General features: G+C 42.4%; 2 protein-coding genes across 2 annotated transcripts; both read left to right on the top strand.

The window, feature by feature from the left end:
- Positions 1-6,047: 6,047 nt before the first annotated feature.
- Positions 6,048-38,417, top strand: TGM3 (transglutaminase 3). The gene is made up of 13 exons (XM_061209830.1): positions 6,048-6,061; positions 9,996-10,198; positions 10,541-10,783; positions 11,391-11,509; positions 12,902-13,030; positions 16,239-16,416; positions 16,520-16,655; positions 26,237-26,340; positions 28,171-28,416; positions 31,595-31,900; positions 34,252-34,409; positions 37,760-37,893; positions 38,270-38,417. The coding sequence occupies exons 1-13, from the start codon at positions 6,048-6,050 to the stop codon at positions 38,415-38,417; spliced, it is 2,118 nt and encodes a 705-aa protein (XP_061065813.1).
- Positions 38,418-38,676: 259 nt separating this feature from the next.
- TGM6 (transglutaminase 6) lies at positions 38,677-114,989 on the top strand. Its single transcript, XM_061209831.1, is given in 13 exon segments — positions 38,677-38,769; positions 39,225-39,637; positions 39,965-40,032; positions 84,650-84,906; positions 85,686-85,724; positions 85,726-85,806; positions 87,086-87,214; positions 88,683-88,757; positions 88,759-88,861; positions 89,386-89,548; positions 94,000-94,103; positions 94,182-94,427; positions 114,487-114,989. Coding segments are annotated over 13 exon segments (2,274 nt in total).
- The last annotated feature ends 23,413 nt before the right edge of the window (positions 114,990-138,402 follow it).

Here is a 138,402-nt window from a genome sequence, read left to right on the forward strand (position 1 = left end):
AGGCGCTTTGCCGGGCAGAGCACTGGCTTCAGGACTTACCCTCTCTGGCCTCAAGCCCCAGTCTGCAGAGGACCCGTGCCGTTCTGGGCTGTGGGTCTGTACAGAAACCCTTTCCTGGGAGCTGGGATGCCAGCGGCTCTTTCCCCATTTCCAAGCCTCTGTGCTCGTGTCCGTGCTGCTCTGTTCACCTCAGATAACTTCTCGGCTCAACCTCCACCCTGCTGGGCTGCGCTCCGCAGATGGAGCGATCGTTCTCTTCCCCAGGGCCCGTGTGTGAGGTGAGGGGTGTGAGCTGAAGTGAGGAAGTGCTTTCCCCTATTGCTGAAGGGAGGAATGGGGCCTCAGGTCTCTGGTAGGGGCTGAGGGGGATTCCGAAGGAGTCTGCACTCCTCTCTCTCAGCCTGTTTTCCTCCTTTGTAAACAGGAGATGGTGACTGTCCCCACTGCCTCCGTCCCAGAGCAGCTGTGTGGCTCAGGGGAGAGAAATCAAGGAAAGGAGCTTTTTTTTTTTTTTTTTTAACATCTTTATTGGAGTATAATTGCTTTACAATGGTGTGTTAGTTTCTGCTTTATAACAAAGTGAATCAGTTATACATATACATATGTTCCCATATCTCTTCCCTCTTCCGTCTCCCTCCCTCCCACCCTCCCTATCCCACCCCTCTAGGTTTGATTAGTGTAAACGCTATGTAGGCCTAAGGCAGTGATTCTCAGTCCCGGCTCTGGCTCTGTATTAGAATCACCAGGAGAGTTTAAGGAAAAAAAATCAACGCTGTCCCTAACGCAGAGATCCTGATTTCATGGGTCAGTGGTGGGGCTTAGGCCAATATGAATTCTCCAAGTGATCCTCGTACTCAGTGAGGGTCTAAGAGATTCTAAACTCTCTCTGGAAGTGAAGGGGGTCCAGAATCCTTCTTCCTTCCTCTCCTCTCACGCTGACCATGTAATGTCGAGGCGGGGAGGAGGCTGTGGGTGGCCCTTTCTCTCTGGCAGCTTCCTGGAACCGTGCCCAGGTCATGCCACCACCACGACCTCAGCTGGCTGCAGGGTGGCAGCGTGGAAATTGCATGTGGTCAGGCCCGGCTCCCAGTCTGGGCTCGGGCCAGGCTCTGCCTGAGCAAGTGATATTTGGCAAGTGACATCACCTGACTGGACTTTCAAATCCCTCATCTGTGAAATGAGAATGACAACATAGAAGGGTTTGTAACTATGAAAGGACACAGGCGGACACATGCTCACACATGCTTAGCAGTGTCTGCACATCTGAGGCCCTCAATGGCAGCCCATGAGAAAGCTCAAACCCTCCTCTATCCTGTGTTGCTGGTGCCATTATGTGTGGGATCCTAAGGCATTTGTATCCCCCTGCCAGAGGCCCAGGGCCTAGTGACGGGCACACATGGGATCCCAACAAAAACCCTACAAGGAAGGATGTTTGGTTTCACTGTCCCCTTCTACAGAGATGCTGAGACCTTGCTCAAGGCTGCTCGGACCACCGGTTCAGGGCTCATTCATCCCGGGATCCTCACCAGCCCCTCAATCAGCCACCCAGGGAACCCCCATTTCCCCACGACCTGGGTGCCAAGAAATTGTACCACCCATGCTGCACAGGGATTGAAAATGTCTGAATGTGGGGGGAAGATGAAGGGAAGCAGCACAGGCTAGAGAGAGAGAAAGAAGAGAGTGGCGAGGGCTGGAGCGAGTGGGGGCCCTGCCAGGAGCTGGAAACATCCGGGTGCCTGGAGCTGAGGCGGGTGTTGGGAATGACTCATAGCCCACCAGTGACCAAGATCTAAGACCTGGTTTCTGAGCCAAGCTCTGCCTCTAAACTACCCTGTGACCTCAGCAGATGGCTTCCCCTTCCAATGCCTCAGCTTTCTTACCTGTCATATGGGAATATTGGATCACATCACTGTTTTTCAAGCTGCCAGTTGTCACCCATTAGCAAGTTGTGAAATCAGTTTAGTGGATTGTGATCAGCAAATTAAAAAAAAAAAAAGCAGAAAATATCAGTGCATTGTACATAGTAAGGGTTAGTATTGTTTTGTGAAACTTTACGTCAATTATAGACCCATGTGTGTAAACAATGTACAAAATGTATTTCTGTATCAATGAAGTCTCTAACAAAAAGCTTGAAGACACTTGGCTAGATGATTTTTAATATATCTCTCAGCCCTAATTAACTCTAGAAATCTGTAAGATTAAAAATAATCTTAGTCTAGAGAAGAGAACTAGGGAATAGGGTCTGGGCGGGCGGGGAAGATGCAGCCCCTGGAGTATCATTATGTGATGGGCACCTGCCAGCAGCTCTCTGTGGGCCTCCCGGGAACAGCAGGTGAAAACCCTAGTCCCACACCTGCAAACAAGTCATCCTCCCCACCTGCTGCAGGTGACTCGATTACAGAGCCCAGCTGATAAGGATGGAGACAGTTGCCTAGTGAGCCCGCTTTCACAATCTGGAATCTGTTCTGTGCTTCTCATGTTACCCCTGCCAAAGGTGGACCACAGAACAAGGGGAGGTTACATTATCAGGTATATGTAATTAGGTTTAGCTGTGAATGACAGTGAACCCCAAATAACAATGGCTTAGAGAAATAAACAAGACAGAAGTTTACTTCTTCCTTACACAATAGGTCTGGAGGTAGGCCGTTCTGGTGGAGAGGGCAGCTGCACAATCCCCAGGGGCCTGGGCTCTGTGCAGGTCCCCACTCTGATGTCCTCAGGGCATGCATGGTCTAGAGTTGAGTCTACATCACACCCACACCCCAGGCAGCAGGTGGAAGAAGATGGAAGTAAGCAGGCTAAGGGCATTTGCCAACTGTTTTGAAAAAGAGGTTTCCTCAGAAGGATTGAAAACAGGTATTCAAACAAATACTTGCAAATGAATGTTCATAGCAGCACTATTTACAAGAGCCCAAAGGTAGAAACAACCCAAATGTCCCTCAACTGATGAATGGATGAACAAAATATGGTATATAAACATAGTGGAATATTATTCAGCCATAAAGAAGGAATGAGCTACTGATAAATGCTGCCACATGGATGAACCTTGAAAACATTATGCTAAGTGAAAAAACAGACTCAAAGACTACATACATGTGTGACTCGATTGATATGAAATGACCAAAATGGGCAAATCCAGGGGAACAGAAAGTAGATTAATGGTTGCCAGGGGCTGCAGTTAGGGGGGGATGGGGAGTGACTGCAGATGAGTGGGGAATATATTTGGGGTTGATGAAAAAGTCCTGAAACTAGACAGTGGTGATGGTTGCACAACATTGTGAATGTAATAAATGCCACCAAACTGTATGCTTTAAATGGTTAAAATGGTGAATTTCACCTCAATTTTAAAAAAAAAGAGGTTTCCTAGAAGTTAATACACATCACTATACCTACAAGTCATTGCCCAGAACTCATTCACATGACCCCCAGCTGCAGGGGAGCCTGGCCATTAACATGGGGGATTTTATTACCAAGAAAGAAGGAGCAAGTGAATACTGGGATAGACATTTGTCGGTTGCTACCACATTAGTGGTGCTGGTGGCACTGATATTCTCAGGATAAAGAAATTGGGGAAATTGCCCCCGGCCTGATGGTAGAGTTAAGCAGTGACTCAAGGAGGTGGTGTGGGATTGTGAGACGGGCCCTGGATGAGAGTTCAGAAACATCCCACTGTGGGCAAACCACCTCCTGGGCCTCCACGTCCTCACAGCCAGAATAAGGGTGTGGGGAGATGCTCGGTCTCCAAGGTTTCTCCCTCTGATGTTTTTGAGAGTCTGTGTTGATGAGTCAATTGTAAGGACGAAGCCACACTCCTTTCAGCCCTGCCCTTCATCCAGGCAGGTGTAAAAAACAGCTCTGAGGCTCATAAACATCCATGAAGTTGTAAACTCAAGAAGAAACTTGGATGGTTGTGCACCTCCCCTACCCCCTGCCCTATCCTTTCTAGAACACTCTGGCTGTGATTAGTGCTACGCCAAAGGGTGGTGGGTGGGAGAACAAAGGCCCTGGATAATCCACAGACAGGATCATCAGATCCTTGATTTGGGGCTGGCCGAAACGATCCTAGGGCTCACAAGTGGGGCGGTGACCAAGGGGGGCAGGAACCACCTGGGGGCTTTGTGAGCGTGCACTCAACATGCCATCCCCCTCGGGATGCAGGGATGCTCCTTTTCTACTCACCTCCCATGTAGAATGCCCTTTGGAACACATTTCCCCTTCCAGGGGCTCACTCTCTCCTCCGTGTCAGGATGCAAATGCCAGAAGGGAGGACAATGCACAGTGAGGGCTCCTCACCACCTAGATGCCTTCTCAACTGAAGGTCCTGCCAGGGTCCCCCTCCCAGGTGGAGAACAGAGGACCATGGCAACAGGTAGGGTCTGTAAGACCTGGGTTCAGAATCCTGGCTCTGCCAATCATTAGGTATATGACCTCGAATAAGGTATCAGTTTCTTTCTTTTTCTTTTTAGTTGAAGTATACTTGATCTACAATGTTATGTTAGTTTCAGGTATACAGCAAAGTGATTCGGTTATATATATATATATATATATATATATATATATATATATATATATATATATATATATATATATATATTCTTTTCCATTATAGGTTATTACAAGATATTGAATATAGTTCCCTGTGCTATACAGTAGGACCTTGTTGTTTATCTATTTTATATATAATAGTGTGTATCTGCTAATCCCCCTCTCAGTTTCCAGTTTCTGTAAGATTTCATCGATGACAGGTGTAAGGTGCTCTGTGTACTGATTTTGGGGGTTTTTTTTAGCAATACAAAAGGTAAATATTTATTCAGAACGAAACTTTAAACAATCGATTTTACATTCTAAGCCACAAGGAAATAGCAAAACATAAAGGAAAGACAAAAACTAAAAGAAAAACAGTGTACTGTCTTTTCTACTTTAACCTGATAACACTTAGACCCAATGCCCTCTAGCTTGGCTTATTTTGCAAGTACATTTTAGAGTTAACAGCTCCCTTGGAATTCCGTTTTTCTCCTGAGAGTCCGGAGGTTGCAGATGAGCTCCAGTCAGCTGCTTCTCTGGGGACGCTAGCTATTGAGGCTAAGATGCAAATGTAAACCTGTCTTTACTCAGGAGCACCTCTATTTCTCACTGGTGGCAATGAACGGGGAAGGGGAAGGCCACAAAGGAGCAGGGCCACTTTAATCCAGATATGGTACCCCAGGGGGCAATGAGTACACCCTGGATTATGTTCCTTTGTCCCTTCCGTATCTCCCAAGTATTCTGAAGCTCCTGCCAAATCTTCTGCTTCCTTCCCCAGATGATTTCTTAGCATTCCTCTGGGCTCATTATTCTGGAAAGATCAGACTTTCTGGGCCCTCAAGTGTTGAGGAAAATGTTGTGAGGTGTGAGAGGTAGTGGAATGAGCACCGGGCTTGGGGTCAGGGAACTCTACTCTAGGCTAGCTCTGGCACCAGACAGCTATGTGATTTTGACCCAGTCATTTAACCTCTCTGGTCCTGTTTCATCTGTTGGAAAACCAGCAGATTGGTCTAAACCAATTTTTAGGTCCTTTCCAGCAGGAAAATTCCAGATTCGATTCCATGATTCTGTGAAGAATGGCTTCTGAGCCACTGAAAGCGCTGTCACAAAGTCCATGCATTTTAATGCCATAAGAGAGGCCCTTGGCCACCATTCAGAGCCTATTGACTCAGGTTACATACACTTCTAACAACACTGGTTTCACAAATTCTCAGACCACAGAGATTAGAAGCAGCAAATTAAAAGGGGACGGGATGAGCTTCAAAAGATAGACACCCTGACAGAAGCCAGGGCCAACAATATTCTCAATTCAACAAACACTGATATCCTTCAAAAACGATTAAAAATGGTTTAAAAAAAAGGTTTGGCACTTAAGAGGGGTAAGCTGGCTCTGTGTTCACCCTGGCAGGCAGGCGGGTGTTCAGTGCCCGGCCACGTCAGTTAGCTGAGCTGCCACGGAATTGTGCACTGCTTTGGGACACTGGGCAAAGGCGTGTCCTCGCTTGCCACAGAGGTTACACACGATGCCCTTCCGGCAGTAAGAGCTCAGGTGTCCCTCCTCCCCGCTCCTGAAGGGGTGCTCTGTGTACTGTTAACAGCAGTTGACACATAGGAGACTGATGACAAATGTGTCATGCTCTTCCTCACCCTCCAGCTCAGAGAAGCCTTGCATGTCCCACGAGCACCCATGAAGGAGCAAGACTCCTTCATGCCGGGGCTCATGCTGGGAGAGGCAGAGATGACCATCTCAGTCACCCCAGGACCTCACCTAGTGCGTGCAAAGTGCCCTTCGTCTCCTTTCGGTGTCTCTGCAGCCAAGGTACCCTGGAGCTCAGTCTTCTTCATCATTTTCCCTGCAGACAAGCCACTGTGTTCTGGCATGAAAGGGAGACATCTCTACTATTTTTTTGATAGTTAGAATCGTTTTATTTTTCAGGACTTAAGCAAACCTATGTAAACTGGCTGTGTGTACTTTTGCATGTTGATTCATCTTTTTTTCATACAAATCCTTTTTTAAGTTGAAGTGTAGTTGATTTACAATATTATATTAGTTTCATGTATATAACATAGTGATTCAATATTTTTATAGATTATACTCCATTTAAAGTTACTATAAAATATTGGCTATATTTCCTGTGCTGTACAGTCTATCCTTGGAATGTATTCATTTTACACGTAGTACTTTGTACCTCTTAATCCCCTAACTCTTTCTTGTCCCCCCCCCACCTCCGACTGGTAACCATAGTTTGTTCCCTCTATCTGTAAATCTGTTTCTGTTTTGTTATATTCATTCATTTCATTTTTTATTTTAGATTCCACATATAAGTGATAATATACAGTATTTGTCTTCTTCTATCTGACTTATTTCACTAAACATAATACCCTTCAGGTCCATCCATGTTGTTGCAAATGGCAAAATTTCATCCTTTTTTATGGCTGAGTAGTATTCTATTGTATATACGTACCACATCTTCTTTATTTATTCATCTGTTGATGAACATTTAGGTTGCTTCCATATCTTTTTATTGTAAATAACGCTGCTGTGAATATTGGGGTTCATGTATCTTTTTGAGTTAGTATTTTTGTATTCTTTAAATATACACCCAAGAGTGGAATTGCTGGATCATATGGTAACTCTGTTTTTGGTTTTTGAGGATCCTCCGTACTGTTCTCCATAGTGGCTGCAACAATTTACATTCCGAATCAACAGTGTAGGAGGGTTCCATTTCCTCCACGTCCTCGCCAACTCTTGTTACTTGTGGAGACGCCTCCGTTATTGGCACAAGTATAGCAAACAGTGCATAACCCTTGGCACAGCAAAGAAGGAGGTGGGCCTGTTGGAGGGAAGGCAGAAGCTGGCTATGGATGGGAATCCCTGCCACCCCTCTTTCCTAACCCCTGTGCTTGACTGAGGGCTGTCTGGGGACATAATTGCTGCTCTCAAAGAGTCCATGGTCAAGAATAATAAGCTTCTCCTGGGGAGAAGGCACATATCCTTTAGGGTTTGGGAGCGGGGAAGAATCTCCGGGGAGGCTTGTGTGACCTCAGACCACACATTTCTACATCTTTTTTTTTTTTTTTTTTAACTTTGGGTTTATTTATTTATTTATTTATTTATTTATTTATTTATTTATGGCTGTGTTGGGTCTTCATTTCTGTGTGAGGGCTTTCTCTAGTTGCAGCAAGCGGGGGCCACTCTTCATCGCGGTGCGCGGGCCTCTCACTATCGCGGCCTCTCTTGTTGTGGAGCACAGGCTCCAGAGGCGCAGGCTCAGTAATTGTGGCTCACGGGCCTAGTTGCTCCGCGGCATGTGGGATCTTCCCAAACCAGGGCTCGAACCCGTGTCCCCTGCATTGGCAGGCAGATTCTCAACCACTGCACCACCAGGGAAGCCCGGACCACACATTTCTAAGAGCTCTTCTTTTTTCTGAAACGAGACAGTGAGTAAAGCTCTACCGAATCCCATGCACAGAAGGCAGTGAGCACAGTTCATAAGAGGCAGGGGTTTAAAAGGTGGGGACATTGCCCTAAAGAGTCCTAGCTTTTAGCAAACCAGCTCTCTGCAAGTCATGTAGAGCTTGATGTTTGCCAGAGGGTGCCTGAGATCTGAGCTGTTGCCATTCAATGTCTACGTACAGGAGCATTCATCTTCTTCTGTCCCACCTTCCCTCCCTTTGCCTTGCCCTTCATTCAATAGATATTTTTGATTGCATGAATGTTTTAGTTTCCCTGAGTAAAAGAAACTTAATTTATTCTTTCAATAACCATTTGTTCAATGAATGAATGAACAAGTGGACATTTGAATGAATGAATCTTTAGTACTCCAAGTGGAGGTGAGATCACCTCCTGAGCCCTGCTTCAGCAGCAGCCTTTGGCTCATCACCCCAGAGTCTGCGTCACACTCAAGAGAGTGTCTCTTACGAGCCTCTGCCCATCTCCGGAGTTGCTTGGATGGGAGCCCCCAGCCCCAGGCCCACCCTGGAGCCACGCCCTCCCTGCCTCCCCTTTCTCCTCTGTGCAAAGCCTCTGCTCTAGCCAAATGAGACACCTGCTTTCCTGGGCCTTGGGCCTCTCTGCCTGTTGTCTGGAATGCACCTGACAAAATTCTCTCTTCCTTCAAGGCCCAGCATTTTCAATGAATTTTTTCTGATACCTATAACTGAAAGTGATTCTTATCTACAACTCCTAGACACCTTTTCTGGGGGAGATTGGATTTACCTCATTCCACCATTCATTCTGACATGTTGTCTTATGCACTCCTGAAGCTCTTTGAGGATTCAAACCACTTTTCATACATTTTCACACCCCAACATTGTGCCTTACATAGTGTCCTATAAATAATATGTATTCTCTATATGTTTATTGAACGAATACCCCATATACACCTTTCCTTATAGACTAAATTTAGAGCTCTAGTCATGATAGTCATTGCATGACATTAGTTTTATGTTTGTTTGTTCATTTATTCCCTCAGTTGTTTCTCTAACTGTCCTAATACAGTAGAGCAATGTGCTAGGCATCAGAATATAAAGTTCAAGAAGGCACATTCTGATGAACACAGACAGACACCTATAAACAAGAGTTGTGCCTGGTGCTGGGATGGGCTACCCCACTCCCATCATAGCCATGGCCACATCATAAAGACAGAGACCACTTTCATTTGCAGAAGAATGGTTGGTGAACATCTCAAATGTAACTCAAAGGAATTAAATATCTCAAAAGGTTTAAATCGGCTAAACTCCTCATATCTCCTGGAATCTTTCTTCTCTGAAACCCTTCTCAGCTTAGCTCCTTCACCTGCACAACCACCTGAGAAGTTTGGGGGTGGATTTTGAGGTGTTAGTCCTCAGGGTCTTATCCAGGGATCTCATGGCCTTAGACCACTCTTGCCAGTGAGCATTTGAAAGACCTTCCAGGCCAGTGATTGCCCAATCTCCAGCCTCGAAATGCTTGTCAGGGTTACACTATCCTCCTCAGCATCAGATGCCCAGGCCAACACCGAGGTGTTGCACATATAAAGTACAGATGACACAGCTAAACTTTTGCTGGGTGTTGGAGTGATAGAAGACACTTGGTATGTGGGAAGACACAAAGGAAAAAGCAAGGAAGCCAAACCAGGGTGGTGGATTCGAGAGAAGTAGCCTCCTCCCAGTTCTACGTGAGCCCCCATCCACAAAGGAAGGAGGATAAAGTGGACAGAATTGGTTACTCAGTTCTCCTGGCTGGTTGGGTGAAGCTACTTCTTTGAGGGCTGAGTGACAGTTGGCCAGGTGGAGGGGGAAGTGGGACTAGTGTGTGCAGAGCTTTAGCAGCCTGAAAAGGCAGACGGGAATAGGTTGTAAAGTGCTTGCTATGCTTGCATTTTAATGTGATTCTTTCTAGAAGATTCTTCCCCAGCGAGCCCTGTCCAAAAGCAGTCTCTTTGGTAACTTACACCTTTTCCCCCACACCACCATCCCTTGCCTCTGAGGATCTCAAGTCTTCTTTTCTGTCTCGCAGCTTTAGAACTCCAGAGTGTCAACTGGCAGACAATCTACAATGGGCAGGAACATCACACAGACAAGTTCTTCAGCCAGGAGCTTATCGTGCGGAGAGGCCAACTCTTCTGCATGTCATTGACCTTATACCGAAGTCTCAGCCATAGAGAAGAAGTGACATTCACAGCTTCCACAGGTACCTGCTCCCTGCTCCCCCAGCCAACACACATCTGAGTAGACCTTGGGGCTGTGCAGCCAAAGGATGGTGGTGGTGGTGGCCCCGGGCTTTAGCCCAGCTCTACCATTGACTTGGTGTGACCTTGAGCAAGTTTCTGCCTGTCTCTGAGTCTGAGGGTCAGTCTTCACATCAAGAGGGATTTGGCCCATGTGGTCTCTCCAGCTCCTTCCAGCGCCATAACACGATGCTTCGTTGTATGATGTCTCCCAAAGGGCCCCGGCAGTTATATTGGAATCTGGTTTCTCCCCACAGTCTGGCCAACACTACTTGGTTTCCATTGTCCTATGCCTTCTTTTACAGGGCCTTACCCCTCAGAGTCGACCAAGACAAAGGCTGTGTTTCCACTCTCCAACAGGATAAGTGGCACTGGCTGGAGTGCACAACTTACGTACAACAAGAACAATGTTCTGAGCATCTCCATCCTCAGTCCTGCCAATGCACCCATAGGAAGGTACACGCTGAGCATTCAGATCTCCTCCGAGGGCAATGACTCCACTCTGAAACTTGGAACATTCATACTGCTCTTTAACCCCTGGTTGCAAGGTAGGCACCTAGCCACCCACACTCCCAGCCATCAGCTAAGCGATGCCCATGGAAAGGAGATGGGGGGAATGATTTTCATGGGCTCAGGTTTGATTAGGGAAAGTTTGTGGAATATGGAAACAGCACAGAAGCTAGAAGTCAGAAGCCAGGGGTTTGAGTCCAGCTTTGCCATTTAACCAGCTTTGTGTGTCTGGCAGTCAACCTACCCTTCTAAGCATCAAATTCCTCACCATTAAATGGACATCCTGCTATTTCTGGAGCTATTGCAGGGATCTCATGAGCTTTTGAAAACTGTATAGTATGGTGTAATGACCACAGCACAATTCTGCAGCGTGGAGATAGCTTGTGCCTGAAGAAGCAAGTGTTTCATTCCCAGGGGTCTCATTTTCAGATTCTCAGGTCATCCCAGCTTCTTTTTCAAGCTCATAGTTCCCATAATGTGAAGTGGAAGCATTATAGCCCAAGGCTTCACTCCTCAGTGGAGGTTGGGTGAAGGGTTGCAGGTGGGGCTTGCTCCAGCCCCCAGGAGGGTACTCAGGACTGAGAGGAGGACTGGTCTCTATAGTCCTCTCTATAACCCCTAATATCTGCTTTTTGTGTCAAACAGCCGATAGTGTCTTTATGAGTAACCATGATGAGAGAGAAGAGTATGTTCAGGAAGATGCTGGCATCATCTTCATGGGAAGAACAAGTTACATTAGCATGATTGGCTGGAACTACGGACAGGTAAAAAGATCATAAAGCCTGGTGGTAATGTCCCTATCATACCCAAGAAGCTCAGCCGCTGGCCCCACAGATAGGCGGAAGTTCCCAAATCTGTCCATTCGCCTGCCTTCTGTTCATTCATCCATTCAGAAAGCATTTACTGATGACCTACTATGTGCCAGGTCCCAAGCTGCACACTATGGATACAGGAGATGGATAAGACATATTTCCTGTCTTTGAGGAGGTCACAATCTAGTGGGAAAAACAGACACATAACTAAATTGATGCAATGAAGTCTTATTGGTACCGTGATACACAAATGAGGATAAGGCCCAGTAGAGACACTTGGGACAAAAATGTAGTTTCTGTTATTCATTCTAGGTAAGAATGTGATGAAGCTTCCTTGGTGTGTGCATTCGACCTTTCAAAGGTCCTTCATTAGTATGACATCTGAGTCCACATAGTTCCCAGGTTTGCTCAGCCTAAAAAACATCCAGGGATTCCCTCCACCTTTTCTTTTTTCCAGTAGACAAATGAAGACATTACAATGAAGTGCCTTGGGTGGGGTACCTTGCATGTCCAGCAAGGGGTGGACAGGTGCATTCTCTGCCATGTCCAGACCCCATTCTGTAGTCAGCCAGAACACATCTGCCATATATTTTGTATGTTGAGTTTTATATGTTGGGTTCTGTGTTAAATTTCATTCAAAAAAAAAGTGGGGTGGGGTGGGTAAGGGCATAAGGTGCACCCAGGGGTGGAAGGGAAGATATTTTGAAGGGCGAGATCTGGGTGAGCCTCTCTTAGGAAAGAACTTTTGATCAGAAACCTGAAGGAGGCAAAGGAGCCAGATAGATCTCTTGGGGAAGAGAGCTGGAGGTAGAAGGAACTGCACATGCAAAGACCCTAAGGCAAGAAAGAGCTTGGCCTTCTCCATTTGAGAAGCAATGACAAAAATAAGTCTTATTTTGTGAAAATGGCTTCAAATTCCAATTTAATGAGACATTTTATCTTTTTAATCAGTTCCCCCAAAGTCTGAGTAATATGCTCAAGATCAATGTCAGATCTAGATGGAAACTTTGAGATGAGCTCAGTCTGATCCCCTGTTATAAAGATGGACAAATTGAGGCCCAGACAGGCCAAGTGATTGCTCTCAAGTTCATAACAGTGAGGGAGTGCCATTAACTTTAGGGGCCTCAGTGCAAGGCCTTGTGTATAGCGAGAGCTCTGGATGAGTTTGCAGGGTTAAAGCCCAAGTTGGGTGGTTGTTCCTCAGATTCTCTCAGCTCTGGAGGCTGCGGAGTGGAAGGATCTGGGCAGAGCCCATGGTTCTTACCAGTGTAGCCCCCATGCCTTCAATAAGCTGATACTACTTGTCATTTCTTTCATTGTAACATATGGTCCCATTTTGAACAGTTTGAAGAAGACATTCTGAACATTTGCCTCTCTCTGCTGGATAATAGTCTGAATTTTCGCCGTGACCCTGCTAATGATGTGGCCCGCAGAGATGACCCCCAGTATATTGGCCGGGTGCTGAGTGCAATGGTGAGTGATGAGAAAACCATAATAACTAGTTATTCCTGTATATCAAACCCAGCTATGGGTTAGGCACAACCACTTATAGCGTTGGTTGACATCTCACAAAATATAGTTGTGGCTGTTACCATCCCCATTTCGCACACGTGGAGCCTCTACATTAAAGAACATTCCTGACACACACAGTGAGTGAGTGGCAAAGGCAGAACTGGACCCAGGCTGCCTGGCTCCAAAGCCCTTTCCACTGTATTGCGAGGCCTTCCTCCAATGACGACGGATTGGATCTTTGGGTGTCTGCCAGGACCAGGAGGAGGCAAAGCTGAGAATTTGCTCCATCCCTGGGGCTCCTGGGAAAGGGGGTAAGCTCCTGAGTGAGCCTGAAACGTTAACCTCCTTTGCTCCGACTCATCCCATCCTCAGCACAGAGGACTCGAGTGCCAGCAGGGAGGGCAGAGGCCAACACAGTCATTGTCTTGACAGGGAAACTGATGCCAGGGCGCTGAAGTGACTCACTCACAGCCTCAGCCTGTGAGTCTGGCCAGAACAAGGCCTCCAACTGCCCGCCCAGGGCCTCCTTCACTTGCCCAGTCCCTCCACGTGAGAAACCTGTCCCCACCTCCCCAGACACATGCCCACGCGCACTCAGATGCACACATAAGCTGGATGCTGGAGGAATGCACTGCTCTGTAGTCAGTGTGCAGAGAGCACCTCCGTCAGAAAGTATCCAGACAAGGGATAGCCTGCTTAAAAGTTACAAAGTAAAAAGCTAAAAGTCAGAGAGTTCTTGAACTTTAACCCTCTGAAACTAAATGATTACTCAGAAGTGTCTTTAACTTTTTTTTTTGATTAATGGACTAGGCATTTCAAGTCAATTTTGAGTTGGGAGAATATCCAAGCTAACAAGCTAGTTACATGGTTAGAAATTTGAATGACCTTCTGACTGCATGATAGATATAGGGGGTCATCAGACAGCACTTCTTAACCCAAACTTCGCAGGACAGCTGTGGGGAGGCCCAGGCAATGTGGAGGCGCTGAGGAAATGGTGGGAACCAAGGCAGCCAGGAAGAGTGCAGAGAGGGAGTGGGGCCTGGGCCGAACCTCGAAAACCAAGTGGCCCAGGAGGGGGTGGATTAAAGCCAACGCCAAGGTCGAGGGAAGCTGGATTCAGGCAATTTAGGAAGCTGAGCCTCCTCAGCTCAGGAGAGGGTAGGGGAGGCAGCTGGCTCCAGTAGCTGCTGACTCACCCCTGCCCTCCAGACAAACCACTTGATCTCAGAGCTGGGTGCCTCAGCGATACCTCCCCACTCTCTCTCCAGCCCTCCTGGTTGGGCTAGGCCATGAGCTAATTATGGCCTGTGTGGGGCTTTGAAACCTCGGCTTTCAGTCAGAGATGACCCTGCTGATTACCACTTTGGAGGCTGGTGTACCTGTGACTCAGGAGATGGGGATGGGCCACGCAGTCTTCCATCTTGAAGGAGCCCCATCTGGCCCCATCCTGCTATTCCAGCCCAGACCGTCCTGGAGGGGGTGTGGAGCTCACCCACCACATGAAGGGGCCGTGGAAGGCTGGGTCAGCCTGTCCTGGGCAAGGATCCTTCCGTTTCCAGACTGTTCATCCTCATAGGCCTTGCCCTTGCGGCCCCCACAGAGAGAGGGAGCCGTTCTCATTGTAAGGTTGGGATAAATGCTAGTCAAAGTTTCATAAACTCTGAAAACTTGGCCGCTGGAAGACAGCTGAGGGAGTACTTGTTTCTAACGTTCCCTGTGTTGGAAGGTGAAGAATGAAGGCCCAGAGAGGTGAATCGACTCGCCCGCAAGCAGTCACCCAGCTGACAAACAGCCAGGCTGGGCTTGCAACTCGGGTTTCTTCTTCCTCTTTTTTTTTAAATTTTTTATTGGAGTAGGGTTGCTTTACAATGTTATGTTAGTTTCTGCTGCACAGCAAAGTGAATCAGTTATACGTATACATATATCTTCTCATTTTTAGATTTCCTTCCCATTTAGGTCACCACAGAGCATTGAGTAGAGCTCCCTGTGCTATACAGTAGGTTCTCATTAGTTATCTATTTTATTTTACTTTATTTAAAAAAATTTTTTTAATTGGGGTATAGTTGTTTTACAGTGTTGTGTTAGTTTCTACTGTACAGCAAAATGGAGTTCCCTATGCTATACAGCAGGTTCTTATTAGTTATCTGTTTTATACATAGTAGTGTATATATGTCAATCCCAATCTCCCAATTCATCCCACCACCCCCTTTCCCCCCTTGGTAACCATACATTTGTTCTCTACATCTGTGTCTCTATTTCTGCTTTGCAAATAAGTTCATCTGTACCATTTTTCTAGATTGCACATATAAGCGATAATATACGATATTTGTTTTTCTCTCAGGTTTCTCCTTTTTTCATTCTCTTTTAACTTTTTATCATGGAAAAGTTCAGACTTTCACAAAAGTAGAGGAAAAAGTAAAATGAACTCTTACATACCCATCACTGGCTTCAGCCATTACCCACTCAAGGCCAGTCTTGTTTCATCTCTGTCCCTTCCTCCACAGATTGTTTGATAAATCCCAGACATTATATCATTTCATCCCTAAATATTTCAATATGAGTCTATAAAAGACTCAGACTAAGAAACTCAGATCTTTTGATTGCTAGTCCAGTGCTCTTTTCATACTGCATCGTGGTTGTGTTACTTATACAAGAATCATGCCTTAAGTTGAGGGAATGAATAAATGAATGAATGAATGAATGAAAAGCAACAGTCCATCTTTATTCTTTCCAAGAAGAAGTTAGTTGCTAAAGTTCTAAAATGATCTTTTTAGAAGACCAGGACACCAAAAGAGAGCTTCAAACCATGGACTTCCAAGTCAGGCAGCAGCAGCAGCCCATGAGTTCTGGCCAGAAATTGCCAGCAGGCTGATTTTCTGCCCCTCCCACGCCACTGACAAGCCACGGAGCCTCAGTTTTCCCTGTGAGCTGCAAATGATATGTGAATTAGAGGCAAACATGGCCTGTTAAGGAAAGCACTTTTAAATTCATATACCGCTTGATACCCTTAGGGGGATCATTATCACAATTACCATCCAAATCACCCAGAAAGACAGAAAATCCACTTGAAGGAGGCTCCCTGGCTTCCTTCCTTGTCTCCTTATCTTGTCCCCTGAACTCTGCATGTCACTCTCTGTGCTGATTTCTTTGGGGTTTTTTTCCTGCCCAGATCAATGCCAATGATGACCATGGTGTGGTTACTGGGAACTGGAGTGGTAGCTACATAGGTGGCCAGGACCCAAGGAACTGGAATGGCAGCGTGGAGATCCTCAGGAAGTGGCAAATTTCTGGCTTCAGGCCAGTCCGATACGGCCAGTGCTGGGTCTTCGCTGGGACCCTCAACACAGGTATTCTGGGTGTGATGTGCCTTTCCTCGGTGGGCAGCAGTGGGGTACCCCAAGGTACCATCTCCACTGCACCCCGAGTCCTCAGACTGCCCTTGACTTGCAGCGCTGCGGTGTTTGGGGATTCCCTCCCGAGTTATCACCAACTTCAACTCAGCTCATGACACAGACAAAAACCTCAGCGTGGATGTGTACTATGACCCCAGAGGACGGCCCATGAACAAAGGCAGTGACAGCATATGGTGAGTGTCTGACCCTTTCTGAGCACCACATCTGAGCAGCTTCTCCCCAGCTCTCCCCAGCTCCAAACAGGAGTTGGGAGGCAAGTACCATGTCAACATATGGTTTAGAGTGGAAATGCTATCACGTCTTGGCCTTTTGGCTAAGATCAAGTGTAAAATGAAAATGCTGAATCTAGCAAGAATCTAGCAAGACCCGAAACAGCTCTTCTCAGAGTTCTGAAAATTCTGATGGTCTACTTTATCTCACCACCAGATGAAGGCTGTTATACCAGTGAAAGATATGATTCCTGGGCTCTTCCCTGAATTTGTAGTGCCCACTAGACCCTATGCTACTTTAGAAGATAAACACTGAAACTATTGATTTTCTAGTAATAAATATAGATTTATGTCACTTCAGGCAACCCATATGACTCTTGGGTTTTCTTAGAGAAAAGCGACACATTTTCTCTTATGCATATATACTTTCTGTGTATCTTGGTTGATAGAACAAAATGTTAGCTTATTCTGGATTCCAACTGAAAAAAAAGAAGCTTTATATGTAACTGGGCATATATATTTCTAACCATAAATATGCTATGTGCACACGTATCTATCCACACACATATGTATGTAATATATAACAGATGCCAACTGGAAGTAAGTTATCTAAAACTTATAGACATATATTCATAACTTTGTATAGCTGCATATATACATAAAATAGATATTGTTACAGCTATTTAGGATTATACCATATGCCAAGTTATTACCAGATGGCAACTGAAAATAATTATGTCTATATCTGTATATACACACAGATATCTATGCGTCTATGTATATAAAGTACTACATGCATGTCAATAATCCATTGTTTGAATCCATTTCAAAGGCTATACACACACATAATGCCTCACATGCATATACTTGTCTAGATAACCTGATAACAGATGCCATCTTATTTCCAGATGCTCAATTTTGAAATGGTCTATAAAAAAATTCTTTATTATTTATTATTCCCAGAATAAGTAGATCCAACTTTACTGAAATGTACTCAGGGTAACTAATAGAGTAAAGTCAAAGGAATATTAAAATTAACAGAAAAAGCTTTTAAAACAAATAACACCCCACACCAATAATGGCACTGAGTAGTGTAAGCATCCCCTCCCCTCTGAAGGGAGGGAGGAGTATGAATTCACTCAAGGTCACATGGAGTCTAGGGTTTAATGGGGAAGAGAAAGCTTATTTCAGATGTTCTTTCTTAATCTGCCCATACACAACGTTTCCCTCTAGTGGCACGGCTACTTACAGAGAGGTTTTTTTTTTCCAGCTTCTCATAAATGAAGGTCTTTTCTTCTCCCTGTTTTTTTCTTTTGTTACTGTGTCCAAAATCCCATTGTAACCTGTTCTGATCCTTGGGGCAATGCCATTCCTGACTTTGGTTTCCTTCACAAAAGGAGATGCTTGGTTCAACAAATGACTGATTTGGGGAAGGGGAGGTCCCCTTTGGCATAACCCTTCTGTGATCAGCCTGCACACTAGCAACTGCAGAGAGACCAGAATGCTTAAGGCTCAGTCCCTCCACTGAGAGCACATCTGGTGCTGCTAGGAGATAAGGAGTGGGGAGGCCATGAGTAGAAGCTATTTAGCAACGTGGGATGGCGTGGGGTATGCCAGGTGCATGATTCAGACAGTAAGCACTGTGGGAATTCAGGGAGGGAGCCATCAAGGAAGACTTCCTGGGAACAGGAAGGTGGGGCCTTTAAGCTGAATTTGTAATTAGCCCTGAGATCTCTTGGTTCCTGGTTCATGCTACCACTCCACATTAGCTTCATAATTCATTCCAAATATAATCACCTTGGGGCAAGTCTGGGCCTGTGGAAACATTCCAGGGTGTCTCCACTGTCATTTCTGTTGGCCTCATTGCAGGGTGTTGGGCCCTAAAGCTGTGATTTTTCCTGGGAGTCTCATCCCCCTCATCAGAACCCTCCTCAGAAAGCAGTGAGAGCTGTGAGTCCCTCCCCATCCTCCTCCCTACCAGCTGTGGGTGGGGAACCAGCACTGGGTGGTGTGCGGACAGGGAGTCCTGAACCCTAGTTCCAGCCCCACTACCATCTGGCTCTAGAACTTGTGAAAGCCACTTCATGTTTCTGGTCCCCAGTTTCCCCAGCAGTGAAATATAAAGGTTGGCCTGAAACTAGATGTTCACTTAAGTCTCTTTAATTTTTTATTCTCTGAAGCTTCAGCTTGCCCCACTTTTTATGTAAGAGCTACCCCTCCCAAGGGAGCTATCGCATCCCTTCAACATGGTTCCCACCAGGGGTTAGTGGGGGAGCTATCCCACGAGTCATTTTCTGCATGGAGTGGAATTACTAACCTATTATTAAAAGGACAGTTTGGGTTTGAACAGAAATCCTTCCAACTGAATCTTTGTATGTTGCAAATGTTAAAAGTTTTTAGAACCTTGTCCAGATTTGCTTAAAGTAATAGAATGTAAGGATCAAGTGAGGTTAAGCATCTGAAAGTGCTTAATAATAATAACAGCAGCAACTAATAATTTGCTGAGCAATTGTGTTCCAGGAAATGTTCTGAGTGCTTGCATGTACTCTTCAGAAACAATGAAGTAGGCACTATTATGAACACCCCATTTTTTTTTTTTTTCAAAAACCAAGAAATACAGTTAATTTATTATGCTAGTGATAAGGGTCACAAAGGAAAAGTACAGAGTGTGACGCAAGCAAAACAGAGGCTGGTCACTTCCCCTGGGGTTTCTGGGAAGGCTTGTCTAAGGAAAGGAGGCACACACAGGATTTAAGCAGGTAGAATGGGGAGGGGTGAATGGAGTAAGGAACATAATGAGGAAACTAGATGTTAAAACCTTGAGTTGGGAGGAAGCCTGATGAGTTCAGGGAACTGAAAAGGGGAGTGTAAGGAGATAGAGAGAGAGAGGGAGAGTGGTTTGGGTGAGGCTTCCTTGCAAGGCCTGGTAGGCAGCAGTAAGGACTGTGGTCATTATTTTAAGACTTATGGGAAAAAAAAAAGACTTATGAAAAGCCATTGACACCATTTAGGTGGGTGTGCGGGTCGAGAGCACAGGCACAGAACTAGATTTGATGAACACCCCATTTTACAGCTGAGGAACCTAAGACACAGAGTCATTCACCCAAGGGCAGGTAACTAGAAAATGGTGGAGCTGGGATTTGAACCCAGGCGGCTTTGTAAACTATGAAGCACCAGAGAGATGCCAAAGAATGTTATCACTATTCCTGACTGATGTTTGAGGATTCTGACCGCTTACTTTGAGATTTTCCAGAAAAGGAGTGGCTGGACACCAACCAGGTGGCAAAGCTGGGTTCTTAGGTTCACACTTAGGCAGCAAATGCAACTTTTCTATGATACTAGATGCTGTCTCAGGAGCTCAGTGGGGAGAAACAACTTGCCCAAAGTCAAACTGAAATAGCATCCAAGTTGGAGGTGGACCTAGGTGTCTGTCAACAGGACTCTCCCCAGTCAAAGAACATTAGAGCTGGAAGGGATCTTAGAGAGAGACCTACTCATTTCATAAATGAGAAAACAGAGGCCCAGGGAGAAGCACTGCTAAACAGCTGGAGACATTCGGGTGCTCTAAATAAGTGTCTAACTTTACATAAATTCCTTAATTTTTCTGTACCTCAGTTTCCCATCTGTAAAATGAAGGGCTAGGTCAGGGACCTCAACAATTTCTTCTAGATCTTTCTTTGAATCACATTACAGCATCCAGTGGGGTCCATTTTCTTCTAAGCCATTCTGCTCATGACAGTGGTTGGACTTAAAAGGCACAAGGCTCTGGAGTTTTCACTTCTTTGGAGTTAGGACACTCTGGGGGAAGCTTCTTTAATATGGTTCCCTTCTACGCCACTGTAAAGGAGGTTTCTGAGACCTGCAACCAAATGATTTGGAACAGTTCGGCCAAGGTTATCTTTATCTTGACATTTCTGGCTTGTTTTCTTATTTCATTCAACTTGATTCCCCAGTTTCTCGAGTCACAGACTTGACTCTATTTGTAGCCTTTTATAGAGCTCCGAGGTGGAAGGCAGATGGAGATTTCCCGACCCTGTGGTCAGGGAGGTGGAGTCGGTCAGTTCTGGAGAAGAGCTGTCAGAACCCATACACCCCACTCGAGCCCTGGCTCCTAATGCATCTCTCCATGGCCACCAGCCTCCACTAATACTTAGCTAGTCCCCAACGTACCTGGAGCAGCTTGCTCAGACCCACAGCGAGGAAACCAAGGCAGCAAGAGTGTCCAGGTTCCAGAACAATTCAATTCAGTGAGCATGATGTAAGTACTGCACGCCAGACCCTCCACTGGGCACAGGGCACCAAGAGGAGCGAGATACAGGAATCTCGCTAGAGGAGTTCCTAGCTGCATGAGAAGCTGGGTGATTACGGAGCAGATGTCAAATAACTGAATCCTGCAAGATGCAGAGATAGCACAGAGGTAAGGTTGGCACCCTCTGAGTATGTTAGGAAAAGATTTTCTGAAGGAGGTGGTATCTGAACTGCATTTGGAAGGACAAATAGGCAGAATGGGTAGGGATTTGGGTCACTTTCTAGAGAGGGTCTCCGGACCCCATGAATTCAAAGGTAAGCATAACTCAGTTGCTGTCTCTACGGCCGGTGGTTTATAAACTTCAAAGGTCGCATTAGAACCGATTTGAGTGGAGGGAGCTGGGAGGAGCGGGAATCTGCATCTTTTTAAATAAATGCCTCAGTCTGTCCTTTTCCTAAACTCCTACTCCTGAAACACTCGAGACAGGAGCAGAGCCCAAGGTTGGGAGGTGGGAAAGAACGTGGCACACAACCAGAAACAAACCTGATGGTGCATTTGAAAGGCACATACATCCCAAGTAACTGTGAGCAAAGTGCTGGCTTTCAAATGATGGAGGGACCAGGATGAACTTGTTATCTGCTTTGTCTTAAATTCCTGCCTTGCATATAAGTATTCAAACATAGCTACTTACCAATCTATGTTAACCAACCCGCCCTTATCTAGAGCTCTCTGCCAGGAATGAGATGAACGTGAAACGTGGTGTTCTCCCTGTTTCCTCATCCTCTCTTTCTCCTTTCACCCTTCTAGGGTCATCTTCCCACACTCCTGCTTTCTCCTGGGTGAATTCTAACCGATCTTAAGGACCCATTCAAAAAGGCATTTTGTGGGGCTGCCTGGAGATAATTTTTATGATGACTTTTTTTTCACAATTATAGGAAATCTCAGAAATAAGTAAAGAAGTAAAAATCATCTGTAATCCTATTGTTCACATACTTTAAATATTTGATAGTTTTCTATCCAATCTTTTCCTTATTAGTTGTTGTTTTTATAGAATTGGGATCATACATTTTACAAAGGCATGGGTAAAAGATGGAGCATATGATAGACACATCCTACTTTTCCCCACACCTGGAAACCAACTACTTCATAGTTTTAAATCATGTGTTTTTGACTAAACATGATATTATGAACATTTTCACAATGTCATTAAATAATCTTCAAAAAATAAGATTTTAAAAGTATCATGTTCCATTGGATGGTTAAACCATTATCTCTTTTCCTGCTATAAACTATCTCCTATTCCCTATGTTACCTATCCCCTTTTTTTCCTACTGTAAATAACACAGTAACGAGCATTGTTATATGTAAATCTTGAGCACGTCTGTGATTAGTCCCTTAAGAAAGATTCCTAGTAATGGTATATCCTGGGTTAAAGGGAATGGACATTTTAAAAGCATCTAGTGCTGTAGCCTTCCAGAAATTTTGTAATGACCTGTTTCTTTACAGTAGTGAGAGTATGTGCTCTTCCCACTCATATCGTTGGTTGGTATTATTTATCATTATCTGTTTGTTTACCTCTTATGACCTTATTCCTTCTGTCTTGTTTTGGAGCTGATTTTGTAGCTCTCCCCTTGTTCTCTGAAGGATGTAGCAGGGTCACAGTGCACCTGATAAGTACTTAGGGAACACTTCTAACTCCTTCTGACAACTGTATAGTGTAGAACTCCCAGTGTGGTCCCCATAGGAAGCCTTGCAGGTTTCATTTTACAACATGCAAAACAAAAACAATCTTTTCCTGATTATAAATCAATAAAAAAATAAATTAGTGAGAGTAATAGTAATATAGCTACCCAAAGAAAAACACTAACAACATTTTGAGATAGATCCTTCCAGACATTTCATTCTGTTTATGTGCATTGAGTGTTAATTACCCAAATGGGACCAAGTTAACAGTCTATTTTATAATTTTTAATATCTTTCTTGTCAATAAATTAAAATTTAGAGGGACAGTATAGTTTAGTAGTTAAAAGCATGGACCCTGCAGCCCTCTGCCTGGGTTAAAATCCCACTCTGCCTATTTACTCACTTTGAGACCTTGAACAAGTCACTTAACTTCTTCTCTGTGCCTCAGTTTCTAGAACTGTCAAAAGGAGATAATAATTATTCCTATCTTATATGAGCATTGTGAAGATTAAATGAGTTAATATATAAGACAGTTAAAAAACTTAATAATTGTCTGTGTTGACACAACTGTATTAGCTATTAGTGTTTATATAATATACATATTTTTAAATATCTATTTTGTAATTATAGAATTACAGAAGTAATAAGTAATTTTCATTATAGAATATGAAAACATTACAGAAATAAATAACGTACAACTTAGTTCATATGCACCAGAATCTGTCCATGAGCACAATATATACACCAAACCATTATTTAAACTGTGGTTATCTAAGATAATAGAATTATGGGGGACTAACTTTCACTGCTTTTTTAATGTATAATTTTCTAAATCAAAATAGTTTCATCATATTAGTATATATTTTTATAAGCTTATACATATACATATACACACTATTTTATAATTTGTTTTTCTTACTTGGTCATACAATTTAGACATTTTCCATGTCAGTGCTAGATTGATTTACCTCATTCTTTTGGACAACTGCACGATATTCTCCTGCATGGCTGTGCCACAATTTATCTGACCAATTCCTTATTGATAAGTTTTTCCTCCATTATTTTTGCTATTACAAATAATGCTTCAGTGAACATCTTTCCATGTACATCTATGTGCACTAATGTGAGGGTTTTTATAGGAGAAATTCCTAGAAGTGGAACTACTGGCTCAGTGAGTATATAGATTTTTAAAGGTATTTCAAACTCATTGCCAAATTGCCCTTCACAAATGTCATACCAATTTAAACTCCCACCAGCAGTGTATAACATTGCTTGTTTTCCCACACAATGATGAGTATCACACAACAATGTGTATCATCCTATGCTTTCATCTTTGTCAGTCTAATAAGTGTAATGGTATTTCTTTGTCATTTTAATTTTCTTTTAATGGTGATGAAGTTAAAACTATTTTCATATGTTCAGTGATCATTTGTATTGCTTATGAAAATTGCCTGCTCATTGTCAATTATTGACATGTTTGACTTCCTTTTTTGTGTTTTTTTTTTTAACATCCTTATTGGAGTATAATTGCTTTACAATGGTGTCTTAGTTTCTGCTTTATAACAAAGTGAATCAACTATACATGTACATATATCCCCATATCTCCTCCCTCTTGCATCTCCCTCCCACCCTCCCTATCCCACCTCTCCAGGTGGTCTTTTGTGTCTTATTGATTTGTAAGTACTTTATAATATTCATTATAGTAAATCTCTGTCTAGTACACATGTTGCATATATTTTCCCAGCTTAATTGATTTTTTTTCAACCTTTTTTTCTCTCTTCTTCAAATTGGATAATTTCTACTGATCTGTCTTCAAGTTTACTGACTCTTTCCTCTGTTTTCTCTATTCTGCTAGTAAGCCATCCATTGAATTATTTAATTTCAGATGTTGGTTTTTTTCCCAGTTAAAATTTTCCATTTGCTTCTTTTTTTCATATTTTCTATTTTGCTGCTAAGAGGCCCCCTCTTTTCATTTGTTATGATCATATTTTCCTTTATTACACTGAGAATAGTTATCATAACAGCTTTAAAGTCTTTATCCAATAATTCCAACATCTGGATTATCTAAGGGTTAGTCCCTGTTGATTGTCTTTTACCTTGAGGACAAGCTACATTTTTCTGGTTCTTTGTATGTCAACTAATTTTGGATTGTATCCTGGACATTGGCTTCTTCTTGATTCTACATTTTGTCTTAGCAGTATACCTGAGGTAGACTCAAACTGCAAATTCTGTCTCACCTATGGTGGGCAGCAGCCCAAGTTTCAGTTCATTTTTTTAATTTTTAGCTGGACTACTTGCAGTTTGCCTCATATATGCCTAGCTCAGAGGTCACCCAGAAGCTTAGGCAGAGTTTATATACAAATCTGGGTCCCCCTTTCTGATTCTTTCCTTTCCAAGACTTCCCCTTCACTCTCTAGCAACCCTGGTTAACCCAGGCTCAGCTTCTTATCTCCCCAGGTCAGAAAGATGTAGGCTGTCTGTTGGAGTTTTTACTGCCCTGCACTTTACCTCAACTGCAGCCTGTCCTTAGGGGCAAGGGCACCAAAGTACAACTTGCCCCATGCTGGCCCCTTCCTAAAAGTTTTGGCACCCTCCCCAAATCCTCCTGCTTTGTTTACTCTCAGATAGCTGTCTTTTGTATTTTTTTCCCCAGTTTATTGTTTTCTGCAGTAAGGACTGTCTATTATGAGCTTATTCCCATGCTGGAAACAGAACTATAGTTTGTTTCTTTGTTTATTTGGTATATGCAAGTTTAATATTTTTACCTAGTCACATTTATCATTCAGAAGTTGGTTCTCTGCTTAAAACTATCTTCTCCAACTCATGAGTATAACAAAATTTTTTTTCAAGTTGGATAGAACTTGAATTTATGTCAGACTTACTTACATTTTCTTCTAAGTTGGACCCAAAACTGCCAAGCCAATGTTTATGTAGTTGCTGTGGGATTGGACAGGGGGAGAGTAGAGGGCAGAATCAAGAATGCATAAAGCTTCGGCTAACTGGTTATACCTGCTGAGGGAGGGGACCAATGACTGAGACATATAGATTGGGAGACAAGGGGCTGCCATTGATGAAGAACATTTTAAGACTGGTATATGTCATTCTTCAATCCGGACCTCAGCCCAAGGGCTTTGTGGCTCTTAGCCAGACCTGTCACTCTTGCTGCAACCCCATTCATTTTCATCCCACACGAAAGTGTACCCCAACAGGATGCATAGGAGAAAGCTGTGTGGGTTTGCTTGCCGGATTCTGGCTCTAACCTAGATCTGTTCTGCTCCTCAGAAAGGCAGTAGAACATGGTGGTCAAGGACCTAGGTTTTGGAGTTAGGCATACCTGGGTCCAAACTTTGACTCTGCCGTTGTTAGCTGCTTAACTTCTCTGAGCCTCAGTTTCCCCTTTCAAGAGATGTGCATAAAAATAGTACCCATTTAACAGTGCTGTGAGAATTTAAGTGTGACAATGCTTGCCAAGGTCTAGCACAGTATCTGGCACAGAGTAAACTCACTTGATGAGTATCAGGGTGCTGCACTGTCAGATCAGAGATGTGGTGTTTTGCCACTCCTCTGCTGTGTGGCCTTGGCCAAACTCTGTAGTCTGTGCTTCTGTCTGCAGGAATTTCCACGTCTGGAATGAAGCCTGGTTTGAGCGGACTGACCTAGGCCCATCATACGCTGGATGGCAGGTTCTGGATGCCACCCCCCAGGAAATGAGCCAAGGTAACCAACTCTCTGACGGCCCCCTTCTCTGGGTTTGGCTCTAAGTCATGACCTCTCGATTCTTTATAGTGGTGGACAGCGGCACAGCAAAGTCACCCAAATCCTCTCTACCTCCAGAGGGCAGGGAGGGAGTAAAACAAAAATATTTTGAAAGTAGATTTCCCTCCTAATTTTCTTGGTTCAGGCTGCTATTAAAATGACTTCCATACCTGCACTCACATGGCTGCTGCAGAGGCCCTGGCACGCGCCCTGCAGCAAGGGAAAGGAGCCGTCCCCTGCCAACCGTGATTCTCCTGCACCACCTCTGGTAGCCCATCCCTCCCAGCACAGAAAGCTTCCAGTTCCCCATCGCCTTGGGACTTAACCCAAATTCCCTGGCTCAGCTCCAGACCTCTGTGATCATGGCCCCCATCGCCTCTCTCACCTTCACATGTGCCCCCTGCCAGGCCGAGCTCTCCTTCACGCAGGCTGGCCTGGCCCCATCCCTGTGCTCCCACCTGTGGCCACTCTCCCATCAGAGCTTGGGTCTCAGGCTCTCCAGGAACCTTTCCCCTTCCCTCCCCTGACCTCCAGAGCATTCTTGTCTGTTACCCTCATTTTCAGTTGTTTCTTTCAAACTTAAAAAAAAATCATAAAGGTCATATAGGCACATGGTTTAAAAAAATTCAAATAGTTCTAAAAGGACTTACTTACAATGAAAATGAAGTCTTACTCCCTTCCCCAACTGCAGCGTCTCTAACAGAAGCAATGAACGTTAGATTTGGGGAACTTGGGTGTGAGGAGGGTAACCTTCCAGATATTTTCTAGGCCACTAGTCAACCTTTTCACTGCAATCCACTAGCAGCTATAAAATCAAGTTAATGGGTTGTGACCATCATTTTAAGAAATGAAACAGAATATCATGGAAAGGGGTGGGGGAAAGGAAAGGAAAAGAAAATATCAGGGTGCATTGGATATTAAGAATAAGAATTGTCCTGTGGAATTTTTGTTTCAGGGTCATATATGTGCCATGATGTAAAATCTACTTATTTCTAGAGGTCATGGTAAAAAAAAAAAAAAGGTTGAAAGTCACTGTTTCAGGCTTATAAAAGCGTGTGTGTGTGTGTGTGTGTGTGTGTGTGTGTGTCTTTATTTGTTTTGTAAACACAAATGGAATAATACTCTTGTTTCTATTCTGCTGCACCTTGCTTTTTTTTCAGCTAGGCACTTCATGAATGAAACTATATCTGTGTATCTATACCTACATCTACACCTATATCCATCCAACCATCCATTCACCTATGAATCTATCTATCTGTCCATCTCTCTATGTATCCATCTACCTACCTACCTATCTGTCTGAGCTACCTATGCTGAGTGCTCGGGAAGGGATGATGGTCAGGGCTTGGGACCCCAAAGAAGCATGACATCCCTGTGGGCTGGGTATGCAGAAAAGTCTTCCAGGAATAGGGGGGTGATTTGGGAAGAATGATTTGCAGAGTAGAAAAGAGGCAGCCCTGAGCACAAGACAGCAAGACTTTCCCCTTTAGGAAACAGACTGAAGGCAGTGGGTCAGCACAAATTATGCACCCACAGAATACAGGATTGGGCCGTCTTCTGTGGAGGTGGAGTCTCACCAGAGCACTATTGCAGAAGATAACAATAGCCCCAGAATGTCTTGCTGAGCGCCCAAAGAGGGGGGCAGACTGTTGGGGTTGAAGGAGTTTGGCGGGGTAGAGGCAGGGGAGTTGGGTGGTCATGGGTGGCCCCCAGAGGAGCAGGCCATGGGGTGTACTGTTGTAGATGGGCCTGGGTTTGACATGTATCCAACCTCTGCACCCTGGCCCCCAGGGGTGTTCCAGTGCGGCCCTGCTTCGGTCATCGCTCTCCGAGAGGGTAATGTGGACTGGGACTTCGACATGCCCTTCATCTTTGCCGAGGTTAATGCCGACCGCATCACATGGATCTACAATGCCAGGACCGGTGGCCTGAAGAAGAATTCCTCAGACTCTTACACCGTTGGCAAATACATCAGTACCAAGGCGGTGGGCAGCAACACTCGCATCGATGTCACCGAAAAGTACAAGTACCCAGAAGGTAGGAGGGGGTGTGGATGGGCTGTGCCACCCAGGGCTTAACGGTGGGAAGACAGCTCTGAGGTGGAGAAGGAAAAATTGCTTATACTCCTTCCGCATTGTCAGCCAATTCTGCCTGAATGGTAGGACTGCTCCCTGGCATCTAATGCCCAGCTCCCCAGACTGTTTCCCATGGGAACAGAACCGTCATGAAAAGACGCGGTACCAGTGGGAATTTGCCACAGGACTCAGGCAGCTGTCAGTCCAGCTCATCTCCAGCTGTGCCCCTTTGCCAATTACACAACTGGGATGACAGCACCATGACTGAACATCACAGGGAGAAACATGGCCCCCATGAGAGACCCCCCGAGGGCCTCTCAGTCAGCCCACTCCCCTAGCCTCTAAGAAACACAGGCAGGAAACATTCTCTGAAAAAAGAAATGGACAGTCCCCCAAGACGTGGGGACTGCTTCGTCTGCTTCAGAGGCCTCCCCAAAAGCCAGATGAGGTGGGCTTACACCATGAGGACAACACCCGAGTCCCTGAAATCTTCAGCATCCACATGAGTGCTGGTCTCCCTAAAGTCACCTAGAAGCCTAGTTGCTACGAGGCCACCTTTAACACAAATTACATTTGTTGCTCTATTTAGGAAGTTGCTTTCAGAGTCAGAGACTTATCTCTTTGAGGAGTCTCAATGGTGACAAAAGTTCTACATTTGAAGGTGATGTTCATTTTTAGAAACAGGCAAAAGTGAATTAATGCTTGCTCTAGCAGGCCAATCACTCCTTAATGGGGTCAACATGTCACTCTTTCTAAAATACTTTGAAATATTTCCTTCAGCCGATCCTCACTGCTGGTTCTGAGGTGTCAAGAAAAGTGCTCTCATGAAGGTGCCCACGTGCCCCCAAAGTGAACCCCACAGCTCCGTACCCTGCTGACTTCTGCTGTTGGCTGCCATTTACAAAACAGGAAAGCTGAGCAGGGCAGGTGGATGAACCTCTGGGTGTGGTATTTGTGGCCATTTTGAGGCACGACTCTAGGGTGATGAGATTGGTGCCCTCAGTTGGACCCCAGTCCACCTCTGCAGGCCATTCCCCCAGCTGGGGTCAGATGGCCTTTCTCTCACAGGCCAGGGGGACAGGCCGGTGTGTGACAAGAATTCTCAACAGTGTCATGATGTAGAAACAAGAGTAGGGACCAAGGAAAAGATAACCCCGGACAGGAGGTGAACTCCATCCTACCCCTTATAACTGTGCAACCTCAAGCAGGATTCTTAGCCTCTCTGATCCCTCGTTTTCTCACTTGTAAAATGAGAAGAGCAAGGCCTGTCTTCAGTGGGATTTAAATGAGCTAGTGTACAGAAAGTGCCAACGGCAGTGCCTGGCCCATAATGAGGACTTAATAAATAGTGATGATTTTTATCAACTTGAACATCTGCAACTTCATTGGAATGACCTCCCAGAGGGACTTCTGAAGTGCACTGCTTACACGGTTGTGTGATTCTGTCACACCTTGATTCTGCTTCTTGGGGGCTTTGGCTGTCCCAGCCAAACCTCCTGAGCAATGGGAAGGGGCCACAGCCAGATTGGGGGATCCCTGCAGGACCCCTGGCGATGACCCAGCCCCTGTGTGACAGCAGGGCTGATCACATCGCCTGATGTTGACCAGTCTTCCTTACCTAATGATTCCAGCTTGTGTCTGATGGCCCCAGGGAGGAAAAGCTCATAAAATGGGTTGCTAAGCATTTGCGCAACAGCAACACCAAGGGAGAAAACAGCAGCAGGAAGCTTGGTCTTAAGTAAGCCTGGCAGGTGACCTATATAGGTATGTGGGCTCTGAGCCTCATTGTGCAAACACACCTGCTTCGAGGTTCTGGGCACAGAGGCTCAGCTTCCTGCACAGCCTTCAGACCTGGGTGTGGACTTACAGCTCGGCTAGAGAATGGGAACGCACCAAAAGGAACCCAGCCCACCAGGAGCTATCAGCTTGGGTAATTTGGCTGCCTGTCTTCTTTTCAGTAAGGTGTGAGGGAGGAACTACTACACTCAGGTCTAGACTTCTGGGGACTGGCTCTCTTTCTGCCCCTAATTCCCAGATTACCAGTCCCTTGGACCAGTCGCTCCTCCTCTTAGGGTCTTAACTCTAATGGTTGGTCTCTGGGGTCTCTGCCAGTTGTTACATGTAACTTATGGGAAAGACCTCACTAAATTGTAAAGTGCTTCTAATAAGTCATCTGATGCCTTAAAATTTCACAGGTGGGTTGGGGAAGTTAGGGGGCGAGGGCATAAGTATGGTCATTCTTTGTGTATCTCTGTCCGTGTTCCTGGAAGGTCAATACCTTCTCCTTGATAGTGGATCTATCTTCAGGTCAGGCAGGGAGCCTTATGTGCACTGTGTGGTCTACCCTGGCTCAGAGGCTCGGAGTTGGTTATCAGCTCTTAGCACCCCAAGAGCCGTGATTTTTAGGCCATGATCTTGGCCATTCTCCAGGGACTGTTTATAGCATCACATTCAGCAGCACCCATGACCCAAGTCAGAATCAGAAACCCAACCTGTGGTTCAGCCTTTGTGTTTATGGAACCTGAACTCTCTCGACAATTTAAACTAGTCATAACCTGGAACCATAACAACTGTGGGAAGTTCTCGTCAACTGACATGGACAAAAGTTCCACTCTTCAATTCTCAAAGCATCTTTAGAAACAAAGCAGAATAACATGGTAAACTGGTTTGAAATTTTTTTCAATGAAGTTAATTCTAAATCATAACCTTTTTTTCACTTATGAACTTACTGTAAACTTTTTTAGCTCAGTTTTTGTTATTTTTAAATTATCTGTTTTTTCTTTGTCTCACAAAGGACCATTTATCAAAAGAAAGAAAGAAGGAAGGAAGACAGGAAGGAAGGAAGGGAGAGATCTAACCTAATTAGCCTAAGCAAAATATCAAGCCATATAGTAATTTTATGCACCTTTCCCTACATTTCCATGGAAATTTAGAGCTGATTGGAACAGCTGGGATGTGAGCCTCGTGTTAAGGAGGATGAAATGGAGACCTGCAGAGGTCAGACACTTGCTTGAATCAGAATCGTTGTGCAAGCAGCAGAACCAGTGTTAGCTCCAGGCCACCCTTCCAAGCAGGATGCTGTCCTTTGTCCAGGTTGCCACCGTATCCCTGAGATGCTTCTCTCTTTCCCCACCACACAGGTTCCAGAGAGGAAAGGCAAGTGTTTGAAAAGGCTTTGGGGAAACTTAAACCCTACATGGCATTTAGAGCAACATCTGCAAGATTGAGAACAGAGGAACTGGAGCCCAGCATATCCGGGAAGTTCAAGATCACTGGCGTACTGACAGTGGGCAAAGAAGTCAACCTGACCCTGATGTTCAAAAACCGAACGAGTGATTCGAAGACAATGATGGTGAACATGACAGCCTGGACCATCGTCTACAATGGCACACTTGTACACGAGGTGTGGAAGGACTCCGTCACCCTAACCCTGGGTCCCGAAGAAGGTAACTCATCCTGTAGGTTGCTGGGGTACCATGCACCCAAGGTAGCTGGTATTCTCTTGGGATTCGAGAGTTCCTGCTGGAACCAAGTCAACTGACTAAGGAGGAAACAGCACGTGGCCTCTGTGGTTAAGCCTGGGGTTTTGAAGTTTTGGAGGCTGCTATTATGGTGAACAGTGCAAGTCAGTGTGGTGCCAACCAAAATCCTTTTATGCCCTGGGGGAGGAAGGAGGGAGGCTTTGGCAGTTAATAGACACACTGCAAATACCCCTTACAGGTACATACCACTTTGTCCAGTGTGCAGAGTACTTCCTTATATATTCGTATGTACTATCACATTTGACCTTCTAAAAGGACAGATTTCAGTATTCCCTTTTACAGAGGTGGAAACTGAGGCTTGGAGAGATTGTGACTCGCTTAAGAGATTGTGTCATAGCTAGCAGGTGGCAATGCCAAGTCTTGGTCCTAGATTTCCTAATGCTAAATCCAGTGCCACCACCAATTTTCTAGGTTTTATTGCTGCCATCCCTCCCCCATACCCGCTGCCACCCTACCCCACCCCTCCCCACCCCACAATGAATCACTTTCTGGGTTTGACCCTAGAAGGGTTGCAATATACCACAAGGCCTTGAACCCTCTCCAATGTTCCCCCACAGCTGCCAATGGGTGGGTGGAATTTCTTGATTCCCAGCGACAGTGATAGGTTTTCTCGGAGGTCTGAGCCTCTGGGAGGAACCGTGACTCTGTCTGTACTCCTGGGTAGGATAGACGGGAGGGGACCAAAGTAGAGGAGAGAGAGTCTGGGGCTGTGGAAGGATTAGAATGCAGGTGTGCCCACATTGGCAAAATCCTTCAAGCTGTTATGAAAAGTCTGGACTTATACAAAGCAGATTAACAAGGGTGGGGTGGCTATTTGCTTCACATAAGGAACTAATAAAAACTGATTAATTACACAGCCCATCTTGAAAGAATTCTGTCTGCAGAGAAACTGCAGAGAAACGGTAACACCTCTGTATTACACCTGTCAGAAGGCAGCATCCCTAGCAACCTCTCTTCTGGCAGAATTTAGCAGAAATCTTCCCCATACCAAGAGCAACTGCCTGGCTATTACTTACCTTCAAAGCTCAAGGGAAGAGCTATTTCTGTAGACCAAAAATAATTTACATGAGGTAAATCGTTTTTAAAAAGCCATACTTCTGCAAGAGGCAGCAGAGTGAAATGGGAAGGGGAGGGAGGAGGCAAGTGAAGTGGTCCTGGAGGCCTGACATCATAACCTACTTTCTGGGCAATGCTGTTAAGTCCCCCTCCTTTTCTGAGCCTCAGGGTTCACTGTCCAAGAGGGCTGGACCAGCTGATGCAAGGGCCTGTGTCTCCACATTTGGGGCAGGCTAGGTAAATCACTCCAGGGCTAAAAGCAGAGACAGCGCCTTCCTCACAGACTTTCCTCAAGGGGTGTATGACCCTGTGGATGTGGGGGCCCCCCCAGACCACCCAACACGACTGCATAAGGGAAGGGGGAGTGCCCTGCACCCATTGGAAGGGGAGGACCCTCGCTGCCTGCCCTGCGAGTCAGAGAGGGGCCTTGAAGCTTGGGGAGGAGCCAGATAAAGGGAGGAAAGCTGGGGAAGGCCTTTGCATCTGAGGGGACCTTGTGAGTCAAAGTTTGGAGGTGATAAGGTACCTATTTTGTCAGAAGGACAATGAGAAGCATGGGAGGGAACGTTCTTTTGAGGGAGAGAGTCACGAAGGGCCATACTGAGGGGTCTGAACTTTATTCCTGAGGCAGCGAGGGGCCATGGAAGATTTTTGAAGTGACATGGAAGAAGAGTGACATGATTTGGGGGGGAAAGTGCTTCTAAAGCCTATCTTCTGGTGTGTGGGGGTGTATTGGAAGCAGGGGAGACCAGAAGTGGGGAGATGGTTCAGATGCTGTTGCCATAGAATCCCAGGCTACTGGATGACAGGGGAGGACCCAAGCGCTTATTTAGCCCTGGCTTCCCTCGGTAGTTATTATTGTGTTGTCATCATTACTGTTTTCATCATTGGGCAATGAGTTAGTCCTCGTATTCTTCCCCTGCCCCTTAGAAGGAAACTTGCCCTCCGATATTTTCCAGGACAGGGAGGAGGCTTCAGCCCCTATGAGCCCATCCAGCCAGAGCCCTGGGCTCCCCCTGGCCCCTGCTCTGCAGCCTGCACAGAGCAGACAGATGTTTCCCACAGGGCCTGGCAGGGAGGGCTCAGGCAAGCCTGGGCTCCAGATGTTCCCAGCCAGCTCACATCGACTTGGCTTGGCATCAGCTTTTAAGGTTTCGACCCCACTCCCTCTCACTCTGCTGCCTGGCTTCTCCTTCCAGAAATACAGCATCCTGTAAAGATCGCATATGCTCTGTATGAGAAGTACCTGAAGGCAGACAACATGATCCGGGCCACCGCTGTGTGCCAGGTCACCGACGAGACCGAGATGGTGGTGGAGAGGGACATCATCCTGGACAACCCCACCCTGACCCTGGAGGTAAAGGGGTGCTGAAGGGGTGCTTCTCCAGCCAGCCCAGCCCTCCCAGACCACAAAGAAGGCCCTTCCCTGCTGTCGGGCCAAGGACCGGGCCCAGCTCAGCTCCAGCCTCTGCCAAATGGATCAGCCAAGAGTTCCACTCAGAGTAGCGTCCTTGGGACTTCCCTAGCGGTCCAGTGGTTAGGATTCAGAGCTTTTGCTGCAGGGGACGAGGGTTCAATTCCTGGTCAGGGAACTAAGATCCTGCAAGCTGTGTGATGAGGCAAAAAAAAAAAGCAGCATCCTTGCTCCCTGTCTGGCAATATCCACAGGCATGTTGCCTTGTGGCTCCTTTGGTTGCAGCTCTAGACCCACTGGCAATGCCAGCTGAGAAGTGGCCAGAGGGGCTCTTCAGCTCACTGCTGGACATCTGCTGTGTCCTGGGCTGTGCCAGGCTTGGGAATCACAGGGGGCCACAAGGGGTGGGTCCTGACTGCAGGAAACCCACAGTTCAGCCCCCGGACACATTTGTAGAGCAAATCAGAAATGGGCATAACTCACGTGCATCTCCCGACTCTAGACCCCAGAGTTACAGAATTGTGGACTCTTAGAGACCGAGTCTCGAGCTCCCATGTCCTGCCATTTCACATATCAGTAAACTGAGGCCCAGAGAGGAGAAGGGAATTTCCAATTACTGCCAGAGCCAGGGCTAGACCTCAGGCCCTTTCCAGGGCATCCAGCACGTCCAGAGCCAGCAACAGCATCTTCCCAGTGGTTGAGAATGAGGATACCTCATTTTTTGGCTGCAGGCTCTGCTCCCAGGCTCCCTCTCAGGAGCCCAGGCATGTGGGGGCTTGCAGGTCGGCGGGAGGCACTTGGGGCCACTCTGTTCCTTCCTCAGCACTGGGGCTGGAAGTATTTGGCTGACTCCAAGCCTGTCCCTACCCACGCCAACCCCAGCCCAGTGTGGAGGCTGCCAGAGCCAGACAGCACAAATCTGAGGGGTGAGAGCCTGGCAGGGAAGGACAGGCAGACAAATGGGTCAGGAAGATGGGATCTTCCCATGGGATCCCATAGAGAGCTTCATGGGTCAGGCTCCTCCCGAGTCTGCTGTACCATCTGTGCCAGCGGTCTAGACAGAGATTGCCTTTTTTTTTTCCATCGCGGTGCCACTAGCCTCCCTAGCCCCAGATTTCTAGAGTACTTGTGGCTGCCCTAGTCCCACCCTTCCTAAGCTACACCCCATCTTCAGAGGTTCCTGATGTCAGACAGAGGGCAGGGGGACCCAAGGCACCTGCTCCATGCAGCTAGCCTGCAATAGAGCTCTTTCATTGTCCTGGTTAGTCTAGACTGTGCTTCAGAATGGGGGGAGGGGGGTGGTCCATCACCTCCAGGGCTGGGGAGGGGGGTGGTCCATCACCTCCAGGGCTAGGGAGGGGGTGCCACCCCTGTTGTGGGCCCATCACTGTGGTTGTGAAACAGAAACAACCCCCCCCCATTGGGCAGGACTAGAACAGAGCTTCTGGGCTCCAGGCTCGCCTTCTTTCCTGCCCACCGAGTTTTCATCCTCAATCCATGATTGTCCCCTGAGTGTAGAAGCTTCTCCTGCTTCCCAGGACGTTTCCAAGAAATGCACCCCATCCCTGTAGAATGACAGGCAGCAAGTGTCGTTTCCCACTCCTCAGGCTGCGAAATGAAACATTCTGCATAAAAATTATCAGTGTTTAAATGAAGATAGTTTTTCCCCCATTATATTCCCTTATCCAATATCCTCAAACCTGCTTATAGCTTTCTCTTTTATTCAATACTTTTACTCTACATCTTTTAGACTTCCATATCAAATCAGCTTTGTCTTTCAAGAGAGTGTAACATCTTTTAAAAGGAAATCAGAACACACACAGCCTGGAAATATTCCATCAAAAACTTTCTTATTTAATCTTTTTAAAGGGCATCTGCTCTTTCTTCTTTTGGGCATCTTTGTGTGAATTTGCTCTTAACGCAACCTCCCCTTACTTCAGCCTTCAGAGAATCAAGACAATCTCATCTTGACTGAATGAATCAATGCATAGCTCACTCAGAGCAGGGCACTTGGGTGATCTGTATGAAAAGATAATAATTTGGGTAAAATCCTATTATCTTACTTGATGCTGATTGGGAGTAGGCATTGAGGACTTTAGAACCAGACCATACAATCTGAACTTTGTTCCAAAGGGTGATGTCCTTCACGTTGGCCCATGACCTACTGACAATCAGACACAGTCTTCTGGTGGCTCTTTTCATCTTCTTTGGGTGCATGCACAGATTTAGGTCAATAGGACAGGGTGGTAAGCAGCAATAAAGATAGGAAAACAAATACACGAAAATCTCAAATTGAATATCAGTGTGAAAAATATGGCACCGTTTATGTACCCTTGTGTCCCAATGGTATAAAGTTATGCTTCACTCTTCAAATCATGTCATACTCTTAAATGAGTTCCATGGGAGAAATTATGGTATAGATCATGGTCTCTAAAATGTTTCAATTATGCACAAATTATTGGCAGGCATTGCAGGGTCTAGCAAGAAGAGCAAATGGCTCTGGAACCAGAAAGTCCTTGGTTATTGAATCAACCTGAGCTGCAGATTTATTACTGTAAAATGGTTGCAGTGAGAATTGGTGGCAAGAAAAAAAAAACAAAAAACAAAATGAACAAAAAGCAGCGGCCTCTAAGGATCCTCAACAGAAGAAAAGAAATCCACCAGTCACCCAGTTTCGGTTTCTGTTTCCAAAGCGCTTTCTTCTGCATCCATGATCTCATTTGGTCCCTTGTAGCCCAGGGAGGGAGGTGGGGAGGGATCAGCCCTCTTTATCAGGGAGGGAGTCAAGGCCCAGGGAGATGACATATCTGCCCAGGCTTGGCGGCTTTTCAGCAGGAGCACAAGCTTTCATCTTTGGGAGCAAACAAATAGTCCAGGGTGCTTCTCTGACCAGAAACCTAGGTTTTTCCAGGCCCTGATCAAGGACCCCGTGCAGACCACATGTGGCATGTCCTCGGAAATGGGGACTGCCCTTCCCGAGATGAACTGAGAAAGGGCCCGTGAACCCAGCTGGGAATTTAAGCCCTCTCAGCCGCTGCGATGTGCTGCCTCTCCTCCACGCCTGGGTGTCCTGTCTGTATCCTGGGGATGACAGCAATTTCCTAGGAACCCCCTGCATGGATGTCGCTGGAACTTAGGAGGACTAAACCTCCTAAGGATCGTTATCCTGCCTTCCTTTGTCCTCAGCAACATCCTCCCCATCACCAAGTCTCCGGCACAGCCCCGTCGGCTCTCATCAAGGGCAGATGAAATGAACAGCCCAGCCCTGACTCTGTCAACCCCTCTCCCCACAGGTGCTGGACCAGGCCCAGGTGCAAAAGCCTGTGACCGTGAAGGTACTCTTCTCCAACCCGCTGGATGAGCTGATGACGGACTGCAAGCTGATGGTGGAGGGGAGCGGCCTGCTGCTGGACACCCTCAAGATCGAGTGAGTACCAGGCTGAGGTCCCAGTGTGGGATGGTGGGAGGGGGGCAGAGGAGCCCTCCCCAGAGCCCGGGGCAGGGCAGACAGAACTCCTCTAGCCTCTGAACTTGGGAATCTGCCCATAAGGATATACGTTTGCATTTGGTTTGGGGGTTCACCAAACTTGAACTCAAGGGAAGTCCAGGTCACCAGAGCTTGGAACTGGTCCTCATATTTGGGAGATCATGGGATCCACCCATCGCGCCTTCCCCTGCTGAGGGGTACCAGAGCTGAAGGGGCTTGATGACCCAGGGTGGCAGCTAGAGGGAGTTGAAGGAGCAGTGACCTTGACCAGAGCAGGACTTGAGGCCTCATGCTGACTCCTGCCTTTCCCCATCAGCATGCCAACCCTGCAACCCAGGGAGCAGTCCCATGTGAATTTTGAGATCCTGCCCAACCGGAGTGGCACCAAGCAGCTCCTCACCAGCTTCTCCTGCAACAAGTTCCCCGTGATCAAGGGCATGCTGTCCATCAAAGTGAACGAGTGAAGGGCCCATGTGGCCCCATACAAACTTGGGAACACGGAGCGGGCAGGGCTCACCTCTGGAGTGAGCCCCCTGCCCACACACACTGTCCAGCCTGGGAAACTCACTCCGTCCCCCAAGGCAGCCTGGACTCGGACTTCCAGCCTCCAGCACACACCCCTCCCTTGTTCCCAGGCTGGGCTGGTTTCACCCTGGCCCGCAACTTGATCACTTTTGCATGTTCCCCAAGCTTCTCCTCAACACTGCCCACTCTGTGAGCTCCATGACCCTGCTCAGCCCTTATACCCTCAATGCTGTGGACACGGAGTGGCACCTGACCCAGCGGCTCTCCAAATGGCTACGGGGGGAGAAGATGGTCTGGACTGTTTGCTGATCCCCAGCCTGCAGTTGGCACATTCCTGCTTCTCTCTTAGGCCACTGTGGAGGTGGGGGGACGACGGTTAGCCATCTGTTGTAACACTCACAACCGCACCCTCAAAATAAATGTTAAAAAGAGTGTGATCTCACAGCACTGAATTTACAGGACTGCTGCTTCAACTAAGGTGGTGGAGAAGGAGAGAGGGGGGCTGGGGCCATGTCCTTCTGGAGGACAGATGGCCTTGGGGAGGCCATGCTCTCTATGTTCCAGTGTCCAAGAGGAGTGGGGTTGTTCTGTGTGGCTCCAAATGCAAAACTAGGGAGATGTTTCAAATCAGTTTAGGAAACCTCTCTAAGATGATGTCCAAAAATTGATTGGCTGCCTTGGAGCAGGCAGGGAGCACCTTGGAGGGAGCGCCTTGTCCAGGCAGGCTTTGGGCATTCTCTGTGTAGCCAGGCAAACTCTTCCAGGGTCTCTACAGGCGTCAGAGTGAGAAGGGACTTCAAAATCTTCACCAGAACCCTTTCACAGAGCAGGTGTGGGTGGTGGCCCAACCTCTGCTCACCCTGGACTCATCCCAACTTGTGCCACACTCCTCCTCTTGCAGCCAGAGCCCTGCTAACTCCACCGGAACCTTCTCTGCCTTCACACATGCTCTCAGGGTTCCTCAGTCTTTGCCCCTTGAAATAACCCCAAGCAGATCCCAGAGCTTTCCATCACTGGTGCTGACTAACCCCATTTTGGCAATCACTCCTCCCTGTTCGGATATAAGGGACCAGTCCAATCTACACAGAAGCTTCAGCCTCACATCCAGCTCAAAGCTTCTGCCCTATGCTCAGCTCAGGCCTGACCTGGGCTTGCAGAAGTAGGCACTGTGCATGCGCCCTCTTCCTTCCTCCTTCCCCTCTTGTTGCCTGATCCATCAGAGTTGGAGAAGGGAGAGAGGAAATTAGGAGAAAAATGACAAAGTTCTACTTCACTGGTGTTGATGCAGCCTGGCCACGGAAGCCCGCTGCGTGGCTGGCGTGTAAATGCAGGCTTTCTGCGTTGTGTGTCTCCAACATGGTCAACATGCCCCTCAGACTCGGCCTCTGGAGGTTCTCCCCTACCGCTAACTGCTCTGGAAGTAGTGGTCCTATTGTGATGGCTTGAGCCCAGTTCCCTTTCATGGGCTTTCACTGCCCTGCCGCAGCCGCCTCCTCTCCCCCTTCTACATCTCAAGCTGGTCCAGCGTCAGCTTCCCACCTCCAAGTGCCCCAGGTGGGCAGTCAGCACCAGAACCTGTGTCCATATTTTCTCCTGGTGTCAAGGAGCTCTCACCAGGGCCCAGTTCTGGTGTCTGAACGCAGCTGGGCCTCCCAGTCTCTGCAGGACAGCAGGCCCCCAGCTGCGGAGGGGGAAGCTCGTCTCTCCTCTTGGAGCCTTGCCACTCTCTCAAATGCCCCTTGATTTGGCCTGGAGATAGGTACCAGTCCCCAGTGAGGAGGGGCAGGGTGAAATAGGCAGACTTCTGCTCTGGTTTCTATTAGAAAAAAGGAAATCCAGAAGTTTGCATTTCCTCCCATCCACATGAGGCCTGCCCCAGACCTTAAATCCCTCAAGCATCAGCCCTGTCAGCAAGTGTCCCCTGAGTGCCTGCTTTCTGCCAGGCTCTGTCCAGAGAGATTCAAAACCAACAAGAGCATGATTCCTGCCTTTGGGTTTCCATCCTCAAGGGAGTCTCCTAACGTGTGTCATTAAAAATCCATGGGGAGTTTGTAACCAACCCCAAGCACATGTGTCTTAGAACTATGTCTAAACACCCCTCACCCCCACTTGGGTTCTGAAGGATTTTATCAATAAAACAAAGGAATAGCAGGCAGAGGCCACAGCGCCCTATTTATTTCTGGTAGAGCAGAAGTTAGAGGTTGTAGCAACGTGTGAGATGCAGTCGGCCTGCTAGCTGAACCCCAGAATTAGGTGACCTTGCTCTATTGGTTAGGATATATGCTCAGTAGCCATAGCAGGGAAACCCAAACTGCCAGGGTCCTAAACAGAATGGGCATTAATTTCTCTCATATAAGAGCCAAGGGAAGCAGCTCAGGGATGCAGGCTTTCTTGTCCTACAATGCTGTCGTCCTCCACACATAGCTTCCACCTATCGATTCCAGGTGGTTCTTCCAGCTCAAGGCAAAAGCCCACAGGCCATCCAGCAGGAAGGAAGAAAAGGGGAATAGATGGGCACCCTCCTTCCCAATCTGAAAGTCAAAAGTTGAAATTATGCATTTCACTTCTGCAAACATCCCATTGGCCAATGAATCTAAAAGTGGGTTGTTTGAAATGAATAACACTGATATATCTCTAGCCAAACTGATTGGGAAAAAATAAAAAATACACAAATTACAAATATCAGAAATGAAAGCACCTGCAGCTATTTTAAAGGAAGTAAAGGAATATTATGAACAATGTTATGCCAATAAATCAGACAACTTAGATAAAATGAATTCCTTGAAAGACACAGACTATCAAAATTCATTCAAGAAAAGTAGATATTCCCCATATCTGTTAAAGAAATTGAATTTGGAGTGAAGACCAGCAGAAACTGTCCAGGAGCCTAACAAGCCACAGAGCGGGTGGTTGTTGTCACTATGTTTTCCTGTGGTTTGTTATACAGCAAAGGAACCATTTTTCTCCATTTCCATGCATACATCCTTGCCCTTTCCAGTGAAATGTCCCGTCTTCTGAGAAACCTCCTCCGTATCCCTCCCCCCCTTGCTGCACCCATACACAGTTGGCCCCTCCTTCATCTACAATTCCCTTCACTGTGCACATGTCTTTTTAGACCACTTTGGCTTAAAGTCATCTGGGCCTTTGTACATCCCTCTCCCCATCTTAGACTATGTACTTGTCATGGGCAAGAACCAGGTTTCCTTTAGCCCTCCACACTTAGCAGTGTCTGGTGTAGATTAAGTACCCATAGATATTCATTAAAGACCAAAGAGGTGAATGAGATTGTAGTTGAACAAACAAATGAATGAATGAAGTGACTAATTGGAAGTACTAAAAAATTATAATATCTAACATTCATTGAGAGTGTAAAATCTGTAAGTCACTGTTCTAAGGATTTTTTTAAATTTATTGAGTGCCTACTATGTGCCAGATATTGTGCTCAATGTTTCATGTCCATTATCTTACTGAATCCTATATAGCATTCTTGAGTGATAATCATTGTTATTCTTATTTTTGTCCTTTTAACTTTCTTTTTAAATGGAGTTTATTTTTTAGAGTAGTTTTAGATTCACGGCAAAATTGAACAGAAGGCACAGATATTTCTCATATATCCCCTGCCCCCACATACGCATAGCCTCCCCCATTATCAATATCCCTACTAGAATAGTATACTTGTTACAATTGATGAGCCTATAGTACATTTGTTACAATTGATGACCTTATATTGACACATCATTATCACCCAAAGTTCATAGTTTTACATTAGGGTTCACTCTTGGTGTTGTACATTCTATGGGTTTGGATAACTTTATAATAACATGTATCCACCATTATAGTACCCTCCTTCTCCTCTAACACCTGGCAACCACTGATCCTCTTCCTGTCTCCATAGTTTTGTCTTTTCCAGAATGCCACATAGTTGAAATCATACAGTAAGTAGTTTTGTCAGCCAGGCTTCTTTCACTTAGTAATATGCATTTAAGTTTCCTCTATGTCTTTTCATGACTTGATAGTTTATTTCTGAATAATATTCCTTTGTCTAGATGTGCCACAGTTTGTTTATCCATTCACCCACTGAAGGACATCTTGGATGCTTCCAAATTATGGCAATTATCAGTAGTTTCTATAAACATCCATGGGCAGAGTTTTGTGTGGACATAAGTTTTCAACTCCTTTGAGCAGATATCAAGGAGCCCAATTGCTGGATCATGTAATAACAGTATACTTAGTTTTATAAGAGACTGCCAAATTCTCTTCCAAAGTAGCATTATGCATTTCCACCAGCAATGAATGAGAGTTCCTATTGCTCCACATCCACATCAGCATTTGGTATTGGTAGTGTTCTGGATTTTGGCCATTCTGATAGATATGTAATGGTATCTCATTGTTTTAATTTGCATTTCCCTGATGACATGTGAAGTCGAGTATCTTTTCATATGCATATTTATCATCTATATATCTTCTCTAGTGAGGTGTCTGCTAAATGTCTTTAGCCTTTATTTTAATCAGGTTATTTGTTTTCTTATTGTTGAGCTTCAAGAGTTCTTTGTATATTTTGGATAACAGTCCTTTATTAGATATGTCATTTGCAAATATTTTCTACTAGTCTGTGGCTGTCTTCTCATTCTCTTGACAGTGTCTTTTGTAGGTGAGAAATTATTAATTTTGATGAAGTCCAGCTTATTAATTCTCTCATGGATCATGCCTTTGGTGTTGTATTTAAAAAGTCATTGCCAGGGACTTCCCTGGCAGTCCAGTGGTTAGGACTCCGTGCTTCCACTGCAGCACTGCAGGGGGCCTGGGTTCAATCCCTGGTGGGGGAACTAAGGTCCTGCATCCTGCTCAGTGCAGCCAAAAAAAATTTTTTTTAAGTAAAAATAAATAAATTCATTGCCAAACCCAGGGTCATCTAGATTTTCCCTTATGTTATCTTCTAGGAGTTTTAGAGTTTTGCATCTTACATTTAGGTCTGTGATTTCATTTTGAGTTAATTTTTGTGAATGGTATAAAGTCTGTGTCTAGATTCATTTTTTTTGCATGTAGATGTCCAGTTGTTTCAGAATCCTTTATTGAAAAGATTATCTTTTCTCCATTGTATTGTCTTTGCTCCTTTGTCAAAGATCAGTTGACTATATTTATGTGGTTCTATTTCTGGGCTCTCTACTCCATTCCACTGATCTATTTGTCTGTTCTTTCACCAATACCGCATTGTGTTGATAACTGTAGCTTTATACCAAGTCTTGAAGTTGAGTAGTGTCAGTCCTTTGATGTTGTTCTTCTCCTTCAATGCTGTGCTGGCTATTCTGGGTCTTTTGCCTCTCCATATAAACTTTAGAATCATTTTGTTGATATCCACAAAATAACTCAATGAGAGTTTAATTGGGATTGCTTTGAATCTACAGATCAAGTTAGGAAGAACTGACATCTTGTCAATATTAAGTCTTCTTATCCATAAACATGGAATATCTGTCCTATATTTAGTACTTTGATTTCTTCATTACAGTTTTGTACTTTTCCTTGTATAGATCTTGTATGTATTTTCTTAACATTTAATCTATTTTATTTTGGGGGGTCCTAAATTAAATAATATTATGGTTTTTTAAATTTCAAATTCCACTTTTCATTGTTGGTATATAGGAAAATGATTGATTTTTTTATATTAGCCTTAAATTCTGCAACCTTGCTATAATAGCTTCTTAGTCCCAGGAGTTTGCTGCTGTTGTGGCTGATTCTTTCAGATTTTCTGCATAAATAATAATGTCATTTATGAACAAAGATAGCTTTATTTCTTCCTTCCCAATCTGTACACCTTTCATTTCCTTTTCTTATTGCATTAGCTAGAACATCCAATATTGAAAAGAAGTGTTGAGAGGAGACATCCTTGCCTTGTTCCGGTTCTTAGTGAGAAACCTTCTAGTATGATGCTAGCTATTGGCTTTTTGTAGATGTTCTTTATCAAATTGAAAAGTTCCCCTCTATTCCTGGTTTACTGAAGGTTTGAAATGAGTGTTACATTTTGTCAAGTGCCTTTTCTGCATCTATTGATATGACATGTGATTTTTCTTCTTTAGCCTGTTGATGTAATGGGCTACAGTAATTGATTTCTTTTTTTTTGAGTTGCACAGATTTTTTTTTTTTAACATCTTTTTTGGAGTACAATTGCTCCACAATGGTGTGACAGTTTCCGCTCTACAACAAAGTGATTCAGCCATACACACACATACATCCCCACATCTCCCCACTCTGCATCTCCCCCCCCACCCCCGCATCCCATCCCTCTAGGTGATCACAAAGCACTGAGCTGATCTCCCTGTGCTATGCGGCGGCTTCCCACTAGCTATCTATTTTACATTTGGTAGCATTTATAAGTCCATGCCACTCTCTCACTTCGTCCCAGCTTACCCTTCCCCCTCCCTGTGTCCTTGAGGACATTCTCTACTTCTGCGTCTTTATTCTTGTCCTGCCCCTAGGTTCTTCAGAACTTTTTTTTTTTTTTAGATCCCATATATATGTGTTAGCATACTGTATTTGTTTTTCTCTTTCTGACTTACTTCACTCTGTAGGACAGACTCTAGGTCGATCCACCTCACTACAAATAACTCAATTTCGTTTCTTTTTATGGCTGAGTAATATTCCATTGTATATATGTGCCACATCTTCTTTATCCATTCATCTGTTGGTGGACACTTAAGTTGCTTCCATGTCCTGGCTATTGTAAATAGAACTGCAATGAACATTGTGGTACATGACTCTTTTTAAATTATGGTTTTCTCAGGGTATATGCCCAGTAGTGGGATTGCTGGGTCGTATAGTAGTTCTATTTTTAGTTTTTTAAGGAACCTCCATACTGTTCTCCATAGTGGCTGTATCAATTTACATTCCCAGCAACAGTGCAAGAGGGTTCCCTTTTCTCCACACCCTCTCCAGCATTTATTGTTTCTAGATTTTTTGATGATGGCCATTCTGACCGGTGTGAGGTGATATCTCATTGTAGTTTTGATTTGCGTCTCTCTAATGATTAATGATATTGAGCATTCTTTAATATGTGTGTTGGCACTCTGTATATCTTCTTTGGAGAAATGTCTATTTAGGTCTTCTGTCCATTTTTGGATTGGGTTGTTTGTTTTTTGTTATTGAGCTGCATGAGCTGCTTGTAAATCTTGGAGATTAATCCTTTGTCAGTTGCTTCATTTGCAAATATTTTCTCCCATTCTGAGGGTTGTCTTTTGGTCTTGTTTATGGTTTCCTTTGCTGTGCAAAAGCTTTTAAGTTTCATTAGGTCCCATTTGTTTATTTGTGTTTTTATTTCCATTTCTCTAGGAGCTGGGTCAAAAAGGATCTTGCTGTGATTTATGTCATACAGTGTTCTGCCTATGTTTTCCTCTAAGAGTTTGATAGTGTCTGGCCTTACACTTAGGTCTTTAATCCATTTTGAGTTTATTTTTGTGTATGGTGTCAGGGAGTGTTCTAATTTCATACTTTTACAGGTACCTGTCCAGTTTTCCCAGCACCACTTATTGAAGAGGCTGTCTTTTCTCCACTGTATATGCTTGCCTCCTTTATCAAAGATAAGGTGACCATATGTGCGTGGGTTTATCTCTGGGCTTTCTATCCTGTTCCATTGATCTATGTTTCTGTTTTTGTGCCAGTATCAAACTGTCTTGATTACTGTAGCTTTGTAATATAGTCTGAAGTCAGGGAGCCTGATTCCTCCAGCTCCATTTTTCTTTCTCAAGATTGCTTTGGCTATTCGGGGTCTTTTGTGTTTCCATACAAATTGTGAAATTTTTTGTTCTACTTCTGTGAAAAATGCCAGTGGTAGTTTGATAGGGATTGCATTGAATCTGTAGACTGCTTTGGGTAGTAGAGTCATTTTCACAATGTTGATTCTTCCAATCCAAGAACATGGTATATCTCTCCATCTATTTGTATCATCTTTAATTTCTTTCATCAGTGTCCTATAATTTTCTGCATACAGGTCTTTTGTCTCCTTAGGTAGGTTTATTCCTAGATATTTTATTCTTTTTGTTGCAATGGTAAACGGGAGTGTTTTCTTAATTTCACTTTCAGATTTTTCATCAATAGTATATAGGAATGCAAGAGATTTCTGTGCATTAATTTTGTATCCTGCTACTTTACCAAATTCATTGATTAGCTCTAGTAGTTTTCTGGTAGCATCTTTTGGATTCTCTATGTATAGTATCATGTCATCTGCAAACAGTGACAGCTTTACTTCTTCTTTTCCGATTTGGATTCCTTTTATTTCTTTTTCTTCTCTGATTGCTGTGGCTAACACTTCCAAAACTATGTTGAATAATAGTGGTGAGAGTGGGCAACCTTGTCGTGTTCCCGATCTTAGTGGAAATGGTTTCAGTTTTTCACCATTGAGGACAATGTTGGCTGTGGGTTTGTCATATATGGCCTTTATTATGTTGAGGAAAGTTCCCTCTATGCCTACTTTCTGCAGGGCTTTTATCATAAATGGGTGTTGAATTTTGTCGAAAGCTTTCTCTGCATCTATTGAGATGATCATATGGTTTTTCTCCTTCAATTTGTTAATATGATGTATCACGTTGATTGATTTGCGTATATTGAAGAATCCTTGCATTGCTGGAATAAACCCCACTTGATCATGGTGTATGATCCTTTTAATGTGCTGTTGGATTCTGTTTGCTAGTATTTTGTTGAGGATTTTTGCATCTATGTTCATCAGTGATATTGGCCTGTAGTTTTCTTTCTTTGTGACATCTTTGTCTGGTTTTGGTATCAGGGTGATGGTGGCCTTGTAGAATGAGTTGGGGAGTGTTCCTCCCTCTGCAATATTTTGGAAGAGTTTGAGAAGGATAGGTGTTAGCTCTTCTCTAAATGTTTGATAGAATTCGCCTGTGAAGCCATCTGGTCCTGGGCTTTTGTTTGTTGGAAGATTTTTAATCACAGTTTCAATTTCAGTGCTTGTGATTGGTCTGTTCATATTTTCTCTTTCTTCCTGGTTCAGTCTCGGCAGGTTGTGCATTTCTAAGAATCTGTCCATTTCTTCCAGGTTGTCCATTTTATTGGCATAGAGTTGCTTGTAGTAATCTCTCATGATCGTTTGTATTTCTGCAGTGTCAGTGGTTATTTCTCCTTTTTCATTTCTAATTCTATTGATTTGAGTCTTCTCCCTTCTTCTCTTGATGAGTCTGGCTAATGGTTTATCAATTTTGTTTATCTTCTCAAAGAACCAGCTTTTAGTTTTATTGATGTTTGCTATTGTTTCCTTCATTTCTTTTTCATTTATTTCTGATCTGATCTTTATGATTTCTTTCCTTCTGTAAGCTTTGGGGTTTTTTTGTTCTTCTTTCTCTAATTGCTTTAGGTGCAAGGTTAGGTTGTTTATTCGAGATGTTTCCTGTTTCTTGATGTAGGCTTGTATTGCTATAAACTTCCCTCTTAGAACTGCTTTTGCTGCATCCCATAGGTTTTGGGTCGTCGTGTCTCCATTGTCATTTGTTTCTAGGTATTTTTTGATTTCCCCTTTGATTTCTTCAGTGATCACTTCGTTATTAAGTAGTATATTGTGTAGCCTCCATGTGTTTGTATTTTTTACAGATCTTTTCCTGTAATTGATATCTAGTCTCATAGCGTTGTGGTCAGAAAAGATACTTGATACAATTTCAATTTTCTTAAATTTACCAAGGCTAGATTTGTGACCCAAGATATGATCTATCCTGGAGAATGTTCCATGAGCACTTGAGAAAAATGTATATTCTGTTGTTTTTGGGTGGAATGTCCTATAAATATCAATTAAGTCCATCTTGTTTAATGTATCATTTAAAGCTTGTGTTTCCTTATTTATTTTCATTTTGGATGATCTGTCCATTGGTTAAAGTGAGGTGTTAAAGTCCCCTACTACGATTGTGTTACTGTCGATTTCCCCTTTTATGGCTGTTAGTATTTGCCTTATGTATTGAGGTGCTCCTATGTTGGGTGCATAAATATTTACAATTGTTGTACCTTCCTCTTGGATCGATCCCTTGATCATTATATAGTGTCCTTGTCTCTTGTAATAGCCTTTATTTTAAAATCTATTTTGTCTGATATGAGAATTGCTACTCCAGCTTTCTTTTGATTTCCATTTGCATGGACTATCTTTTTCCATCCCCTCATTTTCAGTCTGTATGTGTCTCTAGGTCTGAAGTGGGTCTCTTGTAGACAGCATATATATGGGTCTTGTTTTTGTATCCATTCAGCCAGTCTGTGTCTTTTGGTGGGAGCATTTATTCCATTTACATTTAAGGTAATTATCGATATGTATGTTCCTATTCCCATTTTCTTAAATATTTTGGGTTTGTTATTGTAGGTGTTTTCCTTCTCTTGTGTTTCTTGCCTAGAGAAGTTCCTTTAGCATTTGTTGTAAAGCTGGTTTGGTGGTGCTGAACTCTCTCAGCTTTTGCTTGTCTGTAAAGGTTTTAATTTCTCCATCAAATCTGAATGAGATCCTTGCTGGGTAGATTAATCTTGGTTGTAGGTTTTTCTCCTTCATCACTTTAAGTATATCCTGCCACTCCCTTCTGGCTAGCAGAGTTTCTGCTGAAAGGTCAGCTGTTAACCTTATGGGGATTCCCTTGTGTGTTATTTGTTGTTTTTCCCTTGCTGCTTTTAATATGTTTTCTTTATATTTAATTTTTGATAGTTTGATTAATATGTGTCTTGGCGTGTTTCTCCTTGGATTTATCCTGTATGGGACTCTCTGTGCTTCCAGGACTTGATTAACTATTTCCTTTCCCATATTAGGGAAGTTTTCAACTATAATCTCTTCAAATATTTTCTCAGTCCCTTTCTTTTTCTCTGCTTCTTCTGGGACCCCTATAATTCGAATGTTGGTGCATTTAATGTTGTCCCAGAGGTCTCTGAGACTGTCCTCAGTTCTTTTCATTCTTTTTCCTTTATTCTGCTCTGCAGTAGTTATTTCCACTATTTTATCTTCCAGGTCACTTATCCGTTCTTCTGCCTCAGTTATTCTGCTATTGATCCCGTCTAGAGTATTTTTAATTTCATTTATTGTGTTTTTCCTCGTTGCTTGGTTCCCTTTAGTTCTTCTGCGTCCTTGTTAAATGTTTCTTGCATTTTGTCTATTCTATTTCCAAGATTTTGGATCATCTTTACTATCATTATTCTGAATTCTTTTTCAGGTAGACTGCCTATTTCCTCTTCATTTGTTAGGTCTGGTGTGTTTTGACCCTGCTCCTTCATCTGCTGTGTGTTTTTCTGTCTTCTCATTTTGCTTATCTTACTGTGTTTGGGGTCTCCTTTTCACAGGCTGCAGGTTCGTATTTCCCGTTATTTTTGGTATATGTCCCCAGTGGCTAAGGTTGGCTCAGTGGGTTGTGTAGGCTTCCTGGTGGAGGGGACTAGTGCCTGTGTTCTGGTGGATGAGGTTGGATCTTGTCTTTCTGGTGGGCACGCCCACGTCTGGTGGTGTGTTTTGGGGTGTCTGTGGCCTTATTATGATTTTAGGCAGCCTCTCTGCTAATGGATGGGGCTGTGTTCCTGTCTTGCTAGTTGTTTGGCATAGGGTGTCCAGCACTGTAGCTTGCTGGTCGTTGAGTGAAGCTGGGTCTTGATGTTAAGGTGGAGATCTCTGAGAGATGTTCACCATTTGGTATTACGTGGAGCTGGGAGGTCTCTTGTGCACCAGTGTCCTGAAGTTGGCTCTCCCACCTCAGAGGCACAGCCCTGATTCCTGGCTGGACCACCAAGAGCCTTTCATCCACATGGCTCAGGATACAAGGGAGAAAAAATAGAAAGAAAGAAAGAAAGAGGATAAAATAAAATAAAATAAAGCTATTATAATAAAAAATAAGAAAAAAATTATTAAGAAAAAATTTATTAAGAAAAAAATTTTTTTAATTTTTTAAAATAAAAAATATGAAAAAACTTATTTAAAAAGTTTTTTTTAATTTTTAAAAATAGAAAATAAGGAAAAAATTATTAAGAAAACATCTATTAGGAAAAAAATTTTTTAAGTAAAAAAAAAAAAAAAAAAAAATGGACGGACCTAACCCTAGGACTAATGGTGAAAGCAAAGCTATACAGACAAAATCTCACCCAGAAGCATACACATATACACTCACAAAAAAAGGAAAAGGGGAAAAATTAATATATCCTGCTCCCAAAGTCCACCTCCTGAATTTGGGATGATTCGTTGTCTATTCAGGTATCCCACAGATGCAGGGTACATCAAGTTGATTGTGGAGATTTAATCCGCTGCTCCTGAGGCTGCTGGGAGAGATTTCCCCTTCTCTTCTTTGTTCGTACAGCTCCCGGGGTTCAGCTTTGGATTTGGACCTGCCTCTGCGTGTAGGTCACCTGAGGGTGTCTGTTCCCTGCCCAGACAGAATGGGGTTAAAGGAGCAGCTGCTTCGGGGGTTCTGGTTCACTCAGGCCGGGGGGGAGGGAGGGGTATGGATGCGGGGCGAGCCTGCGGCGGCAGAGGCCAGCGTGACGTTGCAGCAGCCTGAGGCGCGCCGTGCGTTCTCCTGGGGAAGTTGTCCCCGGATCACGAGAGCCTGGCCGTGGCGGGCTGCACAGGCTCCCGGGAGGGGCGGTGTGGAGAGTGACCTGTGCTCGCACACAGGCTTTTTGGTGGCGGCAGCAGCAGCCTTAGCGTCTCATGCCCGTCTCTGGGGTCCGCGCTGATAACCGCGGCTCGCGCCTGTCTCTGGAGCTCGTTTAGGCGGTGCTGTGAATCCCCTCTCCTCGCGCACCAGGAAACAAAGAGGCAAGAAAAAGTCTCTTGCCTCTTCGGCAGCTGCAGACTTTTTCCCGGACTCCCTCCCGGCTAGCTGTGGTGCGCTAACCCCTTCAGGCTGTGTTCACGCCGCCAACCCCAGTCCTCTCCCTGTGATCTGACCGAAGCCCAAGCCTCAGCTCCCAGCCCCCGCCCGCCCCGGCGGGTGAGCAGACAAGCATCTCGGGCTGGTGAGTACTGCTCGGCGCTGAGCCTCTGTGCGGGAGTCTCTGTGCTTTGCCCTCCGCACCCCTGTTGCTGCGCTCGCCTCCGTGGCTCCGAAGCTTCCCCCCTCTGCCACCCGCAGTCTCCGCCCGCGAAGGGGCTTCCTAGTGTGTGGAAACCTTTCCTCCTTCACAGCTCCCTCCCACTGGTGCAGGTCCCATCCCTATTCTTTTGTTTCTATTATTTCTTTTTTCTTTTGCCCTACCCAAGTACGTGGGGAGTTTCTTGCCTTTTGGGAGGTCTGACGTCTTCTGCCAGCGTTCAGTGGGTGTTCTGTAGGAGCAGTTCCACGTGTAGATGTATTTCTAATGTATCTGTGGGAAGGAAGGTGATCTCCGCGTCTTACTCTTCCGCCATCTTGCCCAGACCCCCAGAAAAAGCTTTTGACAAAATTCAACACCAATTTATGATAAAAAAATCTCCAGAAAGTGGGCACAAAGGGAACCTAACTCAACATAATAAAGGCCATATATGACAAACCCACAGCAAACTTCATTCTCAATGGTGAAAAACTGAAAGCATTTCCTCTAAGATCAGGAACAAGAAAGGATGTCCACTCTTGCCACTATTATTCAACATAGTTTTGGAAGTCCTAGGCATGGCAATCAGAGAAGAAAAAGAAATAAAAGGAATACAAATTGGAAAAGAAGTAAAACTGTCATGGTTTGCAGATGACATGATAGTATACATAGAGAATCCTAAAGATGCCACCAGAAAACTACTAGAGCTAATCAATGAATTTGGTAAAGTTGCAGGATACAAAATTAATGCACAGAAATCTCTTGCAATCCTATACATTAATGATGAAAAATCTGAAAGAGAAATTAAGGAAACACTCCCATTTACCATTGCAACAAAAAGAATAAAATACCTAGGAATAAACCTACCTAGGGAGACAAAAGACCTGTATGCAGAAAACTGTAAGACACTGATGAAAGAAATTAAAGATGATACCAACAGATGGAGAGATATACCATGTTCTTGGGTTGGAAGAATCAATACTGTGGAAATGACTATACCACCCAAAGCAATCTACAGATTCAATGCAATCCCTATCAAATTACCAATGGCATTTTTTACAGAACTAAAACAAAAAAATCTTAAAATTTGTATGGAGACACAAAAGACCCCGAAAAGCCAAAACAGTCTTGAGAAAGAAAAACAGAGCTAGAGGAATCAGGCTCCCTGACTTCAGACTATACTACAAAGCTACAGTAATCATGACAATATGGTACTGGCACAAAAAAATAAATATAGATCAATGGAATAGGATAGAAAGCCCAGAGATAAACACACGGACATATGGTCACCTAATCTATGATAAAGGAGACAAGAACATACAATGGAGAAAAGACAGTCTTTTCAATAAGTGGTGCTGGGGAAACTGGACAGCTACATGTAAAAGAATGAAATTAGAATATTTCATAACACTGTACACAAAAATAAACTGAAAATGGATTAAAGACCTAAATGTAAGGCCAGACACTATAAAACTCTTAGAGGAATACATAGGAAGAACACTCTATGACATAAATCACAGCAAGATCCTTTTTGACCCACCTCCTAGAGAAATGGGAATAAAAACAAAAATAAACAAAAGGGACCTAATGAAACTTAAAAGCTTTTGCACAGCAAAGGAAAAAGGATTAATCTCCAAAATATACAAGCAGCTCATGCAGTTCAATGTCAAAAAAACCAACCAACCCAATTAAAAAATGGGCAGAAAACCTAAATAGACAGTTCACCAAAGAAGGCATACAGATGGCCAAGAGGCACATGAAAAGATGCTCAACATCACTAACTATTAGAGAAATGCAAATCAAAACTACAATGAAGTATCACCTCACACTGGTCAGAATGGCCATCACCAAAAAATCTACAAATAAATGCTGGAGAGGGTGTGGAGAAAAGGGAACCCTCCTGTGCTGTTGGTGGGAATATTAATTGATACAACCACTATGGAGAACAGTATGGAGGTTCCTTAAAAAACTAAAAATAGAACTACCATATGACCCAGCAATCCCACTACTGGTCATATACCCTGAGAAAACCATAATTCAAAAAGAGACATGTACCACAATATTCATTGCAGCACTATTTACAATAGCTAGGATATGGAAGCCACCTAAATGTCCATTGACAGATGAATGGATAAAGAAGATGTGGCACATATATACAATGGAATATTACTCAGCCATAAAAAGGAATGAAATTGGGTCATTTGTAGAGATATGGATGGACCTAGAGTCTGTTATACAGAGTGAAGTAAGTCAGCAAGAGAAAAACAAATACCGTACGCTAACATATATATATGGAATCTAAAAAAAGAAAAAAGAAAAAAAATGGTACTGATGAACCTAATGGCAGGGCAAGAATAAAGACGTAGACATAGAGAATGGACTTGAAGACACAGATGGGGAGGGGAAGTTGGGGCAAAGTGAGAGTATCATCGACATATATACACTACCAAATGTAAAATATATAGCTAGTGGGAAGCAGCAGCATAGCACAGGGAGATCAGCTCAGTGCTTTGTGATGACATAGAGGGTTGGAGTAGGGAGGGGGGGAGGGAGGCTCATGAAGGAGGGGACATGGAGATATATGTATGCATATGGCTGGTTCACTTTCTTGTACAACAGAAAATAACACGGCACTGTGAAGCAACTATACCCCAATAAAGATGTATCTAAAAAAAATAAAAAGAACTACCGTATGACTCAGCAGTCCCACTACTGGGCATATACCCTGAGAAAACCATAATTCAACAAGACACTTGTACCCCAATGTTCATTGCAGCACTTTTTACAATAGCCAGGACATGAAAGCAACCTAAATGTCTATCGACAGATGAATGGATAATGAAGATGTGGTACATATATACAATGGAATATTACTCAGCCATAAAAACGAACGAAATTGGGTCATTTGTAGAGATGTGGATGTACCTAGAATCTGTCATACAGAGTGAAGTAAGTCAGAAAGAAAAAAAACAAATATTGTATATTAACGCATATATGTGGAATCTATATGCATTAAAAAATTGTACAGTTGAACCTATTTTCAGGGCAGGAATAGAGACACAGATGTAGAAAATAGATGTGTGCACACAGGGGGCAAAGGGGGGGTGGGACAAATTGAGAGATTAGGATTGACATATACACACTACTATGTGTAAAACTGATAGCTAGTAGGAACCTGCTGTATAGCACAGGGAGCTCAGCTCAGTGCTCTGTGATGACCTAGATGGGTCATCTAGGGATGGGGAGGGGGTGGGAGGGAGGGGATATATGTATACATATAGCTGATTCACTTCGTTGTACAGCAGAAATTAACACAACAATGTAAAGCAACTATACTCAAATAAAGAAATAAAATTTTTTAATGAGAAAAATCCCAGAAATGTAGAGATTAAACAACATGCTACTGAACAACCAATGAGGCACCAAAGAAATCAAAGAAGAAATAAAGAAATACATAGAGACAAAGGAAAACAAATGTGACATACCAAAATTTATGGGATAGAGCAAAAGCAGTTCTAAGCAGTTCTAAGTTCATAGCAATACAGGCCTACCTCAAAAAATAAGAAGAATCTCAAATAAACAATCTAACTTTACACCTAAAGGAACTAGAAAAAAGAAGAACAAATGAAACTCAACTTTAGGAGAAGGAAGGAAATAATAGAGATAAGAGCAGAAGTAAATGAAATAGATAATAAACAAACAAACAAAAAAAGATCAATGAAACTAAGAGCTGGTTCTTTCAAAAGATAAGCAAAATTAACAAATATTTACCTAGACTAACAAAGAAAAAATAGAGGGCTTAAATAAACAAAATAAGAAATGAAAGAGGAGACCTTAGAAATATTTCAGTACACCACAGAAATACAAACGGTTATAAAAGACTACCACAATTTTATGCTAACAAATTGGACACCCTAAAAGAAATGGATAAATTCATAGAAACATTTAATCTTCCAAGACTGAGTCATGAGGAAATAGAAAATCTGAATAGAGCAATTACTATCATGGAGATTGAATCAGTAATCAAAAATCTCCCAAAAAACAGAAGTCCGGGACAAGATGGTTTCACTGGTGAATTCTACCAAACATTCAAAAAAAGATTTAATACCTATCCTTCTCAAATTTGTCCAAAAGATTGAAGTGCAGGGAACACTTCCACACTCATTTTATGAAGCCAGCATTATCTTGATACTAAAACCAGACAAGGACATCATACAAACGCACACACACACACACACACACACACACACACACACACACACAAATTACAGGTCAATATCCTTATTGAAGATAGATGCAAGAGTCCTCAACAAAATATTAGCAAACCAAATTCAACAATACATTAAAAGCATCATACACCATGATCAAGTGGGATTTATTGCAGGGATGCAAGGATGGTTCAACAGCCACAAATCAATCAACATGATATACCACATTAACAAAATAAAAGATGAAAATCTTATGATCATCTCAACAGATGCAGAAAAAGCATTTAACAAAATTCAACATCCATTTATAATAAAAACTTTCAACAAAGTGGGTGTAGAGGGAACATACTTCAATGTAATAAAGGCTATATATGACAAACCCACAGCTAACATTTACTTAATGGTGAAAAGCTGAAACCTTTTCCTCCAAGATCAGTAACAAGACAGGAATGCCTACTCTCACCACTTTTATTCAACATTGTATTGGAAGTCCTAACCACAGTGATTAGGCAAAAATAAATAAATAAAATGTAACCAAATTGGAAAGGAAGGAGTAAAATTTTTGCTATTTGCAGGTGGTATGATACTTTATATAGAAAACCCTAAAGATTCCATCAAAAAACTATTAGAAGTAATAAATGAATTCAGTAAAGTTATAGGATAGAAAATCAATCTACAGAAATCAATGGTGTTTCTATACACTAATAATGAACTATCAGAAAGAGAAATTAAGGAAATCATCCCATTTACAACTGCATCAAAAATAAGTAAGTGAAATACCTAGGAATAAATTTAACCAAGGAGCTTAAAGACCTGTACATTGAAAACTATAAGACACTGATGAAGGAAATTGAAGACACAAGTAAATGGAAATATATTCCATGCTCATAAATGGGAAGAACTAATATTGTTAAAATATCCATACTACCCAAAGCAATCTACTATCAAATTCAATTCAATGCAATCCCTATCAAAATTTCAAAGACATTTTTCACTCAACTAGAACAAATAATTCTAAACTTTGTATGGAGCCACAAAAGACCCTGAATAGCCAAAGCAATCTTGAGAAGGAAGGACAAAGCTGGAGGTATCATGCTCCCTGATTTCAAAGCATACTACAAAGCTATAGTAATAAAAACAGTATGGCACTGGCATAATAACAGATGCAACATATCAATGGAACAGAATTGAGAGCCCAGAAATAAAACCACAAATATACAGACAACTAATTTACAACAAAGGAGAAAAAAATATACAGTAGAGAAAGGACAGTCTCTTCAAAAAATGGTGTTGGAAAAACTGGACAGCCACATGCAAAAGAATAAAACTAGACCACTATCTTACACCATACACAAAAATTAACTCAAAATAGATTAAAGACTTGAACGTAAGACCTGAAACCATGAAATTCCTAGGAGAAAAAATAGGTGGTAACTTCCTTGACATCAATCTTAACTATGTTTTTGTGGATCTGACCCCAAAGGCAAGGGAAATAAAGCCAAAAATAAACAAATGGGACTTCATCAAGCTAAAAAGCTTTTGCACAGTGAAGAAAACCATCATCAAATGAAAAGGCAAACTACTGGATGAGAGAAGATATTTACACATCTGACAAGGGGTTAATATCCAAAAATTGTAAAGAATTCATACAACTTAACAACAACAACAAAACCCCACCAGATTAAAAAATGGGCAGAGGATCTGAATAGACATTTCTCCAAAGAAGACATACAGGTAGCCAACTGACACATGAAAATCACTAATTATTAGGGAAATGCAAATCACAGCCACAATAAGATACCACCTCATACTTAGAATGGCTATCACCAAAAAGACAAGAAGTAACAAGTGTTGGAAAGGATGTGGAGAAAAGGGAATCTTTTTACACTGTTGGTCAGAATGTAAATTGATTCAGCCACTATGGAAAATAGTATGAAAGTTCTTCAAAAAGTAAAGAATAGAACTGCCATGCAATTCAGCCATTCCACTTCTGGGTATTTATCCAAAGAATATGAAAACATTAATTTGAAAATATATATGTGCCCTGATTTTGTAGCAGCATTATTTACAAGAGCCAAGATATGGAAACAACCCTAAGTGTCCACTGGAGGATGAATGGATAAAGATACCATATATATACACAGTGGAATACTAATCAGCCATAAAAAAAAGAATGAAATATTGCCACTTGCAACATCTTGGATGGACCTTGAGGGAATTATGTTAGTCAGAATGTGAAAGACAAAAATCGAATGCTTTCACTCATATGTAAAATCTAAAAAACAAAACAAAAATGAACAAATAAAATGAAAAAAACTCATAGACATAGAGAACAGGTTGGGGAATGGGCAAAATGGGTGAAGGGGGTCAAGTATATGGTGATGGATGGTCATAATGTTGTACACCTGAAACATATAATGTTATACACCAATTTTACCTCAATAAAAAAATTGCATCACAAACCCATCGAGTGAGGACATCATTGCTTGACCTAAGAATAATATGGCACTAGAATCCATTTTGGCCAACAGAATCATCACCATTGTCCCCCAGAATGGAATCCCTATTGTCCCTGCTTCTTCTTGCCACCAACTCCCAATTAAAAATTCCAGGTGATAACTTGTGCTTGGCTATGCCTAAGTCACGTGACTATGCTCTTGCTGAAACGAAGTCTGGGAAGTTTGGACATGATGACTGGATCTGCAGCAGCCATCTGTAACTATGAAGAGACAAGCTGAAGAAGATAGCCAAAGATAGCATAACAGAAAGTGAAAGAACTAGGTCCTTGATGGCACTGCTGAGCTGCTATACCAGTCTTAAGACTGTCTAATTCTGGATATTTTATTAAATAAACAATAAATTTCTTTAGAATTTCAGCCACTATTGTCAGAGATTTTATTGCTTGCAGTAAAAAATTTTTAACCATTATAGAGGGAAAGAGATACATACTCAAGTAATTTTTATCTAAGGTGGCTGGTAGGTGTGCTCTAACGGGTGGAGGGGGCAGAAGAGTAAAGTTCTTCAAACTTCTGTGTAAATCAGGATCAACTGGAGTGATTGCTAAAATGCAGATTTTCACAGCCCATCCTCCAAAATTGCTGGCTCAGAATCGTGAGGCATAGGCATTATTATGGCATCCAGATGCATCTGATTCAGGCAGTCCACTGAACATAGACGATGAATTCTGCCAACAGAGGCACCCTGGTTTAGAAAAGCACCAGGACAGGCAAACCTAAGTCTATTTTCTTATTCCTCCTCTCTGAGTCCCAGGTTCTCATCTGCAAAACTAAATGTGATAGTGAATGTCAAGTAGCTAACAGTACCTGGACACAGAAAACAATATAAATAATATTGTTTATAGTATCAGACTGCCTGGGGATCCTGGCTCAACTGACTGTATGACTTTGGGAAAATTATTTAAACTCTCTGTGCCTCAGTTTCTTCATTTATACAATGCAGATAATAATGGGACCCACCTCATATAGTTGTGATGATCAGTAAGTTAAATATGTTGAGCACTTAGAATAGCAGTTGGCAGGAGTTAAGTTTCAGTAAAGGTCAGCTTTAATTATTATTGCCAGGGTCAGGCATTCGTCTTAATCAAAGAGGTTCCCCACCCCTACTCCTACCCCACAGCACCAGGGTTTGGGAGTACCAGGAAGGACACAATCTTTCTGCCTGGAGGTCACTGGGAGGACCTTTGAAGGAGGTGAGATTTGATTTCTCCTTTGGTCAGAAGTGGTCTAATCAGGGCTGAGCCTGTGACACCAGAGACCTACACTGAGGCTCAACTCAGAGCTCTGAGGGTTTGCCCAGAGTAGAGCAGAGACTTCCTTCTCTGGAGAATCACAGGGATAGACACTGAGCAGCAGCCTGGATATTAAGGAAAGATCCAAGGATGCTGACAGCTGAGGCGAACCCACTGCAATCTTAAAGATAACCAACAGAGGGAGACCTAGACCAGAACCAGCTTCTAGCATTTAGCAACTAGCAAATGCCAGACTCAAGAAATTAGATGACTTCAATGTGCAGTCAAGATTGAGAACTAGCACCCTAAAGAGGGGTGAACTTGCTATAACTGTATGTATTAATCCAGCATGGGAGGGGGACAGGGAGTGGGGTAGAACAGATGTATATCAGACACTCCAAATTCTCTTGGCCTCACTTGACCCAGTCACTACTGTAGGAACTGATTCTGGTGTCTGACAATACTTTGCCTTGTACCTCCAGTTTAGACTCTCTTCCCCTGCCCATGACTTTCCTTGTGATGCTAAGGACCCAGCTCAGTATCCACTGAACTGTACTCCTAAAAATAGTTAAAATGGTAACTTGTATGTATATTTTATCACAATTATTAAAAATAAATAATTTTTTAAAAAACATCATAAAACAATAATTATTAAATCATGTCAATATGTTTATAATGTATAAAGATGTAATTTATATAAAAATTACACAAGGATTAGGGAGGAAATGGAGCTATATTGGAGTAAATTTTCTATATGTAATTCACACTAAGCTAAAGTTAATTCAAATTAGATTTTTTAAGTTAAGATGCTAATTGTAACCCCAAGGCAATCACTAAGAAAATAACTTCAAAATTATAGTGAAAGAAACAACAAGGAAATTTAAATGGTATACTAGAAAATATCTATTTAACACAAAAGAAGTCAGTAATAGAGGAACAAAGACATAAGACAGAAAACAAATAGCAAAATTGCAGATATAAATCCTATCTTAATGGTAATTACAGCAAATGTAAATGGGTTAAACTCTCCAATTAAAAGGCAGAAGTTGGCAGAATGGATTTTTTTTCTTTTTAATGACCAAACTATATGCTGTCTATTTGAAGACACAAACATGTTGAAAGTAAAAGGATAGAAAAATATATACCATGCAAACAGTAACCAAAAGAGAGAAGAGTGGCTATACTAATATTAGACAAAATATACTTTAAGACAAAAATTCTTACTAGAGACAAAATAATGCATGTTCCTGGTACAAGATCTTTGTAGACCAAGCCAGGAAATACATATACTTACCTTCACTCCAGAAGGTTTTCCTGAACACTAATGTTTAAGAACCATTGGTGAATGTAGTAGGCCCATGGAGGATTTAAATTGGCCTATACTTTGTTTTTAAAGTGTTTGAATCTATTGCTGACATTTAAAAACCACGAGACTGACATAACATTCAAACTTGCTGCTTCTCTAAAAGCCTGGCCACACTGGGTCTGCTTTTCTACTTAATAAATGTTGGCTCCAGGGACTTCCCTGGTGGTCCAGTGGTTAAGACTTCGCCTTCCAATGCAGCGGGTGCGGGTGCAATCCCTGGTCAGGGAGCTAAGATCCCACATGCCTCCTGGCCAAGAAAAAAAGAAACATAAACAATAGAAGCAATATTGTAACGAATTCAATAAAGACTTTAAAAAATGGTCCACATCAAAGAAAATCTTTTAAAAAACAAGTTAGCTCCAGCTGATACCAGCTTCCTTTTTCAGTAAGTCTGTTATCCAATTCCCCACAGTTCCCACCTAGAAGAAACTTGGAGCTTGGCCAGGCCAACATTCCCCTCCACCCTTACCATCCACTCTCTTTTCATGGATGGGGAAACAGACCTAGCAAGGCAAGAGCCTGGCCAAGAGTCACACAGGGAGGCTCATGCAGGAGCAGTTCTGCTGCTGCTAGTCACTATCCCCTCCATAGCACTAACATAGCATATAGCACTAACATAGCCCATAGCACTACCATAAAAAAGCAGAAATGCTGCCTTTGAACTCTTACCCTCCAGGGTGAGCTGATGTGGGCTCATCCTTCACCTGTTGCCTGGGTCTGCCAGTTCTTTCTCCCCCATCAAAACCATTTTAGGAGACTCCAGCAGTCACAGTACAACTGAAAGTTGAATGGATGACAGCAAATCAGGGAGGGTACGGTCAGGGGCACTTGCATCTTAACAGACATCCAGGGTGAGCCAAATGAGTGATTGAGATTCTAAACCAGGAATTTCAGACACTTGACAGAGAATTGAGGAGGGCACACCTAGTGAATCTTCCCACTACTGTTGAAATTGAAATCAGACTATAAAGAGAAGTGTCTCCCTCCCTCCCACCCTCCCTATCCCACCCCTCTAGGTATGGGAACATATGTATATGTATAACTGGTTCACTTTGTTATAAAACAGAAACTAACACACCATTGTAAAGCAATTATACTCCAATAAAGATGTTAAAAAAAAAAAGAGAAGTGTCTTTTAAGTGATTTCAGCTGCAAAACCCTTTCTTCAAATGAAACAACTAATGGAACATAAGTGTATATAAAGTAATCAGAGAATTTCCATGATTTGGTGGGAGTGGGGGCCAGGAGCTGAGTTCACTCCACTCCCCCCTTGTAGTAGACACTCACGATGGACCAAGCCTTCCTCTCGGCACAGCTGGGGTAGAGTCCCATGCACCATTGCCAGGGTCTCACAGCAAGTGTGTTCCGTGGGCAAGTCTCTGCTCTGCTTTTAGATAAGCTTCAGGAGGCTGCTCGGCCCTGTGCAGGCACATTCCAGAAGTATGAGGAGTTAACACCTCTGGAGGTGACCCACTACCAGCGGAGACTGGACTCGGCTCTATCATCTTTTTGGAGGGACAGGCCTAAAGTGTGTTCCATACAATTCTTCAGAGAATGACCAGCAGGATTAAGCCCCAGTTGTTCATCGTAATTGTCTTATCTATTCAGGCTGCTATAACAAAAAAACATAGACTGGATGGCTTATAAACAACAGAAATTCATTTCTCATGGGTCTGGAGGCTGAAGTCTCAGATCGTGATGAGGTTCTGATAAGGACCCTCTCTGGCTGCAGACTAGTACTGTCTTCTCATTGTATACTCACATGGCATAAAGAGTGAGGGAACTCTCTAGGGTCTTATAAAAAAGGGCACTAATCCCATTCATGACAGCAGAGCCTGCCCAAAGGCCCAGAGGCCCCACCTCCTAATATCTTCACTGGGATTTCAACATATGAATTTGGGGTGGGACACAAACATTCATAACAGTAATCCATTTATTAACACACTCTTTACTGACATTCCTTCGTTTCTGTGTCACTTTTAATGCTCCTTCACTTCTAGCTCCTTGGATCACCTCCCAAATCAACTGTAGGCACACAAGCCTTTCCCTTAGGTTCTGCTTTCATGGGAATTCAAACTAAGACATCCCTCACTACTGCCCCCAACTTGCCTCCCCAGACACTTGCCAGGGCTCCTCCATGTGGGTGATAGCCACTGCCCTAAGCACCTCTAGACCCTGGGCTTCTCGACTACTGTGGCTAATACCAAAAGCTCAGCCTCTGTACACTGGTGCCGAATTGAATCTTGGAGACAAAGTTTTGGGTGAAGTAGAAAAGAATAGCTTTATTGCTTTGCCAGGCAAAGTGGGTCACAGCGGGCTCCTGCCCCAAAAAACTACGTATCCCAACCCGGGAGGATTTGATGAGGAGTTTTATAGCAATAGTTCAAGGGTGGGGTTGCTGACAAGATTAGGGTGTGTGCAGGGTCTGTATTCCTTTAATCTCATCTCAGGTAGTCTTCTAATCTTGATGAGCTTCTCTGGTCCCTTTAATCTTGCCTCAGGTGGTTTCTTGGCTGCTCCTCCCTTGATTATAAACTGTTTGAATCTTCCCTTTGGAACTCAGGGAAGATCATGGAGGCTGGAGTCTTGCCTACAAACAAGAAATGGGGGACAGAAAGGCTTCCATGGCCAGGAGCCCCCTTCACATGCAAGAAACCATCTGGACTCAGAAAAAAGTAGCCCAAAGGAAAAGATCAATGCTATTGACTTCATACAACATTTACAATTCTTTAAATAAAATTAGGAGCACGATTCAAAGGCCATGGTGACTAGAGCGATAGAAGAAGTAAGGGACAGAAAGCCTCAGCTTCCGGATGGAGTTAGAGGATGGGAAGGGATGCCATAGGAGCAGACTGGGGGGGAGATAAAAAGATTGGTCTTGGACATGTGCTTTTGGTGCCTGAGAGATAACCTGGTGGAGTTTCCAGGAGACTTTGGTTACCAGTTTCTGGAATTCAGGAGACAGAGATTTGAAAGACAGCAAACTAGAGATGATATTAAAAGTCATGAGCATGGATGAGATCCCTCAAGGTAAATGTCTAGAACAGAAAAGAAGCTTAAAATCATTGTTTTAAAACTTAACCATGGTTTCTGAAAGGTGGATTTTTAGTGGTAGTGAAATAAAGGAACTTCAATTTTATACACTTTTTTTAGCTTTATTATTGCAAGTATTATTTGTATTTATTTCTTGGATTTTGTATTTGTATTTATTTGTACTTTATCATTATAAATAATTTAGCTTTATTATTACAAATAGTAGTGTAAGATATTTAAAATGTACATCATGGTGATTTGATAAACATGTACATTGTAAAAGGATCCCCCCGGCAATCTGGTTAACACATCCATCACCTCACATGTTTATCTCTCGCTCTCTCTCTCTTTTTTTTTTTTTTTCTGGTGAGAACATTTAAGTTCTACTTTCTTAGCAAATTTCAATTATATTGATACAATTCAGTGTTATCAACTATAGCTACCATGTTTTATATTAGATGCTCAGACCTTATTCATCTTGTAGCTGATACTTTGTACCTTTTACCGACCTCTTCCTATTACCCCCAGCCCCAGCCCCTGGAAACCACTTTTCTACTTTCTGTTTCTATAAGCATGAGCATGACTTTTTTGTTGTTGTTGTTGTTGTTGTTGAAGACTTTCCTTTATTCTTTGGAGTATTGAATACTTACTGTGTTCAGGTACTCTTCATACATTTCAACTCATTTAGTCCTCCTTGGGTCAACAAGGTCGGATCAAATGGGGGGAAAAATCTGCCTTCTTAGAGAGCATGTGTCATCATCTTCACAGGGTATCAGTGGCTTTATAAGACTGTCTCACTTTAAGAACACTGTGTCCAGTTCCTGGTGTCACAATTTTTGTTTTTTTAACATCTTTATTGGAGTATAATTGCTTTGCAATGCTGCGTTAGTTTCTGCTACATAACAAAGTGAATCAGCTACATGTATAAATATATCCCCATATCCCCTCCCTCTTGCGCCTCCCTCCCACCTTCCCTATCCTACCCATCTAGGTGGTCACAAAGCACCAAGCTGATCTCCCTGTGCTGTGTGGCTGCTTCCCACTAGCTATCTATTTTACATTTGGTAGTGTATATATGTCAATACCACTCTCTCACTTCATCCCAGCTTACCCTTCCCCCTCCCCGTGTCCTCAAGTCCATTCTCTACGTCTGCATCTTTATTCCTGTCCTGCCCCTAGGTTCTTCAGAACCTTTTTTTTTTTTTTTTTTTTAGATTCCATATATACGTGTTAGCATATGGTATTTGTTTTTCGCTTTCTGACTTACTTACTTCACTCTGTATGACAGACTCTAGGTCCATCCACCTCACTACAAATAACTCAATTTCGTTTTCTTTTTATGGCTGAGTAATATTCCATTGTACATATGTGCCACATTTTCTTTATCCATTCATCTGTCGATGGGCATTTAGGTTGCTTCTGTGTCCTGGCTGTTGTAAATAATGCTGCAATGAACATTGTGGTACATGACTCTTTTTGAATTATGGTTTTCTCAGGGTGTATGCCCAGTAGTGGGATTGCTGGGTCATATGGTAGTTCAATTTTTAGATTTTTAAGTAACTTCCATACTGTCCTCCATAGTGGCTGTATCAATTTACATTCCTACCAACAGTGCAAGAAGGTTCCCTTTTCTCCACACCCTCTCCAGCATTTACTGTTTGTAGATTTTTTTGATGATGGCCATTCTGACTGGTGTGAGGTGATACCTCATTGTGGTTTTGATTTGCATTTCTCTAATAGTTAGTGATGTTGAGCATTTTTTCATGTGACTCTTGGCTATCTGTATGTCTTCTTTGGTGAAATGTCGATTTAGGTCTTCTGCCCACTTTTTAATTGGGTTGTTTGTTTTTTTGACATTGAGCTGCATGAGCTGCCTGTATATTTTGGAGATTAATCCTTTGTCCGTTGCTTCATTTACAAATATTTTCTCCCATTCTGAGGGTTGTCTTTTCATCTTGTTTATGGTTTCCTTTGCTATGCAAAAGCTTTTAAGTTTCGTTTTGTCCCTTTTGTTTACTTTTGTTTTTATTTCCCTTTCTCTAGGAGGTGGGCCAAAAAGGATCTTGCTGTGATTGATGTCATAGACTGTTCTGCCTATGTTTTCCTCTAAGAGTTTGATAGTGTCTGGCCTTACACTTAGGTTTTTAATCCATTTTTAGCTTATTTTTGTGTATGGTGTCAGGGAGTGTTCTAATTTCATACTTTTACAGGTACCTGTCCAGTTTTCCCAGCACCACTTATTGAAGAGGCTGTCTTTTCTCCATTGTATGTTCTTACCTCCTTTGCCATAAATTAGGTGACCATATGTGGGTGTGTTTATCTCTGGGCTTTCTATCCTGTACCATTGATCTATATTTCTGTTTTTGCGCCAGTACTATACTGTCTTGATTACTGTAGCTTTGTAGTATAGACTGAAGTCAGGGAGCCTGATTCCTCCAGCTCCATTTTTCTTTCTCAAGATTGTTTTGGCTATTCGGAGTCTTTTGTGTTTCCATACAAATTGTAAAATTTTTTGTTCTGGTTCTGTGAAAAATGTCATTGGTAGTTTGATAGGGATTGCATTGAATCTGTAGATTGCTTTGGGTAGTACAGTCATTTTCACAATATTGATTATTCCAATCCAAGAACATGGTATATCTCTCCATCTGTTTGTATCGTCTTTGATTTCTTTCATCAGTGTCTTATAGTTTTCTGCATACAGGTCTTTTGTCTCCTTAAGTAGGTTTATTCCTAGGTATTTTATTCTTTCTGTTGCAATGGTAAATGAGAGTGTTTCCTTAATTTCTCTTTCAGATTTTTCATTGTTAGTGTATAAGAATACAAGAGATTTCTGTGTATTAATTTTGTATCCTGCTACTTTACCAAATTCATTGATTAGCTCTAGCAGTTTTCTGACAGCATTTTTAGGATTCTCTATGTATAGTACCATGTCATCTGCAAACAGTGACAGTTTTACTTCTTTTCCAATTTGGATTCCTTTTCTTTCTTTTTCTTGTCTGATTGCCATGGCTAAAACTTCCAAAACCATGTTGAATAATAATAGTGAGAGTAGGCACCCTTGTCTTGTTCCTGATCTTAGAGGAAATGGTTTCAGTTTTTCACCATTGAGAATGACGTTGGCTGTGGGCTTGTCATATATGGCCTTTATTATGTTGATGTAGGTTCACTCTATGCCCACTTTCTGGAGAGTTTTTATCATAAATAGGTGTTGACAATGTTCATTGCAGCTCTATTTACAATAGCCAGGACATGGAAGCAACCTATGTGTCCATCGACAGATGAATAGATAAGGAAGATGTGGCAAATATATACAATGGAATATTACTCAGCCATAAAAAGAAATGAAATTGAGTTATTTGTAGTGAGGTGGATGGACCTAGAGTCTGTCATACAGAGTGAAGTAAGTCAGAAAGAGAAAAACAAATACCATATGCTAACACATATATATGGAGTCTAAAAAGAAAAAAAAATGGTTCTGAAGAACCTAGGGGCAAGAAAGGAATAAAGACGCAGATATAGAGAGTTGACTTGAGGACATGGCGGGGGGGAGGGTAAGCAGGGACGAAGTGAGAGTGGCATGGACATATATACACTACCAAATGTAAAATAGATAGCTAGTGGGAAGCAGCCACATAGAACAGGGAGATCAGCTTGGTGCTTTGTGACCACCTAGAGGGGTGGGATAGGGAGGGTAGGAGGGAGAGGCAAGAGGGAGGAGATACGGGGATATATGTATATGTATAGCTGATTCACTTTGTTATAAAACAGAAATTAACACAGCATTATAAAGCAGTTATATGCCAATAAAGAAGTAAAAAAATAATAATAAAATAAAATAAATGGGTGTTGAATTTTGTCAAAAGCTTTTTCTGCATCTATTGAGATTATCATATGGTTTTTATCCTTCAATTTATTAATATGGTGTATCACGTTGATTGATTTGCGTATATTGAAGAATCCTTGCATTCCTGGGATAAACCCCACTTGATCATGGTGTATGATCCTTTTAATGTGCTGCTGGATTCAGTTTGCTAGTATTTTGTTGAGGATTTTTGCATCTATGTTCATCAGTGATTCTTTTTTTGTGATATTTTTGTCTGGTTTTGGTATCAGGGTGATGGTGGCCTCATAGAATGAGTTTGGGAGTGTTCTTCCCTCTGCTATATTTTGGAAGAGTTTGAGAAGGATAGGTGTTAGCTCTTCTGTAAATGTTTAATAGAATTCACCTGTGAAGCCATCTGGTCCTGGGCTTTTGTTTGTTGGAAGATTTTTAATCACAGTTTCAATTTCAGTGCTTGTGATTGGTCTGTTCATATTTTCTATTTCTTCCTGGTTCAGTCTTGGAAGGTTGTGCTTTACTAAGAATTTTTCCATTTCTTCCAGGTTGTCCATTTTATTGGCATACAGTTGTTTGTAGTAGTCTCTCATGATCCTTTGTATTTCTGCAGTGTCAGTTGTTACTTCTTTTTCATTTCTATTTCTGTTGATTTGAGTCTTCCTTTTTTTCTTGATGAGTCTGGCTAATGGTTTACCAATTTTGTTTATCGTCTCAAAGAACCAGCTTTTAGTTTTTTTGATCTTTGCTACTGTTTTCTTCATTTCCTTTTCATTTATTTCTGATCTGCTCTTTATGATTTCTTTCCTTCTGCTAACTTTGGGGGGGGGGTTTGGTGTTGTTGTTCTTCTTCTTCTTTCTCTAATTGTTTTAGGTGTAAGGTTAGGTTGTTTATTTGAGATTTTTCTTATTTCTTGAGGTAGGATTGTATTGCTACAAACTTTCCTCTTAGAACTGCTCTTGCTGCATCACATATGTTTTGGGTCATCAAGTTTTTATTGTCATTTGTTTCTAGGTATTTTCTGATTTCCCCTTTGATTTCTTCAGTGATAACTCTTGGTTACTTAGTAGCATATTTTTTAGCCTCCATGTGTTTGTATTTTTTACACTTTTTTTCCTGTAATTGATATCCAGTCTCATAGCGTTGTGGTAGGAAAAGATACTCGATACAATTTCAATTTTCTTAAATCTACTGAGGCTTGATTTGTGACCTATGACATGATCTATCCTGGAGAATGTTCCATGTACACTTGAGAAGAAAGTGTATTGTGTTGTTTTTAGATGGAATGTCCTCTAAATATCAGTTAAGTCCATCTTGTCTAATGTGTCGTTTAAAGCTTGTGTTTCCTTATTTATTTTCAATTTGGATGATCTGTCCATTGGTGATAGTGGGATGTTAAAGTCCCCTACTATTATTGTTATTGTCGATTTCCCCTTTTATGGTTGTTAGCATTTCCTTACGTATTGAGGTGTTCCTATGTTGGGTGCATAAATATTTACAATTGTTATATCTTCTTCTTGGATTGATCCCTTGATCATTATGTAGTGTCCTTCTTTGTCTCTTGTAATAGTCTTTATTTTAAAGTCTATTTTGTCTGATATGAGAATTGCTACTCCAGCTTTCTTTTGATATCTATTTGTATGGAATATCTTTTTCCATCCCCTCACTTTCAGTTTGTATGTGTCCCTAGGTCTGAAGTGGGTCTCTTGTAGACAGCACATATATATGGGTCTTGTTTTTGTAACCATTCAGCCTGTCTGTGTCTTTTGGTTGGAGCATTTAATCCATTTACATTTAAGGTAATTATTGATATGTATGTTCCTATTACCATTTTTTAATAGTTTTGGGTTTGTTTTGGTAGGTCTTTTTCTCCTTTTGTGTTTCCCGCCTAGAGAAGTTTCTTTAGCATTTGTTGTAAAGCTGGATTAGTGGTGCTGAATTCTCTTAACTCTTGCTTGTTTGTAAAGGTTTTAATTTCTCCATCAAATCTGAATGAGATCCTTGCTGGGTACAGTAATCTTGGTTGTAGGTTCTTCGCTTTCGTCACTTTAAATATGTCCTGCCACTCCCTTCTGGCCTGCAGAGTTTCTGCTGAACGATCAGCTGTTAACCATATAGGGATTCCCTTGTAAGCTATTTGGTGCTTTTCCCTTGCTGCTTTTAATATTTTTTCTTTGTATTTAATTTTTGATAGTTTGATTAATATGTGTCTTGGAGTATTTCTTCCTGGATATATCCTGTATGGAACTCTCTGCACTTCCTGGCCTTGACTATTTCCTTTCCCGTGTTAGGGAAGTTTCTGACTATAATCTCTTCAAATATTTTCTCAGACCTTTTCTTTTTCTCTTCTTCTCCTAGGACCCCTATAATTTGAATATCAGTGTGTTTAATGTTGTCCCAGAGGTCTCTGAGACTGTCCTCAATTCTTCTCTTTCTTTTTTCTTTATTCTGCTCTGTGGCAGTTATTTCCATTATTTTTTTTTCTAAATTTAATTTTTATATTATATTGTGGTATAGTTGATTTACAACTATGTAAATGTTGTGTGAGTTTCAGGTGTACAGCAAAGTGAATCAGTTATACATACACATATATTCATTCTTTTTTTTAAGATTTTTATTTTTTTATCTTAAAATCAGAAAGATGATTTTAATCTTATTTATCAATAAAATAATAACATATATTCGTAAAGCAAACAATTTTAAGAATATTTCTCTAAAGGCTTTCTGGAATTCCTAAAGGAAATTCATCTATTTTAGAAAGAAAATTCCAAGGAATTATGGAAAACAACATAAAATTATCAAGTAGCCCCCTTCCCCTACAACACACAGTAATCATTCTGGTACAAACCACTTTTTTTTTTTCTTTTTATGCAGCAGGTTCTTATTAGTCATCAATTTATACACATCAGTGTATACATGTCAATCCCAATCTCCCAATTCATCACACCACCACCTCCACCCCCCGCTGCTTTCCCCCCTTGGTGTCCACACGTTTGTTCTCTACATCTGTGACCCAATTTCTGCCCTGAAAACCGGTTCATCTATACCATTTTTCCAGGTTCCACAGATATGCGTTAATATACGATATTTGTTTTTCTTTTTCTGACTTACTGCACTCTGTATGACATTCTCTAGATCCATCCACGTCTCAACAAATGACCCAATTTCGTTCCTTTTTATGGCTGAATAATATTCCATTGTACATATGTACCACATCTTCTTTATCCATTCATCTGTCGATGGGCATTTAGGTTGCTTCCAAGACCTGGCTATTGTAAATAGTGCTGCAATGAACATTGGGGTGCATGTGGCTTTTTGAATTGTGGTTTTCTCTGGGTATATGCCCAGTAGTGGGATTGTTGGATCATATGGTAATTCTATACTTAGTTTTTTAAGGAACCTCCATACTGTTCTCCATAGTGGCTATATCAGTTTACATTCCCACCAACAGTGCAAGAGGGTTCCCTTTCCTCCACACCCTCTCCAGCATTTGTTGTTTGTAGATTTTCTGATGAAGCCCATTCTAACTGGTGTGAGGTGATACCTCATTGTACTTTTGATTTGCATTTTTCTAATAATTGATGCACTTGCAAATCTCTAATAATTTATTTGCATTTCTCTAATAAAGTGATGTTGAGTGGCTTTTCATGTGCTTCTTGGCCCTCTGTATGTCTTCTTTGGAGAAATGTCTATTTAGGTCTTCTGCCCATTTTTGGATTGGGTTGTTTGTTTTTTTAATATAGAGCTGCATGAGCTGTTTACGTACTTTGGAGATTAATCCTTTGTCCGTGGATTCATTTGCAAATATTTTTTCCCATTCTGAGGGGTGTCTTTTCGTCTTGTTTATGGTTTCCTTTGCTGTGCAAAAGCTTTGAAGTTTCATTAGGTCCCATTTGTTTATTTTTGTTTTTATTTCCATTACTCTAGGAGGTGGATCAAAAAAGATCTTGCTGTGATTTATGTCAAAGAGTGTTCTTCCTATGTTTTCCTCTAAGAGTTTTATAGTGTCCGGTCTTACATTTAGGTCTCTAATCCATTTTGAGTTTATTTTTGTGTATGGTGTTAGGGAGTATTCTAATTTCATTCTTTTACATGTAGCGGTCCAGTTTTCCAGCACCACTTATTGAAGAGACTGTCTTTTCTCCATTGTATATCATTGTCTCCTTTGTCATAGATTACTTGACAATAGGTGCGTGGGTTTATCTCTGGGCTTTCTATCTTCTTCCATTGATCTATGTTTCTGTTTTTGTGCCAGTACCATATTGTCTTGATTACTGTAGCTTTGTAGTATAGCCTGAAGTCAAGGAGTCTGATTCCTCCAGCTCCATTTTCTTCCCTCAAGACTGCTTTGGCTATTCGGGGACTTTTGTGTCTCCATACAAATTTTAAGGTTTTTTGTTCTAGTTCCATAAAAAATGCCATTGGTAATTGGATAGGGATTGCATTGAATCTGTAGGTTGCTTTGGGTAGTATAGTCATTTTCACAATATTGATTCTTCCAATCCAAGAACATGGTATATCTCTCCATCTGTTGGTATCACCTTTAATTTCTTTCATCAGTGTCTTACAGTTTTCTGCATACAGGTCTTTTGTCTCCCTAGGCAGGTTTATGCCTAGGTATTTTACTCTTTTTGTTGCAATGGTAAATGGGAGTGTTTCCTTAATTTCTCTTTCAGATATTTCATCATTAGTGTATAGGAATTCAAGAGATTTCTGTGCATTAATTTTGTATCCTGCAACATTACCAAATTCATTGATTAGCTCTAGTAGTTTTCTGGTAGCACCTTTAGGATTCTCTATGTATAGTATCATGTCATCTGCAAACAGTAACAGTTTTACTTCTTCTTTTCCAATTTGTATTCCTTTTATTTCTTTTTCTTCTCTGATTGCCATGGCTAAGACTTCCAAAACTATGTTGAAGGATAGTGGTGAGAGTGGACATCCTTGTCTTGTTCCTGATCTTAGAGGAAATGCTTTCAGTTTTTCACCATTCAGAATGATGTTTGCTGTGGGTTTGTCGTATATGGCCTTTATTATGTTGAGGTAGGTTCCCTCTATGTCCACTTTCTGCAGAGTTTTAATCATAAATGGGTGTTGAATTTTGACAAAAGCTTTTTCTGCATCTATTGTGATGATCATATGGTTCTTCTTCTTCATTTTGTTAATATGGTGTATCACATTGATTGATTTGCGTAGAGTGAAGAATCTTTGCATCCCTGGGATAAATCCCACTTGATTGTGGGGTATGATCCTTTTAATGTGTTGTTGGATTCTGTTTGCTAGTATTTTGTTGAGGATTTTTGCATCTATATTCATCAGTGATATTGGTATGTAATTTTCTTTTTTTGTAGTATCTTTGTCTGGTTTTGGTATCAGGGTGATGCTGGCCTCATAAAATGAGTTTGGGTGTGTTCCTTCCTCTGCAATTTTGTGGAAGAGTTTGAGAAGGATGGGTGTTAGCTCTTCTCTAAATGTTTGATAGAATTCACCTGTGAAGCCATCTGGTCCTGGACATTTGTTGGAAGATTTTTAATCACAGTTTCAATTTCATTACTTGTGATTGGTCTGTTCCTATTTTCTGTTTCTTCGTGGTTCAGTCTTGGAAGATTATACCTTTCTAAGAATTTGTCCATTTCTTCCAGGTTGTCCATTTTATTGGCATAGAGTTCCTTGTAGTAGTGTCTTAGGATGCTTTGTATTTCTGGGGTGTCTGTTGTAACTTCTCCTTTTTCATTTCTAATTTTATTGATTTGAGTCCTCTCCCTCTTTTTCTTGATGAGTGTGGCTAATGGCTTATCAATTTTGCTTATCTTCTCAAAGAACCAGCTTTTACTTTTATTGATCTTCGCTATTGTTTTCTTTGTTTCTATTTCATTTATTTCCACTCTGATCTTTATGATTTCTTTCCTTCTGCTAACTTTGGGTTTTGTTTGTTCTTCTTTCTCTAGTTCCTTTAGGTGTAAGGTTAGATTGTTTATTTGAGATTTTTCTTGTTTCTTGAGGTAGGATTGTATAGCTATAAACTTCCCTCTTAGAACTGCTTTTGCTGCATCCCATAGGTTTTGGATCGTCGTGTTTTCATTGTCATTTGTCTCTAGGTATGTTTTGATTTCCTCTTTGATTTCTTCAGTGATCTCTTGGTTATTTAGTAACGTATTGTTTATCCTCCATGTGTTTGTGCTTTTCACGTTTTTTTCCCTGTAATTCATTTCTAATCTCATAGTGTTGTGGTCAGAAAACATGCTTGATATGATTTCAATTTTCTTAAATTTACTGAGGCTTGATTTGTGACCCAAGATGTGATCTATCCTGGAGAATGTTCCCTGCGCTCTTGGGAAGAAAGTGTAATCTGCTGTTTTTTGATGGAATGTCCTATAAATACCAATTAAATCTATCTTGTCTATTGTGTCATTTAAAGCTTCTGTTTCCTTATTTATTTTCATTTTGGATGATCTGTCCATTGGTGTAAGTGAGGTGTTAAAGTCCTCCACTATTATTGTGTTACTGTAGATTTCCTCTTTTACACCTGTTAGCAGTTGCCTCATGTATTGAAGTGCTCCTATGTTGGGTGCATATATATTTATAATTGTTATATCTTCTTCTTGGATTGATCCCTTGATCATTATGTAGTGTCTTTCCTTGTCTCTTGTAACATTCTTTATTTTATTTTATTTATTTTTATTTTTTTGGAGGAAGAATTTAAGATTTTTTTTAACATCTTTATTGGAGTATAAATGCTTTACAATGGTGTGTTAGTTTCTGCTTTATAACAAAGTAAATCAGTTATACATATACATATGTTCCCATATCTCTTCCCTCTTGCATCTCCCTCCCTCCCACCCTCCCTATCCCACCCCTCTAGGTGGTCACAAAGCACTGAGCTGATCTCCCTGTGCTATGCGGCTGCTTCCCACCAGCTGTCTATTTTACATTTGGTAGTGTATATATGTCTATGCCACTCTCTCACCCTGTCACATCTTACCCCTCCCACTCCCCATATCCTCAAGTCCATTCTGTAGTAGGTCTCTGTCTTTATTCCCGTCTTGCCACTAGGTTCTTCATGACCTTTATTTTCCCTTAGATTCCATATATATGTGTTAGCATACTGTATTTGTTTTTCTCTTTCTGACTTACTTCACTCTGTATGACAGACTCTAACTCCATCCACCTCACTACAAATACCTCCATTTCATTTCTTTTTATGGCTGAGTAATATTCCATTGTATATATGTGCCACATCTTCTTTATCCATTCATCCGATTATGGACACTTAGGTTGCTTCCATGTCCTGGCTATTGTAAATAGAGCTGCAATGAACATTTTGGTACATGACTCTTTCTGAATTATGGTTTTTTCAGGGTATATGCCCAGTAGTGGGATTGCTGGGTCGTATGGTAGTTCTATTTTTAGTTTTTTAAGGAACCTCCATACTGTTCTCCATAGTGGCTGTATCAATTTACATTCCCACCAACAGTGCAAGAGTGTTCCCTTTTCTCCACACCCTCTCCAGCATTTATTGTTTCTAGATTTTTTGATGATGGCCATTCTGACCGGTGTGAGGTGATATCTCATTGTAGTTTTGATTTGCATTTCTCTAATGATTAATGATGTTGAGCATTCTTTCATGTGTGTGTTGGCACTCTGTATATCTTCTTTGGAGAAATGTCTATTTAGGTCTTCTGCCCACTTTTGGATTGGGTTGTTTGTTTTTTTGTTATTGAGCTGCATGAGCTGCTTGTAAATCTTGGAGATTAATCCTTTGTCAGTTGCTCCATTTGCAAATATTTTCTCCCATTCTGAAGGTTGTCTTTTGGTCTTGTTTATGGTTTCCTTTGCTGTGCAAAAGCTTTTAAGTTTCATTAGGTCCCATTTGTTTATTTGTGTTTTTATTTCCATTTCTCTAGGAGGTGGGTCCAAAAGGATCTTGCTGTGATTTATGTCATACAGTGTTCTGCCTATGTTTTCCTCTAAGAGTTTGATAGTGTCTGGCCTTACACTTAGGTCTTTAATCCATTTTGAGTTTATTTTTGTGTATGGTGTCAGGGAGTGTTCTAATTTCATACTTTTACAGGTACCTGTCCAGTTTTCCCAGCACCACTTATTGAAGAGGCTGTCTTTTCTCCACTGTATATGCTTGCCTCCTTTATCAAAGATAAGGTGACCATATGTGCATGGGTTTATCTCTGGGCTTTCTATCCTGTTCCATTGATCTATGTTTCTGTTTTTGTGCCAGTACCAAACTGTCTTGATTACTGTAGCTTTGTAATATAGTCTGAAGTCAGGGAGCCTGATTCCTCCAGCGCCATTTTTCGTTCTCAAGATTGCTTTGGCTATTCGGGGTCTTTTGTGTTTCCATACAAATTGTGAAATTTTTTTCTTCTAGTTCTGTGAAAAATGCCAGTGGTAGTTTGATAGGGATTGCATTGAATCTGTAGATTGCTTTGGGTAATAGAGTCAGTTTCACAATGTTGATTCTTCCAATCCAAGAACATGGTACATCTCTCCATCTATTTGTATCATCTTTAATTTCTTTCATCAGTGTCTTATAATTTTCTGCATACAGGTCTTTTGTCTCCTTAGGTAGGTTTATTCCTAGATATTTTATTCTTTTTGTTGCAATGGTAAACGGGAGTGTTTTCTTAATTTCACTTTCAGATTTTTCAGCATTAGTGTATAGAAATGCAAGAGATTTCTGTGCATTAATTTTGTATCCTGCTACTTTACCAAATTCATTGATTAGCTCTAGTAGTTTTCTGGTAGCATCTTTTGGATTCTCTATGTATAGTATCATGTCATCTGCAAACAGTGACAGCTTTACTTCTTCTTTTCCGATTTGGATTCCTTTTATTTCTTTTTCTTCTCTGATTGCTGTGGCTAACACTTCCAAAACTATGTTGAATAATAGTGGTGAGAGTGGGCAACCTTGTCGTGTTCCCGATCTTAGTGGAAATGGTTTCAGTTTTTCACCATTGAGGACAATGTTGGCTGTGGGTTTGTCATATATGGCCTTTATTATGTTGAGGAAAGTTCCCTCTATGCCTACTTTCTGCAGGGCTTTTATCATAAATGGGTGTTGAATTTTGTCGAAAGCTTTCTCTGCATCTATTGAGATGATCATATGGTTTTTCTCCTTCAATTTGTTAATATGATGTATCACGTTGATTGATTTGCGTATATTGAAGAATCCTTGCATTGCTGGAATAAACCCCACTTGATCATGGTGTATGATCCTTTTAATGTGCTGTTGGATTCTGTTTGCTAGTATTTTGTTGAGGATTTTTGCATCTATGTTCATCAGTGATATTGGCCTGTAGTTTTCTTTCTTTGTGACATCTTTGTCTGGTTTTGGTATCAGGGTGATGGTGGCCTTGTAGAATGAGTTGGGGAGTGTTCCTCCCTCTGCAATATTTTGGAAGAGTTTGAGAAGGATAGGTGTTAGCTCTTCTCTAAATGTTTGATAGAATTCGCCTGTGAAGCCATCTGGTCCTGGGCTTTTGTTTGTTGGAAGATTTTTAATCACAGTTTCAATTTCAGTGCTTGTGATTGGTCTGTTCATATTTTCTATTTCTTCCTGGTTCAGTCTCGGCAGGTTGTGCATTTCTAAGAATCTGTCCATTTCTTCCAGGTTGTCCATTTTATTGGCATAGAGTTGCTTGTAGTAATCTCTCATGATCGTTTGTATTTCTGCAGTGTCAGTGGTTACTTCTCCTTTTTCATCTCTAATTCTATTGATTTGAGTCTTCTCCCTTTTTCTCTTGATGAGTCTGGCTAATGGTTTATCAACTTTGTTTATCTTCTCAAAGAACCAGCTTTCAGTTTTATTGATGTTTGCTATTGTCTCCTTCATTTCTTTTTCATTTATTTCTGATCTGATCTTTATGATTTCTTTCTTCTGTTAGCTTTGGGGGTTTTTTTGTTCTTCTTTTTCTAATTGCTTTAGGTGCAAGGTTAGGTTGTTTATTCGAGATGTTTCCTGTTTCTTGATGTAGGCTTGTATTGCTATAAACTTCCCTCTTAGAACTGCTTTTGCTGCATCCCATAGGTTTTGGATCGTTGTGTCTCCATTGTCATTTGTTTCTAGGTATTTTTTGATTTCCCCTTTGATTTCTTCAGTGATCACTTCGTTATTAAGTAGTATATTGTGTAGCCTCCATGTTTTTGTATTTTTTACAGATCTTTTCCTGTAATTGATATCTAGTCTCATAGCGTTGTGGTCGGAAAAGATACTTGATACGATTTCAATTTTCTTAAATTTACCAAGGCTTGATTTGTGACCCAAGATATGATCTATCCTGGAGAATGTTCCATGAGCACTTGAGAAGAATGTGTATTCTGTTGTTTTTGGGTGGAATGTCCTATAAATATCAATTAAGTCCATCTTGTTTAATGTATCATTTAAAGCTTGTGTTTCCTTATTTATTTTCATTTTGGATGATCTGTCCATTGGTGAAAGTGGGGTGTTAAAGTCCCCTACTATGATTGTGTTACTGTTGATTTCCCCTTTTATGGCTGTTAGTATTTGCCTTATGTATTGAGGTGCTCCTATGTTGGGTGCATAAATATTTACAATTGTTATACCTTCCTCTTGGATCGATCCCTTGATCATTATATAGTGTCCTTCTTTGTCTCTTGTAATAGTCTTTATTTTAAAGTCTATTTTGTCTGATATGAGAATTGCTACTCCAGCTTTCTTTTGATTTCCATTTGCATGGACTATCTTTTTCCATCCCCTCACTTTCAGTCTGTATGTGTCTCTAGGTCTGAAGTGGGTCTCTTGTAGACAGCATATATATGGGTCTTGTTTTTGTATCCATTCAGCCAGTCTGTGTCTTTTGGTGGGAGCATTTATTCCATTTACATTTAAGGTAATTATCGATATGTATGTTCCTATTCCCATTTTCTTAAATGTTTTGGGTTTGTTATTGTAGGTGTTTTCCTTCTCTTGTGTTTCTTGCCTAGAGAAGTTCCTTTAGCATTTATTGTAAAGCTGGTTTGGTGGTGCTGAACTCTCTCAGCTTTTGCTTGTCTGTAAAGGTTTTAATTTCTCCATCAAATCTGAATGAGATCCTTGCTGGGTAGAGTAATCTTGGTTGTAGGTTTTTCTCCTTCATCACTTTAAGTATATCCTGCCACTCCCTTCTGGCTAGCACAGTTTCTGCTGAAAGGTCAGCTGTTAACCTTATGGGGATTCCCTTGTGTGTTATTTGTTGTTTTTCCCTTGCTGCTTTTAATATGTTTTCTTTATATTTAATTTTTGATAGTTTGATTAATATGTGTCTTGGCGTGTTTCTCCTTGGATTTATCCTGTATGGGACTCTCTGTGCTTCCAGGACTTGATTAACTATTTCCTTTCCCATATTAGAGAAGTTTTCAACTATAATCTCTTCAAATATTTTCTCAGTCCCTTTCTTTTTCTCTTCTTCTTCTGGGACCCCTATAATTCGAATGTTGGTGTGTTTAATGTTGTCCCAGAGGTCTCTGAGACTGTCCTCAGTTCTTTTCATTCTTTTTTCTTTATTCTGCTCTGCAGTAGTTATTTCCACTATTTTATCTTCCAGGTCACTTACCCGTTCTTCTGCCTCAGTTATTCTGCTATTGATCCCGTCTAGAGTATTTTTAATTTCATTTATTGTGTTTTTCATCGTTGCTTGGTTCCTCTTTTGTTCTTCTACGTCCTTGTTAAATGTTTCTTGCATTTTGTCTATTCTATTTCCAAGATTTTGGATCATCTTTACTATCATTATTCTGAATTCTTTTTCAGGTAGACTGCCTATTTCCTCTTCATTTGTTAGGTCTGGTGTGTTTTGACCCTGCTCCTTCATCTGCTGTGTGTTTTTCTGTCTTCTCATTTTGCTTATCTTACTGTGTTTGGGGTCTCCTTTTCACAGGCTGCAGGTTCGTAGTTCCCGTTGTTTTTGGTATCTGTCCCCAGTGGCTAAGGTTGGTTCAGTGGGTTGTGTAGGCTTCCTGGTGGAGGGGACTCGTGCCTGTGTTCTGGTGGATGAGGCTGGATGTTGTCTTTCTGGTGGGCACGCCCACGTCTGGTGGTGTGTTTTGGGGTGTCTGTGGCCTTATTATGATTTTAGGCAGCCTCTCTGCTAATGGATGGGGCTGTGTTCCTGTCTTGCTAGTTGTTTGGCATAGGGTGTCCAGCACTGTAGCTTGCTGGTCGTTGAGTGAAGCTGGGTCTTGATGTTGAGATGGAGATCTCTGAGAGATTTTCGCCGTTTGGTATTACATGGACCTGGGAGGTCTCTTGTGGACCAGTGTCCTGAAGTTGGCTCTCCCACCTCAGAGGCACAGCCCTGATGCCTGGCTGGAGCACCAAGAGGCTTTCATCCACACGGCTCAGAATAAAAGGGAGAAAAAATAGAAAGAAAGAAAGAGGATAAAATAAAATAAAATAAAATAAAGATATTGTAATAAAAAATAAGAAAAAAATTATTAAGAAAAAAATTTTTTTAATTTTTTAAAATAAATTTATTAATTGTTATAATAAAAAATAAGAAAAAACTTATTAAGAAAAAAGTTTATTAAGAAAAAATTTTTTTTTAATTTTTACAATAAAAAATATGAAAAACTTATTAAGAAAAAATTTTTTTTAATTTTTAAAAATAGAAAATAAGGAAAAAATTATTAAGAAAACATTTATTAAGATAAAAAAATTTTTAAGTAAAAAAAAAGGGACGGACCGAACCCTAGGACAAATGGTGAAAGCAAAGCTATACAGACAAAATCTCACCCAGAAGCATACACATATACACTCACAAAAAAAAGAAAAGGGGAAAAATTAATATATCCTGCTCCCAAAGTCCACCTCCTGAATTTGGGATGATTCATTGTCTATTCAGGTATTCAACAGATGCAGGTACATCAAGTTGTTTGTGGAGCTTTAATCCGCTGCTTCTGAGGCTGCTGGGAGAAATTTCCCTTTCTCTTCTTTGTTCGTACAGTTCCCGGGGTTCAGCTTTGGATTTGGACACGCCTCTGCGTGTAGGTCGCCTGAGGGCATCTGTTCTTCGCTCAGACAGGACGAGGTTAAAGGAACAGCTGCTTCGGGGGCTCTGGCTCACTCAGGCCGGGGGGAGGGAGGGGTATGGAGGCGAGGCGAGCCTGCGCGCGCAGCAGAGGCCAGCGTGACGTTACAGCAGCCTGAGGTGCGTTGTGCATTCTCCCGGGGAAGTTGTCCCCGGATCACGGGAGCCTGGCCGTGGCGGGCTGCACAGGCTCCCGGGAGGGGCGGTATGGAGAGTGACCTGTGCTCGCACACAGGCTTTTTGGTGGCGGCAGCAGCAGCCTTAGCGTCTCATGCCCGTCTCTGCGGTCCGCGCTGATAGCCGCGGCTCGCGCCCGTCTCTGGAGCTCGTTTATGCGGCGCTCTGAATCCCCTCTCCTTGCGCACCGCAAAACAAAGAAGCAAGAAAAAGTCTCTTGCCTCTTCGGCAGCTGCAGACTTTTTCCCGGACTCCCTCCCCGCTAGCTGTGGTGCGCTAACCCCTTCAGGCTGTGTTCACGCCGCCAACCCCAGTCCTCTCCCTGCGATCCGACCGAAGCCCGAGCCTCAGCTCCCAGCCCCCGCCCGCCCCGGCGGGTGAGCAGACAAGCCTCTTGGGCTGGTGAGTGCTGCTCAGCACCGATCCTCTGTGCGGGAGTCTCTGCGCTTTGCCCTCCGCACCCCTGTTGCTGCGCTCGCCTCCGTGGCTCCGAAGCTTCCCCCCTCTGCCACCCGCAGTCTCCGCCCGCGAAGGGGCTTCCTAGTGTGTGGAAACCTTTCCTCCTTCACAGCTCCCTCCCACTGGTGCAGGTCCCGTCCCTATTCTTTTGTCTCTGTTATTTCTTTTTTCTTTTGCCCTACCCAAGTACGTGGGGAGTTTCTTGCCTTTTGGGAGGTCTGACGTCTTCTGCCACTGTTCAGTGGGTGTTCTGTAGGAGCAGTTCCACGTGTAGATGTATTTCTAATGTATCTGTGGGGAGGAAGGTGATCTCCGCGTCTTACTCTTCCGCCATCTTGCCCAGCCCCTTTGCCTCCATTCTTATTCCGCGGTCCTGGATCATCTTCACTATCATTATTCTGAATTCTTTTTCTGGAAGGTTTCCTATCTCCACTTCATTTAGTTGTTTTTCTGGGGTCTTATCTTGTTCCTTCATCTGGTATATAGATCTCTGCCTTTTCATCTTGTCTATCTTTCTGTGAGTGTGGTTTTTCTTCCACAGGCTGCAGGATTGTAGTTTTTCTTGCTTCTGCTGTCTGCCCTCTGGTGGTTGAGGCTATCTAAGAGGCTTGATAGGAGGCTCTGAGGTGCTCCTATGTTGGGTGCATATATGTTTATAAGTGTTATAGCTTCTTCTTGGATTGATCCCTTGATCATTATGCAGTGTTCTTCCTTGTCTCTTGTAACATTTTTTATTTAAAAGTCTATTTTATCTTATATGAGTATAGCTACTCCAGCTTTCTTTTGATTTCCATTTGCATGGAATATCTTTTTCCATCCCCTCACTTTCAGTCTGTATATGTCCCTAGGTCTGAAGTGGGTCTCTTGTAGACAGCATATATATGGGTCTTGTTTTTGTATCTATTCAGCAAGCCTGTGTCATTTGGTTGGAGCATTTAATCCATTCACGTTTAGGGTAATTATTGATATGTATGTTCCTATTACCATTTTCTTAATTGTTTTGGGTTTGTTTTTGTAGGTCCTTTTCTTCTTTTGTGTTTCCCAGTTAGAGAAGTTCCTTTAGCATTTGTTGTAGAGCTGACTTGGTGGTGCTGAATTCTCTTTGCTTTTGCTTATCTGTAAAGCTTTTGATTTCTCCATCGAATCTGAGTGAGATCCTTGCTGGGTAGAGTAATCTTGATTGTAGGTTCTTCCCTTTCATCACTTTAAGTATATCATGCCACTCCCTTCTGGCTTGCAGAGTTTCTGCTGAGAAATCAGCTGTTAACCTTATGGGAGTTCCCTTGTATGTTATTTGTCATTTTCCCCTTGCTGCTTTCAATAATTTTTCTTTGTCTTTAATTTTTGCCAATTTGATTACTATGTGTCTCAACGTGTTTCTCCTTGGGTTTATCCTGTATGGGACTCTCTGCGCTTCCTGGACTTGGGTGACTATTTCCTTTCCCATGTTAGGGAAGTTTTCGACTATAATCTCTTCAAATATTTTCTCAGGTCCTTTCTCTCTCTCTTCTCCTTCTGGGACCCCTATAATGCGAATGTTGTTGCGTTTAATGCTGTCCCAGAGTTCTCTTAGGCTGTCTTCATTTCTTTTCATTCTTTTTTCTTTAGTCTGTTCCACAGCAGTGAATTCCACCATTCTGTCTTCCAGGTCACTTATCCGTTCTTCTGCCTCAGTTATTCTGCTATTGATTCCTTCTAGTGTAGTTTTCATTTCAGTTATTGTATTGTTCATCTCTGTTTGTTTTTTCTTTAATTCTTCTAGGTCTTTGTTAAACATTTCTTGCATCTTCTCCATCTTTGCCTCCATTGTTTTTCTGAGGTCCTGGATCATCTTCACTATCATTATTCTGAATTCTTTTTCTGGAAGGTTGCCTATCTCTACTTCATTTAGTTGTTTTTCTGGGGTTTTATCTTGTTCCGTCATCTGGTACATAGCCCTCTGTCTTTTTATCTTGTCTATCTTTCTGTGAATGTGGTTTTTGTTCCACAGGCTGCAGGATTGTAGTTCTTCTTGCTTCTGCTGTGTGTCCTTTGGTGGATGAGGCTATCTAAGAGGCTTGTGCAGGTTTCCTGATGGGAGGGACTGGTGGTGGGTATAGCTGACTGTTGCTCTGGTGGGCAGAGCTCAGTAAAACTTTAAACCACTTGACTGCTGATGGGTGGGGCTGGGTTCCCTCGCTGTTGGTTGTTTGGCCTGAGGCAACCCAACACTGGAGCCTACCTGGGCTCTTTGATGGGGCTAATGGCAGACTCTGGGAGGGCTCACGCCCAGGAGTACTTCCCAGAACTTCTGTTGCCAGTGTCCTTGTCCCCATGGTGAGCCACAGCCACCCCCCACCTCTGCAAGAGACCCTCCAACACTAGCAGGTAGGTCTGGTTCGGTCTCCCCTGGGGTCACTGCTACTTCCCCTGGGTCCCGATGTGCACACTACTTTGTGTGTGCCCTCCAAGAGTGGAGTCTCTGTTTCGCCCAGTCCTGTTGAAGTCCTGCAGTCATATCCCGCTAGCCTTCAAAGTCTGATTCTCTAGGTATTCCTCCTCCCGTTGCCGGACCCCCAGGTTGGGAAGCCTGACATGGGGCTCAGAACGTTCACTCCAGTGGGTGGACTTCTGTGGTACAAGTGTTCTCCAGTTTGTGAGTTACCCACCCAGCAGTTATGGGATTAGGTTTTGTTGTGATTGCGCCCCTCCTACCATCTCATTGTGGCTTCTCGTTTGTCTTTGGATGTGGAGTATCTTTTTTGGTGAGTTCCAGTGTCTTCCTGTTGATGATTGTCCAGCAGCTAGTTGTGTTTCTGATGTTCTCGCAAGAGGGAGTGAGAGCACGTCCTTCTACTCCGCCATTTTGCTTCAGGCTCCTGGAAGCTTTTGATGACAGCTTTCTGGGGATGGTTTGAAAGTGCTGCCAGCAGGCAGTGGGACAAATGAGATGACAACTCTGGAATCCTAGGCACACCGAGAAATCCAGGGCTCTGGAAGGGTATGGAAGTTCATCAGGCACTTTTGGAGCCCATGCTTTCCTTTCCTGATCAGACAGAAGGCACACTTTGGTTTCAAAGAGTGCTTTCACTTCCTCCTTGATCCAGGAAGTGGGTGGAAGTCAGGACAGCTGAGGTGGACCCCTCTCTTCTGCTGGCTCTCTTGCATCTTGGTCAGGTCCTTCCCCACAGCAGTGTCCCAGCGGCTCAGGGCCTGAGGGTTGGTCTTCCAGGTCTGTAGCTTTTCCCTTTCTCCAGAGCTGAGCTTCCTGGGGGTGGCTGGGTCTCCTGATTCCCTCTCCTCTCTGCCAGGACCCCAGGCTTCTGAGGCCATCCGCACCAAAGCTGTGTTCCAGACACCAGAGCTGGAGGAGAGCAATGCCTGGATGGCAGTGAAGGAGGCTCCAATGGAGAACACCATGACCATCAGCCTCACCAACCCTCCCGATGCTGTCATTGGCTGCTACCAGCTGAGCACCAAGGTTTCCTCTTGCCGCAAACACAGTAACCGGAATCTGGGTGAGTTTGTTCTGCTTTTCAACACATGCTGCCCAGATAGGAGCTCCTGAGTCCAAGGCTGAGGTTTTCCTGGAAGCTGTCCTTCAGGAAGGCCTGGGAGGCAAGTTAGGGACAGGGAGGTGAATGCCAAGAGCTTGGCAGGAGGAGACAGGCACAGGACAAAGGAAGCTGGTAGCAGATGTTCCAAACCTGCTGTGCCAGAGGGGCAGGTATTAGTGGGTTCTGGTGTATGGAGGCCAGTGGGCAAGGATGGGGCCTAATGGCAGGAGAGGCCTAGGATTGGGTAAGAGCCAGGTTTCAGCCACCAGACAGCCTTGGTTTAGTCCCAGCTTTGCTAAGTTGCTTCCCTCTATGAGTCTCAGTTTCCTCACCTGTAATATGGAAATAACAGGCCTACCTCTTAGGGTTATGGTGAGAAACCATAGAGCTAATGTTTGTAATATGTAAGGCACATCATAAGGAGTACTGGGGTCAGTATTCTTATTAAGGGGTAAGTCAGTAAGCAGTAGCCTGGATCAGTATTCTTATTAACGTTTAAGAAATATGAGCCTTCCATTGTCATTAAGTCAGGTCATTCGAAAGCATCAGGACTTCTAAATTCCCTCCACCTGGGGCTGGTTTCGGGGTGGTCCCTGCCTGGGGAAAGACCAGCCAGGTGGAGTAGGGCTTGGCCGGGAGGCAGCCTGGGAGCCGGCAAGCCCCTCTTGACCTCTCCTGCCCCAGCAGCCTCTAGGCGTCATCCTGCAGCTGAGCCCTGATGTAGCCCTTTCCCCAGGCCAGTGAGGCCAGAGTCCCTGCCCGTGCCAGGCCCGAACATTGCCTTTCAGAGGATGATGTGTTTCTGGCCACAGAGGAAGAGAGACAGGAGTACGTACGTGCTCAATGACAGCAGGATCATCTTCCGAGGAGTGGAGAAGCACATCCGAGCCCAAGGCTGGAACTTCGGGCAGGTCTTCAGGGGCCCAGGCCAGAAGGGGGACTGAGAGGCATAAGAGACAGAAGGGGGGCTGGGGACATGAGAAAGTCAGCACAGGAGCCCTTCTGTCTGCCCTCTTCTTCCCAGGAGGGACAAGCTGGGCTGACTCTTAGACCAAGTCCACTTCTCCAGTCTCTACTACTAGTTGTGCCAGGGCCTGTGCTGGGTCCTTGGGAAGGGGTGGTACATTGGGTACAAATAAATAGCTTAGATCAGGGGCTCTCAATCTTGAGTGTGCACCAGAAGGCCACTGAGGGCTCGTTAAAACACACAGGTGGCTGGACCCCAACCCCCCAAGTTGCTGATTCACTCGGTCTGAGGTGGGACCTGAGAGTCTGTATTTCTAACAAGTTACCAGGTGCTGCTGCCGTCGCTGGCCTGGAACCACACTTTGAGAGCCACTGGCTTAGATAAGTAGCTACAGTACAAGGTGCGATGTTGTGGGAGGGGCAGAGGCGGTCGGAAAGGTGGAGATGGGAGCAGAGGGAGTTCAGAAGAGCGTGAAGGGAAACTCCACCTTGGGGATTGCAGGAGGCTTCATGATATTGGGGTGGAGCCCCCAAAGTCGGGCAGGATCTGGACAGGCAGAGGGAAGAGCAGACAGAGCAGTGGAGGAGGGGAGCCAGAGAGTAATGGAGGTTCTGTAGAGGAGCTCTGTCTGCCCGGGCTCCGGGCAAGTCGAGAGCCTTGACTGCCAGGCTGAGGAGCTGGGGGTTGAAAGCATCTGGGGCTCAGGGGCTGGGCAGGGATGATATACCAGAGAGTTTAAGGTCCATCTAAGGGTAACCCCATCTCAGCACCCACTTCTTGTTGCCACATAGGAAAGTGAGCCCAGGGTTCCCAGACCTTCCCAATTTTCAAAGACCAGAAATCTTAATTTGTATGTGAAAATCCCCCAGTTTTTAAATGTTGTCAACTAAGTCATTTGAAAACATTATGTAAACCAGTAGGGTCGATGTGGCTCCAGAGTCCCAGTTTATCATGAACTTTACTGTGGTTCGTGGGGACCCATGGGCCTACTGAACAGGGGAGGGAGGTGATTAAGGCTGAGCTTCTGGTTCGCAGTGACTCTTTGAAAGAGGGTTTTTGAGACTTGGGTGCGCTCTGTTGTGTCCCTGGAGGGGGGTGGAGGGGTGGGCAGGGGGTAGGCAAACTCCCCTGCACAATACAAGTGACTGACTAGGGGAGGGTCGTGAGAGGGTCTGAAGTGTAGGTGTGGCTCTGGCCTCTAAGAGCAGCCTCTCTGGGGACAGTTTGAGGAGGACATCCTGAACATCTGCTTCTGCATCCTGGACCGAAGCCCTAGTCACCAAGATGACCCAGCCACCGAAGTGTCCCACTGCCACGACCCCATCTACGTCACTGGAGCCATCAGCGCCATGGTAAGGAGCCCCGCTATCCCTGCATGCACACTCCCTCGTGGGTCCCCGGGCCAACTCCAGGGCCACACCCTAAGATTTTTCCCATCACCTCTTGTTTTAATTCTCTATTGCTGCATAACAAATCACCCCAAAACTCAGTGGTATAAAACGGCCGTTTACTATGCTGACAACTTTGCAAATCAGGGACTTGGTCAGGGCACCGTGAGGACAGAACACCTCTGTTCCAAGCTGCTTCAGCTAGGTGTGTCTGAATGGCTGCAGATGTCTGGGATGGTTTGACGGGACCATATATCTAGGGCATTGGTTCCAGCAGTCAATGTTTCCTTGGTTCTCTTCCATGCTGTGTCTGCTGGAACTGGAATGCCCAGGTGGCTTGCTCACTCTCATGTCTGGCCCCTGGGCTGGGATGGTTGGAAGAGCTGGGTCTGGCCAGTCATCGCTCTGTGTCTCCCTGCAGCCTTTCCACATGGCTAAGTTGGGCTTCCTTACAGCATGGCAGTCTCAGGGTAATCAGACAAGGCAGCTGGCTTCTCCCCAAGTGATTATTCTAAAATGAAGTGGAAGTTGCCAGTCTCATAAAGCCTGGGCCTGGAAACAGGCACAACATCACTTCCACCATGGTCATTAATGAAAGCAGTCACAGGCCAACGCAGATTCAGGGAGAGGGTACACAGAACCACCTCGCTGTGAGAGGAGTGCCATCTTTAATCTATTACATGCCAGTGCTTCCTCCTCAGAAGGTAGCCAGAGGGCCTACTAGCTCTCTCTATAGCAAGTAGGTGTTAAGATCAGTGGGTGGGTAACTGTGATTCCAAAAATGGGCAAAGCTGTTTTTCTCATATTTGATACTCTCAATTCCTCAAGACTTCAGAGAGATGTTGGAGCCCAGAGAATCAAAAGCAGTGACCAGCCCCAAACAGTAGAGTGGTACAACCCTGTGGGATAGCAGTACAGGCTCCCAAGTCAAAGTCCTGAACTCTTGAACCCATTTTGCTAACTTGTTGTGCGATTTGAGCAAGTTCCCTAACCTCTATGAATCTCAGTTTCCTCATCTGAAAAAAAAAGGAAAATAACCTACATCATAGACTTAAAAGATTAATATAATGTGTGCTAAGCCCTTAGAATAGTGTCTGGCACACCGCAAACATTTAATGAATGTTAAGTGTCTCTATAACTATCATTACCACCAACAGTCCCAAAAAACAGATTACTTAAAACAGGAAATGCTCTAAAACTGAATATGATTTTCAGCAATAGAGCATCCCAATGGAAGGTAACTGAAAATGATAAATGGTACCAAAAAGTAGGTATTTTAAGACAGCAGATGGCCCCAATTTTCAGACAATTTAAAAACAAGGGGTGACCCCAAATAAATGGGTGGCCCAAAGTAGGAGATGGTTTTACGATGGCGAAGTTCCTGAAGAGAGAAGCCCTGCCTGGTGGTGGACTTTTGGCCTCCTCTGCCCAGGTGAACAGCAACGATGACCAGGGGGTGATACAAGGCCAGTGTCAGGGCAAGTACGGTGGCAGCACCAGCTCACTGGCACTGGCGTGGCGGCATGGCCATTCTGCACAAGTCGTTCAAGGGCAGGTTCAAGCCAGTCAGATACGGCCAGTGCTGGGTCTTCGCTGGAGTCATGTGTACAGGTACCCTGGGAAAGAAGTTCCCCAACCCCTAGTCAGCTCAGTTTGCATTTGTTTCCATATATTTGCATAGGCATCCCTCTCCCCACAAAAAAAATCTTTCTTTATTAGTGATGGGGAAATAGAAGTCTGGGTAATGAAGAGAGAAACCAGATCCCTCATTTATGTGACTTTTGGTCTTTTATTTTACAGGAGTCCCACCTCTCAAGCCCATTGAGTGCCCTTGAGCGAGTCTTGTGGTCCTGGGTCCTCAGTCCCTACAGGCTATTATGGCTAATATAGGGTTATTATAAGGCTTCCAAGGTCCTGCCAGGCTCAGAGCCCATCTATGCTAATGGGGGTGGTGGTGGTGACTCTAGAAGTCCCCTGAGAGAATGTACAGGAGATGGAGGTGTTTCTCAGAGTGGAGACGAGAGTCGGCCCCGGCAAAGACAGGGAAGGGGCTGTGGCCAGACCTGAGGCAGGCAGCCTGCTAGGGGAGGCCACACCACCCCTCCCTGAGTCTGGGGTCCCGACCTGTCCTGAAGTCTTGCAAGCATCCTGCTCTTCACTCCTTGGGTGCTTGGGGATTGCGACACGGGTTGTGTCCAAATTTAACTTGGCCCATGACACGGGCAGGAACCTGAGTGTGGACAAGTACATAGACTCCTTCAAGCGGACGCTGGAGGACCTGATGGAGGACAGCATGTGGTGGGTCCTCAGCCGCCGGCTCCCAGGGGTGCCCTGAGGCCCTCCCAGATGGAGCCCAGCTCCACTGAGTCTGAGCCAGTTCTGGAAGGGGTGACAGGTGCCCAGCAGAGGAGGTGGTCGGGGGCAGGGTGACTCCTCTTCTGAGATACAGGGGTCTTTGGACACATGACTCAGAAGCCAAGAGGGGAGCTCAGGATTTGACAGCCTTGTACCCCCGGCTCTCCGCTCTGCAGGGCTATGAGCCCTCCCCTAGACACCTGTGACTTGCAGGTGGGGCCAAGACCCGCCCCTGCAGAGTCACCTCTGTGTCCCGCTCCTGCTCTCTGTCAGCTGCCTGTGCACTGACCTGTGTCTCAGGTGGGAAACAAGCTCCTTTCTCAGCTCAAAGAAAACTCTTTACACAAAGCTTTACAAAATTCATTTTGATTTGATTTTTTAAAGTAGGAGATACATTCGTGTGCTTTATTTTTTTTTAACATCTTTATTGGAGTATAATTGCTTTACAATGGTGTGTTAGTTTCTGCTTTATAACAAAGTAAGTCAGTTATACATATACATATGTTCCCATATCTCTTCCCTCTTGCACCTCCCTCCCACCCTCCCTATCCCACCCCTCTAGGTGGTCACAAAGCACCGAGCTGATCTCCCTGTGCTATGCGGCTGCTTCCCACTAGCTATCTATTTTACGTTTGGTAGTGTATATATGTCCATGCCACTCTCTCACTTTGTCACAGCTTACCCTTCCCCCTCCCCATATCCTCAAGTCCATTCTCTAGTAGGTCTGTGTCTTTATTCCCGTCTTGCCCCTAGGTTCTTCATGACCTTTTTTTTTTTTTTTCTTAGATTCCATATATATGTGTTAGCATACGGTATTTCTTTTTCTCTTTCTGACTTACTTCACTCTGTATGACAGACTCTAGGTCCATCCACCTCACTACAAATAACTCAATTTCGTTTCTTTTTATGGATGAGTAATATTCCATTGTATATATGTGCCACTTCTTCTTTATCCATTCATCTGTTGATGGACACTTAGGTTGCTTCCATGTCCTGGCTATTGTAAATAGAGCTGCAATGAACATTTTGGTACATGACTCTTTTTGAATTCTGGTTTTCTCAGGGTATAAAGGAAACCATAAACAAGACCAAAAGACAACCCTCAGAATGGGAGAAAATATTTGCAAATGAAGCAACTGAAAAAGGATTAATCTCCAAAATTTACAAGCTCATGCAGCTCAATATCAAAACAACAAACAACCCAATCCAAAAATGGGCAGAAGACCTAAATAGACATTTCTCCAAAGAAGATATACAGATTGCCAACAAACACATGAAAGAATGCTCAACATCATTAATCATTAGAGAAATGCAAATCAAAACTACAAAGAGATATCATCTCACACCGGTCAGAATGACCATCATCAAAAAATCTAGAAACAATAAATGCTGGAGAGGATGTGGAGAAAAGGGAACCCTCTTGCACTGTTGGTGGGAATGTAAATTGATACAGCCACTATGGAGAACAGTATGGAGGTTCCTTAAAAAACTAAAAATAGAACTACCATTCATGTGCTTTAATATTCAAAAGGTACAGAATGGGCTACAGTGTAAGTCTCCCTCTCTCCATTGCCAGCCTCCCCATCCTCCTTCTGGACACAACACCCGAGAGAAGCCCTGCAGCTACAGGGGCACACATATGCACAATCCCCACACACCCCCACTTCCCCTCACTTAATATCGGCAGCATAATGTAAACTGTTCATTTTGCTCTACATGGAAAAATTCCATATCGGTACATACAAGGTTTCCTTTCTTTTTTTTTCTAAATTATTTATTTATTTATTTATTTATTTTTGGTTGCGTTGGATCTTTGTTGCTGCGCGCGGGGTTTCTCTAGTTGCGGCGAGCGGGGGCTACTCCGTTGTGGCGCATGGGCTCAGTAGTTGTGGTGCACGAGCTTAGCCGCTCCACGGCATGTGGGGTCTTCCTCCACCAGGGCTCGAATATGTGTCCCCTGCATTGGCAGGTGGATTCTTAACCAATGCACCACCAAGGAAGTCCCCTTATTTTTTATACTGTTTAAAAAGTAGTAACACCGTGCCCAGTGAGCACCTTGTCTATGCCAGGCCCAGTTGCGCTGCACATGCAGGCTGACCTCATTTTATTACTCTTCTTTTTATTGTGCTTCACAGACATTGCCTTTTTTTACAAATTGAAGGTTTGTGGCAACCTTGTGGCAAGCAAGTCTATTGGCATCATTTTTCCAACAGCTTCATTCAAGTATGTACATTGTTTTGTTAGACGTAATGCTATTGCACACTTAATAGATTACAGCATACTGTAAGCATAACTTTTATATGCACTGGGAAACCAAAAAATTTGTGTGACTTGCTTTATTGCTGTATCCACATTTTATCCACATGTAGTGGTCTGGAACCTAATCCACAATATCTCCAAGGTGTACCTGTGTACTAATTCATTCCTCCAAACAACCTTGTGAGCAAGCTAGTATTATTATCTCTATTTTGCAGATGAGGAAACCAAGGCACAGAGAGGTTAAGTAACTTGTCTAAGGCCACACAGCTAGTGAGTGGAAGAGAAGTTACAAACCTGTCCTTCTTTTGAATTGTACAGCCAAACCATTGTTTATCTAACCACCTCACATGGCTGGACCAAATATTTGCCTTTACAAACAAGGCTTTTGGAAAACCAAAAAGAGGAGAAGGAAAGGGGAGAAGAGAGGCAGAGAGATGGTCTGAGGCTGGACACCAGCTTCGGGGGAAGGGGTCCTGGGCATGTTCCCCTGGGGGTGGCTGAAGGACATTCTTAAGAAGAGGGTTGCTGAGGCTGGCTGTGTTTCCTTCTGTACTATGTGCTCTTCACTATTCCCCTGCTCTTTAGAAAGTCGGCTTTTCTTGGCAACTTGCACATGTATGAACAGACATTCGGACAAGGTTATTCATGGAAGCCTTGTGGATACAGGAGCTCCAAAAAAAAATTGCATTCTTCTCTTTATGCAGAACGGACAGACCCTTCTTTTAGTTTTTGGGATCTCTGTCACCATAGAGTTTATCCATGTTCTCCCTTTCACCCCCAAATGCTTTTCACAATATTTTCCCAAAGAAGAGTTTGGAGGCCAGAGTAAAGACGCCAACCCAGGCCAAGAAGCATTTCTCTCTGCTGCTTCCTTACTGTGTGACCTTGTGCAAATGATGTCACTTTTCCTAATCTCATATTCTCATCTTTAACATAAGAGACTTAAAGCCTAAACCAAGGCCTTCAGAACTCTGCATAATATGAAACCTACCTACCCCCGTGCTTGCCGTAGTCCAGAGATATACTTTCTGTTCCTTGAACACACTAAGTTTTTTCTTCAAAAGTTTTTTCTTTCAAGAGCCTTTGCACATGCTGTTCCTTCTGTCTGGAACACTGTTCCCTTCACTCTTCCTATGGCTAATTCTTTCCACTTTAAGTCTCATCTTAGATGTCATTTACCTAGAGTAGGTCTCCAGCAGTTATTCCCTAACTCAAGCTCCTCTCTTTCTTCACAGCATTTATTATTACTTTATTGTTTTATTTATTTATTTATTATTATTTATTGTTACTTTATTGTTTTATTTATCTGCTTACTTAATTTTGCCTGTCTCCCTAACTGTCTCCTTTGTTAGAATGTAAGCTGCACGAGAACAAGGATCTTCCGTCTTATTTGCTGTTGTATTTCTGTACCTTGAACAACAGGTTCTAGATATATAGATATAGATATATAGATATATATACATACACACGTATATTTATACATACAGGCAGACCTCGGAGATAGTGCCGGTTCAGTTCCAGACCACTTCAATAAAGCAAATATCACAGTAAAGTGGGTCACATGAACTTTTTAATCCAAAAGAGCATATAAAAGTTATGTTTACATCATACTATAGTCTATTAAGCGTGCAATAGCATTATGTCTAAAAAACAATGTACATACCTTAATTTTTAAATACTTCATTGCTAAATGCTAATATAATTTGAGCCTTCAGCGAGTTGTACTAGTAACATCAAAGATCACTCATCATAGATCACTATAACAAATACAATAATAATGAAAACGTTTGAAATATTGCAAGAGTTACCAAAATGTGACACAGAGAGACATGAAGTGAGCAAATGCTGTTGGGAAAACAGGGCAGATAGACTTACTTGAGGAAGGGTTGCCATAAACTCTCAATTTGTAAAAAGCACAATATCTACAAAGTGCAATAAGTGAAGTGCAATAAAAAAAAGGTCTGCCTGTACCTATATGAATGCTAGGTGCTCTATCAATACAGTTGATGAACGGTTCACAAAATTCAGCCACAGAGCAGGGCCCAGGGCCTGGCTGGCAGCAGGAAATTTCCCTCTCCGGGGGTCGCCTCTCTGCTCACCGGAGGCCACCCTGCCCCATCCTCTCTCTGTGGCAGGAATTTCCATGTCTGGAATGAGAGCTGGTTTGTCCGGCAGGACCTGGGCCCCTCTTACAATGGTTGGCAGGTTCTGGATGCCACCCCCAGGGAGGAGAGCGAAAGTACGGGCTTAGTGGGGCGGGTCCCAGACCCCCGCTTTTGCTCCCCTGGAGCTGCTCACGCCCACCCCTCCTGCGCAGGCGTGTTCCAGGGCGGCCCGGCCTCAGTCACCGCCATCTGCGAGGGCGACGTGCACCGGGCCCACGACAGTCCTGTGTTTGCGGAGGTCAACGCGGACTTCATCACCTGGCTCTGGAATGAGGATGAAGCCGGGAGCGTGTGTCCTCAGACACTAAGTACTAAGAAGATCGGGAGGTGCCTCAGCACCAAGGCAGTGGGCAGCGACTCCCGCGTGGACATCACCAGCCTCTACAAGTATCCGGAAGGTAAGGGCGTATAGCGGCCTCCATCAGCCTCCCCAGTGACCTGGCTGCTGCAGAGGGACAACCGCGGGCCGCCCCCGGGCCAGGCCCTTTCCCATGTGATGTGGTAGTGATAGCCTCGTTCAATACTGTCTCTGAGATTGAGCTAAGTGCTTTTGGCTTATATTAACAGCTTCCTCTGTTTGCAAGTAGATTTCCCACATCTAACAATATCAATAGCTACATTTCCTTTAACATATATGTTCCAGGTACTGTATCAGGTATGCTCACATGTGATAACAATAATTACTAATAATAGTGATGTTAGTAGCAGGTATTATTTATTGAACACCTAGGATACATAGCAGTAGGCCCCATGCAAAATAATAATAATAATAATAGCAGCTCCTGCTTATCATCTGCCAAGGCCTAAGCCATGGTCACTAATTAATGGTCACTGGTTTACTGAAGAGCCTGTACTTGTTGGGGGTACAAAAACAAAACATGTATTTTTTCTGGTCACTGCCTCTAGCTATAAAAAGTCACCCTTTCCCCCTAAATAACAGGTCCCTTAGCAACGCTGTGATCTGATCACACATTTTCAGCTATTCCTGCTTGTTAAAAGAATGTTATTTGGGTAATCAAGACTTCAAGTTCAAACTTGGATCAGAGCTAGTCTCCTCCCCTCCTCTGAGCATGAACTGGAGCGGTGACCCCGGAAGCTGCTGTAATGGAGGGGCACCAGCTCTGGCTGCCTCCAGCCCCCGCAGTTTACCCTCTAGGGTGGTGGTTTGCAACACACTGGAGTCACCTGGGGCACAGATTGAACAACAATTACTTTTGCTCAGGATTCTGTGGGTCAGCTCTGTGGGCTGTGCTCAGCTGCGATGGCTCGTCTGCTCCACGTGGTGTCTGCTGGGATCTCAAATTTATCTGGGGCCTCAGATGGGACTGCTGGGCTGGCTGGGCCTCTCACGCTCCAGGAGCCAGCCCCGGCTTGTCCACGTGGCAGCAGCGTGCTCAGCAGGTAAGAATGAAAGCTGCAAGGTCTCTCAAGGCCTCACTCAGAACTTACTATGTCACCTTTGCCACATTCTATTGGTCAAGCAACAAACACCACCCAGATTGAAGGGGCAGGAAGTACACTCTACATCTTAATAGCAAGAGTTGCAAAGAAAGTATTATGGCCATTTTAATCTACCACAGCAGCCCTGACTGCACCCTGACTAAGTGAATTGCAGTCTCTAGAGGGTGTGGCCCAGCCATCAGGACTTTTAAAAGCTCCCCAGGCGATTCCAATGTGCAGCCAATGTTGAGAACACCGGTCTAAGTCTCCTGGTGTGTTAGGCCAAGAAGGAGGAGGAGAGAAGAGTGGAAATGCCTTTGACTTCAGGGAGCGAGGATTCAGTGCCCTAAGGCAGGCGGGTGCTGCTGCCCTAGTTACTCCATAGCTCAGGGAGGACAAGTGGTGGCTTCGTTACAGCCTGCTGCCTTGGGACTCACTCCTGTGTTGTCCCCAGACACTGCTGATTTCTTGAGACATTGCCCCCCTCTTGCAGTGGAGCCCCTCCCACCCCACTGGCAGTCACACAGCTTCCCTCTGATGCATGGAAGTTTTTGTCCCCAGATTCTGGAGGGGGTTTGCAAGGCTGTGGCCCCCACACTCATCTAGATGCTGTGACCCCTTCCAAAGCTGGTGGGGAGAGTTCTTGATGGGCTTTTACCCACCTGCCATCTCCCTTCAGTTCTCTCCTCTGTGCTCAGGGAACACACAGCTCAATAAGCAGACCTCCCACAGGGATGAAATGCCAGCTTCCCCTTCCTGTAGGCACTGCCAGTCTTTACCAGCCAGCTCCTTCCTGCAGGCACCCCTAAACTTTAACATTGATTCTTTTAAACACCCCCCAACACACACACACACACATTCCCCCAGTTCCTTCTCTAGGAACATGGCCCTTGATGTTGATGACCTTCTCTTCTTCACTGTCTCAGGGTGGGCAGTGAGGGGTGGTAGGTGGTAAGGCCTCTTCCAAACTGCTACTTCTCTCATAAGTCCTTCAGGTTGATGCCTGGTCCCATCTGCTGGGAGTTTCTAAAACTTAGAATACGGGGTCTTTGGGGTCTCTTATCCTAAGCTTTAGCCATGGCCACAGGAGAAATCAACATCCTGTTACAAGATGCCAATAACAGTAGTCACCACTGCTGAGTCCCACTGTGGGCTGGCCGTGTTCACATGTTATTTAATTCTATTATTTAACAAATGCTTACAAAGCAGTTCCCACAAGCTTGTAAGGTAGACGCTGGTATAACATTTATTTGATAGAGGAAAAAGCAGAGGTGCACAGAGGGAAGTGGACTCAGTGAAGGGACACAGCCAGTGAGTAGCGAGTCTGGCTCCGGAGCCCATGCTCTTCCTTTATGCTTGGCTGCACTATCTAATTATAATATTATCTACTGTTGATTGCCCACTGTGGAGCAAGTGATTTTACATCTAGGTTAATAATAATAATAGCATCTAAATATTGTTAAGCATGGTGATAAGCAATGTCTGCACATTATTTCATTTAATATTCATAAAAACCCCATCTTACATAAGCAAGTTGAAGCATAGGAAGGTTAAGTAACTTCCCCAAGTTTCCAAAACCTAGAAGAGCTGGAATGCTAACCAGAGCCTCTGTGTAATCTCAGAGCCTCTGCCTGTCCCCTCTGCTAGACTGCTCCTCTCTTCCATGAGTGCCCACAATGTGCCATGTACCGTGCCAGGTTCTTTTATGTGCTCAAGAAATAAAGCACCCCTAAGTGTCAGGCATGATTTAGAGGCAGGGGAGAAAGAGAAGTGCCCAGAGGATTCACCATCTGGTGAGCAGACAGCATCAGGACGGTACAGGGTGATCAGCTGTACTGTGCTGGGGAGGCCAGAAGGCTGAAGAAGCACAGAGGACCAGCCAGGGAGGAGAGGGCAAGAAGAACATCCCATGGGAAGGGATCCTGAAGGGAGTAGATTTAGCCAGGAGATGAAGGGTTGGGAAGGCATTCCAGGAGAGGACCCTATGCATCCTGATTCCAGATTCACTATAAGCAGTGCTGTTCATCCAAGCCACGGGCATCCCAGTCTGTGGATGAAATGGCAGGGCCTGTCTGCTTGCTCCATCCACTGAAGCAGGATACATGATAGAGCAGATTCAGAGCCCTGGGGGACAATGTGCTTTGCCCCTACCCCTGAGTCATCCTGGATGCTGAGCAAAGAGGAACCAACCTTCCAAGCAAAGGAAACTGTGTACAGAAAACGCACTGGCCGTCCTCAGATTCAGGTGGGCTTTCTGCAACAGGCTTCAGAGTAGAGTGGAGGAAGGCAGCTTCCCCCGCTAACCTTCAGGCAGAGGCACTAAACACAGAGGCAAGATCTTAGAGGCTGGTGCCAGGGGTTTGCAGGGGAGCCAGGTTGGCAGTTCAGCCATCTGCCTCTGGGCCTGCCTGTTAGCTTCTTAGGGCTTCCATAACAAATTACCACAAATGTAGCAGCTTAAACCATCAGAAAGTTATTCTCTCGCAGTTCTAGAGGCCAGAAGTTCAAAATCAAGGTTTAGCAGGGCCATACTCCCTCCAAAGGCTCTAGGGGAGAATCCTTCCTTGATTCTTCCAGCTGCTGATGGCCCCTGCATTCTTTGGCTTGTGGCTGCATCACTCCAATTTCTGCCTCCACACGGCCTTCTTTCCTCCTATGTGTCTCAAATCTCCATTTCCTTTCTCTTACAATGACATCAATCATTGACTTTAGGTCCCACCGTAAATCCAGGGTGATCTTATCCCAGGATACTTAATTAATCTACAAAGGCCCTATTTCCAAATAAGGTTATATTCACAGGTACCAGGGGTTAGGACTTGGACATACCATTTAGGGGGACACTATTCTGCCCACTACAGCCTGTGAGCGGGGAAGACCAAGCACCTGCTGATCAGGGCCTGGCCAGCCAGCCAGCCAGAGGACAGCACATCCAGTGGCTGTGGGGCTGGAGCTGAGAAGCTGATCCACAGAGACCCAGTGACCAGACCCCAGGGAACTCCCCTTCCACCCTCTCTCTCCCTCTCTGTTATTCTGCTGTCTGTCTCTTTCTACACTTCTCTGCTGTGCCCTTCTCCCTCCCTTCCTTCTTGCATTTAGTGGGTCCCCCCAAGTGCCAGGTAGGAGAGTGGACAAGATGAACAGGAAAGCAGACAGTCCCAGCACAGCGTGTTGCTGTCCGCCTGCCAAGGTACAAAATGGCCAAGGGAACAGCATGGGGGAAGGCACAGCTTGTTCAGGCAATAGCAAGTGTGAAAGGGTCATTGGAGGCTCTTTTATACCTAAAGGACTTTGCACAGGACGCTTTCTCTGCCTGGGAAGGTCCTGCTGACTTCATCCCAAGTCTGCCTGACCAGGGGTCTCAGGGCTCTACTGGCTTCCTTCTAAGTACATATCACAATTTGATATTTGCTTGAATCTTTATTCTTTCCCCACCAACTAGACTGTGAGTTCTGGTATGGCTGGAAACCTGACTATTTTGTCTTCTGCTGTATCTCCAGCTCCTGTTTCAGCATCGACCACATAGTGATGCTCAATATGGATTCGTATGAATGAATGAATGCAGGTTGATTGCACATAATGGGCTTTGAATGCGTAAGGACTTTGATCCGTATGTCGGAGGGCCTTGCTTTATTGATTGTAAGACTGGCTTATGTTATGAGATACATGAGGCACATTTTCACATTTCTCTGTATTGATATATATTTATTGAACATCTGCTGTGTGCCAGGTACCCAGAGAGCAAAACATGTATGACCCTTGCCTTAAAAGGGCTAACATTCTAGTGGGGCAGTTAGAGGTTAAGAAAAAGTAAAATAAATAGTATCTCAGATGGTGATAAGTATTCTGGGGGGAAATAAAGCAGAGAAGGAGTTTAGGAACAGATTGGGAGGAAGTGAACATTTGTCATTAAAATCAGGTGATGACTAACAGATATCTATAGAAGACCCACCCAATAGCAGCAGAATACACATTCTTGGCAAGTCCAAATAGAACATAATCCAGAATTGACCATATGCTCATCCATAAAACAAACCTCAGAAATTTTAAAGGATTGAAATCATACGAAGTATATTCTCTGATCACAATGGAATAAGATTAGAAATCAAAATAAAAAGGAATTTGGGGAATTCACAAATATGTGGAAATTAAGCAATACATACACCTAAATAATCAGTGGGTCAAAGAAGAAATCACAAGTGAAATTAGAAAATATTTTGAGATGAAAGTAAATGAAAACATAACATGCCAAAATTTATGAGGCGAGGTAAAGCAGTACCTAGAGGGAACTTTATAGCTGTAAATACCTATATTAAAGAAGAGGGACCTCAAGTAAATAACCTAACCTTCCACCTTAAGAAACTAGAAAAAGTAGAAACTAGAAAAAGTAGAGCAAATAAAACCCAAAGAAAGCAGAAAGAGGAAATAAGAAAGATTAGAGCGGAAATAAATAAAAAACAATGAAGAAAATCAATAAAACCAAAAGTTGGTTTTTTTAAAAGATCAACAAAACTGACAAATCTTTAGCTAGGCAGAGAGAAGACTCATATTACTAAGGTCAGAGAGGACATCACTACCAACCTTACAAAAAAATTATAAGGGGTGTGGCAAAAAAATAACTAATTGGTCTTTGTCCCCAGTTCCTGGACATGGCTCCTAAAAACCCTTGGAATCTCTGGAGTGATAAGAGTGTCTTTTGTATGGAAATGAGATGACAGGTGGCTTCGGGTCCCCAGGTAGCTCAGGATGGGGCTGGTTACCAAAAAGGCCAAAACCATGCTTAGAAGATTAGAACTTTACACTTCACCTCAACCTCTGGGGATGGGAAAGGGACAGGAGATTGAGTTAAATGCCAATGGCCAATAATTTAATCAATCATGCCTATATAATTAAACTGCCATAAAAACCCCTAAACACAGGGTGCAGAGAGCTACCAGGTTGGTGAACACATCCAGGGGCTAAGAGGGTTACCCTCCCAAAAAGGGCATGGAAGCTCCATGCTACTTCCCCCCTCCCTCTACCTTGCCCTATGTTTCTTCTGTTTATCTCTTCTATTTGGCTATTCCTAAGTTATTTCCTTTAATATAAATTGGTAATAGTAACTAAACTGTTTTTCTGTTCTGTGAACTGCTCTAGCAAATTACTGAACCTGGGGCCAGGACAGTCATGGTAACCCCCAATTTGTAACCAAGTCAAACAGAAGTGTAGGTAACTTGGGCACCCAATACTTGTGACTGGTGTCTGAATTGCGGGCAGTCTTGGACTGAGCCTTTAAATCTGTGGAATCTGACACTAACTCCAGGTAGTTAGTGTCAGATTCCACAGATTTAAAGGCTCAGTCCAAGACTGCCCGCAATTCAGACACCAGTAGTAACTCCAGGTAGTTAGTGTCTGGATTGAATTCAAATGCAGGACAGCCAGGTGGTGACCAGAGAGTTGGAGAGTTGGTTGGTGTGGAAAACTCCCACACATTTGGTGTCAGAAGAGTTGTGAATAAAACAGTTCATTAAGAGACAGAATGAACAACTATTTACCAACATATTAGATAACTTTAGATAAAATGGACAAGTTCCTCTAAGAATTACCAAAACTGCCTCAGGAAGAATTAGAAAATCTGAATAGATTTAAAATAAGTAAAGAGATTGAAGTAGTAATTTAAAACTTCCCACAAAGAAAAGACCAGGCCCATATGATGTCACTGGTGAAATCTACCAAACATTAAAAGAAGAATTAATACCAATTCTTCACAAACGCCTCCCAAATAAATAGGAGGGAACATTTCCCAATTCATTCTATGAGGTTAGTATTACCTTGATAGCAAAACCAGATAATGACATCACAAGAAAAGAAAACGAGAGATCAATATCCCTTATGAACATAGAAGCAAAAATTGTCAACAAAAATACTAGCAAAGTGGACTTCCCTAGTGGCGCAGTGGTTGAGAATCTGCCTGCCAATGCAGGGGACACGGGTTCGAGCCCTGGTCTGGGAAGATCCCACATGCCACGGAGCAACTAAGCCCGTGCACCACAACTACTGAGTCTGCGCGTCTGGAGCCTGTGCTCCGCAACAAGAGAGGCCGCGATAGTGAGAGGCCCGCGCACAGCGATGAAGAGTGGCCCCCGCTCACCGCAACTAGAGAAAGCCCTCGCACAGAAACGAAGACCCAACACAGCCAAAAATAAATAAATAAATAAATAAATAAATAAATAAATAAATAAATAAATTTATTAAAAAAAAAAAAAGAAAGGGATGGAGGAGGAGAGGGAAGAAGAAAGTAAGAAAAGCACAAGTGTTGATAAGGATGTGGAGAGATTAGAACACATGCACTGTTGCTGGGATTTTTAAGTGGTGCAGCCACTGTGGAAAACAGTATTGAAGTTCTTCATGATATTAAAAATATAATTATCAGATAATCCAGCAATTCCACTTCTGAATATATACCCAAAAGAACTGAAAACAGGGACTTGAAGAGATATTACAACCATGTTCATAGCAGCATTATTCACAATAGCTAAAAAAACATGGAAGCAACCCAAGTGTCCATCAAGAGATGAATGGATAAACAAAATGTGGTATATACATACAATGGAATATTATTCAACCTTAAAAAGGAAGGAAATTCTGACACATGCTACAAATGGATGAAGCTTTGAAGGCATGATGCTAATGAAATAAGCCAGTCCCACATGGACAAATGCCATACAATTCCACTTGTATGAGGTATCTAGAGTAGTGAAATTCTTAAAGACAAGAAGTAGAATGGTGGATGCCAGTGGCTGGGAGAGGAGGGATGGGAAGTTATTGTTTAATGAACACAGAGTTTCAGTTTTGCAAGATGAAAAGAGTTCTGGAAATGGATGATGGTGAAGATAGCACAACAATAGGAATGTACCTAATGCCACTGAAGTACACGCTTAAAAATGGTTAAGATGGTAAATTTTATATTATGTATATTTTACCATAATTTTAAAAAAATAAAAAGAAAGAAGAAAAAATAAAGTAAAAGAAAGAAAAGGAAGGAAGGGGCTTCCCTGGTGGCGCAGTGGTTGAGAGTCTGCCTGCCAATGCAGGGGACACGGGTTCGAGCCCTGGTCTGTGAAGATCCCACATGCTGCGGGGCAACTAAGCCCGTGAGTCACAGCTGCTGAGCCTGCGCGTCTGGAGCTTGTGCTCTGCCACAGGAGAGGCCGCGACAGTGAGAGGCCCGCACACCGCGATGAAGAGTGGCCCCTGCTCACCACAACTAGAGGAAGCCCTCGCATAGAAAACGAAGACCCGACGGAGGGGCAAGATGGCGGAAGAGTAAGATGCGGAGATCACCTTCCTCCCCACAGATACATGAGAAATACATCTACACGTGGAACTGCTCCTACAGAACACCCACTGAACGCTGGCAGAAGACGTCAGACCTCCCAAAAGGCAAGAAAATCCCCACGTACTTGGGTAGGGCAAAAGAAAAAAGAAATAACAGAGACAAAAGAATAGGGACGGGACCTGCACCAGTGGGAGGGAGCTGTGAAGGAGGAAAGGTTTCCACACACTAGGAAGCCCCTTCGTGGGCAGAGACGGCGGGTAGCAGAGGGGGGAAGCTTCAGAGACACGGAGGAGAGCGCAGCCACAGTGGTGCGGAGGGCAAAGCGGAGAGATTCCCGCACAGAGGAGTGGTGCCGACCAGCACTCACCAGCCCGAGAGGCTTGTCTGCTCAGCTGCCGGGGCGGGCGGGGGCTGGGAGCTGGGGCTCGGGCTTTGGTGCTAGCCGGGAGGGAGTCCGGGAAAAAGACTGCAGCTGCCGAAGAGGCAAGAGACTTTTTCTTGCCTCTTTGTTTCGCGGCGCGCAAGGAGAGGGGATTCAGAGCGCCGCCTAAACGAGCTCCAGAGACGGGCGCGAGCCGCGGCTATCAGCGCGGATCCCACAGCAACAGGGACGCAGAGGGAAAAACGGAGAGATTCCCGCACAGAGGCTCGGCGCCGAGCAGCACTCACCAGCCCGAGAGGCTTGTCTGCTCACCCGCCGGGGTGGGCGGGGGCTGGGAGCTGAGGCGCGGGCTTCGGTCGGATCCCAGGGAGAGGACTGGGGTTGGCTGCATGAACACAGCCTGAAGGGGCTAGCGCACCACAACAAGCCGGGAGGGAGCCCGAGAAAAAGTCTGCAGCTGCCGAAGAGGCAAGAGACTTTTTCTTGCCTCTTTGTTTCGCGGCGTGCAAGGAGAAGGGATTCAGAGCGCCACTTAAACGAACTCCAGAGACAGGGGCGAGCCGCGGCTATCAGCGCGGACCCCAGAGACGGGCATGAGACGCTAAGGCTGCTGCTGCCGCCACCAAAAAGCCTGTGGGCGAGCACAGGTCATTCTCCACGCCGCCCCTCCCGGGAGCCTGTGCAGCCCGCCACGGCCAGGCTCCCGTAATCTGGGGACAACTTCCCCGGGAGAGCGCACGGCGCGCCTCAGGCTGCTGCAACGTCACGCCGGCTTCTGCCGCCGCAGGCTCGCCCCGCCTCCTCCGTACCGCTCCCTCCCCCCGGCCTGACTGAGCCAGAGCCCCTGAATCAGCTGCTCCTTTAACCCCGTTCTGTCTGGGCGGGGAACAGACGCCCTCAGGCGACCTACATGCAGAGACGGGTCCAAATCCAAAGCTGAACCCCGGGAACTGTACGAACAAAGAAGAGAAAGGGAAATCTCTCCCAGCAGCCTCAGAAGCAGCGGATTAAAGCTCCACAAACAACTTGATGTGCCTGCATCTGTTGAATACCTGAATAGACAACGAATCATCCCAAATTTAGGAGGTGGACTTTGGGAGCAGGATATATTAACTTTTCCCCTTTTCCTTTTTTTGTGAGTGTATATGTGTATGTGTATGCTTCTGGGTGAGATTTTGTCTGTATAGCTTTGCTCTCACCGTTAGTCCTAGGGTTAGGTCTGTCCGTTTTTTTGTTTTTTTTTTTTTTTACTTAAAAAAATTTTTTTCCCTAATAAATGTTTTCTTAATAATTTTTTCCTTATTTTCTATTTTTAAAAAATTAAAAAAAATTTTTTAATAAGTTTTTTCATATTTTTTATTTTAAAATATTAAAAAAATTTTTTTTCTTAATAATTTTTTTCTTATTTTTAGTATAAAAAATTAATAAATCTATTTTTAAAAATTAAAAAAAATTTTTTTCTTAATAAATTTTTTCTTAATAATTTTTTTTCTTATTTTTTATTATAATTGCTTTATTTTATTTTATTTTATCCTCTTTCTTTCTTTCTTTCCATTTTTTCTCCCTTTTATTCTGAGCCGTGTGGATGAAAGGCTCTTGGTGCTCCAGCCAGGCATCAGGGCTGTGCCTCTGAGGTGGGAGAGCCAACTTCAGGACACTGGTCCACAAAAGACCTCCCAACTCCACATAATACCAAATGGCGAAAATCTCTCAGAGATCTCCATCTCAACATCAAGACCCAGCTTCACTCAACGACCAGCAAGCTACAGTGCTGGACACCCTATGCCAAACAACTAGCAAGACAGGAACACAGCCCCATCCATTAACAGAGAGGCTGCCTAAAATCATAATAAGGCCACAGACACCCCAAAACACACCACCAGACATGGACGAGCCCACCAGAAAGACAACATCCAGCCTCATCCACCAGAACACAGGCACTAGTTCCCTCCACCAGGAAACCTACACAACCCACTGAACCAACCTTAGCCACTGGGGGACAGATACCAAAAACAATGGGAACTACGAACCTGCAGCCTGTGAAAAGGAGACCCCAAACACAGTAAGATAAGCAAAACGAGAAGACAGAAAAACACACAGCAGATGAAGGAGCAGGAGCAGATGAAGGAGCAGCACACCAGACCTAACCAATGAAGAGGAAATAGGTAGTCTACCTGAAAAAGAATTCAGAATAATGATAGTAAGAATGATCCAAAATCTTGGAAATAGAATAGACAAAATGCAAGAAACATTTAACAAGGACGTAGAAGAACAAAAGAGGAACCAAGCAACGATGAAAAGCACAATAAATGAAATTAAAAATACTCTAGATGGGATCAATAGCAGAATAACTGAGGCAGAAGAACGGATAAGTGACCTGGAAGATAAAATGGTGGAAATAACTACTGCAGAGCAGAATAAAGAAAAAAGAATGAAAAGAACTGAGGACAGTCTCAGAGACCTCTGGGACAACATTAAATGCACCAATATTCGAATTATAGGGGTCCCAGAAGAAGAAGAGAAAAAGAAAGGGACTGAGAAAATATTTGAAGAGATTATAGTTGAAAACTTCTCTAATATGGGAAAGGAAATAGTTAATCAAGTCCTGGAAGCACAGAGAGTCCCATACAGGATAAATCCAAGGAGAAACACGCCAAGACACATATTAATCAAACTATCAAAAATTAAATATAAAGAAAACATATTAAAAGCAGCAAGGGAAAAACAACAAATAACACACAAGGGCATCCCCATAAGGTTAACAGCTGATCTTTCAGCAGAAACTCTGCAAGCCAGAAGGGAGTGGCAGGATATACTTAAAGTGATGAAGGAGAAAAACCTACAACCAAGATTACTCTACCCAGCAAGGATCTCATTCAGATTTGATGGAGAAATTAAAACCTTTACAGACAAGCAAAAGCTGAGAGAGTTCAGCACCACCAAACCAGCTTTACAACAAATGCTAAAGGAACTTCTCTAGGCAAGAAACACAAGAGAAGGAAAACACCTACAATAACAAACCCAAAACATTTAAGAAAATGGGAATAGGAACATACGTATCGATAATTACCTTAAATGTAAATGCATTAAATGCTCCCACCAAAAGACACAGACTGGCTGAATGGATACAAAAACAAGACCCATATATATGCTGTCTACAAGAGACCCACTTCAGACCTAGAGACACATACAGACTGAAAGTGAGGGGATGGAAAAAGATAGTCCATGCAAATGGAAATCAAAAGAAAGCTGGAGGGGCTTCCCTGGTGGCGCAGTGGTTGAGAATCTGCCTGCCAATGTAGGGGACACGGGTTCGAGCCCTGGTCTGGGAGGATCCCACATGCCGCGGAGCAACTAGGCCCATGAGCCACAACTGCTGAGCCTGCGCGTCTGGAGCCTGTGCTCCGCAACAAGAGAGGCCGCGACGGTGAGAGGCCCGCACATCGCGATGAAGAGTGGCCCCCGCTCGCCGCAACTAGAGAAAGCCCTCGCACGGAAACGAAGACCCAACACAGCCAAAAATAAATGGATAAATAAATAAATAATAAAAATAAGGAATTCCTTTAAAAAAAAAAAAAAAGTAAGCTGGAGTAGCAATTCTCATATCAGACAAAATAGACTTTAAAATAAAGACTATTACAAGAGACAAAGAAGGACACTATATAATGATCAAGGGATCGATCCAAGAGGAAGGTATAACAATTGTAAATATTTATGCACCCAACATAGGAGCACCTCAATACATAAGGCAAATACTAACAGCCATAAAAGGGGAAACCAACAGTAACACAATCATAGTAGGGGACTTTAACACCCCACTTTCACCAATGGACAGATCATCCAAAATGAAAATAAATAAGGAAACACAAGCTTTAAATGATACATTAAACAAGATGGACTTAATTGATATTTATAGGACATTCCACCCAAAAACAACAGAATACACATTTTTCTCAAGTGCTCATGGAACATTCTCCAGGATAGATCATATCTTGGGTCACAAATCAAGCCTTGGTAAATTTAAAAAAATGGAAATCGTATCACGTATCTTTTCCGACCACAACGCTATGAGACTAGATATCAATTACAGGAAAAGATCTGTAAAAAATACAAACACATGGAGGCTACACAATACACTACTTAATAACGAAGTGATCACTGAAGAAATCAAAGGGGAAATCAAAAAATACCTAGAAACAAATGACAATGGAGACACAACGATCCAAAACCTATGGGATGCAGCAAAAGCAGTTCTAAGAGAGAAGTTTATAGCAATACAAGCCTAACTCAAGAAACAGGAAACATCTCGAATAAACAACCTAACCTTGCACCTAAAGCAATTGGAGAAAGAAGAACAAAAAAACCCCAAAGCTAGCAGAAGGAAAGAAATCATAAAGATCAGATCAGAAATAAATGAAAAAGAAATGAAGGAAACAATAGCAAAAATCAATGAAACTAAAAGCTGGTTCTTTGAGAAGATAAACAAAATTGATAAACCATTAGCCAGACTCATCAAGAGAAGAAGGGAGAAGACTCAAATCAATAGAATTAGAAATGAAAAAGGAGAAGTAACCACTGACACTGCAGAAATACAAACGATCATGAGAGATTACTACAAGCAACTCTATGCCAATAAAATGGACAACCTGGAAGAAATGGACAGATTCTTAGAAATGCACAACCTGCTAAGACTGAACCAGGAAGAAATAGAAAATATGAACAGACCAATCACAAGCACTGAAATTGAAACTGTGATTAAAAATCTTCCAACAAACAAAAGCCCAGGACCAGATGGCTTCACAGGCGAATTCTATCAAACATTTAGAGAAGAGCTAACACCTATCCTTCTCAAACTCTTCCAAAATATTGCAGAGGGAGGAACACTCCCCAACTCATTCTACGAGGCCACCATCACCCTGATACCAAAACCAGACAAAGATGTCACAAAGAAAGAAAACTACAGGCCAATATCACTGATGAACATAGATGCAAAAATCCTCAACAAAATACTAGCAAACAGAATCCAACAGCACATTAAAAGGATCATACACCATGATCAAGTGGGGTTTATTCCAGCAATGCAAGGATTCTTCAATATACGCAAATCAATCAACGTGATACATCATATTAACAAATTGAAGGAGAAAAACCATATGATCATCTCAATAGATGCAGAGAAAGCTTTCGACAAAATTCAACACCCATTTATGATAAAAGTCCTGCAGAAAGTAGGCATAGAGGGATCTTTCCTCAACATAATAAAGGCCGTATATGACAAACCCACAGCCAACATTGTCCTCAATGGTGAAAAACTGAAACCATTTCCACCAAGATCAGGAACAAGACAAGGTTGCCCACTCTCACCACTATTATTCAACATAGTTTTGGAAGTGTTAGCCACAGCAATCAGAGAAGAAAAAGAAATAAAAGGAATCCAAATCGGAAAAGAAGAAGTAAAGCTGTCACTGTTTGCAGATGACATGATACTATACATAGAGAATCCAAAAGATGCTACCAGAAAACTACTAGAGCTAATCAATGAATTTGGTAAAGTAGCAGGATACAAAATTAATGCACAGAAATCTCTTGCATTCCTGTATACTAATGATGAAAAATCTGAAAGTGAAATTAAGAAAACACTCCCGTTTACCATTGCAACAAAAAGAATAAAATATCTAGGAATAAACCTACCTAAGGAGACAAAAGACCTGTATGCAGAAAATTATAGGACACTGATGAAAGAAATTAAAGATGATACAAATAGATGGAGAGATGTACCATGTTCTTGGATTGGAAGATTCAACATTGTGAAAATGACTCTGCTACCCAAAGCAATCTACAGATTCAATGCAATCCCTATCAAACGACCACTGGCATTTTTCACAGAACTAGAACAAAACATTTCACAATTTGTATGGAAACACAAAAGACCCCGAATAGCCAAAGCAATCTTGAGAATGAAAAATGGAGCTGGAGGAATCAGGCTCCCTGACTTCAGACTATATTACAAAGCTACAGTAATCAAGACACTTTGGTACTGGCACAAAAACAGAAATATAGATCAATGGAACAGGATAGAAAGCCCAGAGATAAGCCCACGCACATATGGTCACCTTATCTTTGATAAAGGAGGCAAGCATATACAGTGGAGAAAAGACAGCCTTTTCAATAAGTGGTGCTGGGAAAATTGGACAGGTACATGTAAAAGTATGAAATTAGAACACTCCCTGACACCATACACAAAAATAAACTCAAAATGGATTAAAGACCTACGTGTAAGGCCAAACACTATCAAACTCTTAGAGGAAAACATAGGCAGAACACTCTATGACATAAATCACAGCAAGATCCTTTTTGACCCAGGTCCTAGAGAAATGGAAATAAAAACACAAATAAACAAATGGGACCTAATGAAACTTAAAAGCTTTTGCACAGCAAAGGAAACCATAAACAAGACCAAAAGACAACCCTCTGAATGGGAGAAAATATTTGCAAATGAAGCAACTGACAAAGGATTAATCTCCAAGATTTACAAGCAGCTCATGCAGCTCAATAACAAAGAAACAAACAACCCAATCCAAAAATGGGCAGAAGACCTAAATAGACATTTCTTCAAAGAAGGTATACAGATTGCCAACAGACACATGAAAGAATGCTCAACATCATTAATCATTAGAGAAATGCAAATCAAAACTACAATGAGGTATCATCTCACACCGGTCAGAATGGCCATCATCAAAAAATCTAGAAACAATAAATGCTGGAGAGGGTGTGGAGAAAAGGGAACACTCTTGCACTGTTGGTGGGAATGTAAATTGATACAGCCACTATGGAGAACAGTATGGAGGTTCCTTAAAAAACTACAAATAGAACTACCATACGACCCAGCAATCCCACTACTGTGCATATACCCTGAGAAAACCATAATTCAGAAAGAGTCATGTACCAAAATATTCATTGCAGCTCTGTTTACAATAGCCAGGACATGGAAGCAACCTAGGTGTCCATCATCGGATGAATGGATAAAGAAGATGTGGCACATATATACAATGGAATATTACTCCGCCATAAAAAGAAATGAAATGGAGGTGTTTGTAATGAGGTGGATGGAGTTAGAGTCTGTCATACAGAGTGAAGTAAGTCAGAAAGAGAAAAAGAAATACAGTATGCTAACACATATATATGGAATCTAAGGAAAAAAAAAAAAAAAGGTCATGAAGAACCTAGTGGCAAGATGGGAATAAAGACACAGACCTACTAGAGAATGGACTTGAGGATATGGGGAGGGGGAGGGGTGAGATGTGACAGGGTGAGAGAGTGGCATGGACATATATACACTACCAAATGTAAAATAGATAGCTAGTGGGAAGCAATCGCATAGCACAGGGAGATCAGCTCGGTGCTTTGTGACCACCTAGAGGGGTGGGATAGGGAGGGTGGGAGGGAGGGAGATGCAAGAGGGAAGAGATATGGGAACATATGTCTATGTATAACTGATTCACTTTGTTATAAAGCAGAAGCTAACACACCATTGTAAAGCAATTATACTTCAATAAAGATGTTTAAAAAAAAAAAAAAAGAAAACGAAGACCCAACACAGTCAAAAATAAATAAATAAATAAATTTGAAAATAAATAAATAAAGTCCTTTACCATCTGAGCCTGGCCATCTGGGCTCTTCCTTTAAAGAAAAGAAAAGAAAAGGAAGGAAGGGAGGAGGGGCGGGAGGGAGGGAAAGTAAAGAAATAGAAGAATTTCCAGATTTGCAAGGAAGAGGTAAAACTATCTCTATTTGCACATGATATGATATTGTATATATAAAATCCTAAGGAATCCACTAAAAGTTATTAGAGCCAATAAATGAGTTCAGAAAAATTGTAGAACACAAGATCAATTTTTAAAAATTAATTGTATTTCAGGACACTAGCAATGTATAATCTGAAAATGAAATTAAGAAAACAAGTCCATTTGCAATAGCATCAAAAATAATAAAATACTAACAATAAATTTAACAAAAGAAGAGCAAGACTAGTACACTGAAAACTACAAAACATTGTTGGAAGAAATTAAAGACTTCAATAAATGGAAAGACATCCCATTTTCATGGATTGAAAGACTTTATTTTTTTAAGGTGGCAATGCCCCAAAATTGACCTACAGAATCCATGAAACCCCTATCAAAGTTCCAGCTAAGTTTTTTCCAAAATTGACAAGCTGTTCCTAAAATTCACTTGGAAATTCAAGGGACCCAGAATAGCCAAAACAATCTTGGAAAAGAAGAACAAAGTTGGAGGGCTCAAACGTCCCAAATTCAAAACTTACTATAAGTATACAATAACCCAGATAGTGTGATACTGGCATAAGAGTGGACATATAGATCAATGAAATAGAATCAGGAGTCCAGAAATAAACTCTTAAAATTATGTTTAATTGATTTTGACAAGGGTGCCAAGACAATTCAGTGGGGAAAGAATGAGAATAGTCTTTTCAACAGATGGTGCTGGGACCACTAATTATCCACATGCACAGAATAAAATGGGCCTCCTACATCACACAGTACACAAAAATTAACTCAAATGGATCATTGACCTATATCGAAGAGCTAAAATTACAAGCTTTTAGAAGAAAACAGGAGTTAATCTTCATGAGCTTGAGTTAAACAGAACATTTTTGGATATGACATCAAGAGCATAAATGACAGAAGAAAAAATTGATAAATTGGACTTCATCAAAATTAAAAACTTGTACTACAAATATACCATCAAGAAAGAAGAAAAGCCCACAGAACAGAAAATATTTGCAAATCATGTATCTAATAAGGGACTTGTATCCATAATATATAAATAATTCTTATAGCTCAATAATAAATAGATAAATAACCCAATTTTTAAATGGGCAAAGGATTTGAAAGACCTTTCTCCAAGGACAATATACAAATGACCAATAAACATGAAAAGGTGCTTAGCATCATTAATCATCAGGGAAATGCAAATCAAAACCACAACAACATACCACTTCATATCCACTAGAACTGCTATAATCAAAAAGACAGACAATAAGAGTTGGTGAGATTGTGGAGCAATTGGAACACTCGTACATTGCTGGTGGGAATGTAAAATGGTGCAAGCACTTTGGAAAACAGTTTGACACTTCCTCACAATGTTAAACACAGAGTTAACATAACAACCTAGCAGATGCACTTCTAGGTATACACCCAAAAGAAATGAAAACAAACATCCACCCAAAATCTTGTACATGAACATTCATAGCAACATTATTCAAAATAGCTAGAGTGGAAGCAACCCTAACATCCATCAGTGGATAAATAAAATGTGGTCTGTCCATACAATGGAGTATTATTCAGCAATAAAAAGAAATCAAGTACCGATGTATGCTACAACATGGATGAACCCTAAAAATATTATGTTAAGTGAAAAACAGCCAGTCGCAAGGGACCACACATCTTATGATTCTCTTTATATGAAATGCCCAGAATAGGCAAATTAGAAATTAAATTAACAGTTTCCTAGGGCTAGGGGTGGGGCAGGGAGGAACGGGAAGTGACTGCTAATGGTTACAGAGTTTCTTTGGGGTGACAGAAATTGTTCTGAAATTAGATTGTGGTGATGGGTACACGACTCTGTGAATGTACTAAAAAACATTGGCTTGTAACCTTTAAACGGGTGGATTGCTTGTTATGGAATTAACGTATATCTGAATAAAGCTGTTTTAAAAAATCAGGTGGCCAGAGAAGCCCTCCCTGAGAAACTGACTTTAGAATTTTTGGCAGGGAAATGAAACATTTTCTTAGTAAAAATATATTATGAGTACATTATGGAATAGAATGAACAATTCACATACATTTTAATAATAAAACATGACATGTTAAAGAACCTTTAGGTCCACATGTGTCCCTTCAAGCCCAGGTCACACAGTAGAGAGGTACTTGGGAGAACGTTTGAGAAGGAGCACAGCACAGGGTTCAAGGAGGGAATCAGAACTATCAGAGTTGGATCTTGGAAGGATCAGGGTGGAAAGAGGACTAGAGTGGGCATGCAGCCCACGTCCTCAGGAAGGGAGGGGCATTCTTGAGCACTGTGCTTGGGGCCTAGCCTTTGCATCTCTTGTCCTCACTTCATAGATGGGAAACTGAGACTTAGAGGGACTGGGTAATGATAATAGTAAAAAAAGTCCACAGTCACCTGGTGGCAAACTGATCTGATGGTGAGATGTTTTGTACAGTGGTCTGAGGGGAAAAGAATGATGGGAGAAGGGGGCAGATTCCAGAGATCAATGAGGATGCTTGGCAGAACTTGCTGTCTGATCAGCTGTGAGTGGTAAAGGTAAGGGAAGAGTCAAGGACACATCCAGTTTCCAGTTTGTACATTGGGTGAATGGTGGGTGAATGGTGGAGCTGTTTGCTGAAATGGGGAGTGCTGCCAGGCAGAAGATGGCATGCTTGGTTGGGTTGGAGGCACCTGTGGAACATCCTGGGGGTGACGTGGGGGCTGGCAGGTTGTGTATTGATCTGGAGATGAAAAAGAGAGAGAGAGGTCTGTGCTAGCAACAGGGTAAGTGGGTGATCAGGGTTCCTAAACTCACATGTCTTCAGGAGCTTGCAGATGGCACGCAGTGAGTGCAGCAGGCCAGTGGGAGAATTACAGGTGGAGACCATGGAGAACCAGCAAGTACACTCCCTTCCAGAAAAAGCACCCCTTACTCAGCTCTAGACCATGACTGCCATGTAGAGAGTGGGAAGGGAGCATGATTAAGAACATGGAAGTTGGAGCCAGACTGCCTGGGTTCAAATTCCAGCTCCCTTACAAGTTGCTTTACTTCTCTGTGCCTTGGGTTCCTTATCTGTAAAATGGGGATGATAATATAGTACCTTCCTCCTAGGCGAAAATATATATATGTGTGTGTGTGTGTGTGTGTGTATACATATGTGTGTATCACCTAGAACTACAGTGCCTGGCATATAACAAGTCTACAAAAGTGTCAGCTATCATTATCATATGAGACTTCAGATCCAGCTGTCAGAGGGGCTACAAAACTATAATGTTATGTGAAATTTACTAACCTGAAGTTGTTGGCAACTGATTAAAATTTTATTTAAATAGTCCAGAATCAAACACAATGCATATGGATGAGGTCTGCATATGGCTCTTGAGCTTCCAATTTGAGACCTCCGACAGCCATAGTAAATTAAAGTGGGGATGGAGTGGTGGTTTTGCCTAGAGAAAAGGGAAAATGAGAAGAGCTGGCCCTGGGACAGGTGGCAGAGGAGAGAATGCCTGCCTCATGATGTCCGATGCCCTGCAGGATCCCAGAAGGAGAGACAGGTGTACAGCAAGACCATGAAGAAGCTGTTAAGAGTGGAAACCTCTGGCAGGAGAGCCCAGGTCCACAGTGTGGGCAGCCATGATCTCTGGCGTGATGACCTCCTGGAGCCTGCCACTAAGCCCAGCATCACTGGAAAGTTCAAGGTGCTGGAGCCGCCCGTGCTGGGCCATGACCTGAGGCTGGTCCTTTGCTTGGCTAACCTCACCTCCCAGGTCCAGCGGGTCCAAGTCAACATGAGCAGTGCCACCATCCTTTACACCTGCAGGCTGGTGGCAGAGATCCTACATGAATCCCATGCAGTGAAGCTGGGGCCAGAAGAAGATAAGAATGCCACAGCTGGGTGGGACCTGGTTGGCCCAGCTCCTTTTCCAGGAGGGTTGGGGTTGGGGGCAGACTTCCCAGCATCCTACATTCATTCCCAGGAAAAAAAGGGATATTTCTGTGCATTTGCAGATGAGAAAACTGAGGTTCAGAGGGGCTGAATAATGAAGATAGTAATAAAAGTACACAATCATCTAGTGGCAAACATATAATGGTCAGGTGATCCCACTTAGTATGAATATTTACACACTGAATAAATACCTGCTGGGAGCATTTCATAGTATGTGAAATATGCCCTGTGTTACGTTTCTAAAATCCAACAAATTTCAGAGCTCATCTGGCTCCAGGTGTTTGGTGTGAGAGGAATGGACTAGTAAGAGGTGTTTATTAAGTGCCTACATGTGCCAGGCCCTGTCCCAAGAATTCTGCAGGCATCAGCTACAACCCACAACCACCCTCAATCGTCTCCCCTCCCCTTTCCTCCCATATTCTTCCTCTGTCCCTCTCTCTCTCTCTCCCCTGCCCCACCACCACATACATTCTGAAGGATTCGATTAAACACAGACATTGTTCCTCTGAACCAGTTTCAGCTAAGTGAAACCTTGTGTGTTTTGACAGGATGTGAAAATATGTGAAGGAGGTGTCACACATTTTTTGCTTTTCTGTCACTTATTTTTCACAAAATCTAAATCACAAAATAACACTTCACAAGGAAATGTTAATTAACATACACTTTCTCCTGGCTTTTTTCATATTAAAAGTAATACAGCTACATAGGGGAAAGCAGGAGCAAGGTGGCAGAGTAGATGGACGTGCGCTCACTCCTTCTTGTGAGAGCACCAGAATCACAACTAACTGCTGAACAGTCATCGACAGGAAGACACTGAAACTCACCAAAAAAGATACCACACATCCAAAGACAAAGGAGAAGCCACAGTGAGACAGTAGGAGGGGAACAATCACAATAAAATCAAATCCCGTAACTGCTGGGTGGGTGACTTACAAGCTGGAGAACACTTATACCACAGAAGTCCACCCACTGGACTGAAGGTTCTGAGTCCCACATCAGGCTTCCCAACCTGGGGGTCCGGCAACGGGAGGAGGAAATCCTAGAGAATCAGACTTTGAAGGCTACCGAGATTTGATTGCAGGACTTTGACAGGACTAGGGAAAACAGAGACTCCACTCTTGGAGGGCACACACAAAGTAGTGGTCACATTGGGACGCAGGGGAAGGAGCAATGACCCCATAGGAGACTGAACCAGACCTACCTGCTAATGTTGGAGGGTCTCCTGCAGAGGCGGGGGATGGCTGTGGCTCACCATGAGGACAAGGACACTGGCAGAAGAACATCTGGGAAGTACTCCTTGGTGTGAGCCCTCCCAGAGTCCGCCATTAGCCCCACCAAAGAGCCGGGTAGGCTCCAGTGTTGGGTTGCCTCAGGCAAAACAACCAACAGTGAGGGAACCCAGACCCACCCATCAGCAGACAAGCAGATTAAAGTTTTACTAAGCTCTGCCCACCAGAGCAACACCTAGCTCTACCCACCACCAGTCCCTCCCATCAGGAAACTTGCACAAGCCCCTTAGATAGCTTCATCCACCAGAGGGAAGACAGCAGAAGCAAGAAGAACTACAATCCTGCAGCCTGTGGAACAAAAACCACATTCACAGAAAGATAGACAAGATGAAAAGACAGAGGGCTATGTACCAGATGAAGGAACAAGATAAAACCCCAGAAAAACAACTAAATGAAGTGGAGATAGCCAACCTTCCAGAAAAAGAATTCAGAATAATGGTAGTGAAGATGATCCAGGACCTCGGAAATAAAATGGAGGCAAAGATCGAGAAAATGCAAGAAATGTTTTACAAAGACCTAGAAGAATTAAAGAACAAATACCTAGAAGAATTAAAGAACAAACAAACAGAGATGAACGATACAATAACTGAAATGAAAAATACACTAGAAGGAAACAATACAGGATAACTGAGGCAGAAGAACGGATAAGTGACCTGGAAGACAGAATGGTGGAATTCACTGCCGCAGAACAGAATAAAGAAAAAAGAATGAAAAGAAATGAAGACAGCCTAACAGACCTCTGGGCAACATTAAATGCAACAACATTTGCATTATAGGGGTCCCAGAAGGAGAAGAGAGAGAGAAAGGACCCAAGAAAATATTTGAAGAGATTATAGTCAAACACTTCCCTAACATGGGAAAGGAAAGAGCCACCCAAGTCCAGGAAGCATAGAGAGTCCCAGGCAGGAAAAACCCAAGGAGAAACACGCCAAGACACATAGTAAGCAAATTCGCAAAAATTAAAGACAAAGAAAAATTATTCAAAACAACAAGGGAAAAACGACAAGTAACATACAAGGGAACTCCCATGAGATGAACACCTGATTCCTCAGCAGAAACTCTACAAGCCAGAAGGGAGTGGCATGACATATTTAAAGTGATGAAAGGGAAGAACCTACAACCAAGATTACTCTACCCAGCAAGGATCTCATTCAGATTCGACAGAGAAATCAAAAGCTTTACAGACAAGCAAAAGCTAAGAGAATTCAGCACCACCAAACCAGCTCTACAACAAACGCTAAAGGAACTTCTCTAAGTGAGAAATACAAGAGAAGAAAGGGACCTACAAAACCAAACCCATAACAATTAAGAAAATAGTCATAGGAAGAGACATATCAATAATTACCTTAAATGTGAATAGATTAAATACTCCAACCAAAAGACACAGGCCACTGAATGGTTACAAAAACAAGACCCATATATATGCTGTCTACAAGAGACCACTTCAGACCTAGGGACATATACAGACTGAAAGTGAGGGGATGGAAAAAGATATTCCATGCAAATGAAATAAAAAGAAAGCTGGAGTAGCAATACTCATATCAGATAAAATAGACTTTAAAATAAAGAATGTAACAAGAGGCAAGGAAGGACATTACATAATGATCAAGGGATCAATCCAAGAAGAAGATATAACAATTATAAATATATATGCACCCAACATAGGAGCACCTCACTACATAAGGCAACTGCTAACAGCTATAAAAGAGGAAATCGACAGCTATACAATAATAGTGGAGGACTTTTAACACCTCACTTACACCAATGGACAGATCATCCAAACAGAAAATAAAGAAACACAAGCTTTAAATGATACAATAGATCAGATAGATTTAATTGATATTTAAAGGACCTTCCATCCAAAAACAGCAGATTACACTTACTTCTCAAGTGCGCACAGAACATTCTCCAGGATAGATCACATCTTGGGTCACAAATCAAGCCTCAGTAAACTTAACAAAATTGAAATCATATCAAGCATCTTTTCTGACCACAACACTATGAGATTAGAAATCAGTTACAGGGGAAAAAAGTAAAAAACACAAACACCTGGAGGCTAAACACTACGTTACTAAAGAACCAAGAAATCACTGAAGAAATCAAAGAGGAAATCAAAAAATACCTAGAGACAAATGACAAAGAAAACACGATGATCCAAAACCTATGGGATGCAGCAAAAGCAGTTCTAAGAGGGAAGTTTATAGCTATACAAGCCTACCTCAAGAAACAAGAAAAATCTCAAATAAACAACCTAACCTTACACCTAAAGGAACTAGAGAAAGAAGAACAAACAAAACCCAAAGTTAGTAGAAGGAAAGAAATCATAAAGATCAAAGCAGAAAAAATGAAATAGAAACAAAGAAAACAATAGCAAAGATCAATAAAACTAAAAGCTGGTTCTTTGAGAAGATAAACAAAATTGATAAACCATTAGCCAGACTCATCAAGAAAAAGAGGGAGAGGACTCAAATCAATAAAATTAGAAATGAAAAAGGAGAAGTTACAACAGACACTGCAGAAATACAAAGCATCTTAAGAGACTACTACAAGCAACTCTATGCCAATAAAATGGACAGCCTGGAAGAAATGGACAAATTCTTAGAAAGGTGTAACCTTCCAAGACTGAACCGGGAAGAAATAGAAAATATGAACAGACCAATCACAAGTAATTAAATTGAAACTGTTATTGAAAATCTTCCAAAAAGCAAATCCAGGACCAGATGGCTTCACAGGTGAATTCTATCAAACATTTAGAGACGAGCTAACACCCATCCTTCTCAAACTCTTCCAAAAAATTGCAGAGGAAGGAACACTGCCAAACTCATTCTATGAGGCCAGCATCACCCTGATACCAAAACCAGACAAAGATACTACAAAAAAAGAAAATTGCAGACCAATATCACTGATGAATATAGATGCAAAAATCCTCAACAAAATACTAGCAAACAGAATCCAACAACACATTAAAAGGATTATACACCATGATCAAGTGGGGTTTATCCCAGGAATGCAAGAATTCTTCAATATACACAAATCAATGTGATACACCATATTAACAAATTGAAGAATAAACAACATATGATCATCTTAATAGATGCAGAAAAAGCTTTTGACAAAATTCAACACCCATTTATGATAAAAACTCTCCAGAAAGTGGGCATAGAGGGAACCTACCTCAACATAATAAAGCCCATATATGACAAACCCACAGCAAACATCATTCTCAATGGTGAAAAACTGAAAGCATTTCCACTAAGATCAGGAACAAGACGAGGATGTCCACTCTCGCCACTATTATTCAACATAGTTTTGGAAGTCCTAGCCATGGCAACCAGAGAAGAAAAAGAAATAAAAGGAATACAAATTGGAAAAGAAGAAGTAAAACTGTCACTGTTTGCAGATGACATGATACTATACACAGAGAATCCTAAAGATGCCACCAGAAAACTACTAGAGCTAATCAATGAATTTGGTAAAGTTGCAGGATACAAAATTAATGCACAGAAATCTCTTGCATTCCTGTACACTAATGACGAAAAATCTGAAAGAGAAATTAAGGAAACAATCCCATTTACCATTGCAACAAAAAGAATAAAATACCTAGGCATAAACCTGCCTAGGGAGACAAAAGACCTGTATGCAGAAAACTATAAGACACTGATGAAAGAAATTAAAGATGAAACAAACAGATGGAGAGATATACCATGTTCTTGGATTGGAAGAATTAATATTGTGAAAAGGACTGTACTACCCAAAGCAATCTACAGATTCAATGCAATCCCTATCAAATTACCAATGGCATTTTTTACAGAACTAAAACAAAAAATCTTAAAATTTGCATGGAGACACAAAAGACCCCGAATAGCCAAAGCAGTCTTGAGGGAAAAAAATGGAGCTGGAGGAATCAGACTCCCTGACTTCAGACTATACTACAAAGCTACAGTAATCAAGATGATATTGTACTGGCACAAAAACAGAAATATAGATCAATGGAACAGAATAGAAACCCCAGAGATAAACCCACACACCTATGGTCAACTAATCTATGACAAAGGAAGCAAGGAAGTACAATGGAGAAAAGACAGTCTCTTCAATAGTGGTGCTGGGAAAACTGGACAGCTACATGTAAAAGAATGAAATTAGAACACTCCCTAACACCATACACAAAAATAAACTCAAAATTGATCAGAGACCTAAATATAAGACTGGACACTATAAAACTCTTAGAGGAAAACATAGGAAGAACACTCTTTGACATAAATCACAGCAAGATCTTTTTTGATCCACCTCCTAGGGTAATGGAAATAAAAACAAAAATAAACAAATGGGACCTAATGAAACTTCAAAGCTTTTGCAAAGCAACGGAAACTACAAACAAGACAAAAAGACAACTCTCAGAATGGGAGAAAATATTTGCAAACGAGTCAACGGACAAAGGATTAATCTCCAAAATATATAAACAGCTCATGCAGCTAAATATTAAAAAAACAAACAACCCAATCAAAAAATGGGTGAAGACCTAAATAGATGTTTCTCCAAAGAAGACATACAGATGGCCAAGAAGCACATGAAAAGCTGCTCAACATCACTAATTATTAGAGAAATGCAAATCAAAACTACAATGAGGTATCACCTCACACCAGTTAGAATGGGCATCATCAGAAAATCTACAAACAACAAATGCTGGAAAGGGTGTGGAGGAAAGGGAACCCTCTTGCACTGTTGGTGGGAATGTAAATTGATACAGCCACTATGGAGAACAGTATGGAGGTTCCTTAAAAAACTACAAATAGAACTACCATACGACCCAGCAATCCCACTACTGGGCATATACCCTGAGAAAACCATAGTTCAAAAAGAGTCATGTACCAAAATGTTCATTGCAGCTCTATTTACAATAGCCAGGACATGGAAGCAACCTAAGTGTCCATCATCGGATGAATGGATAAAGAAGATGTGGCACATATATACAATGGAATATTACTCAGCCATAAAAAGAAATGAAATGGAGGTATTTGTAATGAGGTGGATGGAGTTAGAGTCTGTCATACAGAGTGAAGTAAGTCAGAAAGAGAAAAAGAAATACAATATGCTAACACATATATATGGAATCTAAGGAACTAAAAAAAAAGGCCATGAAGAACCTAGTGGCAAGACGGGAATAAAGACACAGACCTACTAGAGAATGGACTTGAGGATATGGGGAGGGGGAGGGGTGAGATGTGACAGGGTGAGAGAGTGTCATGGACATATATACACTACCAAATGTACAATAGATAGCTAGTGGGAAGCAGCCACATAGCGCAGGGAGATCAGCTCGGTGCTTTGTGACCACCTAGAAGGGTGGGATGGGGAGGGTGGGAGGGAGGGAGATGCAAGAGGGAAGAGATATGGGAACATATGTATGTGTATGGCTGATTCACTTTGTTGTAAAGCAGAAACTAACACACCATTGTAGAGCAATTATACTTCAATAAAGATGTTTAAAAAAAAAAAAAAGGCACATGCACCCCAATGTTCATTGCAGCACTATTTACAATAGCCAGGTCATGGAATCAACCTAAATGCCCATCGACAGATGAATGGATAAAGAAGATGTGGTACATATATACAATGGAATATTTCTCAGCCATAAAAAGGAATGAAACTGGGTCATTTGTTGAGACATGGATGGATCTTGAGACTGTCATACAGAGTGAAGTAAGTCAGAAAGAGAAAAACAAATATTGTATATTAACACATGTATGTGGAACCTAGAAAAATGGTACAGATGAACTGGTTGGCAGGGCAGAAATTGAGACACAGATGTACAGAACAAACATATGGACACCAAGGGGGGAAAGCGGCGGGTGGGTGGGGGTGGTGGTGTGATGAATTGGGCAATTGGCATTGACATGTATACAGTGATGTGTATAAAATTGATGACTAATAAGAACATGTTGTATAAAAAAATAAAATAAAATTCAAAAATACAAAAGAAAAAAAATACCTACGATAGATACACAAAAACCAAAAATAAAGGAACACAAGCATACTACCAAAGAAAATCGTCTTTGTTTGGAAGAACAAAAAGAAGAAGAAAAGAACAAAGAAGAACTACAAAAACAACTGGAAAACAAGTAATAAAATGGCAAAAAGTACAGACCCATCAATACTTTTTTTAAATGTTAGTGGACTAAATGCTGCACTCAAAAGACATAAGGTTGCTGATTGGATTTAAAAAAAAAAAAGACAAGGCCCTTCAATATCATGCCTACAAGAGACTCACTTCAGGGCCAAAGACACACACACACGACTGAAAGTAAGGGGATGAAAAAAAATATTTCATGCAAATGGAAATGACAAGAAGGGCAGCAATACTCATATCAGACAAAACAAACTTTAAAACGAAGGCTATAACAAAAGACCAAGAAAATCATTAGGTAATAGTAAAGGAATCAATACAAGAAAAGGATATTACACTCCTTAACATATATGCATCCAATACAGGAGCACCTAAATATGTAAAGCAAATACAAACAGACATTAAGGAAGAAACTGACAATAATACAATAATAGTAGGGGACTTTAATATCCCACTTACATCAATGGACAGATCATCCAGACAGAAAATCAATAAGGCAACAGTGGTCTTAAATGATACAATAGACCAGCTGGATTTAACAGATAACTACAGGACATTACATCCAAAAGCAGCAGAATATGTATTCTTTTCAAGTGCACATGGAACGTTCTCCAGGATAGATCACATGCTGGGCCACAAAACAAGTCTCAACAAATTTAAGAGGATAGAAATTATATCAAGCATTTTTTTTTCCAGTCACAATGGTATGAAACTATAAATCAACTACAGAAAGAAAAATGGGAAAAGAACAAACACGTGAAGACTAAACAACATGCTACTAAAAAACCAATAGGTCAGGCTTCCCTGGTGGCGCAGTGGTTGAGAATCTGCCTGCCAATGCAGGGGACACGGGTTCGAGCCCTGGTCTGGGAAGATCCCACATGCCACGGAGCAACTAGGCCTGTGAGCCAGAACTACTGAGCCTGCGCGTCTGGAGCATGTGCTCCACAACAAGAGAGGCCGCGATAGTGAAGAGGCCCACGCACCGCAATGAAGAGTGGCCCCCACTTGCCGCAACTAGAGAAAGCCCTCGCACAGAAATGAAGACCCAACACAGCCAAAAATAAATATAAAAATAAATAAATATATAAAAGATTACTATAAAAAAAAAAACCCAATAGGTCAATGAAGAGATCAAAGGGGAAATCAGAAAAATACCTCAAGACAAATGAAAATGGAAACACAACACTCCAAAATCTATGGGATGCAGCAAAATCAGTTCTAAGAGGGGAGTTCACAGTGATACAAGCCTTCCTCACGAAACAAGAAAAATCTCAAACAACATAACCTACCACCTAAAAGAATTAGAAAAAGAACAAAGCCCAACATCAGCAGAAGGAAGGAAATATAAAGATCAGAGAGGAAATCAATAAAATCGAGATCAAAAAAATAGAAAAGATCAGTGAAACCAAGATATGTTCTTTTGTAAAGATAAAATTGATAAACCTTTAGCCAGGTTCACCAAGAAGAAAAGAGAGAGGACTCAAGTAAATAAAATAAGAATGAAAGAGGAGAAATAACAACCAATATCACAGAGATACAAAAAATCATAAGAGAATATACTACAAACAGTTATATGCCAACAAATTGGACAACCTAGAAGAAATGGACAAATTTCTAGAAACATACAACCTGACAAGACTGAATCAAGAATAAACAAACAATTTGAACAAACCACTCACTAGTAGTAAAATTGAATTTGTAATAAAAAAAATAAAAATAAACAAAAAATTTTAAAACTCCCAGCAAACAAAAGTCCAGGACTTAAGGCTTCACAGGGAAATTTTTTTTTTTTTTTTGGCTGCATTGGGTCTTCGTTGCTGTGCGTGGGCTTTCTCTAGTTGTGACGAGCAGGGGCCACTCTTCATTGTGGTTCACAGGCTTCTCATTGCGGTGGCTTCTCCTGTTGTGGAGCATGAGCTCTAGGCACGCGGGCTTCAGTAGTTGTAGCTCGCGGGCTCTAGAGCACAGGCCCAGCAGTTGTGGCACACAGGCCTAGTTGCTCTGCGGCATGTGGGATCTTCCCAGACCAGGGCTTGAACCCACGTCCCCTGCATTGGCAGGTGGATTCTTAACCACTGTGCCATTAACCATCAATTCAAAGAATTAATATTGTTAAAATGGCCATACTACACAAAGCAATCTACAGATTTAATGCAATCCTTATCAAAATACCATGAAATTTTTCATAGATCTAGAACAAGTAATCCTAAAATTCATATGGAACCACAAAAAAACCCGAATTGCCAAAGCAATCTTGAGAAAAAGAACAAAGCTGGAAGTATCACTTTCCCAGAGTTCATACTATACTACAAAGCTACCGTAATCAAAACAGCATAGTACTGGCACTAAACCAGACACATAGATCAATGGAACAAAATAGAGGCCCAGAAATAAACCCATGTACCTACGGTCAATTAATCTACAACAAAGGAGGCAATAATATATAATGGAGAAAAGACTGTCTCCTCAATAAGTGGTTCTGGGAAAACTGGACAGCTACATGTAAAACAATGTGATTACAACATTTCCTCACATCATATACAAAAATAAATTCAAAGGGAAATTTTATCAAACATATAAAGAAGAACTAATACCTATCCTTCTCAAGCTATTCCAAAAAATTGAAGAGGACAGAACAATCCCAAAGTCATTCTACAACACCACCATTACCCTGATACCAAAGCCAAAGACACTATTAAAAAAAAAAAAATTACAGGCCAACATCTTGGATGAATATTGATGCATAAATCCTCAACAAAATATTAGCAAATGAAATCCAACAAAATATAAAAAGGATGATACATAATGATCAAGTTGGATTTATTCCAGGAACACAAGGATGGTTCAACATTCACAAATTGGGCTTCCCTGGTGTCCGCCTGCCAATGCAGGGGACACGGGTTTGAGCCCTGGTCAGGGAGGATCCCACATGTTGCGGAGCAACTAAGCCCAGGCGCCACAACTACTAAGCATGTGCTCTAGAGCCTGCGAGCCACAACTACTGAGCCTGCATGCCACAACTACTGAAGCCCGTGTGCCTAGAGCCCATGCTCTGCAACAAGAGAAGCCACTGCAATGAGAAGCCCAGCCACTGCAACAAAGAGTAGCCCCCACTCGCCACAACTAGGGAAAGCCCACACACAGCAATGAAGACCCAACACAGCCATAAATAAATAAATAAATAAATTTATTTTTAAAAATTCACAAGTCAATCAATGTGATACACCACATTAACAAAAGGAAGGATAAAAATCACATGATGATCTCAATAGATGCAGAAAAAGCATTTGACAAAATTCAACACTCATTCCTGATAAAAACTCTCATCAAAGTGGGCATAGAGGGAACATATCTCAACATAATAAAGGCCATTTATGACAAGCCCACAACCAGTATCATACTCAATGGTAAAAGCTGAAAGCCTTTCCTATAAATTTAGGAAAAGACAAGGATTCCCACTCTCACCACTTCTGTTTAACATAATATTGGAAGTCTTAGCCACAGAAATCAGACAAGAAGAAGAAATAAAAGGCATCCAAATTGGAATGGAGGAAGTAAAACTGTCACTATTTGCAGATTACATGATACTTTATATAGAAAGCCCTAAAGTCTCCACTCAAAAACTATTAGAACTAATACATTAATTCAGCAAAGTAGCAGGATACAAGATTAATATACAGAAATCTGTTGTTTCTATATACTAATAATGAACTATCAGAAAGAGAAAGTTTTATAAATTTTCATTTAAAATTGCATCATAAAGAATAAAATACCTAGCAATAAATTTAGCCAAGGAGGTGAAAGACCTATACTCTGAAAACTATAAAACACTAATGAAAGACATTGAAGACGATACAAAGAAATGGAAGGATATCCCATGCCCTTAGTTTCAAAGAATTAATATTGTTAAAATGGCCATACTACACAAAGCAATCTACAGATTTAATGCAATCCTTATCAAAATACCATGAAATTTTTCATAGATCTAGAACAAGTAATCCTAAAATTCATATGGAACCACAAAAAAACCCGAATTGCCAAAGCAATCTTGAGAAAAAGAACAAAGCTGGAAGTATCACTTTCCCAGAGTTCATACTATACTACAAAGCTACCGTAATCAAAACAGCATAGTACTGGCACTAAACCAGACACATAGATCAATGGAACAAAATAGAGGCCCAGAAATAAACCCATGTACCTATGGTCAATTAATCTACAACAAAGGAGGCAATAATATATAATGGAGAAAAGACTGTCTCCTCAATAAGTGGTTCTGGGAAAACTGGACATCTACATGTAAAACAATGTGATTACAACATTTCCTCACATCATATACAAAAATAAATTCAAAGTGGTTTAAAGAGTAAATGTAAGACTTGAAACCATAAAACTCCTAGAAGAGAACATAGGCAGGACACCCTTTGACACAAAATCATAGCAACATTTTTTGGAACTGTCTCCTAAGGCAAAAGTAATAAAAACAAAAATAAACTAATGGGACATTATTACACTTAAAAGCCTTTGCTTTTAAAAGCTTTTTGATTTTTGTTTTGTTGATGGTTTCAACAAAACCATCAACAAAACAAAAAGACAACCAATGGAATGAGAGAAAGTATTTTCAAATGATATGACTGACATGGAGTTAATATCCAAGATATGTGAACAGTTCATACAACTCAATACTAAAAAAAAATTTTTAATGGGCAGAATACCTGAATAAAAGACATATAGATGGCTAACAGATAAATGAAAAGATGTTCAACATTACTAATTATTAGAGAAATGCAAGTCAAAACAATGAGTTGTTCCTTCTCCTCTAAGCAGCCAGATGGAACCTTCCAAAATCTGTCATGTCATGTCATTCCTTTGCTCCGATCCCCTCCCACTCAGAGTGAAAACAAGTGTCCTTCAGGGCCCCTAGCTGCTCTCTAACTTCATCTCCTCCATCCTCTTACTTGCCCACTCCTTTAAAGCCAGGCTGACTGTGTCAGTCAGGGTCTATTCATGAGACAGCAACCATCAGTAATGTGCATGGGGAAAGTTTAATACAAAGAGTTATTGACCATAACAGGGAGTTGGAGTAATCAGGGGTTGGAGAACACAAAAAAATACAGGGGTTTCATATTTAAGGAGCAGCTTCTAACCCTAGGCCTGAGAGCCCAAAAAGAGCCCACTCCCCAGCCCCAAACGAGGTTGAGATCAGGCTTAGCTGGAGAGGGCATGCTGTGGCTCTACAGATGGCAGAGGAGTTACCGTGGTCCTCACTAGTGGAAGCTGCTGGGAATCTGCCCTCTAGCAATGACCAGGGAAAGCCATTCATGGTGAGGTATCTCCCCAGAGGCATTCTGTACAGAACCACCCAAACAGGTGCCAGGGAAAGCTGCTGGTCGCTGGGTGCTGATGGCCAATGTGCACTGCAGGAGGCAGTGCTGAAGAAGCCATCTTCCCTGCAGAAGTGGGCTGAGAGCACAGCAGAACCAGAACAGAAAGCCCTCTTCTCCTGCAATGTCTCTCCAGCACCCTCCACTGACAAACCTTAAAATCGTGCCAGCTGTCAAAAAGGACTTGAGATGCAGTCAATTGATAAGTGGCCTGTGACTTTCTTGATAGTCTCTGGAAAATACATTCCCACCTCAGTGCCTTTGCAGTTGCTGTGCCCTCCACCTAGAATCCTTCTCAATCCCCAACATTTTCTGCATGACTTGCTCCCTTACATCCAACAGGTTTCTGCTCAAATTGCTCTTTATCAGTAGGCCTTTTCTGACCAACCTAATTAAATAGCTTCATACTCGTAGCACTCACCATCTCCCTAGTCCTGATTTCCTTTTCTCCAAAACAATTATTTATTTGCGTGTTTATTATTTATTGTCCATCTTCCCCTTTTAGTTAGGATGTTAGCTCATCAAGTACAGAGAATTCTATTTTGTTCACTTTTGTATATCCAGCAGAGTTGAATTGAACAGTGCCTAGTACATAGTAGGCATTCAATTAAAAATTTTGAATAAGTTGTTGTAAATTAGGAACATACAGGAAAAGAAGGGGAAAATACCTGCCAGAATCTCATCACTGAGACACTACCACAGTGTCTCATGACAAGTTTCCTTTCAGATTTTCTCCAATAAGGATTTTTTTTAAATTTTTTGTAGGATCTTTACATACACACAGAAATGCATTCATATGTGCAGCTTGCTGAATTTTCACAAACTAAACCCACCCAGCACCCAAATCAAAAAATAGAACATTACCAAGCAACCTAGAATCTCCCTTTGTGCCCCCTCTAAAGGTAACAATTATCCTAGATTGTGGAAGCAGAGATTAGTTTTTGCCTTTCATATGAGTGGAATAACACAGTATGTATTTTGTGATTGGTCTTGGCTTCTGTCACTTGACATTTTTGTAGAAGATTCATCCATATTTGTGTTACTGTGTGTATCTTTCATACACCTTGATGTGCAATATTCCAATGTGTGGATATACTACAATTTATTTGTTGTACTGTTGATGGATATTTGTACAGTTTGGGCTATTATGAAGAGAATCACTATATGCTTTTCCTGTACGTGTCTTCTTGTGAGCATATGTCAGCATTTCTGTTGGGTATATATCTAAGAGTGGATATGCACATATTCAGCTTTACCAATCAGCCTCCCCAACCCATACCCCAGGGATATTCTCTTTCATTCGTGTCAACTAGCATTCCCTGACATGACATATATGAAGCACCCAGCACTGTGCGTGGCCGTCAATATGAGGATTCTGGAAACGGGCATGCCCCTTCTTTGATTTCATGCAATGCTCTGTACCTGGTTCAGTGGGATGAAACAAAGACAAGTAAGCCATGTGATACGTAAAAGTGAACAAACTCTGTAACTATAGATCTCACTCCAGAAAAAAAAAAAAATTCTAAGGTTATACTCAAAAGAAAAAAACTCCTTACAAAACTAGAATTGAAAGACTCAAGAATAACAATAAAAATGGCAAACATTCATTAACCACTTCCTCTGCAGCAACCTTGTTGTGTATACTACCTCATTTAATCTTCAGTGAGATGAGGTTCTTCATCCTGTAATACCAGAGCCCACTTTTTTTTGCTGTTTGACTGCTGACAGCTTTCAAGCTCTTAAGAAAGCTGTGGGCGCTCTCTATTAGCACCTGTGGGATGTCCAAGACATACATGCCTTGGCCCTTCTATAGGACCTTACCACAGCCCCCCACCCCAGCAAGCACAGCGAAATGGGACAGTCGCCCCACCTGACTCTCTCAAGCCATTTTCAGGCCTGCTTGGGGCCCTGCCCTGCTCTCCCCAGAAAACCTCATTATGGCTATAATAAATCCTTTCAAACACTTGTGGTGCATGTATAGGGTCATCAGTCTCAGATATCCAAACTGAATTTAGCGGAAGGCTCAGCCCTGCCCCCCATGAAGCAACAAGAAGACACATCCCCATTTTATAGATGAGGAATGTGAGCTCAGAAAAGTTACTCATCATTCATTTATTCAACAACATGTGTTCAGTGCACAGAGCAGTGGGAAAAAAACATGGACAAATTCCCAGCCCTCGGTAGGGTGAAGGAAGTAGTTCACAGAAAAATAAATGTAAATTGCTTTTAAATATATGAAAACATAACTAATGTCCCTTATAGCTAAATATATACTAATTAAAACAAGGAGATATTTTTAACTTAAATTAAAATTAAATTGAACAAGCTCTAACACTGTAACAATACACCGTGTTGGCACCTGCATACACCATTATGAGTGGTGTAGGGTGATACCACTGGAAGGCTACCTGGTAGATCTATCAACATTTTAAATGTAGCCACCCCTCCCTCAGTAACCTTACTGTTAGGAATTTATAAACATGGACAAAGGTATGGCCCTACAGCTAAAGAGGGGCAGGGCTTGACACCTCCTTCTTTCCTTAAAGTGTATTTTATTTCTGTATAGGTGTTTGTAGAAAATTAGAAAATACAGAAGGTTAGGAAGAAAAAATCCAACCCACAATCCGAGTATCCATGAATAAGACTGAGCCCGCACATTTGCTGCGTTTCCTTCCTCCTGACAGAGCAATGCTGCCTCCTGGTGGATTTATTTCTTAAGTACATTCATTATTTTACCATTTTTAATTTTTAAAATGTACTTAATTTTTTTAAAATGTACTTAATTTTTTTAACTAGGTAGTGCACTCACACGGTTCAATATTCTAAATGGAATAGCGTGGAAACTCTCCCATCCATTCCTTTTCCCCTTGAACTAGGGTCCTTTCCCCTCAGGCAACTGAACTGGCCAATTCCTCATACATAGCTTTCCAGAGATCTTTTATGCATACACCTGGATTCATTTGGTGAGAGTTTCTTTCTTTCTATTGCCTGCCTTTGAATCATGAATATTGCTCCTAAAAACTTAGAAAATCCAAAGAAAAAATATTTCTACATAAAATATTCATTACTGCCTGATTTGAAGTCATAGAAAATCAGAGATACTATGAATTCTCCAAATAGGAAGAATGACCAAGTTATATTACACTCACTAAATGTACATTCGGTCATCATTATGAAGATTTATGTAATAACATGGAAAAATGTCTATCACAAAAGTTTATTTTTAAGACAATACACAAAAGAGGAAATAACTTAAAAATACATCCCTACTTTAAAATTTTACAAACAATGATATATAATTTTTCAGCTGTCAAACTAGAAAAGTGTTTTTCTTCTGAATGATAATTATCAGTTCTAAGGAGCATGTTGTGAAAAGTGTAGTTGTGTCTGTTTTATAACAGAGTAAATCGACTCAAGTGTTAATTAAAACACTGACATCCTTTGACTCAGAGATTCCTTTTTTAATTATCTAAATATAGAATAATCCTTATGCAAAAATATGGTCATCACATTATTTGTTAATGAGAAAACTAATCTTAATGTCCAACTACAGAGAACTGGCTAAGTAAATAGTGGTTTGTCCACTTAATGAGATACTGAAGTCATTCTAATGTTTGCAAAGATTCAGAATCTGTTTTGATGTTAAAAGAAATAGAAAACTGAGTACATAGTAAGCTCACAAAACCCAACAAAGGAGACAAGGCTAACAATGAATATATGGAATTTTGGGACTCGAGTAATTTCTTTCTATAGTCATTCTTTATGGGCATTTATATAATAAAATATTTTTTAAAGAAATGAGCAGAATACAAAACCTATGAAATAGTACACATGTGGCTCTGACCAAGCACAATTTAGATTTAAATCCAGCAGCAAACCTAGTGCCTTTATTATCTCATTTAGTCCTCACAGCCACAGACCAATTCACTAACTGAATTAATGTTACAGAGCAGTGATCCCCAACTTTTTGGCAGCAGGGACCGGTTTTGTGGAAGACAATTTTTCCACGGACTGGGGGGCGGGGGAGGGAATGGTTTCAGGATGATTCAACCGCATTACATTTATTGTGTACTTTATTTCTGTTATTATTACATTGTGATACATAATGAAATAATTATAAAACTCACCATAATGCAGAATCAGTGGCAGCCCTGAGCTTGTTTTCCTGCAACTAGATGGTCCCATCTGGGGGTGATGGGAGACAGTGACACCCAAAGCGTTCTGCTTATGTCCAGTCTACTCCATAAGATGCAGCTTACTTGTCACTTGCCACTCACTGGTAGGGTTTTGATATTAATCTGCAAGCAATTGATTTGTTGTGGTCTCTGTGCAGTCAAACCTCTCTGCTAATGATAATCTGTATTTGCAGCCGCTCCCGAGTGCTAGCATCACCACCTCAGCTCCACCTCAGATCATCAGGCATCAGATTCTCATAAGGAGCGCGCAACCTAGATTCCTCTTATGCGCAGGTCACAATAGGGTTTGCACTCCTATGAGAATCTAATGCCACCACTGATCTGGCAGGAGGTGGAGCTCAGGCGGTAATGCAAGCGATGAGGAGTGGCTGTAAATACAGATGAAGCTTCGCTCGCTCACCCGCCGCTCACCTCCTGCTGTGTGGCCCACTTCCTAACAGGCCATGGACCTGTACCGGTACCGGTCCATGGACTGGGGGTTGGGGACCCCTATTATATGGTCTTAATGTGAAAACTGGAAAGGAGTAAAGTCTGTAAGCAGGTCAAAGCACATTAGAATTCTCCACCCAACCCCTTTACCTCCAGTGACTTAGGAGTTCTCTTCAAGATACAATGGTCAGAATGCCCCAGTATCTAATTGCAGACTTCTCCTTTTGTTCTCTTAGTTTAGTCAATGGTTCTCAAAAGCAGGTGTGCCAAAGATTATTCTATGTAAGATTGTATACACAGAACCATATAGACCATACATTCTTCAAGAAGGTTTTAGTCGACTTTCAAGAACAGTTTTGAGCATCCAGGGTTTTTACTTACTGATCACTAGGCAGTGTGTGACTCTGTTTGTCCTTAGTTGACTATGCTTATTTGTGTGATAGAAGTAAGAGTCCCTGTCTTTCAGCTCAGGCTAGGAGTACAAAACCCTTCTGTGTCACACCTGGCAGGTAAATAGGAGGCGAACCAGCCCTGCTTTGTGGTTCATGCTGCTCAGGGTACGGGTTCTTGCGACACTGTCTGAGCCAACCATTGACTCTTCTGCCAAAAGCCGCTGCCAAATTCACCTCCCTGATATCCCTACTCCTCAGCCTTCCTCCGTGGGAATAACCTTCCCACAACAAAAAGCCTTAGTAAACTCTTTCCATGAAGAAACTTTTTTTTCTCCTTTTTTTGAGGTGAAATTCACCTAACATAAAATTAACCACTTTACTTTGACCATTATAACTCACTAGTATTTAGTATATTCACAATGTTGTGCACTGTGCATAGAGAGCTGGTAAGCTCTCTCTAGTTTCTAAACCCTTTTCATCACCACATAAAAACACCCCGTAACCATTAAGTAACCACTCTCCATTTCCCCCATTCCATCCACATCCCTTGGTAACCTCTAATCTGCTTTCTGTCTCTATGGTTTTACCTATTCATATAAAAGAATCATATACAGAAGCAACCTAAATGTCCATCAACAGATGAATGGATAAAGAAGATGTGGTATGGGATTTCCCTGGTGGCACAATGGTTAAGAATCCACAAGTCAGTGCAGGGGACATGGGTTCAATCCCTGGCCTGGGAAGATCCCACATGCCGCAGAGCAACTAAGACCCTTGCGCCACAACTACTGAGCCTGTGCTCTAGAGCCCACACGCCACAACTACTGAGGCCCATGCACCCTAGAGCCTGTGTGCTGCAACTACTGAGCCCACTTGCCACAACTACTGAGCCTGCGTGCCACAACTACTGAAGCCCACGTGCTCTAGGGCCTGCGTGCTGCAACTACTGAAGCCCTCATGCCTAGAGCCCATGCTCTGCAACAAGACAGAAGCCACTGCAATGATAAGCCTGTGCGCTACAACAAAGAGTAGCCCCCGCTTGCCACAACTAGAGAAAGCCCATGCATAGCAACGAAGACCCAACGCAGACAAAAAAAAAAAAAAAAGATGTGGAATGTATATAGTATATACATTATATATAACATACATATAATATATGTTATATATAACATATATATGTATAAATAATGGCATACTATTCAGCCATAAAAAAAGGAGATTTTGCCATTTGCAACAACATGGATGGACTTGGAAGACATTATGCTAAGTGAAATAAGTCAGACAGACAAAGACAAATACTGTATGATATCACTTGTATGTGGAATCTAAAAAATACAACAAACTAGTGAATATAACAAAAAGAAGCAGACTCACTCTAACAGAGAACAAACTAGTGGTTACCAGTAGGGAGAGGGAAGTGGGGAGGGGCAATAAAGTGTTAAGGCATTAAGAGGTACAAAGTATTAGGTATAAAATAAGATACAAGGATATATTGTACAACACAGGGAATATAGCAAATATTTTGTTTTATAATAACTATAGGGAGGAATCAAGATGGCGGTGTGGGAAGACGCAGAGTTCATGTCTCCCCACAACTAGGGTGCCTGCTGGACGCTGGTGGGGGACCCCGATGCCCAAGGAGACGGGAAGAACCCCCAAGCGAACCAGTAGGACCGGGGAGATGACTGAGGCAGGAGGAGAAGTGGAGGCCAGACAGGAACCAGTGCCCCTGAGGGGTGGCTGAGAGGGCGGAGGAGTTCCCATGCCTGGAGGGACCCTGGGGAGCTTGGATCATGGGAGAGCTGGCCCAGCGTTTCCCCTGCCCAATCGGCCAGGGAAGCCTGCCCTGCTCTTGGGCTGGGTTCTATGCCCTCAGAGGTCCCCTCTGGGCTGAGTTGGTCCTGGGAGTGTAGAAGGAAGGCTGGAACAGAACAGGAGAGGCAGACAGGAGGAGCCCTCCATGACCAGAGGAGCAGGAAAGGAGCAGAGGGCGTTTGCCCCACCCACTGGGCACAGGGAGCCTGCTGAGCTCCCAGGCCAGTCCCCCACCCTCCAAAACCCCCTACGGGCCTTGTGGGTCCTGGGGCATAGAAGGAAGGCCAGGGAGATCAGGAGAGGCAGGCGACAGGGGCCCTCCAAGATGGGAGGAGCAGGAGAGGAGCGAGGGCATTTGCCTTGCCCACTCGAGCCCAGGAAGCCTGCTGGGCTCCCAGGTGGGGTCCCCTGCCCTCTGAGACCAGAGGTGGGGGGCACACCTGAGCCCCTTCTGTTCTGTTGAGCCTAAGCCCCACCCCCCACACCCCCCCCCCATCCTTTTTCAGCCCTGTGGGTACTAAGCATGGGCCCTGCACTCCACAGCCAAGGCCTTTTCCACCTTTTTTTTTCTCCTCCTCTTTTTTACTATTGTGGCTCTGATTTACCTCCCAATTGTTGTTTCATCTATATTTTTATTTTATTTTTTTCTAACATAGCAGTTAGTTTCCTAGTCTAATCTTATTTTTTACTTTGTTATTTTTCTCCTTTTTTTTTTCTTTTGGCCGCCCCACACAGCTTGCGTGATCTTGGTTCACGAGCTGGGGGTCAGGCCAAAGTTCCCATGGTGGGAGCACCAACTATGAACCACTGGACTAACAAGGAACCTCAGACCCCAGGGAATATTCATTGGTGTGAGGTCTCCCAGAGGTTCTCATCTCAGCACCAAGACCCAGCTGTACCCAACAGCCTACAAACGGCAGTGTTGGAAGCCTCAGGCCAAACAACCAGTAGGACAGGAACGCAATCCCACTCGTTAAAAAAAAGGAAAAAAAAAAAAAAAAGATGGCAAAAAAATATGTCACAGATGAAGAAGCAAGGTAAAAACCTACAAGACCAAATAAATGAAGAGGAAGTCGGCAATCTACCTGAAAAAGAATTCAGAGTAATGATAATAAAGATGATCCAGAATCTCGGAAATAGAATGAAGGCATGGATTGAGAAAATACAGGAAATGTTTAACAAAGATCTGGCAGAACTAAAGAACAAACAAACAGATGAACAACACAATAACTGAAATGAAAAATACACTAGAAGGAATCAATAACAGAATAACTGAGGCAGAAGAACGAATAAGTGAAGACAGAATGCTGGAAATATCTGCTGAGGAGCAGAATAAAGAAAAAAGAATGAAAAGGATTGAAGACAGTCTCAGAGACCTCTGGGACAACACTAAACACACCACCATTCGAATTATAGGGGTCCCAGAAGAAGAAGAGAAAAAGAAAGGGTCTGAGAAAATATTTGAAGGGACTATAGTGGAAAACTTCCCTAACATGGGAAAGACAATAGCCACCCAAGTCCAGGAAGCACAGAGAGTCCCATACAGGATAAATCCTAGGAGAAACAAATACACCAAGACACATATTAATCAAACTACCAAAAATTAAATTCAAAGAAAAAATATTAAAAGCATCAAGGGAAAAGCAAAAAATAACATACAAAGGAATCCCCATAAGGTTATCAGCTGATTTTTCAGCAGAAACTCTGCAGGCCAGAAGGGAGTGGAAGGATATACATAAAGTAATGAAACAGAAAAACCTACAACCAAGATTACTCTACCTGGCAAGGATCTCATTCAGATTCAACAGAGAAATCAAAAGCTTTTCAGACAAGCAAAAGCTAAGAGAATTCAGCACCACCAAACCAGCTTTACAACCAATGCTAAAGAAACTTCTCTAGGCGGGAAACACAAGAGAAGAAAAACACCCACAAAAACAAACCAATTAAGAAAATGGTAATAGGAACATACAAATCAATAATAACCTAGAATGTAAATGGATTAAATGCCCCAACCAAAAGACAAAGGCTGGCTGAATGGACACAAAAACAAGACCCATACATATGCTGTCTATAAGAGACCCACTTCAGACCTAGGGACACATACAGACTGAAAGTGAAGGGATGGAAAAACAGATTCCATGCAAATGCAAATCAAAAGAAAGCTGAAGTAGCAATACTCGTATCAGATAAAATAGACTTTAAAATAAAGACTGTTACAGGAGATAAGGACACTATATAATGATCAAGGGATCAATCCAAGAAGAAGATATAACAATTATAAATGTTTATGCACCCAACATAGGAGCACCTCAATACATAAGGCAAATGCTAACAACCATGAAAGGGGAAATCGACAGTAACACAATAATAATAGGGGACATTAACCCCCCACTTACACTAATGGACAGATCATCCAAACAGAAAATAAATAAGGAAACACAACCTTCAAATGACACAACTGACCAGATAGATTTAATTGATATTTATAGAACATTCCACCTGAAAGTGGTAGAATACACTTTCTTCTCAAGTGCACAAGGAACATTCTCCAGGATAGATCACATCTTGGGTCACAAAGCAAGCCTCGGAAAATTTAAGAAAATTGAAATCGTATCAAGCATCTTTTCTGACCACAACACTATGAGATTGGAAATCAATTACAGGAAAAAAAAAACCGTAAACACCACAAATACATGGAGGCTAAACAGTGCCCTACTAAATAACCAAGAGATCACTAAAGAAATCAAAGAAGAAATTTAAAAATACATAGAAACAAATGACAATGAAAACACAATGATCCAAAACCTATGGGATGCAGCAAAAGCAGTTTTAAGAGGGAAGTTTAGAGCAATTCAATCTCACCTCAAGAAACAAGAAAAATCTCAAATAAACAATCTAACCCTACACCTAAAGCAACTAGAGAAAGAAGACAAAGAAAACGCAGTCAGTAGAAGGAAAGAAATCATAAAGATCAAAGCAGAAATAAACAAAATAGAAACAAAGAAAACAATAGCAAAGATCAATAAAACTAAAAGCTGGTTCTTTAAGAAGATAAACAAAATGGATAAACCCTTAGCCAGACTCATCAAGAAAAAAAGGGAGAGGACGCAAATCAATAAAATTAGAAATGAAAAAGGAGAAATCACAATTAATACCACAGAAATACAAAGGATTATAAGAGACTACTACAAACAACTATATGCCAATAAAATGGACAACCACAAAGAAATGGACAAATTCTTGGAAAGGTACAATTTTCCAAGACTGAACCAGGAAGAATTAGAAAATATAAACAGACCCATCACAAGTAGTGAAATTGAAACTGTAATTAAAAATCTTCCAGCAAGCAAAAGTCCAGGACCAGATGGCTTCACAGGTGAATTCTATCAAACATTGAGAGAAGAGCTAGCACCAATCCTTCTCAAACTCTTCCAAAAAATTGCAGAGGGAGGAACACTCCCAAATTGATTCTACAAAGCCACCATCACCCTGATACCAAAACCAGAAAAAGATGTCACAAAAAAAGAAAATTATAGACCAATATCACTGATGAACATAGATGCAAAAATCCTGAACAAAATACTAGCAAACAGAATCCAACAACATATTAAAAGGATCATACACCATGATCAAGTGGGATTTATCCCAGGAATGCAAGGATTCTTCAATATACACAAATCAATCAATGTGATACACCATATCAACAAATTAAGGAATAAACAACATATGATCATCTTAATAGATGCAGAAAAAGCTTTTGACAAAATTCAACACCAATTTATGGTTAAAAACTCTCCAGAAAATTGGCATAAAGGGAACCTACCTCAACATAATAAAGGCCATATATGACAAACCCACAGCAAACATCATACTCA

This window comes from Eubalaena glacialis, chromosome 13 (assembly GCF_028564815.1).
Source record: "Eubalaena glacialis isolate mEubGla1 chromosome 13, mEubGla1.1.hap2.+ XY, whole genome shotgun sequence".
Taxonomy (NCBI): Eukaryota; Metazoa; Chordata; class Mammalia; order Artiodactyla; family Balaenidae; genus Eubalaena; species Eubalaena glacialis.

Excerpts from the sequence above, each read along its gene's own strand:
- TGM3 (XM_061209830.1), top strand. Across the intron at positions 34,410-37,759 it reads ACCCCACCCTGACCCTGGAG|GTGCTGGACCAGGCCCAGGT; the intron begins GTAAAGGGGTGC and ends CTCTCCCCACAG. Across the intron at positions 37,894-38,269 it reads CTGGACACCCTCAAGATCGA|CATGCCAACCCTGCAACCCA; the intron begins GTGAGTACCAGG and ends TTTCCCCATCAG.